This window comes from Bactrocera dorsalis, chromosome 2 (genome assembly GCF_023373825.1).
Source record: "Bactrocera dorsalis isolate Fly_Bdor chromosome 2, ASM2337382v1, whole genome shotgun sequence".
Lineage (NCBI taxonomy): Eukaryota > Metazoa > Arthropoda > Insecta > Diptera > Tephritidae > Bactrocera > Bactrocera dorsalis.
In genome coordinates this window covers 78,451,102-78,595,280 of record NC_064304.1, presented here as the reverse complement: position 1 = coordinate 78,595,280, position 144,179 = coordinate 78,451,102, and the positions used below count along the sequence as shown (strand labels likewise).

Genomic DNA, 144,179 nt, shown 5'->3' with positions numbered 1-144,179 from the left:
AGTGACATTTGAACTTCATAAGATTGAAGAACGAATCTTCTAAGCATACAAAATAATTTTTGCGAAAAAGTTTAGTGAGAGTGACATTTGAACTTCATAGGATTGAAGAACGAATCCTTTAAAACGTACAAATTTTTCGAAAATAATACAAAAAAGGGGGTGAAGGAAAGGGTAAAAAAGATTTACTCTTATCGATGATAATTTCAGACAACAACCGAAGTATAAAGATATACCCATATTAACAACATCAGAAAGTGAGAATCCGATTAACTATATTATATATAATTATTATTATTATTAAATGTATGTATGTAACTGAAAAAATTAGCATAGAGTAAGAAATTGAAAGAAAATTACTATATATGTACGTCTGGAAAACAAGAGAAAAAAGGGAAATAAAACGGCAGTACCAGTTCAAAACATTCTTACTATAAACCCTTTAAAATATCTTAATAACTTACCTGAAATCTGTGGCGACTCAAGAGACCTACAGACTTTCACCACACTTATTAACCGAATACACCCACACCTACAAACATATGATGAACTGGCCCAACTAGTTTTTTCGGACATAATAAAATCAAAGCTAAAAGGAAGAGCAAGACAGGCAATAGAAATAAACTGCCACGCGACCTCATGGGCAGAGATTAAAAACATACTACAGAATAATTTCGAGGATAGACGTTCTTGCGAAGAACTCTTTGACGAATTACGAAGCGTGACCTTTAGAACAAACACTTTAGATTTTTACAACGACATGAAAACCAGGTTACACAGGTTAAATAACAAATTAGTAACCATTTTAGGAGAAACTGAAGCAACTAGAGAGAGTGCGATGAACAACAAGCGCACTGCCCTCAATATCTTTAAAAACAAACTTCCTGAACCAATGAAATCAATCCTTTTCTGTAGGAACCCAGAAGACTTGGAACATGCTATGGACATACTGTTCCAAGCCGGGTACGCACATACAGGGAACAATAACGTGAACAACAGCACAGAATTTAAAACTCATTCAAGTAATAGGAATACTGACTATAGAAACAATACACAATACAATAAAAAAGACAGTAGGAATAGAACACAGTACGGGAATTCCCAACAACTATTCAACAGAAGGAATTTCCAACCAATGCCCCAAAATAACGGAAGAAATTACCAACAATCCCAACCATACCAACAAGCAAACCCACAAAACCCCAGGCCTCAAAACCCATCCTTCCAGAGACCAAATTTCAGAAACCAACCGAAACCTATGGACATAGGAAAAATAGAAGTGGCTGAAAATTTTCAGGAATCAGCCTCAAGAATAAATTACCATTTATAATAATAAAAACAAAGATAGGTTTTATAAGACTTATAATAGACACAGGCGCAACAAACTCCATTTTAAATCCGGGTATCTGCGACCCCAAAAGAATTCATCCAACTAGCCCACTTTTAATTAAAACTCTCCAACATCGAATTTACGTTGACAAAAAGGCAATAGTACCCATGTTCGAAGAATTTAGCGACATTGGAACTAATAAACCAATAAAATTTTATATAATAAAGTAGGTAACGATATATTGAGACCACTAAATGCCTGTATCGATTATAAAAAGAACGAAATAAATATCGGTAACAAGACACTCCCTATGCACTTCGAAAGCGAAAACTTAAATGAAAGAAAGATAGTAGTACCAGATGACTCTGACCTAGTATATTATAAGGAAGAAAACGGCGGAAACATTGTAAGAGAGGGAATTTTAAATGTAAGAAATCAAAAAGGAAAGATAAACTTGCTATCTGAAACCAATCGGGTGACTACGAAAAAAGTAGATCACGAAAATTTTAGCATAATCGAAAATAAAGAATCTAAACCATTGGCTGACCAAATTAGAATAGGGCACTTGAACCATGATATAGGTACCCGTACGTACATAAGGAAGAAGTCACAGATCAAATCCAAGAAATGTTAAAACACGGGATAATTAGGAATAGGAATTCTCCCTACTCAGCCCCAATTTGGATCGTGCCAAAGAAGGCCGATGCCAGCGGGAAACCAAAGTGGAGACTAGTAATCGACTATCGTAAACTGAACGAAGTAACGATCGATGACAAGTTTCCCATCGCGAACATAGACGAGATTCTTGAAAAACTGGGAAGAAGCCAGTACTTCACTACACTCGATCTGACGAAGGGTTTCCACCAAATCGAGATAGAGGAAGAAGACATCCACAAAACTGCATATAGTGTCGAAGGAGGGCACTATGAATATGCGAATGCCTTTCGGACTAAAAACAGCCCCTGCAACGTTCCAGAGATTGATGAATAATCTACTCCAAGATTATATCAACAAAATCTGCCTAGTATACCTGGACGATATAATCATATTTTCAACATCCTTACAGGAACATATGAACTCACTTAGACTTATATTCGCAAGATTACAGGAGGCAAATTTGAAAGTCCAGCTAGATAAATCAGAATTTCTAAAAAAGGAAACAGAGTTCCTTGGGCACATAATTACAACAGAAGGAGTCAAGCCCAATCCTAAAAAGATAGAATGCGTTGTTAACTTCCCAATACCCAAAACAGCAAAACAGCAATTCTTAGGGCTCACAGGCTACTACAGGAAGTTCATAAAGGACTACTCGGCTATAGCTAAACCAATGACTAGGTGCTTAAAGAAAGATTCACAGATAAATATAAATGACTCGGACTACGAAAAAAGTTTTAACACCCTCAAGACCCTACTAACACATGATCCAATATTAACATACCCAGACTTTTCTAAAACATTTACATTGACAACGGACGCGAGTAATTACGCTCTGGGAGCGGTACTTTCGCAAGATAAACATCCAATATGCTACGCCAGTCGCACCCTTAATACGCATGAAACAAATTATAGCACAATAGAGAAGGAATTATTGGCAATCGTATGGGCTACAAAATATTTTAGGCCATACCTTTTTGGTCGTAAGTTTATAATAGAGACAGATCACAAGCCACTGACATGGCTCTTTTCTATAAAGGAACCAAATTCAAAACCTGTTAGGTGGAGATTAAGACTATCTGAATACGATTATGATATTAGGTACAAGAAAGGAACAAAGAATAGTAATGCCGACGCTTTGTCAAGGATTGAAATTGAACCCAGCATTAATACACTAGAATGCGACAGGGGAACGATAAAAAGTACTACTTCACCAATTAATATGTTTAAAAATCAAGTAGTTATAATAAAAACTACCTCTGGATCATTAAGAATAAAAAATAAATCTGTTTTTAAAAATAAAAGAAGAATAATTTCTATGAAGGAAATGGACACGGAAACAGCAATTACAATACTAAAGAATCATTTTAATCCAACACAACTGAATGCTATTTTTATCGAAGACGAATTTTATACTATGTTTAGAACTGTTTACGAAGAACTATTTTCAAATAACCCAAATTTTAAAGTACTTAGATCTACACTCATGACGGAAGACATAGAAGACGAAAATCGCTTAACTGAAATTATTAAAAACGAACATCTTGACAAAACCCATAGAGGAATTCAGCCAGTATATAAAGAATTAATTACGCGAATTTACAATCCTAAATTAAAACAAAGGATAACTCAGTTCATAAATAACTGTGAAATTTGTTACTTAGAAAAATACGATAGGAAACCCCCGAGGATCCCTTACAAAATTACAGAAACTCCATCCAAACCTCTGGAAACATTACATATAGACGTATTTTATACTTTAGGTAAGAAACTTTTCATGACAGCAATTGATAAATTTTCGAAGTTCGCGTTAGCATTTCAAATAAACGGTAGGAGTTGGACAGAATTTAAAACAAAACTTTTGCTGATAATCAATACTTATGGGAAAATAAATAAAATTGTTGTGGATAATGAACTAGGCTTTAAAGCTATACCGATACAAGAATTTTTGAAAAAGGAGAACATAGATATTCACTATGCCTCCAATAGTAACCATATGTCTAACGCCGACATTGAGATACTACACAACACAATCAATGAGCACATACGCTTGTTAAGGCACGATAAAGAAAACAAAGACGAAAGTATAGAAGATAAAATGATAAGAATAATAGGTTTTTATAATAATACAATACATAGCACGATTTTTATAATAATACAATACATCAAACAGATTGATTTTGTAAATGGCAAAGTATGTACATGAAGATAGATACATAGATAATTCATGATCTTATAAATTCAAAGAAAGAAAAGTACATTCAGATGTTAAATGAAAACCGGAAGGATATAGAATAAGAAGGCGGACCAAATTACATTAGAGAGATAAGAGGGGGTAAAAATCACAGAAAATACAGGAAAATTAATGCTGAAAAAATAGATGATGACCACTTACAGATAACAGAAATATTACAAAGCTACCGTTAGACCTAAGAAGAAATACCAAGATAAGAGTAACCCCAAAATCAAAGCTACAATTAAATAGATGTAATTTTTTTAGATGATTAAATGGATCATAATGATGGCAACATTTATAGCACATCTTATAAAAATTAACGATGATTGTTTAAACAAAATACTAAACTTTGAAGAAGCTAATTGCAAAATGCAAACATTAAATTTATTTCCGCTAACGAAAATGCAACAGTTAACAAAATGTATAATAACTTTATTATTATTAATTGTATTACTTTGCAAAATGCACAAGACACATTTCCTAAGAATTTTTACGCAAGCATTTATTTTTAAGTTATTGCAAGAAAGCAAAATATTAGTATTTAAGAAAGCACGAAATAAAACGGAACGCTGATTATCGATTAAACCTTCAACCCAGTTGTTTAATTTTTCGTTGTTCATCACTTCGGTGAAAAAAGTCTACATCTCTACCCGAATGAATACTCAAATGCATGTGGGTCTCCTGGAGAGTGAATTAATAGAATTTGGTGGTAGTTTATAATAGAGATGAGCGATATTGCGATTTTTAAATCACTTTGATTTCAGTGATTGCTATTTTTAAATCACTGTGATTTTATATTGCTATTGCGATCGCAGCTAAGTCGACGTTCAAACGGAGACCTTTTGCTGTTGTTGTTGTAGCGGCAGATCGTCCCGGTTCGTTCCACTTACGTAGACCCGACTGTCGTGGGAACGACGGAAACATTTTGTCGTTATTGGCGGCAAATTCTCTTTTGGCTCCTGTAACTCGAGTCAAGTTTTTCCGCTTTTCCTTGCACAACATTTTCGCAAATGTTGGAGCGGTTCGGCTACCTGACCCGTAGAGTGTATTGTATAGTTCATTTGTATGTTGGTATGATGGTTTCATACATTTTTTAGAAGGGATTACCATTAGTGTGGTTGATCATTTGTTTGTTTAGAATACCCGCTTTTAATATTTTCAAAGAAAAACTAATGATGGGAATTCCATAATCCATCAGAATGTTTTGAATACCCGCTAATAATATTTTCAAGACCAAATTAATAACGGGAATTTCCTAATTTTTGGGAAAATATTAAAAACCCGTAATTTTTTTATTCCATAATTTTTTCCGAAATTAATTAATTACAATTCTTGTTTTAAATTAAATTATATTCGGTTAAACGAAATAATTATAAAAGTTTCTTAATAAAAGAATAAATAAATATACAACAGTAAAAGTAACTCCATTTTTATTAAAATTCATATAATTTATTAAAAAGTGTTATTAAAAACTTAAATTAAATATTTATGAATATTGCAACCATGAAAAGAGTTTTAATTTGTACTCTAAACTAAATTTTAAAATTCATCACAAAAGCTTTCAAATTGGTTTTAACAATAAGTAAAAGTTTCGAACTGCGATCGCAATCACTGGTTCGAACTGCGATCACAGTTTCGAACTGCGATCGCAATCGCAGTTCATAGAAGCGAACTGCTATTTATAAAAAGTGATCGCAGTTGCGATTTGCGATTTTTCAATCACAGTGAAAAAATCACCGGTAGTGAAATATCGCTCATCACTAGTTTATATGGCGACGACAGGACTTTTCGGTAGGACAATGCTTCAATACACACAGTTTAGGTCACCAAATCTGTCTTTACAGTAATACTGAATAATGGTTATAATATTAACTATTAATATCATATATATAGTATAATCATTAATAATATTAAAAAAATAAAAACCAAATATGCATATATAAATACATATTTAGAACTAACACTATTTTTGATTTAACTTCCTTATTACATATGTATATTTGAAATTTGTTACCACTTTATGTTTTTATTTTGTAAACTTTATCTGCAAATAAAAAAACACACCCAAATATTCGAATTTCAGCTTTTTTACTTTTTTAATCAAGAAAATACATGATGCACATATAATTCTTTGTATGAGGTACGTACATACTTATGTATGTATGTACATATATGCGACTATTCGACATGCGGTTTTAAGGGGGTATTCTAGTCTAGAAATGCTATTTAATGGCATTTTTTAAAGTCAAATAAAAAAAAACTAAGAACATTTTTACTATCCAATTTTCTATCAGATATTTATTGATATTTTAAGAATGCAAAAAAAAAAAAAATTGTGATAATTTGATTAATTGCGGCGTGGTGGCGTGGCGGGGGTTGAAAATAAGGGGGCGCCCTTCCTGACACGATTCCAACACTTTGGGTGATCCGAAAAAAAAATAAATAAAAAAAATTTTTAATCAGTACAAATGCCGCTATCGTCTGAACTAGGATAAAAAAAAAAAATTTCAGTAAATGGCGACTGTTTGAATTTTTTTCCCGTTTTTTGGCAAAGATCAAAATTTTTTAAAAATAGTAAAAATGAAAATTTTTTAATAATCCTAGTTCCAACCATAGAGAGATATATAAAGAAGGTCCACACCAAATTTCAAGTTAATCGGTTCATTAGAACTTGAGAAATCATGTCAGAAGTGTTGAAAATAGTAGTTTCGAGAAAAACGCGATTAAAGTTTTACGTTATACGATATTCGCTTAACCGTTGTACGATATTCGCTCACTAAAATGGCTATAACTTTGAAAATAATTTGAGTTTTGAAAAATCCTTTTAGGGAGATATTTTTGAATATCAAAACTATCGAAATATGAAAAAAAAAATTTCGATTTTTTCAAATCTCTAGACTAGAATACCCCCTTAAGTGTAACGTACTTATGATTTTTAATAATGGCAGGAAATTTGTCAAGGAAAATAATTGAGGTATACTTGAAGTATAAAATGGTAAGTATATTAAATATATGCCAAATATAATAATTTTAAATCAAATATTTTTAGTATGAAATCTGGATCGTTAAAAAATTTTTAAAATGCATGAAAAAGTAGGCATCCTCTCTTCTACGGCCACTTGAACGATAAAAACGCCAAAATGCGAATGTTAAAAACTTTCTTAGTTATATAAATTACGTCGTCGTTTTAAGAAGCAATCAGAAGTTGATTATATTTTTAATGTTATTTATTGTTGAAACCAAATTTGAAAGATTTTTTTTTTGGGCATCGGTGGCTAGATCACCTTTGGGGGTTCTACAGGAGTATGCTCCGGTCTTGAAACCTTCTGTAAGCCGCCGCATTTTCTCGTAGAATTTTCGAGCATTACCCCTGTCGGCCAGCTTATCAAGCTGTTCGTACTCACGCATTTCGGCCTCTTTTTTCTTCTGTCTGCAAATGCGTCTCGCTTCCCTCTTCAACTCTCGGTATCTGTCCCATCCCGCACGTGTTGTGGTCGATCGTAACGTTGCGAGGTAGGCAGCCTGTTTTCTCTCCGCTGCGACACGGCACTCCTCGTCGTACCAGCTGTTCTTTTGCACTTTCCGAAAACCAATGGTTTCGGTTGCAGCTGTACGTAAGGAGTTTGAAATGCCATCCCACAGTTCCCGTATACCAAGTTGTTGACGAGTGCTCTCAGAGAGCAGGAGTGCAAGCCGAGTAGAAAATCGTTCGGCTGTCTGTTGTGATTGCAGCTTCTCGACGTCGAACCTTCCTTGTGTTTGTTGGCGTGCGTTTTTTGCTGCACAGAGGCGGGTGCGAATTTTGGCTGCAACAATATAGTGGTCCGAGTCAATGTTAGGTCCTCGGAGCGCACGCACATCTAAAACACTGGAGACGTGTCTTCCGTCTATCACAACATGATCGATCTGGTTGGTGGTTTTTCGATCCGGAGACAGCCAGGTAGCTTGATGTATCTTCTTATGCTGGAATCTAGTACTACAGATAACCATATTTCGGGCCCCGGCGAAGTCGATCAGCCTCAACCCATTTGGGGATGTTTCCTCGTGGAGGCTGAATTTACCGACCGTAGTGCCAAAGATACCTTCTTTGCCCACCCTGGCGTTGAAGTCGCCAAGCACGATTTTGACATCGTGGCGGGGGCATCTCTCATAAGTGCGCTCCAAGCACTCATAAAAAGCATCTTTGGTCACATCGTCCTTCTCTTCCGTCGGGGCGTGGGCGCAAATCAGCGATATGTTGAAGAACCTCGCTTTGATGCGGATTGTGGCTAGACGTTCATTCTTCGGAGTGAATGATAGTACTCGGCGACGGAGTCTCTCTCCCACCACGAATCCAACACCAAACTTGCGCTCCTTTATATGGCCACTATAGTAAATGTCACAAGGACCTACTCGTTTCTGTCCTTGTCCCGTCCATCGCATTTCTTGGACGGCGGTGATGTCAGCCTTTATCTTTCCGAGGACATCTACCAGCTGGGCAGCGGCACCTTCCCAATTAAGGGACCGGACATTCCAGGTGCATGCCCTCAAATCATAGTCCTTATTTCGTTTGCCATGGTCGTCATCAAAAGGGGGGTCTCTCATCCGAGGCTGTGTGTTGTTTTTCATTGGGGGGAGGTTTTTACGTGGCGGGTCCCAAACCCAGCGCACAACCCTATGCAGGGGATTTTTCGCCTTCTCACGTTAGCTCGCCTTCAAACGGATGTTCTTAGGCTACCCAGAGGATACTTGGTCAAAGACCGGAAGTCGTGAGCTGCTTGAGTCATATGTAAAAGAATCGTTTCTGGCCACTCCCAAGTGAATGGCGATCAGAGAACTTTCCTCACTTGCGTGAACTTCTACACATGACTCCATCCTCCATCCGAGAGAAAAGTTCTGCGAAAGATTTATGGTCCTTTGCGCGTTGGCCACGGCGAATATCGCATTCGATGGAACGATGAGCTGTACGAGATATACGACGACATTGACATAGTTCAGCGAATTAAAAGACAGCGGCTACGCTGGCTAGGTCATGTTGTCCGGATGGATGAAAACACTCCAGCTCTGAAAGTATTCGACGCAGTACCCGCCGCGGGAAGCAGAGGAAGAGGAAGACCTCCACTCCGGTGGAAGGACCAAGTGGAGAAGGACCTGGCCTCGCTTGGAATATCCAATTGGCGCCACGTAGCGAAGAGAAGAAACGACTGGCGCGCTGTTGTTGACTCGGCTATAATCGCGTAAGCGGTGTCTACGCCAGTAAAGAAGAAGAAGAAATTTGAAAGATTATGTAGTGATTTAAAAAATAAATATACTGTACTCAAATTTTCATATTTTCTTTATTTTAGTTACAATCGCAATAGCAATCTAAAATTACAGTGATTTAAAAATACCAATATTAGCTCATCTCCTCTACGATAAATTAATATACTAAGGGTACTGATTTAATGTGGCATTTATATAATAGTGGCATTTGGATTAAATGAGCGGTCTGTGTTATTCATTTATTACATTTAATTGTATTTACATTTTTCCGTGAAGAAACCCAAATGCAAATGAACAGTCGTTTTTCGATATAACCATTTTGCTAAGTTTGCAATAAATGCCACAAGTTTCCGACATTAAATGAATAACACTGTTTAAAACTAGATCATGCTGTTGGCCATTTCCCCTAACAATGAATATCGAGTTCTGAGGCGACTTTTCTTATAATAAAGTTTAATTTCTTTTTAGTCCTTTCTTACATACATACATAAGTTTATTTATCGTACCTCGTGTCACTTGAGTACATACTTAAGTACTTAACACTTTAAAAATGGAAGCACATACACTTAGAAAAATGTCACAAAATGTTATAACGCGTAGTTAGGATCAAAGACGATATTCATATAAAAACGATTGAGCTCATATCAGGCAGAAAATAAAATCCAGTGATCCTAGTCCATACCCTTGTTTCATATGCATACTTATGTACATCCTAAATCACTATAGAGCTGTAAGGTGTCATCCTCAACTACAATCATCTATACTGATTCTATAAAAACAATGATTTGATACACACAATAATTTTTTAAAGAAATCCCAGAAAAATGTGTTTCTTTAAATTATGCCAACGTGAAAAGGATATTAATAAAAATGCAATGCATTGTTCTTCTTTATTGGCCTAGACACCTCAGAGAACGCAGAGAACGTTTATCATATATGTATGTGTACTTATGACAGAGAACGTTTATCATATGATAAATGCAATATTCTCTGTCTATGATAAACGTTCTCTGGACACCACATACGCGATTATAGCTGAGTTAACAACAGCGCGCCAGTTGTTTCTTCTTTGCGCAAGGTGGCGCCAATTGGAAATTCCAATCGAAGCCAGGTTCTTCTCCACCTGGTCTTTCCAACAGAGTGGAGGTCTTCCTCTTCCCCTGCTTCCCCCGGCGGGTATTGCGTCGAATACTTTCAGAGCTGGAGTCCATTCGTACGACATGACCTATCTAGCGCAGCCGCTGTCTCTTAATGTATTATGTCAATGCCGTCGTATATCCTATACAGCTCATCGCTCCATCGAATGCGATGCGATGACGAGCATTTACGTCCGAATTCCGAAACTCACAAAATTTAAATTTATTTTATTTTTTATTTTATTAATAGATCTTATCGATTCACTTACTTTGATCTGAGAATGTTAATAAATATTTAATTACTTTTGTGTGTGGAATCCATTCCAACAATCCACACGGTCAATCCACGGTCCATTGGTGGAACTTGTTTTGAAATATATTTCAGTCCACGTCGTTGAAATTAATTCTCCAAAGGGAAAAATATACGGAGAACTTTTGCGTGTGGAACAAATTGCCATTATATCCAAGGGCAATCCACTGGTCATTGGTAGAACTTGTTTTTAAATATTTGTATACATATATATTCAGTCCACTTCGCCCAAATGAACCTTCCAAAGGGAAAACTGGAATCTATTCCCTTCATCTCCAAAAGCAATCCACGGGCCATTGGTGGAACTTGTTTTGAAATTATACTCAGTCGACCAAATGAATATTTCAAAACGAAAACTTCAAAAATTATTAGACTTAAAAATGTCTGTTTGTAATCTTTCTGTCCACAACGTGATTTGCTGTAGAATTAATTTCGAAACCAAAGAAGTTTGTCATATAGTCGACGTTTCAAAATTAGAACCACTTTGGTTTTTTTTAATTCTAATATTTGAAAAATTCTAATTTCTAAAAACTTACATATATGTATGTGTATACTTTGTAGATATAAGCAGAAAATATATTATATTAATTTTAAAAACTATATTAAATTCTTTTTTATTTAATTATTAAATTGCGCACTTCTGTTCACTATTAATAAAACCCAGAAAACAAAAGTCAAAGATTCGTTTATTTTGAATCGGTAATATCAGTATTGCAGAAATCACTAATGTGCTTAGTAGAGAATAATTTAAATAATTAACTCATTCAAACAAAATACGCTCAGAAATTCTAATTTCAGAACGTTTAATGTATTGCAAACTCTGGTCTAATTTCACTTGGTGTTTTGCAGTTCAACAATACATTCTTATCATTCTCTTGGCAAGGACCTTTTGTTTACTGTACAGAGTGCCATCTGCTGACAGAACCAATTTCAAAAGCAAATGTTATCTTAAGGAGTTTGTCAATGCTGCGATTTTTATTTTGAGTACAGAGACATCTGTTAAGTAAATATCATACCAACTAATTGAATCGTGGAAGTGAAATGAGGTGAAGTATGAAAGTAATGTCAATAGATGGCGCTAAGCAGCGTCAATATCTGACAATGTAAAGGTAAGTTTTTATTTTACTCGTTATCGGAAGTTATCGTTATAGGAAGTACATTTTCTGGATTTGCAATTTATTCAAATATCAACCGCTTTGTGGCATAAATAAAGCTCTTGCTTCATTCGAAAAAGTCTTCAAAAAATTGTTATGATGTACACTAGTGGCACATCGAAAGCCACCAAATTAAAAAATTGAAACATTGGCCAGAGAACTTAAGACGTAGAGAAGGCAAAGGCAGAGAACTTAAAAAACAGAACTTTAAGTTCTCTGCCTCAGGGAACAAGAAAACATTTTTTAAAAAAAAAACGCGACTGCCTGAATTTTTTTTTAAACATTAAAAACAAAGGATTAAGGATTATATAAAGATAAAGGATAAAGGATTATATAAAGACGGTTCACACAAAATTTCAAGTAAAGCAGTTGTATAGATCTAGAGATAATGCCGGTACCGTGTGGAAAAAAGTAGTTTCGAGAAAAACGCGTTTAAAAAAGTGAGTCTACCTTCCTACCGGGTTAGGTACTGCGTCACTAAAGTAACTGTAGCTCTTAAAATAATTTTAATTTTAAAAATCCTTTGGAGTATATGTTCTTAAGGGTCTATACTTTAAATATATGAAAAAAAATCGAATTTTCCAAAATTCTAGAGTAGAATACCCCGTTAAGTTTAAGTTCTCTGCCTTAACATTCTCTTGGCAAAGACCATATTTTTACTGTATAGGGATTTCTGTCAGCAGATGAACTAATTTCAAAAACAAATCTTATCTGGAGGAGTTTGTCTGTGCTGCGATTTTTAATTTGAATACAGAGACATCTGTTAAGTAAATATCATATGTTAAAAAAAGTATAAAACTAATTTTTTACTTTTCTCATTATCTGGAAATGCAATTTATTCAGAAGCCCACCGCCTTCTGGCATAAGTAATACTCTTGCTTAAGTCGATAAAGCATTCAAAAAGGTATGATTACGAACTTAAGTCAAAAATCAAAAATATTCGAATTAACCTACTAATGCAGCGAAATTTTCTTAAAAATTTAGTATTTTATTATGATAAAACAATAACTCGTAACATTGAAAGCAAATATACCCGGCATAATGGGAACCAGTAATTCGTTTCAAATTAAAAGTAAGGAAATTGTTTCCCAATATTGATGGTTTAAAACAAACTCTACTAATAATTTAGCGGATAGTAGCGAAATAAAGTGACACTAAACTTTTCAGAATTTTCAGACTATCCGTGCGATTCTGTAACGTGATACAGTCTCAAGTCTCTAAATTTGAGATTTCAAGTTAGAGACAATTTTTGAGACTTGAGACGATTTTGCTATTCTGTAAGTGACAGTCACTATCTAATTATCTATTACATTTCATTATTCAGAGATGTCTTTGTTTTTTTTGTACTTGAATGGAAGTAAATATGTCGACAACAAATATTAAATTTTCTTTAACAAAGTTAAAAAACATCATTATGCATAAAAATAAAAATATATGTTTACTTTGTTTCATAATTTTTTCGAAAGTTATATAAAATTGATTCATTTTTAACCTTTTCGTGCTTGAGTTGCTTACAAAATATAAAAAAATGACAATCGATTAATATCTATGATGATCTCTATTCAGTATATTCAAAATGGCAGACAAGAATTCTTTTTAGTTTTGTGACCTGCTAACTATCAGGTCTCAAATTTGAGGCAATATTTTGAGACTAACGCTAGAGACGTTTAGTGAATAGTAACTAGTCTAAAATTGGGATTTTACCTCAAAATGTCTCAAATAGAGACTAGAGACTGGTTAGAGAATCCCACTATATGATCGTGTTACATTTAGTTGCTCGAAAATCATGGAAAATTTCGGCAGAAATCCATTTGATAAAAGAGAAGACTCTCAAACAAGCAAACACATTATTTAAAATAATGGTTGCATTATCGACTATTCTTTTAGTTTAGTTTTTAAGTTAACAAAATAGAAATTTTATAACAGCTGAAATATTCTTGTCCTTGATAAGGCTTAGCAAATTTTTCCTAATGTATGGTTTTGTCACGCTACTCACCGATTCGCCGCTTTTAGTGCAAAATAATTAGCTATTTCCTGTTGAAACTCGATGATTAATTTGAACTCCCGTTGTGTGTAATGAATATTTTATTTGTTTCACTTCGCCCATTATTTTGTTTTCGTTTTTTTTTTTGATTTTCACGAAAAAAACATTTTTTCATATTTATTAAGTCAGCAATTTTTCGCTGCGACATTTCAGTTTTGAAATAATTCACGTTTAATTGCCTACAACGGCCTATTTTGCCTACATTTTTTCCCCGATCACTTAAAACTTAAAACTAACTAATCTAGATACATACATATGTATGTATGTATGAACAGTGAAATTCCTCAAAATCCATCGTAGCGTGAACGAGAGTATAATACATACTTGTATGTACGAGTATTCTTAAGCTGCAGCTCAGAACTATATTTCTACTGAAGTAATAAATGCGAGCCAATCTCAGGCAGAAATGAATGCATGACAATTATGCTATTAGTTTCGTTGAGTCACCGCGAACCAGAACCCGCCAACGTAAGTCAAATGATGTGATCATTTTACGTATTGTTCTTAACAAACAATCGCCCAACTCCACAAATTAATAAGAATTAAAAAAACGGAAACTACAAATTGTACATTTTCTTGACACATTTTATGAAATCTTGTCCGTTTATCAGAGATAATTGAATGCAATTTTACCTTATTAGTGTCCGTGTCCGGTAATTGGATCGTACACATGTCTGGTTGTAGAAATGGTTTTTGAATGAAAATATTAATGAAAACACTGTCTTTATAAAAATTGTCCGGAGATATCCGGTTATAAGAACTATCCCTATGGGGAATTTCACTGCATATAAAAATGACCATGACCATGAAAAAACCAAAGAAGACTTCTGAAAATTATGCATTTATCATATGGTGATCTTAAGCAAAGTTATTGTAAATGAACCAAAGACAATTTCAAAAATAATAGTTCCACGGGAGTTTTTACAGGTGAAAAAGTCAAATAGTCTTAATTGTTGGACTGTGCGAATAATAAAGTGGCATTTAGAAAGTGGAGAGTAAAAAAACGAAAATAACAAAAGCATACTTCATAAACCTATATACATACTTAATTGGATGTTAATGTCAACTACGAAGCCCTATTTTTTTAATACGCTTTTATTAGCTTCACTTGTATGTATGTATGTATGTATGTATGTATATATGTATGTATGTTTGTAACTTTTTTTAAGTGGTACTGAAACGTAGAATATTTGAGCGACACTGTAGGAAGGCGTATGTATGTATGTATGTATGTTTGTAACTTTTTTAAGTGGTACTGAAACGTAGAATATTTGAGAAACACTGTAGGAAGGCGACAGTAAGTTTAAGCAGCTCACCAAAAATATGCAACATCTACATATATAAAACTAGTTTTGGCGACATTTGAGTAGCATATGTATATACTGAAATATACATATGTATATCCTTAAAGAAAGTATACTTTATATAGATACATATACTTACATATGTACATATTAAAGGGCTGCATGAATACGCAAAAAACAAACTTTGAGTCACTGTCCAAAAATTTCAACTTGCACTCACTCACACAACGTAAAAATGAATTCTCATGTTTGGGTAAAATAAGGACCGAGTCTCATTAGTGAGAACAACAACGAGTTCGCTCAACTCATAGCACTCTCACAAGTAACGACCCACTCTTTGTAGAATGGGTCTACCAAAGCATTTCATTCTGTTGGTGTGAATTAATTCTGTGCAAGAAGGATGTTGGATGAGTGAATGATGTTCGTGTGAATTAACAACTGTTAATTCGAGTTATTCTAGTTGCACGACTAGAAAGAAGTATGTATGTAAATACGCATAGATAATTGCATATGAATGTGGATAAAAAAATGTTTCCAATATTCAATTTTATTGCAATTTTTCATGAAGTTTATTTAGGGATTAATAGATTCAACAAAATATTATAAAAAATAAAAATATTTTAGAACTAAAACCTGTCCTTTGGAACAATTGAAAAAAAAAAACTCTTTTTAAGTCACAAAATACATACAACATTTAGTTCCAAAGTATCACATTTTTATTAGTTACATTCGCGTTCATTTCCAGTCACAGTATACACAAAACAAATGACGAATTTAAATATTTAATAAACTGTCTCGGTTAAGCGTCTACGGCCAGTACAATGCAGGCAAACATGTTCTGGGGAAAACCCTTCCGTTTATCTTCTCTACTCGCTTATTACACGCAGCAACTTTTGTCTCGGCAACTCTTGGTTTATAGGCGAGGGGGCGACGAGGAGAGGAGAATCGCGCCGAGTTTCCAGTGTTCAGCAACTCGCTTTGTGTTCTTATTCGTAGCAGTTCGCTGCGACGTTTTTCGGCATTCATGTTCTTTCTTTCGTAGTACATAGTTGCATTTGAGTATATTTTTTTAAATTAATATTTTGAATATATTTAAAAAATTTAATTTCATCTTTTGGCAAGTAATTTGCAAATATGTATACAAATATACATAATATAATTTAAATATTTTAGAAAATGGAGTATGACGAAAAAATCGAATTAATTAAAGATATTGTGAAATGTATGGAAAAAGCCATACAAATTGATTCAGACGATAGTGAAAAGGGTGACATATGTATGTGAAAGTCTGTCATATAATCTTTGTTTTAATTTTGAATTATGAATAAAATGTATTTCTTAATTGTCAGAACTGATTAATATATGTGATAGAGTGGCCCAAATACCCATAAGGAAAAAGAAACGACAATGGGTTAAAGTAAAGAGTAGACAATGGGTTAAAGTAAAGTGAAAGAGAATGGGAAAAATCTCGAACAGAGTTGCGCAACACAAGTTGCTCGTGTGAAGGTAATGGGCGACAGCAAAAGAGAATCGCCCGAGAATTAGCAACTTTTGTCGCCTCGTGTAATAATACACCTATTTGCTTGCTTAGCTGAACACTATGGGTGCACAGTGTTCTGTTAAAAGAATGAGAGAAACAATGAATTCACATAACAATAAGTGACGATCACACACTATTCCACTACTAAGCGAACGCTAACGCTTTGCATTCACTGCTGGTTGATGATATGAGTGTGAGTTGGGTTTGTTTATGAGATGAATGAGCTGAGTCTACCTGCTAGCGATAAACAGCAACTCACAATGTCTTCTCTGTATCTGCATTCACATAATTCCAACTCAGCGTCGGCGCTTAACTCGAGTTATGAGATGAATTCATAAATTCTCTGTTGCATTCATAGCGTGAATTAATTCTTGCAACCCTTTAGTACATATATAAGTATAACCGCGCACCAGAAGAAATAATATCAAATAATGCAAAATACAGCTATGTAGTCGCTGAGAGACGAATGTTGCCAATAATACTGAGTTGGGCGTCGACCGTTCATAAGATGCAAGGTTGTACAGTAGATCATGCAGTAATTTATCTGGGCTCTCGACTGTTTGCTGCTGGACAAGCTTATGTAGCACTTAGTCGTTGTAGATCTTTGGACGGAATTCGAATTGAAGAACTAGACTGTTCAAAGTTGACAGGTAAAACCCCATGTAACAGTGAAGCTTTAGAAGAAATGATTCGATTAAGAAATAATAATTCGTAAAGTCGTAAATAGAACTTGGTCGCAAATAATATAATATAACAATTAGTCAATGAAAGGTTACGAGTAGATATTAAATGCTGTCTCATTATCGATTTACTTAACCAATACTACATGTCATAGTTCATATTTTAACAAATTTGGGGTTTCTCACATCAAATTAAAAAATTAAAAATAAATATAGTTTAAAAAAACTAAAAAACACGCTTTTAAAACATATCAAACTAAAAAGTGAAAAATAATTCTTTGTATAAACTAACAATAATAATGAAGGAAAAATTCCTGCATTATTGTGAGAAAAGCGTGCGGTGCTTTGTGACATATTTTTCATATATCGAGCATTCCACGCAATTTTCACAATAATGCTGGATTTTTTCCTTCATTATTATTGTTAGTTTATACAAAGAATTATTTTTCACTTTTTAGTTTGATATGTTTTAAAAGCGTGTTTTTTAGTTTTTTTAAACTATATTTATTATATGTATAGCTTCAACTTGAACAACCATTCAATTAATTTGCATCTGTTTTTTTCATTTTTAGTAACTTTTATTTTTATGTAACTTTTGTATCTAATATAACTCTTTTCTAGTTTTAATCATATTCCAAATGTGCTAAGCATGTTTTTAACATAGTAGTATTAGAGGACTCCGAAGCTCGTGTTCTACATCGGCAGCAAACTGTCAGTGTTTATCTCGTCATCTGAATCGTGGTCTTGGGATATACCAGCCATTCCAGTACGGGGTCTTTCAGCGGGAGGTCCCAAAGGATCGGAAGGGTGTGTTGCTGAAAGCATAAAATATCTAATTGACTTGAATTAAATTGAAATATTTAAATAAGCATATGTACCATAAGAGAATATATTTCACATTATACTAAAATAGTAGGAAGTAGTAGGAGTAAAGAAAATTCACAATACATCAAATTCTATATTATTCATAAACAGGAATTAATGAAATAAATATCACCACAGTTCCACTTATTTTATTAAGTACCGATGTAAATAAGTACCGATGTAAAAAATGGGATATCCGAGCTAGACGAACTCTTCGATATTATCGGTAGCCTGCGGCGAAACTGGAAAAAGGCCGAAAGGGACACGAGACGCACGCACCCAACTACTTCCTTGGATGCATGCAATGAACAAGCCGATGTCTCAACGCCAGTGACAACTCTCTCCAAACGAACGGCACCAAGCCCAATAGAACAGGAGTCAGAGAAAAGGGGGCGAGGACCCGGAAATACGGTGTGGCACGTAGTAAAAGGAAAAAGGAAACAGCAGCCAAAACGACATCAAAGTGAAGAGCAAATCCAAGGACAAAAAGAGGACAAGCTCCAGAAGCAGAAACGGGCACCCAGAACAAGAGTTCGACCAGAAGCAGTGATAATCAAACCGGCAGAAGGCCGGAGCTACGCGGAGGTGCTTCAAAACATACGGCAACACGTCATGACAGATCAAGACAAAGTGGAAGTCCGAGCAATACGGAAAACAAAATCAGGAGCCCTGCTCCTAGAACTGAAGAAAGGAGAAAAACCGAAACCAGAGCTCCAAAATGCTCTCACGAGAAATCTACGTCGTATAGCTTCTGTAAGCGAGCTAAAGCAAAAAGCCACAATTGAGATCCGAGACCTCGACTCCTTATCCACCGCAGCAGAAGTCACGACCTCCGTAAGACGTGTGCTAGAGAATTCGGATGAAGAAATCACAGTGAGGACAAGCGCTCCAAACACTCGCGAACAAATACGCGCATATGTGACGCTGACAGCCGATAGCGCAAACAGGGTACTAAAAGAAGGTCACATAAAAATAGGATGGATCAGCTGCAGGATGAAGCTTATGAAGGAAGTCAAAAAATGTTACAGATGCTTCGACTTCGGCCACTTACAATGGGAATGCAAAGGGCCCGACAGAAAAGGCCAAGGATTATGTATAAGATGTGGGAAACCCGGGCACAAGCTGAAAGACTGCAAAAATTCACCGAGCTGTTGTCTCTGTGTAGAACATAAGCATACTCAAACAGATCACATCCCAGGGTCTCGGTCATGCGAGTCGTATAGAGAAAAAACAAGGACATGAAGATCTTACAGTGCAACATGCACAGAAGCAAAACGGCTGACCACCTCCTGCCTCAGCTCATGCTGGAACTCGGAACAGAGGTAGCAATCGTTAGCGAGCAATACAAAATAGCGCAAGATGGAACATGGCTGGAAGACATCACCGCAACAGCGGCAATATGGCAAACGGAAGGGAGTAGTTTCAAAAAAACAAACAGCGGGAGAGGAAACGGGTTTGTCTGGATAGAAAACGAAAGCGTTACGGTAATAAGTTGCTACCTGACACCGAGCGACCCTATTACAGACTTCCAAGCAAAGCTCGATGCTATAGAGGATGCTGCACGACAAAGAAACCGTCACTTAATCATAGCCGGAGACTTCAACGCCAAGGCCACGGAATGGGGCACACCGACTACAAACTCAAGGGGGCGGAAAATTCTGGACATGGCGGCTAGATTAGGCCTTATCGTCGCAAATAGGGGATCCCAAACTACCTTTAGAAGACCAGGATGCAACGGCACAACCCCCGATATCACGCTGGTATCCGAAGGATTCGCAAGCCAGCTGCGCGAGTGGAAAGTCTTGGAAGACTATACTGGTAGCGACCACCAATACATATCCTACCTCATAGGCCCAGATAAAAATCCAGCAACGACGATAAGAAGAGGAACACGTAAATGGAACGCTTCTAAGCTAGACTCAGAAAAGCTTCTCGCAGCCATAGATGAAAACCCACCAAAATATCACGCAAGTAGCACAGCTAGGCTGATCGTCCAAGCAACTCTGAGCACCATCACTGAGGCATGCAAAGTAGCAATGCCTAAAATAAAAGGCGGACATCCAAAGAAAGCAGTTTACTGGTGGACGGACGAAATCCGCAACCTTAGACAAACTTGCCTGCGCAAAAGACGACGATATACAAGAGCTAGAAGAAGAGGAAGAAACGGAACGGAAGAACATAAGGAATATAAAGCTGCGAAAACTGAGCTGAAAGACGCAATAACAAGGACAAAGAAAGATAGATGGGAAGAGCTACGTAACGATATAAACAAAAATCCGTGGGGTCTCGGGTACAAGATTGTGATGAAAAAACTCGGAGCAAAACAGGCCACCCCTGAGTTAAACGCCGCAGCTATGGAGAACATCGTAAACACCCTGTTCCCAACCCATGATCTGGGAAGAGACCCACCAGAACATACACAAGAGAGCTCATGTCCGCCTTTCACATTGGAGGAAATGAACACTGCAGCAAACACTCTAAAGACCAGAAAAGCCCCTGGGCCTGATGGGATACCGGTGGAAGTGCTAAAGCTAATCGCTACGGAACGCCCGCACTTACTGCTATCCATGTACAATGCATGTCTAAACGAGGGAATTTTCCCAGAAATATGGAAGAGGCAGCACCTGACCCTAATAAGCAAAGGCAAAGGAGACCCAGGAACACCATCAGCATACCGACCCCTATGTATGCTAGATACAGCAGGAAAATTGCTAGAAAGACTGCTGAAACCCCGCATCATATCCGCCATAAACGACGCTGGAGGCCTATCAGAGCGACAACACGGATTCAGACCAGGCAGGTCCACCATCGGAGCTGTGGAAGACGTCGTGCGCAGCGTGGAGGAAGCTCATCGAAAAAATAATTTCTCGAGACCAATAGTCCTCCTCGCAACAATTGACATAAGGAATGCTTTCAATAGCGCAAAATGGGCAAATATGATCGACGCGCTAGAAAGCCGCTTCAAAACGCCCCTTTACTTGATGAAAATGATACGAAGCTATCTTAAAGACAGGAAACTACTGTACGACACGAGTGACGGCCTACGAAGTAAGGAAATAACCTCTGGAGCAGCGCAGGGATCTATACTTGGACCAGATTTATGGAACGCCAGCTACGACGGAATTTTAAACGTTGAGATGCCTGACGATTGCTATCTCGTAGGCTATGCAGACGACATCGCCGCCGTCATAACCGCGCGTAATACAGACATGGCCAGGCGCAGACTAACACAAGTTATGCTGCGAACTCAGGCATGGTTGGACTCACACGGCCTCAGCCTAGCTGCAGAAAAAACAGAACTGATCCTGCTTACTAGGAAACACATCCCGCTGGAGGTAAACATGCAAGTCCATTCAGAAACTATCCAAACGACGAAAACCCTAAAATATCTAGGAATAAGAATGGACAACAAATTGACGTACTGGGCTCAAATTCAGCACGCTGCAAAAAAGTCAGCCAACATAACAATGGCGCTATCAAGACTCATGGCAAACACCGGAGGCCCACTTGCAAGCAGAAGGAAATTGCTAATGGACACAACACAGTCAGTACTATTACACGGGAGCGAAATATGGGCCGACACATTAAAGGTAGAACATAGAAGGAAAGTACTAGCTAAAGTGCAGAGGACAGCAGCCCTAAGAGTCGCCTCGGCGTACCGCACTGTATCCGAACCCGCAGTGCTAGTGATAAGCGGCGTCATCCCAATAGACCTTCTCGCAAAGGAGAGAAGACAACTCTGGCTATGGAAGAAAGACGGAACAGAAATACACATGGCCACAAGACAACAGGCGAGGAAGCAAACTTTTGAACTCTGGCAAGATCGGTGGACAAAAGAGAGCAAAGGAAGATGGACGGCCAAACTGATTAAGGAAATAGAGACGTGGCACAGTAGAAAACACGGCGAGGTAAACTACTACATAACACAGATGCTGTCTGGTCACGGGTATTTCCGAAAATACCTGTACAACATGGGAAAAACAGAAAGTCCAGCATGTATTTATGGAGACGAACCGCTAGATGATGCACACCATACCTTTTTCAAGTGCCACCGATGGAAAGAAGCCCGAAGAACTGTAGAAAACAAGCTCGGAGAACTAAGTACGGAAAATATTGCAGGAAAAATGATAGCAAGCAAGGAAAACTGGGAAACAATTGCCGGGTACGTGGAACATGTTTTGCGCACAAAAAAAAGAGACATGGATGCGGACTCCCAATAGAAGATGAGCCAATAGCTTGATGCTGGCTAGAAAACCGTAGGCATCCCTGGACGCAGGGAGAGTAGAAACTGACCTGTAATGGGTCCATCTTGGAAACCTTGCCCTGAAGTAATGCGAAAGCGGTCCCGGGGTAGGGAAAAATCCATGATAGAAGGGGGGAGTGTTTTAGTGGGTACACCACTCACATAGGATGACGATCCCTATACGGTGCGAAGGCATTTTAAACCCTCCTTACGGCCTAAAAAAAAAAAAAAAAAAAAAAAAAAATTAAGGGGTTAGGGGTAGTTAGAATTTTCAAATAATTAATTTTTTTGTTTACATTTTCGTTAAGTGTAATATCTTAAAAATATTCCCTGAAAATTTCACGTTGATCCGATAATTAGTTTTTGAGTTATTCGAGAAATAAGAAAGAGAGCTCGGGCACTACAAAGCGCTAGTGTGAAACTTTAAACACGTTTTTCTCAAAACTATGTTTTTTGAATCGGTGACAACTGTAACTCGAAACCGTTCGTTTTTTTTGCAAAAATTTAGAAAAAAATTTCCCTTGGCTGCCATTTTGTTAATTCTGAAAAAAAAAATAAAATCCTTCGATCAGGCCCGGGATTATCTATTTATAAAACTAATTTTTTTTGTCTGATTGTTTTTAGATGAATCTCCAAGGACTTATGCTTGTCACCGCAAGTACCTTTTTTTGGAACAGGGTCAACACAAACAACTATAACTTTGCAATAATTTTTTTTTTTTGAAATTTTTGTGACTTGTGTGTGTCAAGTCAACACATCCTATAATAATGCCATATTTCTACTTTTGTAAAATAAAATGATATAGTAGAAAAAAAATACTGAAAACTCACATTTTTCGTGCCTCTGACTGCCTCTAACCCCTTAATACGATTTTGGAGTTGTAGTTTGGTTAGATGAATGTTTAGGCAAAGGCGTTATGGCTGAAAGAAAACAGTCACAACCAAGTTGCATAGTAGTATCTAGTGCAAAGATGTTACCCTTATTCTATGTTAGGACCGACATTGAAAACATTTTGAAAACACATTTGTGGGTTGTGGAATCTAAGTCGTTCGAACCATTATAGCGGGATTCTGTAACCAGTCTCTAGTCTCTATTTGAGACATTTTGAGGCAAAGTCTCAATTAGAGACTAGTTACTATTCACTAAACAGTCTCTAGCGTTAGTCTCAAAATATTGAGACTTGGTAGTTAGCAGGTCACAAAACTAAAAAGAGCTCTTGTCTGCCATTTTGAATATACTGAATAGAGATCATCATAGATATTAATTGTCGTTTCTTTATATTTTGTAAGCAACTCAAACACGAAAAGATGAAAAATAAATCAATTTTACATAAATTTCGTATATATTATGAAACAAAGTCAACATATATTTTTATTTTCATTGATAATTATGTTTTTTGACTATGTTATACAAAATTTAATATTTGTTATCGACATATTTATTTTCATTCAAGTGTAAAAACATCTCTGAATAATGAAATGTAATAGATTTTGTGTCTGTCACTTACAGAATAGCAACATCATCTCAAGTCTCAAAAATTGTCTCTAACTTAAAATCTCAAATTTAGAGACTTGAGACTGTCTCAAGTTACAGAATCGCACGGTTAATGTGTGTTTTCGATGAGTTTTCACTGACAACTATCAACATGGGGATTCTCTTGCTCTTGCAAGATTTCACGATGGTACAAAATGCAAAAATCCTATGCAAGGCCAAGAGAGCACCCATTGCAGAGTCTAGTGATATATGACGGCACGAAAATAAACATGGGTTTTGGTCTGACATAATTTACAGCCATTGCAAATAATTTTCTGCGTGTGTTTGTTTTTGTGCCGTTGCACCAAGAAGAAAATTCTGCAATTCGTGCACCGTGCAAGGGTTTTGCAAGAGTAAGAGAATCCCCTTAATAGGACAATGTCAAGTGACAGCTGTATTTGGAATGTAAAGAAATATCAAGTGACAATTTAGGGCCGGCAAAGTATGTAAGTCTTCCAAAAAAATCGATTAAACTTAAGCAGGAACCGATTATAATGAGTAGAATGTAAGTTTTCAAGTAATTTTCAGCGAAAACTGGTTTCCAATGTGTTTTCGTATGACAGATTTCACATGGACGAAAACACAAGTTTAAGGGCGAAAACCAGTTTTTCCCACGAAAACATGTTTTCATTATCGGTCCGAACATAGTATTATTACCATGCGATATTTTGTAATTCCATGACAATAGTACAAACTCATACAACTTGCATGTATTAGGTACACCTTCAGGTGATAACAAAATTTTATTTCAACAAAAATGTCGATTGGACCAAGGTCTAAACCAATTCCATTCGTATTTAGCGCTAAACCACATAATTTTTAAGTAAGCTTGTCCAATTAAATTTAGTAAAATATCCCACATTTTGAGCAATTTAAATGACTTAAAGAAAGGCGAGAAGTAGGAAATCATCGTAGGAATTTTGACATTGCTCAGGTGTTTTCATGAACACATTTTCAAGCAATTTTATAAATGAATAACTCACCGGCAAATTAAGCATAGGGTTTGTTAAAATAACAAAAATCAAATAAGCTATACGTGGCAAATAACTGCACCTGTATTGCGATACTGTTACAGTTGGAACTCTCTATAACGAACTCTTATATAAGGAAGTTTACTTTATTGTGAAGCAATTATAAGAACACCGTGTTTTGTGTACACTTTAAGTGTAAAATTATCTCCATACAACGAATTCCCCTATAGCGAATATTTCCTTATAACGAAGCAACGCGACCGTAACTTCAAGATTGAAGCGTTTTCAATCTCCATATAACGAATTTATTCAAATAATTTGACGTCGCTTTCTTGTGTTATTATTGTGTACTTTGTTGGTTCCACAACTCACATGCAGAGATCAAAGATTTATTCCTGCAGAGACTGATGCTTTGAACCGTTTATTTTCCATAAAATTGAAAGAGTATTTCGGTGGACCATCGAGCTATGCAAGTTTCAACCGAAATCATTACCATCTCTCATATTTCTTGAAGTCGCTATCAGTTTGCCTTTGCATATCGTGATAGTAAAATGACTCCGCGCATAAGTATTACTGTGGAAAAAAACCTATTGATAATAAAAGAAGTTGAAAAGGGAAAAGCTTCAAAAAAAGACATTGCTAAGCAAATTGGAATTCCTTCCAGTAGCTTATCTACGATTAAAAAAGAGGATACGATTTTTTTGAAATGGCTCTTGAATTTGGATCGAAAATTTGTAACATTAAACGCATTATAAGAAACGCATTTTCACAAATATTTTGTCACAAATGGAGGAGAAAGAACCTTCTACGCGCATAAATTTGCTGGATGCCATACGAAACTTAAGCAAAATGTAGAATGTCTATTTAAAATCCGAGACAATTGCAAACTGTTTTAGAAAAGCAGGATTCGTAAAAGTTGGCACCACAACAAACAACAGTATGCCTCGGCACGAAGAAAACTGTCTACCACTATCCCACTTCGCCTTTTTAGAGTCTTCATTTAAAACAGTTGCTAATATTAATCCAACATTTAAAGACTACAGCAATGTTGGCTGTGATGATATTACTACAGACACCCCTTCTGAGGAAGATATCCTTGAAAGTGTTCAAGAAAGTTTTGGACGTAATCTTTTTGGAAAAGTAGGCGTGGGCCCGCCCCCTACTAAGTTTTTTGTACATATCTCGGAAACTACTATAGTTATGTCAACCAAACTCTATAGAGTTGTTTCCTTCAGGCATTTCCATATACAGTTCAAAAATGGAAGAAATCGGATAATAACCACGCCCACCTCCCAGAAAAAGGTTATGTTGAAAATCACTAAAAGTGCGTTAACCGACTAATAAAAAACGTCAGAAACACTAAATTTTACGGAAGAAATGGCAGAAGGAGGCTGCATCCAGGCTTTTTTGAAAATTTGAAAATGGGCCTGGCGTCGCCCACTTATGGACCAAAAACCATATCTCAGGAACTACTAATCTAATTAATTTTACAGCAAAATAAAAAAATATGTAAATGACGGATAATGAAACCTCGATTATCGCTTTATCATGCGAGAGTATAAAATGTTCGGCGACACCCGAACTTAGCCCTTCCTTACTTGTTGTATTTAAAAACGAGACTACCAAGTACTGTTCTTACTTCTCTAAATGTATTAGAAACTTATATTGAAGAAGAAAAGTGGTAAAATTTACTTCAATCCAAAATAACTGACTGCTACAAATAAAAAATGTTAAAAGAAACAAAACTTTTTTCTTTATATAGCGAATTTTCTTTCCAGTCCCTTGCAATTCGTTATAAAGAGTTTCGACTGTATTTCTTGCAAATTCTTAGCTGATGCTTATCTGCAACATTCTTACGTCGAATATGATGCCTTGTTATACTTCCGCAGTGACTGAATCTCGAACACCCCCTATATGTAGTATATTATGGTTTGTGACATTAATATTCCAATATTACATACTTATGTACATAATATTTTTGGCACAAACCATAATACAAGTATGTATATCCAATATTTCCGTTCATTTTGCAACGATATCTTACATAGTGGCTCGATATACCATACACAGTATAAAGCTAACGCGAAGCTTGGAAATTTCAAATCTCTTACAATTTCATGTATATAACTCAATATTGACCGATATTTGCGGTAAGGTCAGTCTGAAGTTCGCAAATTTTTCTTTTAGGTATATGGGGACTCAGGGAATTATTGAACCGTTTCAACCCATTTTTACACACGAGCATATTATTATCAAATAAATATTCTCTCTGTGTTTCTATAATATATCTCACTGATTTATCGATATTTTCGATAAAAAGTTGAGGGCTTGAACAGTTTTGATTCGATTTGGATAATTTTTGATCATAAGCTGACACCAGAGAATGTTTGCGAGCGGCAGTCAGCATCCGCGTACGTGTATTTATGAATGTGTGGCTGATTGTCATACATTTGTGAATGCGCATAAATAAGCATTCAATAAATCGAAACATACATATTTTCCTGAAATATTTTGACTATCTCAGTTAGTAAAATATAACATTATTCTTCTTTATTGACGTAGACACCGCTTACGCGATTATAGCTGAGTTAACAGCTCCGCGTCAGTCGTTTCTTCTTTTCGTTACGTGGCGCCAATTAGAGATTTCAAAAGAAGCCAGGTTCTTCTCCACCTGGTCTTTCCAACGGAGTGGAGGTCTTCCTCTACTTGCCACGGCGGGTACTGCGTCGAATACTTTTAGAGCTGGAATATTTTCGTTCATTCGGAAAACATGACATAGCCAACGTAGCCGTTGCAGAAACTTTCTCTCGGAAACTCGTAACGTCGATTCATCAGGTGTTGTCATCGTCCATGCCTCTCCACCATTTAGCAGGACGGAAATAATAAGTGACTTATAGAGTTTCGTTTTTATTCGTCGAGAGAGGACTTTAGTTCTCAATTACCTACTCAGTCCGAAGTAGCACCTGTTTCCAGACTGTAATTGTTGGTGGTGTTGATACTGGCCAAGGTACACGAAATTATCTAAGATTTCAAAGTTATGACTGTTAACAATGACGTGAGAGCCAAGTCGCGAGTGTGACGACTGTTTGATTGATAACAAGAGATATTTCGACTTGCCCTCGTTCGTCACCAGATCCATTTGTTTTGCTTTCTTATCCAGTCTGGAGAAAACAGAACTAATGGCGCGGGTGTTGAGGCCAATGATATCAATACCATCGGTGTACGCCAGCAGCCGTATACTCTTATAGAAGATTGTACCTGCTCGATTAAGTTCTGCAGCTCGAATTATTTTCTCCAGCAGCAGATTGAAGTCGCACGATAGGGAGCCTTGTCTGAAAAGTCGATTTTGACGGAGCTTTTGGTATTGCTCAACGTCTGCTTACACAGCCGTATTAGTTTTGCGGAGATACCAAATTCAGACATCGCGGCATAAAGGCTGCTTCTTTTCGTCAATTTCAAAGCTGCTTTTGACAGCACGAAAAGGTGATATGTGTCGATGTTGTCTTTTCACGAGTCTTTTCCAATATCGGTCTCAGTCAAAATAAATCTCGTTGCATATGTAATAAACAGAAATCGCTGGACAAATACTTGTGAAAATCGGTAAGGTGTTCTAGGTTTGGATAGCAAAACGTTTTTGAGTTCCCATTCTTTTACGTTTTTGAAATTACTGTGCTTTAGATTTTTAGGTACAATGCCTGGGTAGTGCGTAAATAGTGTCAACAGTTTTTGTTATGTGTGCGGAGAACTAACTTATAAATCGCAAAGACGTAATTTTACTCCGCTTGTGCTAAAAGCTTACGAACTGTATTTTGGTGTTAAAATTGGGTACCAAGACAAAGCATGGGTCCCTCATATCTGTTGTAAAACTTTTGTAACATTGTTAACAGCTTAGTTAAAAGGTTCAAATCGTAAAATGTCCTTTGCAGTGCCAATGGTTTGAAGAGAACCTAAAGCCCATGTTACAGACTGCTATCTTTGCCTCACGAATATTAAAGGTATTGGGCTGAAGTCTTAACATACTGTTAAGTGCTGTAATTTACCATCAGCTTTAAGACCTGTCAAACACAGTGAACAACTTCCTATTCCAAAAACACCAGAATCTTGGAGTCTCGATGAAGAACTAGAATCGACTTCAAGTGATGTTACAGAAACCGCAAAGGAAAGAACCGATCATTTATTTGATTTACCAGGATGTTCAACGGTGCCGCATCTAATTTCATAGGGTGAACTTAATGACTTAGTTCGAGATCTAAGCATTTCAAAACCGCAGTCCGAACTTTTAGCATCCAGACTAAAAGGTTGGAACCTTCTCCAAACATGATCTACGTGATTGGTGTCTATTCATTGATTCTTCTCAAGTTAATTTACGAGTAAATGCGGTATTGGTTCATAACGGTAACAAATATCCATCTGTGCTCTTAGTTCATGTGATTCATATGAAGGAATTCGTTATCATGAGTATGGTTGGGCAATATGTGGAGACCTAGAAGTAATAACCATTCTTGGAATGCATCTAGGATATACGAAATATTTTTGCTTCCTTTGCAAATGGGACAGCCGTGTGAGAGACTGTCATTGTGTACAGAAGCAGTGAAGAGTACGCCAGGCACTCAGTTCAGGGCAAAAAACGTTAGCAGAGAACGTCTAGTTGATCCCAAAAATGTATTACTACAACCTTTGGATAATAAATTGGGTTTAATGAAGAATTTTGTTAAGGTAATGGATAGAAATGGAAGAGGGTTCTTGTATCTGAAACAAAAATTTGCTAGATGCAGTGAAACAAAAATTAAGGAGGGCATATTTTTAGGTCCGCAAATAAAAGAAATAATAAAAGATAAAACATTCGAGGAAGTGCTCAATGAAACTAAAATACAAGCCTGGAGTGCCTTTAAAAGTGTTGTTAAAAATTTTCTTGGAAATGAGAAAGTTGCCAATTACAAATATCTTTTGACTATACTACTTACTGCCTATAAAAATGGGTTGTAACATGTCCTTTAAGATTTTTTTTCTGGAATACCATCTCGATTTTTTTCGTCGAAAATTTAGGAGCCGTAAGTGACGAACATTTCAGCTATGGAGAAACGGTACCAAGGCAAGTGGAGTGCCAGTTTGCTTGTCGATTATTGCTGGAAATTTTTAAGGGATACTCCAAAAATAAAATATCGCCGAAAAACATCGACAGTAACATTTTAAAGTACGCTTTGGTTAATAAAATAATATTACAACAATATATCTATCGCTGTTGTTTTTTTAACAAAAATCCTCAGAGAAAAAAACTATAGATGATAGAAGAAATCTGTAGCTATTTTCTGCATTTGTAGCAATTTTTACATAATAAATACTTTGTTCTGTTCATGTCACAAAAAAAAGTGGATTTTTGTTTACCAGAGTAATTTTTAAAGAGATTTAAGCAAAAAAAAAAAACGATTTTTGAAACTTCTAAAGCAGGTTCCCCCCTTAAAGGATGATCGTTCATATACGACATATGCATTCATATATATTATGGTGTTTCATTTAAAACTTTTTTATTTCTTTGGGGACATATGAAAATTTGGTTTTTGGTTGGAAAACCCCCTGAAAATTGGAGACCTTTATTTGACTTTAAGTGCTATCTTTCGATTTTTCACCTTTTCACATATTTTTAAAAACATTTAGTAAACGGCTGATTTTATCTAAAAGTCGACGAAGGAAAAGTTGTAGGAAATTGAAATTCAAACAAAAAATGTCTAATGTCTTGCCGCTCATGTCATGAAAGTATTTTGTTTCCGAGATATAATCGATTTAGATAAAAATACAAAAATAAAGGTTTTAAAGAAATTTTTGTACTTAAACTTAATTTAATAAACTTATATAATTTTTTTATTTAAACCTATCATAATTACCATAAACAACGAAACGCTCTAATATATGTATATATATATGTAAATCTACATACATATATACCGTTCACAATAATAAATATCGTCCAAATTCTTCTTCTTCTTTTCAACACCATTGATAATTAAAGGTGAACTAATAGTTTTTGAAATCGAACATTTGGAGTAAGTAAAAAAGAGCGCACGCGTGAATAATTTTGGTACCTAGGATAATACGGAGCAGCCTTTGATCTTATTCAAGTTTAATTTGCTCCGATTGACTTTATTAGGAAGACATCGCTTGAATATTAGCTTCGATTCAGAATTTACCAAGTAATAACTCTACAAGATAACTATCGGTTACCCGTGTAAGCTACAAAAGGTTTCTGTTAAATTTGCAATGAGTTTCTCAAGGTCGAATGAATTAATCGAAACCCTGTGGCACACGTGTGCCGCATAAGACCAAGGAGTTTTAACGTACATACATATGTACATATGTATATGTACAAATATACTCGTACATTAAAGTTTCGGTAGTCGTGAGTTACTGCGGATATTTTTAGGTCAGTAGGATTGTCATTCGTGGTAATTTGCCATAACACTCCTATTTCGGCAAGAATTGATATGAACAAATTAATTCAGTATCAATTAATTGTATTTTCGCAATTGAAAAACTACATTTTATAAATACCTGTCATATTTGAGTTTAAATTTTGCAAATATTGATCCCCGTTGAATCCAGACGTTATGGTTTTAGCTTCAACATTTTCCACACATCTTCTCAATGAAGCATCTTCTATATTATTCTTCGATTCTACAATGAAAGGTTTATTAAAAATTAAGTACCAAACAAAGAGAGGGATTACAAAAAAACGTATCATCAAATTTTAAAATAAAATTTAAAAGTCCGACGACACGATTAAATCTTACGCAATGAAATCAAAATACAATTGTTATTTACGAAAATAAAAATAGAAGAAATTCTGTGTAAGGAAAAATACAGACGGTGGTCTTGTTATAACATAAGCTGATATTTTTAGATTTCGTTTGAAAATCGAACTAATAAAAAAAGATATATATTATATTTGAAAATCTTTCTGTCTAATGGTTTTCTGTTTAGTAGGGATTTAAAGAAAAATACTTAGCTTTTGACTATAGTAACAAATATAATATATAGTATTTCTCAGAAATTAAAAATATAATTTCGAATTCAATAATTGTTGCCTAATTTCTAGTTAAATAATTTAGTTCAGTTGCTATATTTTTATTTAATGAAGGTTGATTAAAATTTACTTTATAAAACAAAAATACTGAGAGAAAATTTACAGTCATTCGAGTGCAAGAAGTATTTTATTTTTTAAAACCTTCATCATTTATTAAAAAAGTATGTATATGTTAAAAGCAGATTACCTCTAAATCGACCATTTCCCCTGCTGGATGTTGCTGAGGAAAGCCTTTGCTGTTGGTAACGCTGATCGTTTTGGCGCTCTGTCAGTACTTTATGTAAACGTGCATATTCAAGGGAGTATTTTTCATGTAAATCCGTTAAACCAAGTGATTTTGTGACTTGTACCAATGCGCGGACACATGTCAGATTGTCAGGAAAACGGTTATAGATCTTTTGAAAGATACCCAAATATTGTTTAGAAGGCAAGTATGAATTACGAAAGCAGCTGGCTACACGTAGCATTAGATTCGGATCGTTAGGATTCGCCAGTACTGCGCGCTCATAGTAATATATGGCTTTCTCTGTAGCCTGCAATTTGATATAGTAGGAACCAATGGAGCTGGCGGTATTTATATCACTTGGGTTAATGCGATATGCTTCGTTGTAGTATTGATTAGCTTCCTGGTGATCTTGTACTTGTTCGTAAATTGATCCTACTTTGTCGAATAGCCGTGAATCGGTATCGGCTGCGGAGATGCCCAACACCTGTAGGTAGGACTGCAAGGCCGCTTGTGTTATAGTATGGCGAAAACTGGTGCTTGGCATTGAATTAGTATGCAATTTCTCTTGCAGTTTGGCCAACTGAAAATAAACATGGCTATGTTGGACTGAATGTGGTACCATCATAACGCTTTTCAAATTTTCAAATTGTTCCTCAGCCAGTTCCAAATTATTCTCTTGCAATCCAATCAAACCAAGATTATAGTTAGCTTCAAAGTTGTCCGGTTGGATTTGGAGAGCGCGTTCTAGTTTTTTTCGTGCTGCATCATAATCCTTACGCGCATAATCGATAATGCTGGCATTAACAAGTGCCATGGCATTATTTTGTAAAACTCCAAATTCATTTAGTTGGTTTATGCAATGAGCTGCCATATCAAAATTGCTCAACTATAATATACGTTAAAGAAAATGGCTTAAGTTTAGAATGATAATACTTTAAGTATTAATTAATTATAAAAAAATTTTGAATAAAAAAGTCGTAATCACTTGAATTATTTAGAAAATGTATGTATGTATTAACTATTTGTGAATATGTATGTATATACAATGGGTCGGCTTTAGTATACCGTCCCAGGATTTCGGGAATAAAATGGGTATGGTCGGATAGGAGAGATTCTCCAGATCATGAATATAGCCGCAGGAAGCTTATAGTTTTCGAGATATTCGCGTTTAAAGTTGAAAATTACCACTATTTGAAGTACGTATTTTCTCAATATAAAATTAATTTTGCACTTGCACTTCACTAATTCGTCTTCTTCTTGTTGAATTTTGATTTTTTAAGAATAACAAATGAGTTACAAACTGTCAAATAATCAGTGTTACCAAACTTATAAAAGCAAAAATTAGTCAGTGTGAAAAAAATTTGATACACCCCGGTGTTTGTCCGACCAGGATTATTCTTTTTTATTTTTTTCGCGTTTTGCGTGGGCGGCCTTCGGCCGCGCTTCAAAAAAATAACCCTGGTCGGACAAACACCGGGGTGTATCAAATTTTTTTGCGTTGAATTCCTTCCCGTGAAACTTCACAAATTTCATTAGTGGCTTGCGTGGCATTCTTCCCTTTTTATACAAAATGTTCAAAATATAGCGAATTTCTTCATTATTTTCACTCATTTTGGACAGCTGTAACTTTTTTTCAACTTCCCCGAATAATTTTTTTTTGGTTAAATGAAGCTTAAAATCTCACCTTTCCAACCCTAAAAGCTCTACACAAGTTTTTTAAATAAAACAAAAACGGTTTGGGATATCAATGAAATTTTGCAAGCGTTAATCGGCCTATACTGATGCATTTTCACGTTCGATATTCGTACGAAGTTCATCAATCGTCGTAAGCTTGTTGGCATAGACTATAGACTTGACGTAGCCCCACACGGAATAGTCTAACGGGGCCAAATCGCACGACCGAAGCGGTCAATTGACTGGGCCATTTCGTGAGGTAACAACAAACTAGGTTTCAATAAATCGATTGTGACATTTGCTGTATGACTTGTGACGCCGTCCTATTCGATCCACTTATTGTCCAAGTCTATATCATTCAATTCAGGCCAAAAATATTCGGTTATCACCAAACCGTTATTTTTTCGGGATGCAATGAATGCTCATTGAATATACTTTCACGGGAATAAATAATTTCATTGATTATCGCTCTTAAAATTGAGGCCATTGACTCCGAAATTCGGTAGTAAATTTTAATAATTTAGACTCGTTGTTGAATCGTATATTTTTCCAAGTTGAAATGGCAAACCTTACTGAAGAGAAATGAGGAAAGAGCGGGTAAAAATATGGTGTGGTTTGCTGTCCCTATTGGTCTACTTTTGTAGCGTAGCTATTGAAAATCCCGTTATGACATCTATTGATAAAATACGGAAAGACTTTTTCGACTACCCAATATTTGTGAAAATATCGATATTGAACGGAGATGTGCTGACAACCTTGTATTATGGGAGTGACACACACATAGGAAGTAGGCGCGGCTATAATCTCTCATATGGTGCCATTGGTCATGTGTGCGGCACACTTATTGTCCAGTATACAAAAATTATAAAAATCAATAAAGGTCTTACATTGATATAAATAAAGGAAAGATTTATCAGTGCACTGGCAGTCATTGATTCTTCTGAGTTTTTGTTATGCATTTGTAAGGTTTCAATTGCCTGACTAACTTCGTTTTGGCGTAAGTAAACCAAGGCTTTATTTAATTCCAGTTCGTTCGCAAGCCAAGACAAACTTGAAGTTTTTATAACTTCAATGCACCAGTTATAGCCTAATAACAAAAAAAAATAAATTAACAACTTTGCGTCAAGAGGTAGAAACTATAAACATTGATTAAATAACGGTACTTGCCATCGTTATAATTCTCCTCGATAATCGGTGATATTAAATCTACAATCATGGTAATGCCCCGTTTGTCATTATTGCGTCGCTGTTTGACATAACCAGCCAGCTCGTCACACTTGAGAGCTTTAGTAACATAACGCTTTCTGATCGCATCAGAATTTTTCTTAGTTCTGTCATTACCATCAAGCTCCATATTCGCACTTGCTGCTTCATTCATAACTTTCTCAATAGAGGGAGTAACGTCCTGCTGGAAAGGAGATGAATTACGCTCCTGCTCATCAGCGTCTGCGCCCAAAGCGACAGTGGCATGTTGTTGGATTTTGACAATGTTGTTCTCTATTTCCAGATCATTTTCGCTTTCAATCGGTTGAATGTCGCATAAGTTACGAAATGTACTCTTAATCTTTTCTACATCTCCCATGGCATAATAGCATAGAATGGAGTGTATACCACTGCGAATATCAGCGCGTTCAGTCATTATGAATTCAAAGCTGGACGCCGCATCAATGTATTGCCCCATGCGTACAAATAGGATTCCAATATTCTGAGTTATTTTAAGTCGAAGTTGTTTTAAGTTATTCGGCACTGAGTCGAGAGCCATCCGGTACATTTTAATTGCCTTTGGATATATTCCCATTTTATAGTATATATTTCCCATATTTAACTTCAGCTGATTGACGTGTGGAAACATTTTATTCTTTGTCATGATACTGTAGGTGTTAAGAGCCTCAATGTGCATGTCATTGCGTTCATACTGTTCGGCCAGGTTAAAGAAAACCTATTACACAAATATGCATTAATCGCTCTTATCAGTTTAACAGAAATGTTTGTGAGAAATGGGTTAAAAAGTCTTACCGCATAAGTAAGATCGAAATTATGAAAAATATTTTCTCCATATTGTGCCCGAAATTGATGCAAAGTACGATCCAGTGAAAAAGCTTCTTTGGCCTTATTTAGCGCTTCTGATAATGTTGATTTTAATTCGGCTGTAGATGTGCCGTTATTAACCAATGCATTTTTTGTTGATAACAGAATTGAAGCTTCGAGCAATTTTGTGATCTTTGATTCTAAGTGCTTAAACTTAACCTGCGGACTAAGAACATATCGTATGGATGAAAAAATTTATATATTATACTTTATTAATATTAAGAAGGGTGCATGTAATTTCAAAATTTGATGTATAATTTAAATACATGTTTGAATTTATTTAATATATTTAAACGATAAAGAAGATCTGTGTATACGATATATGTATTTACATATATAATTTATTGAATTATACACTTAAATGAGTCCTTACTATTTGGCATACTCACTTGACTTCCTTTTTAGTGTCTACCGTTGCATTTGTAGAGGACAGCGTTTGCTGCTTGGCCTTTTCTAAAAATAGTTCGTCGAATCGTTGTCCTGTGGAACCAGCTGAGTTTGCACCATAACCAACTCCCCGTACAGCTGTAGACGGACGTGCTGTCGTAGATCTGTCATTGCTCATCCGGCTACTAACCAAATTTCCACGCTATATATATTAATAAAATATTATTTAATATGAGATTATTTACAAAAACTGGTTGATCATAAAGCGGCAAGGGGAATATATCATTGATAGAATGATGCAATATGTACATATAAGTTTGAGTACTTCTTTTCGAAATTTGGCATGTTCGGAGAACATTCAAAAACTGGATATAGGCGATGCAATTTAGAAATGCGGTGTTATAATAAAATAAGATTTTTAGATATTACCGATAAACTTCTCATATTACTTACTGAGAAGAGCAGCGACGTAGGAGGCCGCGCGGCTGAAGTAAGCGTTGAAGCTTGTGCATTAGAATGTTGGCTGGACGCACTCTCTACCGATACACTCATACCTGATGAACTACTCTAATTGATGGTATTTGAAAAGTTAAATTATAAAACTGGGTATTTTGTTTTTAAATTTATAATCAAATTAATCACTTGCGCTGAAACCCTTTATACAAGCGCCTTATTTATATTTGATTAAATTTACTTAAATGTTTACATTACCAACAAAATACCATAGCAACTACTGCCACAACACATACACTCGTGTCCACGCAAACCTCACCACTATACTACTCTTTTCGGACTTGTTTTCAAATTTGTTTTTTTTCATGTTTTTAGTAATCATAAGTAAACTAAATTATATTATCTTATGCTCATACTTGTACAAAATCGACCGATTTTATTGTTTTTACCGCAATAAAATGTAGTCAAATATGCACAATACATGAAAATTTTGAGTGGTAAGGTTTGCGTGGCCACGAGTGTAGTTAAGCTATGATTGGCGAACCCTTAACATAGCCGTAACGTTGCCATGCTATCAGTAGAACCAAGCAAAAGCTCCAACTTTATTAAATATTGATAAGCGAAAGTTATGTGTAATCATTTCAAAAGGTTGCCTAAACTTGTTTATATTCTTGTAACATGTTACTGAACACTATAATAGTTTTTTTCACTTAACGGTTGTACGTATCAAACCTCTAATATTACTTAATAATACATACCAATGTAATTACAATCTATTCAGAATTTTGTCGTATAGTGAATGTTAAATTCTTTCGCATCATTATTACGAGTATAGTTTTGTTCACCTAACAGTTGTACGGTTGTCACCTAAAACTAATCGAGATAGAAATAGGGTTATATGTATATGTATATATAAATGATCAGGATGACAAGAAAAGTTGAAATCCGGTTGACTGTCTGTCTGTGGGAGTGGCCACGTCCTCCAATATATTTAATGTACATGTCTCCTAACCCACTAAAACTATAACAACCTGAGTACAAATCTTATAGGAACTCCTACCAGTATTGTGAAAATGGATGAAATTGGAGGATAACCCCGCTCATTCTCCATATAACGGTACTCTTCAAAATTAATAAAAGCGCAATAATTCCATAACTGATTACACCAGAGACATTAAATTTTACTTTCAAGCTGGTATGAGAAGGCCTTATGAGAGCCGGAGAGGTCCTTTTTTCTAACAAATCTTATGCCGAATTTGTCGGTCAGAGTATGAGTTATATAGAGTATATGTATATATAAAATTTCTTACATTCCGATCCTCTGGTTGACGTTTTACATCCTAAGATATTTCCCTGGCTTTAGATCATGCAAGTTGCAAGAGTATACTTGTAAATGTTCCCAAACATAGCCCTTACTTACTTGTTTAATATACAGTTTAGTCAACTGAAGGTATTTTAATATTATTTTAAACATTCTGTTATTTTTGATAAATTTTGTTATTCAATTTTCATTTCATAATATTTACTATCCCTCACAAATTCAAAACAGAAAGTATCATTAAAAAATTTTGTGAACTTTAACGACAAACGAAAGGTTATACCGATGATCGCCGAGCGAGTGTAGTTTAAATAGGCTGATATGCGTGAGACCATGAAAAATCCAATTACACTGTTAGAGGCACTTGTCTGTTGTGATGTCCACAACTTCAAAGTACGGATCAAAGCGCCTACACCCAGCTACAAATTTATTGAGCTGGCCAATATCTACTCCGGAGAGAGCACGTAGAAAGTATAGCAAACAAGATGACAACCTTGACCTTGACAAGTTGCATCCTTTGAAATCTTTCGCCTCGCCGCGTGAGTTCCAATGGGACAGTAATTATTTAGAACACCGAGGGAGTCTAACTTGATACCGAAATTTGATCCCAAAGTCTGCAACTTTGTCAATATATTTTTTCTTTCTTATTTTAGCACATTGCGGTTACCTAATAAACTTTCGACTTTCAACCCAAAACTTTTCCAAGATTCATTTTCCAAAACAACCTTAACTTTCTTAAATTCTGTATCTTTTCTTAATTGCTGTTAGAAATATTTCACCTTTCAACTTTTCCATAATAAGCTTAGAAAATTTCTACAAATGTCATTGAAACAATATCATTCCTAGATCACGTATTAAATCACAGAATCCATTTTCAGATAATAAATTTGGTGTGGATGTTACACCATCTCATTCTCATCCATTGTACTGAATCGATATCTGAATGCCGATGTCTGGGCATTTGGCCACATCGTAGTCCATTTGAATTAATATTGAAACGAAATCAAAATTTTCATTGAATAAAATAAGTATTTTAAAAACTGTGTTCCTACATATGTACGAGTATCTCCGCGTTTGATTTTTAGAAAACCCTAAAACTTTCTGTATAATTATTTTCATATTTTCGGTAATGCGAAAAAGGTGCGTAGAACCCTAATCATGACTGACAAATATATTGTTAACAAGTTGATAATTGACTAAAGTATAAGGTATGTATTAAACCTAAAAATAAGAGCACATTTAATAGTTACATGGAGGATTATCTGGGCATTACCAAAATAATGGAGGGAGGCTTCAAACAATTTATGTATTTACTATTACGGCGTCATTTGAGAGTACCAGACAACATAGAACAATTTCTATGCTGAGTTGCGTAACTGCCCACCTTCATATAGTTCTTCCGTTCAATATGTATCTGAATTATGTTTTTAGAAATTGTGCTTTTTGGTTGGTTGATTACAAAACAAAGTTCAACATTAAATATAACATCCAATTCTAGGCAACCAGCTTTAAAAATGTACTCGTATGATTAATATATTGTAAATTATCGTATTTGAGTAGACGTAAAGAAAGTTGAAATAAATCGAAACATACAAGCGAATATCTGTCTAATTATTATATATAAATATGTACATCTTTATATTTAGGCGCTTATCGATTGATAAACATCCACATGTAAGTATTTCATATGTATATACACTGCATCCCAACAGTGATTTCAGTTACATGGAACGAAACTAGAAGGCCAACTAGTCAGCATCAGGTTTCATCTAGAAATTTACCTGCCACTTCCTGTTTAAAATAAACGGATACTTTGAGTAAGAAAAAGAATTAATGGAATATAAAATTATTAATACGATTTTAAAATACATCTGAATAAAAGCGCTTTCGATCCATCGTAAGGAAATCACTCGTCAATAAATTGTTTTTGTCGAGTGAACCAATCTTTGCGACAAGTTTCATCTTTTACTAAAGGTTAAAAATTAGCTAAATATTACACTTAATAGGCTATAAACAGGGAAAATCGGACGGTTTTAGTGCTCTTTACGCAGGATTCGGTCCCGATTAAATCTTCCCTTAAAAGTTATTTTTGAAACGATCGCTCTTCTTTAAAATATATTAGTCGTTCGGTATTAGCTTATAAGTTGAGGTCTACTTGTCGGATGGCTTCAAGGTGCGTATAAAAAACGGAGGTAAAACTTAAACAAGAAGCAAATAGCAGAAATTGGTTATCTCTTTGCTGGGAAGGAAGCATAATTGTTTTAATTTATATATGTCGGTACATCTATATATGTATGTTTATGTGGATTTATGAACACACAGCAGCTTAATCACCTGAAAAATCTCTTTGATGTTCAAAAATGCCCTTAATTTACATATATACATATCTACATATGTATGTATACAAAAACATAGTGTACTCATCCTGAGCTCTCTTTAACATTCTTAACAATGTCCTCAACAACATTCATACATAACTAATTACAGAACATGAAGGGATGCTCATAGGAGCTGATGATTTCGTCCCCAACACGGGGCTGTTTAGTCTGTCGATGCACAGTGCTTCGGCTAAAACAAGCTGAGCAAAAGTCGTTCTCGTATTTTTAATTATATATTATAGATTATTGAAAATAGTAACCAATATTCCATTTATTGCAAAACATGATGCAATGGTATTTCCTCTAACGAAAAGTTTTTAATATGCTTCAAATTATATTTAACTTTTGCTACGTCAATTGATTCAATTACATAAGGTTGTGTTACTTCGAAGCGTGATTCCATAATTTTAACAAGTTTTTTGTTTTTTCTCATAAATTTCTTGTTTACACTTTTATGATTTTGTGTGTGCAATATATTCGTATTCAGTTATCACTCGAAACACAAATTTTCATTGGTTGAAATCTTTAAAAAATTTATTTTTGAATCATAAAAATGATCATATACCGTTTTATATATTAGTTTAGTGCGTCGTTATGGCACTTTATAGATTTTCCTTTAATGGCGATTTGTGGGTGTGGCAGTGGTCCGAAGCTTGCGGACAGACACAAAGCCACCCGGACTTCGTCGTCATCCTGGGGTTGAATCATTACATCAGTGCAGGGATCGGCAAACATACGAAAGAAAATTGCGTGATACGTCAATCGTATACGGTGATTGGCATTATGACATTCGATAGCAAACGGAATTCACGATAGTTTTTAAGATGCACATTCTTTTGGATTGTATTTTTAGGTCACAATAGATCTTAAACTGTCAAAACTGTTGCAAATTTTCAATAAACTAACAATAGCTAATTAAATATTATAATATATCCGACTTTGTTTTTTATTTGAGCTCTAATGAAAGTGATGCGGATGAATAGTGCGGAGGTAGCTACAAAATTTTATTTGTAGATGTATCATTGAACGAAGCATTGGAATCTTAAAAAGACGGTGGAGAATTTTCAAATATATTGCCAAAGAAGAAGATTTCATCCCACAAAAGTGGCAAGATATGCTAACGTTTGTGCGGCATTACATTTGCATAAAATTTAAAATAGGTTATGACCCTCACAATTGCGATTCTGACCATACACAAGAAATAGACACCAGGGTGGCGAACTGCTTAATCACAATCGGAATCAAGAAAAGAAACAAAATAAAGTATTATTCATTAAATTTAATTTGAAAATGTATTTGTCTTTAACTTTGTAAATATTTTTTTTTTATGTAAACTGAAATACAAAAATTTTGTTCATTAAATTAATTATTATTTTTTAATTCCATTCATTGGTTTCTTGTCTTTGTTCTTTATTACAAAAAATTATTAAAAAAATATGAAGTTCAAAAAAGTTTACACATTTTTATAAATGTGTCTATTACGATTGGCATTTTTCATTCAAATAACATTTCGAACGAAAGCGTTACGATCACGTATGTCATAATTCGAAATAAAACTATTTACGTGATGAGTGATGTTTTCACGAAGCCTCTCATCATTTATATAACCCTCGCTTAATTTTAGGTTATATATACAACTCTTATGTGAACAAAACTATTATCACTTACAGCAATAGGTTGCAAGAGTAAACAAATAAAATACAAAATTAAAGTACCTAAAAGGTATTAAAGTTGTATTAGAATAATTCTGTAGAACTATTGTTTTGAATTATTCTTGCCGAAGTAGAATTTTTTGAAGATTTTGTTTTAGAAATCACCGACCAGTATGCAAATTGGATAAATCTTGCTTTTGCTAGATTATCAACAAAGTTACGAGAAAAGTACAAAAAATTATTCAAATAACATGCTAAGTAGCAGCAAAACAGTAGAGTTATTCATATTGTTGATTGCCTTATACAGAATTTTCGTCGCTTTCCATGACAATTAATACTTTGATATCGATGCAAGTTTCACTTTCCATGTTTCTCTTTGAGTTTTGTTATTTTCATCTTAACAAATTTGGTAAACTAAACTTACTTATGTATATACATATTTCAAACTAATTAATGATGGAATTTTTTTTATTGTCAGCTGTATAAAATACATTAAACACTTTCTTTAATCCTATACATAGAAATAATATCGAAAATATTGTATGAAATGCACCCAGTGCTGCATACAAGTGCTCCTCAGTAGGGGAGATTTACCATCGATTTCCTTTTAAGTCGGGAGAATATGACTATGTGGGATGTTAGATCTGCGATGAATGGGTTTGAATGTACACTAATTTTAATTTTACAAGCCATAGCGTGCCTTTTTATTTCTTTAGCAGTAGAGGGGTCAGGTCCTGATTAATCTGATTGTTTATGATATATTATGGGATTTTTTCTGATGGGTTTCAATTGAAATTTTTGCAGCATTTCGACATTAGAGACCGCCCTACATCTGCATACAATAAGTCCATATTGGTTCTAGGATTCTCAAAGGTGACTCGGGACTTGTTCAATCGTATCATGTTTTTCCGGAAAACCGAACTGGTGCTTGGGGACTAGTTTTCGTTCAGATATTACAGGTTTCAATAATGGAAAAATGTTTTCACATTTTTGGACGCAAGGCGCAGTAAATTTATGTTATGGTATGATTGTACTCTTGCTTGATAATCATTTTTATTTGCGCTACTTTCCATTGGGGAGGAACAAAGCCGAGTTGTTTTAATAGTTTAAGTGGCGTGCAAACGTACTAGTGCCGGTCTTTTCGGCTATTTTTTTTGCTTTCCAAAGGGAATATTCAGTAGCAGCTGTTGCTCACAAGACTTTTGAGGTGGCGCTGTTGTTGGCAGTTTCGTTTTTTTTTTAAGTAAACCTTTGATTTGTTTTGTAAAAGTATTTAAGGCCATCTGCGTGTTGAGTTTGTTGCCATTTTTTCCAATCTCGGCGTTTTTCATTTAGCGATAAATTCATCGCCAGAAATTTGGACTTGCCGTCTCATGTACGCAGCGGATGTCGAGTTCTATGCAGCTTATTGGACACAGTTATTGAAGTCTTCGACAGCTACAATAATATCTTCGCTTGTTTTCAGAGGTAGCTTTAACAGAATTCTTGAAAAAACTGAGTTTTGAGAGTGTCTGTAATCAGTTTTCTTGCAGGGTAAACGGCTTAGAGAGTCAGTCACACATTCACCTATGGGGATTAACACGGGGGAGTAATCGGGAGAAAATTCATAGCGTATACTTCTTCTTCTTTACTGACGTAGACACCGCTTACGCGATTATAGCCGAGTCAACAACAGCGCGCCAGTCGTTTCTTCTCTTCGCTACGTGGCGCCAATTGGATATTCCAAGCGAAGCCAGGTACATCTCCACTTGGTCCTTCCAACGGAGTGGAGGTCTTCCTCTTCCTCTGCTTCCCGCGGTGGGTACTGCGTCGAATACTTTCAGAGCTGGAGTGTTTTCATCCATCCGGACAACATGACCTACCCAGCGTAGCCGCTGTCTTTTAATTCGCTGAACTATGTCAATGTCGTCGTATATCTCGTACAGCTCATCGTTCCATCGAATGCGATATTCGCCGTGGCCAACGCGCAAAGGGCCATAAATCTTTCGCAGAACTTTTCTATCAAAAACTCGCAACGTCGACTCATCGGTTGTTGTCATCGTCCAAGCCTCTGCACCATATAGCAGGACGGAAATTATGAGCGACTTATAAAGTTTGGCTTTTGTTCGTCGAGAGAGGACTTTTCTTTTCAATTGCCTACTTAGTCCGAAGTAGTACCTGCTGGCAAGAGTAATCCTGCGTTGGATTTCCAGGCTGACATTGTTGGTGGTGTTAATGCTGGTTCCTAAATAGACGAAATTATCTACAATTTCAAACTGTCAACATTGACGTGAGAGCCAAGCCGCGAGTGCGACGACTGTTTGTTTGATGACAGGAGATATTTCGTCTTGCCCTCGTTCACTGCCAGACCCATTTGCGTTGCTTCCTTGTTCAGTCTGGAGAAAGCAGAACTAACGGCGCGGGTGTTGAGACCGATGATATCAATATCATCGGCATACGCCAGCAGCTGTACACTCTTATTAAAGATTGTACCTGCTCGATTCAGTTCTGCAGCTCGAATAATTTTCTCCAGCAGCAGATTGAAAAAGTCGCACGATAGGGAGTCGCCTTGTCTGAAACCTCGTTTGGTATCGAACGGCTCGGAGAGGTCCTTCCCGATCCTGACGGAGCTTTTTGTGTTGCTCAACGTCAGTTTACACAGCCGTATTAGTTTTGCGGGGATACCAAATTCAGACATCGCGGCATAAAGGCAGCTCCTTTTCGGGCTGTCGAAAGCAGCTTTGAAATCGACGAATAGGTGGTGAGTGTCGATTATCCTTTCACGAGTCTTTTCCAAGATTTGGCGGATGGTGAATATCTGGTCGGTTGTTGATTTACCAGATCTGAAGCCACACTGATAAGGTCCAATCAGTTTGTTGACGGTGGGCTTTAATCTTTCCCACAATACGCTCGATAGAACCTTGTACGCGATGTTGAGGTGGCTTATCCCACGGTAGTTGGCGCAGATTGTGGGGTCTCCTTTTTTATGGATTGGGCATAGCACACTTAAATTCCAATCGTTGGGCATATTTTACAAAGAAGCTGATGCATGCTCCTTATCACTTCTTCGCCGCCGTGTTTGAATAGCTCGGCCGGCAATCCGTCGGCCCCTGCCGCTTTGTTGTTCTGCAGGCGGGCAATTGCTATTCGAACTTCTTCATGGCCGGGTAATGGAACGTCTGCTCCATCATCATCGATTGGGGAATCGGGTTCGCCTTCTCCTGGTGTTATGCGTTCACTGCCATTCAGCAGGCTGGAGAAGTGTTCCCTCCATAATCTAAGTATACTCTGGGCATCGGTGGCTAGATCACCTTTGGGGGTTCTACAGGAGTATGCTCCGGTCTTGAAACCTTCTGTAAGCCGCCGCATCTTTTCGTAGAATTTTCGAGCATTACCCCTGTCTGCCAGCTTATCAAGCTGTTTGTACTCACGCATTTCGGCCTCTTTCTTCTTCTGTCTGTAAATGCGTCTCGCTTCCCTCTTCAACTCTCGGTATCTATCCCATCCCGCGCGTGTTGTGATCGATCGTAACGTTGCGAGGTAGGCAGCCTGTTTTCTCTCCGCTGCGACACGGCACTCCTCGTCGTACCAGCTGTTCTTTTCCACTTTGCGAAAACCAATGGTTTCGGTTACAGCTGTACGTAAGGAGTTTGAAATGCCGTCCCACAGTTCCCTTATACCGAGTTGTTGACGAATGCTCTCAGAGAGCAGGAGTGCAAGCCGAGTAGAAAATCGTTCAGCTGTCTGTTGTGATTGCAGCTTCTCGACGTCGAACCTTCCTTGTGTTTGTTGGCGTGCGTTTTTTGCTGCACAGAGGCGGGTGCGAATCTTAGCTGCAACAAGATAGTGGTCCGAGTCGATGTTAGGACCTCGGAGCGTACGCACGTCTAGAACACTGGAGACGTGTCTTCCGTCTATCACAACATGATCGATCTGGTTGGTAGTTTTTCGATCCGGAGACAGCCAGGTAGCTTGATGGATCTTCTTATGCTGTCGATCAGCCTCAACCCATTTGGGGATGTTTCCTCGTGGAGGCTGAATTTACCGACCGTAGTGCCAAAGATACCTTCTTTGCCCACCCTGGCGTTGAAATCGCCAAGCACGATTTTGACATCGTGGCGGGGGCATCTCTCATAAGTGCGCTCCAAGCACTCATAAAAGGCATCTTTGGTCACATCGTCCTTCTCTTCCGTCGGGGCGTGGGCGCAAATCAGCGATATGTTGAAGAACCTCGCTTTGATGCGGATTGTGGCTAGACGTTCATTCTCCGGAGTGAATGATAGTACTCGGCGACGGAGTCTCTCTCCCACCACGAATCCAACAACTTGCGCTCCTTTATATGGCCGCTGTAGTAAATGTCAAAAGGACTTACTCGTCTCTGTCCTTGTCCCGTCCATCGCATTTCTTGGACGGCGGTGATGTCATTCTTTATTTTCACGAGGACATCAACCAGCTGGGCAGCGGCACCTTCCCAATTAAGGGACCGGACATTCCAGGTGCATGCCCTCAATTCGTAGTCCTTATTTCGTTTGCCATGGTCGTTGTCAAAAGGGGGGTCTCTCATCCGAGGCTGTTTGTTGTTTTTCATTGGGGATGTTTTTTACGTGGCGGGTCCACAACCCTATGCAGGGGATGTTGCGCCTTCTCACTTTAGCTGGCCTTCAAACGGATGTTCTTAGGCTACCCAGAGGATACTTGGTCAAAGACCGGAAGTCGTGAGCTGCTTGAGTCATATGTAAAAGAATCGTTTCTGGCCACTCCCAAGTGAATAGCGATCAGAGAACTTTCCTCACTTGCGTGAACTTCTACACATGACTCCATCCTCCATATACTACATATAATGTTATCTATAAGGTCAAGAGCCTGAAGAGGCTGGAGGAGATTTCACTTTGTTACAGCTGTATAGAGTTGTCTTCCATTGGGAGTAATGAGACGGGACCCCAGTATGTGTGTTTCGCATTGTAGCCGCCCACTGCTATGTGAGTTTCAGATATTAAGAGAACCCTTGGGTAGGGTTTTAACTTTCAAAATGTGTTTTGAAAGGTCGTTTACGTTCCATAAGATAATTTTTATTAAATTAACGAGCTTACATTTTTAGATGTGAACGAGTAAATTCATAATTAATGAGATTTGTTGCATAACTTGTTTAAGAAGTGTGATCATCTCATTCATCTTGAGGGTGCAGAGACACTACCACTTAGAGAAGGAATTGCTGCATTGCCACTTGCTGAATGTTTGACGTTTCTAATTACTTATGAGTAGTAAATTGAATTTGGTCTTGTTTTGATGACTGCGGAACTGTAGTTGCCGTTGGCTGTTGCTGGGAGATGGGGATGGAGATATCTTCTTTTCTTCTTAGAGTTGAGAACTTCAATTTATGTATATTTTTATATGCCATACAGTCTTTATAGTTTGCAGGAAGATTTCCATTGCACAGGATGCACTTAACGTCGTCTGTCTTGGTTTTGCGTGCACATTCTATACACATAGATCTTCTGTGGCAAAAGCCTTACAAACCGAGGTGGTGTGACACTAATTTACTCAAAATTCAAGAAATTTTATATTTACATACATACATAAATATACTATATGTATATAATATAACTCATGCACTGACAGACGCAAGATTTGTTAAAAAAACCATGATATCTAGTATATAGGAGTTTAGGTTAGTATCGATCAGGTTTAATATATTTTTCCCAATACCACATACTATTAACATGTCACTTACTAAAACACTAATCAGAAAGAGTAAAGTGAGCCGGATGTCCGAAAATCCTAATATTAGTTAGATAGGGGGTAAGTCAAGTTTTCGCTCAAATTTATGTATTTTAGGCAGAATGATACACTGCTATATAAAATACACTCTCTTATTTTCATTGGAATAACTCATATATTGGCCGATATATGCGGTTTCCCGGAAGTTCAATTATCTTTATATTATATATATAGGGGTTAAAGGAAGTATTGATCCGATTCATCCGATTCAACCCATTTTTAACATACAGACAAACCATTGTCGTAGAAGTACTATCCCTTCAAGTTTCAATTATATATTTCAGACATAGAACGATATTTTTGAACAAAAGTCAGCTATAGGGACTGCGGTCCAAATATTCAGTACTTAGAGGTTTGAACAGTTTTTGTTAGATTTGAACAATTTTTGGTTATAAGGTAGCATAATATAAATGCATCATTCGTGCAAAGTTAAATCCCTTTATATTAATTGCTTATTGGTTTGTGTGCTGGAAATAAAAGAATTAAGTGGAATTTAAAATTGTGCTATATGTAAGAAGTAGACATGGTTGTTGTTGAGATATGGGATATCACCAAAAAGTGGGCGGTGCCACGCCCATCGACCAATTTTCACACCGGCTTTCATAAAGTTCTCTCATTCCATCACGGTGGTAAAATTGAATTTTACTCACGTATTTAGTTAATGATTTATAGCCCTTTAGGTAGTTTTTAACAGTACCGTTATATAGGGAGTCAGCGGGGTTATCGTCCGATTTCATTTATTTTAACAATGTCCGTAGAAGTTCTTAGATTTGCACTCAGCAAATTTGGTTATTGTAGTCCACATTAAACTTGTTAGAAGGCCACAAGTGACCCTTATTACTGATATGCTCTGTACCAAATTACAGCTTTAATTTAATTAAGTGCTTAGTTTTGGCACTTTATTTGTTTTCGGTTAATGTCGATTTATGGGCGTGGCAGTGATTCGATTACGTCCATCTACGAACTTTTTAGTTTTGTACTAAGAAACCCGCTTTTTTTACTCAAGTTACAGCTTCCACGGACGGACGGGCAGACCGGATTTCAAACTTTTTCGTCATATTGATCATTTATGTATATATACAAGGTGGTTCCAAAGTAAACAGGGCCCGAATCGCGGCAGTCGTGAGCGAGCAAGTAATCGTATCGAGTGAAATTTCGTAACGTGTCGAGTGTGCGGATCGTCGCACTCGATAGGAAACGAATAGAAATTGTATGAAATAACTTCCCTGTTGTAGCTCTAAATGACATTTTCGAATACATCGAAATACGAAACATAACAAAATAAAAAAGTATTTGAATTGGAATTGAACGTAAATATTCAATATACATATGTACGTTTATATATAAATTTACTAAATTTAGCTTTTGCATTCAATAAAATGAACCCTAACGTGTTTTTTTATACAAGTTCATCTGATTTAGAGGAAAAGCATCACCAAATGGCCATAAGGTTCAGGATTCGTGATGAAAGTAGTCCCATGGCTTTACCTGAAGCAGCGTAAGAAAATTTATAATTATACTGTTTAACTTAGTAAAGATCTTATTATTTTAAATCATTTACAGATTTAGGAAGCAGTTTATACTGACCAAAGCCGTGTTTGCTTTCATCCAATCGGAAATAAAATTTAACGGGCATTTATCAACCGCAGTACCACCAATGCTTCAATCAGCCGGTGGGTCGGTCGAAAATTCTCAGTAATGATAAAAGAAGTCGGCATAGTCCTGAAAAGATGGCAAAGTTCGGTAATGTATGTGCAGCGTTGTATAACATCTGCATACAATTTAAAAATTCAACAAATTGCAGATAATTTGTAAATGAAAACAATAATACAGAAATAGATACGGGAAATGAAACTCAATTAACTAAAATTTGTCATAAAATTAGAGATCATATTATGCTGTCTTTAGATAATAATTGAATTAAACGTTCCAGCAATAAAGTAAACAGATTATACCCCAAATAGGAGAATCAACAACCTATAATATATAAATATAATCTTTATTGCTTCTATTAACTTTACAAACGGATCTTCGTGTCTGTTGGCCACATATTCCGCCAAATATATTTCAAACATATTCAAAACTTTGTCCCTCGCAAAAAATCTTTTAATGACACGTCACTGGGATTCTAATCGTTGCGTATGTGTTCCATCTACCGCCTCAAATGGATTGTCCGGATCGCTATGATTTACTCTTCTGTGCTCACACCCGTGATTCGCCAAACCATCGTACGCCTACCACCAATCCGTACTTATTATTGTTCCTGGCGCAACATGCTTCTTAATCAGGGGTATGTGCACCTCCGCAGACCTAACATTTCCTGGGCAAACCTACAGCCGTAGGTTGTCGCTCCCATCCTCAACCATCCCCAACACCCAGTGACCTTCCACCTTCTTTCCTAAAATGAGAAAAACATATAAGTAATTACCTAATATTGTATATTTTTAACCTTATCTTTATTAAAATTCCTCTTCCCGAATTTACTTTCATCATAATATAGGTTCCCTTACAATGCTGTTTTTTCTGACTATCTCGTGCGACCAGTGCGATGCGTAACAAAACATTAAATAGAAAACTTGGGGCAAAGGTATTCTCACATTTTCCAACAAAGTGCCCATGGAGCGAGATATCGCCGAACGCGTTTGGCTAGATCCCTTGCGGCACCTAAACGTATCGACGGTGCTATATCCCTTGATTGGAATATTTTGGCTATTCCACATTCCCTTCACCTCCGACACGTTCAATTTGTTCGTTCTACGAACACGACTAGTCGATTGTTCTTGCAGATCTACATATAATTGTAACGAATTATTAAAAACATAATTTAAATATTATATTCAATATTTAATTTAACATAGCAGTACTGTTTTTCTACTATATACGAGTAATATAAAAAAATTGTGTACAAATGAATTAGTGAAGTGCTAGTGGATATACAGTATCTGACAAAACATTTGCAACTACGGCGATGTTCTAGATTTTTTGTCTTACAATGCTATTTTTACTTCGAATTCTTTTTTGTTCCTTGTTTTTAAATTTACAGCATTGAAGTTACATATTATGCAATGTTTATCGCGATCATTTTTTATTTTGCCAGTTATATTTTTATAAACAACTAGAGCACCCATCCACGCTTCACTGTGGCTGCTACATAGACAATACTGCTACCATCTATATGATTTCTATTAGTTGGATTATAACTATTAGTTAATGAGATATAGCATCTTTGTAAAGCAACTTGTGTCATTTTACAAAGAAATGGATCATAAAGCATTTCGTGTGTTAATAAAGCATTGCTTTTTTGGGGAAAATACTGTTGAATTTTGGCTTAGGGAAATCCACCGTTGAAAAGATATTTGCTAACCTGGAAACAGGCGAAATGAGCAAAGTAGGTGCCTCGTAAGTTCATAGTCCAACAAAAAGAACGAATAACTGATTCTGAGAAGTGTTTAAGTGCTCCCTAATCGGAATAAAGCCGAAATTTTCCGTCGGTGATAGAAACATAGCTCCATCATTTCCCACTGGAGTCCAATCGACAGTTCTTCTAGTGGACTGCACATGATGAACCGGTTCTCAGGCGTGGAAAAACGAAAAAGACGGCTGGAAAGGTTATGATATCGGTCTTTTGGGATGCACGTGGTATAATACATACTCAACGACTGATTACTGATTCCTACAAACATGAATTTTGAACAAATGCTTTTTATTTGAAATATAATTTTTGTATTTATGAGTTGTATTAAATTTTGACGTAAAGAGATAAAAACTATCCTATGTCCTTAGCCTGGTTCTAAGCTACCTCTCCACCAATTTTCAGCCAAATCGGATCAGCCGTTCTTGAGTTATAAATGGTGTAACTAACAACAACTTTCTTTTATATATGTATATACATATATATATATATATATATATAGAATATAGATATAGATTTCAAATGTACGCCAATCTGCCTCGACAAAACAATTGCAACTAAGTTTTGTTCGTTTCTTTTTCTAACGGTATTAAGTTTGAATAAATTAGAACATTTATTGAGCATAATTTCTGCTCTGAATTTTTGCGAAAACACGATTTTATTTTTTACAAAAAAAGTAATGGCTCTAAATAAATTTGGTGAAGCACTCCGAGACCTTGTTATTGATGATTATAATAACGGAACTCTCAAAAATAAATTTCTATAAAGTATAGCATTCACAAGTAATCAATCTTACGAATAATTTCGAACTTTATTAGGAATAAAACGCTCGAAGTAGTACATCGTGGACGCCGACCAAGAAGAACTGATGAAAAAACTAACAGCTTAATTGTAAGAGAGGTAAAAAAATATTCATTTTAAAGCGCTGCGCAATTGATAAAGGAGCTTGGGTTACCAATCTACTTAAGAATGGTCGCTCATCGCCTAAATAACGCTGATTTACACAGTTACCGACAAGCGAAAAAACCGCTTATTAGCAAACGTAACCAACTAAAACGATTGTTTTCGCTAAAAATCATCTATATAGCCAATAAGCATGTGAAAACTGTTCTTTTTACTAATGAGTCCAAAATTAAATTTGGTAGGAAGTGATGGCGTCAGTTTCGTTCGACGCCCACGTAACAATTGTTTTAAAAAATTCTATTGTCTAAGAATTGTCAAACATAGTTGCTATGTTATGGCCTGGGGATGCTTTTCTGCTTCCGGTTTGGAGTCACTTCACCATATATTTGGTAGCATGAATCTGTACGTTTACAGAGACATTATGGAATCCGTAATGTTTCCACATGCTGAATGGGAAATGCCACTTAAGTGGGTCTTCCACCAGGACAAGGACCCGAAGCTTATGGCATAGGTTCTACAATCGTGGTTACGAAGGAATAAAATGGATGTAATGGAGTGGCATCTACAGTCCACAGGCCTTAAATTTTATGTAAAATTGTAAAAAAAAGAATTAATCGCAGTAATGTGCCAAATACTGACAATTATTTTCAAAGGGCCCTGCAGGCATGGAGAAATATACCCGAAACCATAGTGGATAACCTTATAGCTTCAATGCCGCTGCGATGCAAAGCAGTTATTGAGAGTAATGAGTTTGCTACAAAGTTTTTTAAGTTTTTCTTTTATTTTATTAAAAATAGTGAACCGTTTTCTTTGAACTGCAGTTGTTTTGTCTTATTGGATATAGATGTTATATCGTTGTTTTATATACATTAAACAAATAAACTGAAAAATATGATTAAATTTGCTTTGTTTACCATAATTAACATTCAATATTTAAAATAAAATTAAAGTAGTAGGTCTCCGACAATTATTTTCTGTGTAATCGACAGTATTTTTATTACCATATTTTAGTTGCAAATGTTTTGTCCGATACTGTAAAAGTGAAAAATATAAGTGCACAATTAATTTTATATCGAGAAAATACGTAACTAAAATAGTGGAAATTTTCAACTTTAAACGCGAATATCTCGAAACCATAAGCTTTCTGCGGCTATAACTATATATATTCTTGATCTGATCTCCTCTATCCGACCATACCTAAAGCCGACCCATCTCTTCTTTAAAGCAATTAGTTTCTCAAGATTTTTACTTCTACAGGACCAGTCCTTTGTTTCAAGGCTTTGTTGAATGAAATTTTATTTTTTATATTGCGCTTTTGATCAGCAAATACCTATATTTGTGTTTTATTATTTTTTTATTTATTTAATTAATATTATTTACTTGTATTGATCTTACTTTTCACCAGCATCTTTAGCATCTTTCATCGGTGGCCCGGCAGCGTTAAGTTTTAGCGTCAATGCATCCAATAGCTTATTTGATACAGCTTTGCCTTGCCCACAATTAGGCATTATATTATTTGCTAAGTTCTGATGCTGTTGCATAAAATCACTCATCAAATTTTTTGACGCATATTCATTTTGTATACATTTGTCCTTAAATCATTAGTTATAATTATAATGCATGTTAAATAAACTCAATAAAAGTAAAATAACTTACATTTTACCTCCGATTACTTTTATCTGATATATTAAAATCTTTGATTTTTTTTTAATTTGTACGATAACGTTTCTCAAATAGCTAACGACTGAGATTTCGATTCATGTGAATACGGGGAGTGGTTAATGGTTAAAATGAGAATGTTCGGTCAAAATGCGATAAATCGATGTTTAATAGATGTTCAATTCCATTTCCAAGAATTTCAATGATGACTTCGGCTGATTTTTGATGGATTCACGCACAGTTTCGATGGAATTTCCGGTGATCACGGATTTTGATTGGCCCACATGTTGATCGTCATTTATGTCCTCATGACCACTTTGAAAACGTTGAAACCACTCGTGCACTCTGCTACGAGATAGGTAATAGTTGTTTCATCAACCAACTATCCAGTATGGTTTTTAAGGCCTTTATGGAAGCAAGTTGAACAGTAAGCGTGGCTCTGCCCAGATTACTTTCCTTTACGGTATACAAATCAAATATCATTTCAGTTATTAGGATACAACTTTGTAAAAAGTTTTTAGGAATCCAGACACCAAATATAAGAACCCCAGTACAAATAGCTGTTTTTGTTACCAATCTGTGAGTCAGTCTATGGGTCTAGTATAATGAGAATTATGTTTTGCCGTCACAAACACATTATCCTTATATACATATATTATCCATTTATGCCCTTGTGCTAAGATGGATGGAATTGGGTCAATACTTCTCTCAGTCACCGTATATCTAGCAAATATTTCCAAACTTCTGGTTAACTTTCTAGCGCATCCATCGGTCAATATGTATATGAAATTCAGAAAGAATCTCTTTTTCAAAACCGTTTATCCTCTTGCTTAATATGGATGAAATCAGGGCAATACTTCCCCTAGTCCCCATATACATACATACATAATATATATGTATTTGAAGCATCCGCTTGACTTTTTACAATAACATACATATATTGATCAATCCATGTGGTTTCTGAATGAAATTCAGAAAGTCTATATTTGTGGTAATCATATATTTTAATATAAAAACCGTATAAAATCGGTTCAAAAGTTTCCATTGCTCGCATATACCTTATACATATGTATAAGAAAATTGTATTCAGAATTTCAAAGTTGAGTTTGGAATCATACCAATAACCGATTTATGTCAAATAAAAAGATATCATAGTAAAAAAACCGACCCACGACTTTCCCCAACTCTCATATACATATCTTAAGAGTTTTATTAGTTCAGAATGAAATTAGGATTTCTCATCCTTTGCTCAATGTATTCTTCGTATACCCATAAATAAAATGTAGCCCCTTCAATTGAGTTTATTTTTCATATATCTTTTTTGAGTTATGAGGTTGATCTTAATATTAATATTTCGGACACGTTAAATTTAGTAATGAAACCAAATTTGACTGAAATCCATTCTGTTCCTTCGAACAAAGTATTTTGAATTCTGGTTTTTTAATATATAGTTTGGCACCATCTGAAAGTATTTGCCCACCATTTAACAGTTAAGAGATTTGTATATAAGTACTAAAAACTCAGTATGTTCATTCGTTAATATATGTATAAGATAACAGATATTTCAGGAATATGTATTCGACCATTCCATTTCTACCGAACAACTTTTGACAAGCTTTCATAAGAATTGACATCAGGTATTATCCAAGATGTTCACAATGTTGTTCTTTATATTATTGTAAATTTTGTTTTATTAAAATTGTGTAAATATGGTTTTAAATCCTAAGGCCCAGCTCTATAGAAAACAGATTAAAACATATTCAAGGAGCCATATACATACATACATATGTATATGTACATAAAATCACTGTTAATATCAATCAATTAATGTATAATTATATGTACACATGTACCTATACGTATATAAGTAGAGTACCAAGTGTATAAAAACCAGCCATACATACATATGTATATATGTAAATATTTTAAATACAAGTATATAAACAATTGGACGGAAATCATCACTCCACGGTTACGGACTTCGCTAAATTACGAGGGCAATCAACATCACAGCCACGGAGCACGGCAATATGGTATGAGAGCAATTGCATTGGGATGACCGTTAGAATGCCTTGGAGACAGTCTACTGTGCGCGGTATCTCCAGAGAACGAGATGAATAAGACTTTGTTTCTTCATCGCCTTCCTCGCAGATAATTATTGGGCAGCCCTTACGTGACGTTACTTGTTGTAAGGCATTGATACATTTGATATAAACTGGATCTCGCAAAACAATCATCATAACTGGCATGCGATCATCAATGAGTGCCAATGGGCCATGCTTAAGTTCTCCCGCCATGATACCCTCACTATGCATATATGTCAATTCTTTTACTTTCTGCAATAGATAAGTGTCATAGTCACCATGTAGAATAAAGATTTTTCTTGAATACATCATTTCTTAAACTTTGGTTTTGGACTCCATTTAGAGTATTTCAAATAGAAAATAGCTTCACTTACCAGTGCTCCTTCCAAACAAGTAGCAAAGTTATAGCCGCGGCCCATAATAAGTAAGGATTTATGTTGGAAGAGATCCTTGGCTAATTCTTGAACCTGACTATCAAGTTTTAAGACCTGTCTAATACGATCTGGGAGCTCGTATAATGCCTGTATGATTTCCAAACGACGTTGCTGCAGCGAAAGTCGATCTTCAGACATAACAAGAGCAAACATCACTAATGAAATGAATTGTGAAGTATAAGCCTTGGTTGAGGCAACACCAATTTCAGGTCCAGCATTAATGTGAACGCCACAGTGAGATTCACGACATATACTACTTCCGACTGTATTAGTTATACCGACAATAAGAGCACCTCGTTGTTTACAGTATCTCAAGGCCATCAGAGAGTCGGCGGTCTCACCCGACTGCGAAATAAAGAAACAGACGTCATCACGGAATATGGGCGTGTTGCGATCGAGGAAATCGGACGCCAGTTCAACCATAACAGGCAATTCCGTGAGCTCTTCCAGTAATTGTCGAGTGGCTACGGCGCTGTGATATGATGTGCCGCAACCAATCAACATTAGCCGACGACAACGTTTAATTTCTGGTATAAAGTCTTTAATACCTCCTAGTACTACAGATTTGGAATCAAAACGTACGCGCCCACGCATGGTGTTGACCACTGATTCGGGCTGCTCGAAAATCTCTTTCAACATAAAATAGTCGTAGTTGCCCTTCATGATCTGTTGGATTTCCATTTTTAATGTTGTAATTTCACGTGCATGTGGATCATCTAGACATTTCTTCAGACGGTGGATGCTCAGTGTTCCATCGCGAACAGCGGCGACATCATCATCCTAAATAATACAAATTTTTACATTTCTCATGCATATATATGTATATGTTACGTTCGTAACACTATTACCTCTAAATAAATTACTCGATTCGTGTGTTCAATGACAGCTGAAGCATCCGATGCGAAGAAGTACTCAACCTCCTTTTCCTCCAATGGCATAAATTCGGATGTACTCTCTGTGCGTGGCAACACTGCCAATTCACGAGTTTGTCCATGTGGACGATGTTCTTTTTGATTAGGTTGTACGTTATCAAAGGAAAAGCGGAAGCACAAGCAAATGGTTGCAATTTAGCGTTGGCGTTAAAACGTATTTACATGTATGAATTATTGAGTGCTTAAAGGGTGCAGCAAATATACTTAATCTTGCCATAAATTCTGTTACAAAGGGTACAATACATACAACGAAGAAAAATTCGCAGAAAAAAGTCCTTTCTACGCCGATTTACAATGGAATGAAGAACTACAGATATTATTGCGGTGATTGCTTTATATAAGAAAAAATGGCAAGTGAAAAAAAGGAAATGGTCTTCCTCATGTGGTTTAAACAACTCAGTTGTAACTGTAAAAACAAAGCGGTTTCTTCAGTGGCACGCGGTCAACGGCCTTAAAAGTATCATTTTTACAGATGAAAAATGTTTCAATGTCGAGTAGTTTTTAATAAGCAAAACGACAAAATCCGTTCAAAAACTTTCATAGACGCAAAAAAAATCCAACGTCTGTAATGGTTTGGTTGGGAGTCACCTGTTAACGCATTATACCTCTTCACTCCTGTGAGTAAAAGATTAAAACAGGGATAAGCATGTACCAGCAGGAAGGTTTGAAAAACGTGGTAAATCAGTTAAGCAATACTCTCATCGAAGGAGAAAAGTGGATCTTCTAATAAGGTTCTGCTTCAGCAAACAATATAAAAAGTACAAAAAATTGGAAGAGTGTCTAAAAATCTTTCGTTCAAGCAGCGTCGTCAATACCTTTAGAAACCGTGCGCGCAATTTTAGCGCTTGTGTGAAAACGAAAGGTGACCACTTCAAGTAAAATTTTGAACATCTCTCAATTAATACTTGCATGAATTCATCAAATTAAGTTTAGGCAGGGCTTAGTGAAAGAACACAAATTAAATCAAAATATACTTTAGAGTGGACCAGACGGACCATATGTTTTTGTGTAGGATTGTGTTAAATAAAAACTTAATGCAAATGCCAATTTTTGCTTACCAATTATTAGAGAATTATAAATATCTTAAAACCATACTCTGACATAACCAAGAATTCTATGCATTAATATGCATATGCTCATACTGTCTGCAAAACCTGCTACAGTCTGGGATGAGGTTGTGATTGATCACAAAGAAACATGTGAATTCTAATTTTTATACATAATGAACTGTTTTCATTTCTTCACGCAAATCCTATGATGATATAATTGTACCCTTTCATACAGGAAATGTTAAGAGGTCGATATTACCTTAAACTCCTATGTAATAGATCATAAGCGCTTTGAGCCTGTCACAAATTTATTGAGGCGGCTAACGTTAGCTATGCCGTCTGGTTCGACGAAGGTAAGACTGATGAGATGTGTCAACCTACGTATTGCTAAGGTTAGACAATGGAGTAGAAATATGATGACAATTTGCGTCCGACAAAATTTTTAGCCTCATCGCATTAATGACATTTGGACAGTGTCCAGTAAGAACCCCTACGACAAGATGAACTTATCGATGGTTAAGTTGTCCAATTCTGTGTTCTACTATAGGTCAAAGCGGGTCGCCGACCGGCGCCTGCTAAGCGCCCTCGACAACCATTGGTGCTAGAACGTTAGACACCAATGGAGATCCAACATGGTTCCATTCCGATGTAAGCGGCTTAAGAGTGCCCACTTTACTTGAACGAATTAAATTCTATTGCATTTCACAATTTCGCTTTAAGGTAAATGTAGTAAATCGCGAACTATTCCATTAATATCAAGTTAGCTGACATTGCTAAGATTTGAAAAAAAATTACTCATATACATATGTACTATATATATTCTCTCCCTACGTCTAACTTTTTTAATTGATTTTTGAATTCGTACGAGTTTCCTCAGTTTCAGCAGACTTTTTAGATTAATGCCCTAAACTATATTACACTTTTTGAATCATCGTTGATGTTTACTAATTTTATGATATAAAGTTGGAGAATTTGGAGGTGCATAAATTCGAATGATTTTGTAATGTTGTTTCGGCCTTAACCAATGGACGTTACTAAGAAATTGAATACTATGATTGCGTATGCATGTAAATGAAATGCATAAATATGTTTGCTTCTAAATATTTTAGATGGTTTTACCTTTCGTCTTGGGTGCTTCTGTGTCTTTAGTGATTTCCGACAGGATTCGGAGAGTTTTCGGAGTGTTGCAGGTTTGCACATTATTCGAGAATTAAAAATAAAAGTATACAAGTTAGTTTACAAATTGCAAATGGAGACTGAATTTAAAAACTAGAAATGTAATGATACAGTGACAATTAACCCTTTTAATACTATAATATGTTGTATACATATGTAGGTGTTGAAATAATAAATTGTAACACTGAATGCATGTTTTACTTATAAAAGTCTACAGTTTAAATAATTTACTAATTGTTATATAAAATAATGTTTATTACAGATAATTATCAACAAAGTTAATTCGTGGTTAGTCGCTACAGCGATAAGTAATGTAGCATACATATGGGGTATTCCATACCAAATCGACTACTTTTGAACCCGACCCCTTTAGATTTCGCTGAAACTTATCCATCCTTTTCTACCCTTTGAAAAGCATTTCTGAGAATTTTTTCAAAATTTTTTGTCCAACTTCATAAAAGTTAAGAATTTAAAAAAAAAAATGCCTTTTTTATTTTCAAATGAATGAACTTTTCGAAAAAATACGCGAAAAAAATTTAACACGATCAATTATATAAAATAATCGGCTTTTAAGTAAACTCGTCATTTTTTGGAAGTTCGCCATTTTTTTTTTCTCAAAAAAAACTTCAATTAATTTGACAACTATCCCTGCTAATCCCAGAGTGGGTCGATTTTTTTATATTTTTTTATTTATTTCAAAAAAAAAAATGTCAAATTTTCAAAAATGAAAAAAAAAATCTTCCGTAAACTTTATTTGTATCATATATAATATAATTTAACAATTTTATGATATAATATTCTCAATTTATAGACTTAATTTACGAATATAATCACCAATATTCAAATTTTTACTTATTAGTAAGGTGGATAAACTAGGGTTGGACAATTATAGACTTACCTATAGTCAGTATACTAGATTAAATGATTATATTCGTAAATTAAGTCTATAAATACCCCCCAATCCCCCCAAAAGTCAATTTCTACAAAAGTTATGGCTATTTGAAAATAAAAAAGCCAGTTTTTTTGAAAAATTCATAACTTTTTTGAAGTTGGACAAAAAATTTTGAAAAAATTCTCAAAAATGTTTTTCAAAGGGTAGAAAAGGATGGATAAGTTTCAGCAAAATCTTAAGGGGCCGGGTTCAAAAGTGGTCGATTTGGTATGGAATACCCCATATATAATCTGCAGTAGGGTTATTTCTTGTTTAAGAGATATTCTTACAAGTATTTAATTAATTTTTTAATATATTGTTTTTAACCGTAGTATATTATAGAAGCTATTGAACCATTCCGAAGTAAGCAACCAATTTCATATACATATGCATGTCTGTATGAGTAAGTTTAGAAATTCCGGTATTAAGTAATAAGAGGTACCTTTTTCACAAGTTTGCGGTGACTTTTCGTCTGTTTGAAGCGAATAGAGTTGAAAACGATAGGCAAGTAGTAGGATTGGGTAGCGGTTTCAAGGTTCAGATGAGGGTTTTGTAACATATACAAATTGTGCACATGGTTTCCATAAATTTATGAAATGTCGGTGGATAGAGTACATAAAAGAGAGGTTATTAAGAAACAAATTACATTAAAGTTAACATTTTACAGTATATTTAGTATTAAAAAAGTACATATCTATACAAACAAGTTCTATGTACATCATTACAACATATATATATAACATTAATAAATACAAAAATAACTTACTTCCTACCTTAGATAAGAATCTATATACATTCATAGGTATAATCAATATTTATGATGTAAACATGATTATTACATATTTTTTCAATAATACCGATTTCTACCGATTAGTATTTTATTTTTTATAAACTATTTTACCATTTTAAAGGGCAAAATGACAAATTTCTGTCTAAAATGAAAATACAAGAATATACTGCAAGTGACAACTTAAGATCGTAAAAATAAAACTTAGTGGTTTATAGGAAAACTGAGACATGGACCTTACTAAAATTCAAGGAGTTACTAAAGTGTTATTGACGTTGAAAGGAACATTTCTCCATATACAGTGCGATACAACTGTTTATACGTCAGCGGACATACATACATACATATGTACATATTAAACTGCTGTCAGTTTGTTTTAAGAGTTGAGTAATTGAGCTTTCGTAATTCATTAAAAATTTTGTAATATATGTACATACAAGTGATATAATTAAATTACCTTTTCCATATAAAATAGGTATATGATCAGTGGATAAGCGGGTCTTCGTTTTAATACCAACAAGTAGTGGTGAACCACGTCTGGAAGCCACACATTCTCCAGGGAAGTGCTTTGACTTAATTGCAATTGCAAAGGCACCCTCCTACAATAAAATAAAAATAGTTACATACATATCTGTGGACATTTGACAAAACAACCTCTTTCAAAAAAGCAAATTTTACAGGAGAGCGAAAAAACATGTTTAAAGCTTTGCAGTAGAAATACCTCTTACTATTAAAGGACGAAGTCAATTTAAACTGGATGCAGATCAATAAAGACATGTTTTCCAATCAATTGATTTAAATTAAATATTTTACTTTTCTAGATAAATATAAATCAAATAAATAAGACTTATTGTCAAATGCTTTTTCTTACTGAAAATCAACTTACCTCATACAAGCTGTTTTGTCAAATTTGATTTGTGCGAAAAAAATCCTTTTTTTATCTTATCTTGACTTGAAATGCATTTCTTTTTAGATATGCATTTGACAAAAGAACTTCAATCGAAAGAAGTTATTTTGTCAAACGCCAATTTCTGATTTTACTCAGACGATATATAGAGACAAGCTTTTTTGATAAATGTACGTTATGATTTTACGTTTGAAATTCCAACTTATTCGAGACAAGCTCTTTTGTCACCCCGAAAATTTGAAAAATTACGAAAGAAGTTGTTTTGATGACTCCATAATTTTTGAACTAACGGTCTTAGGAAAAACGATAAGACAGAAAAACGCGCCTTCAAAATTCATACATATGATAAAAATCCTGGAAAATTGTCTTATTTCAAGAGAAGTTGTTTTGTCAAATGTCCACAGATATGTGTTATACATTTCAGACAGATAGTAGGTTTTTATTTGATCAAATATTCAGTACTCAGCTTTTGTTAAGTATTAGTTAGTCATATCATACCAGTTGTTGAATCACTTGCTCCACAAGTTCTCTAAACGAATATCCTGGATGCTTCTTCCACAGGTGATGCACCAGTTTAGCAATGACTTCTGTATCCGTGTCTGATTCAAAAATGTACCCCCGCTTCTCCAAAAATGTTTTTACATCTTTATAATTGGTAACGATACCATTATGAACTACAACGAAGCTATTCTCATCGTCGGATCGCTGTGGATGGGAGTTAGTTTCACATGGTACACCATGGGTAGCCCAACGCGTATGCGCTATACCGACATGTGTCATTACGGGTTCATCATATTCTTTACCACTAAAATCTACACATTTATATCCAATTGATTTAAATAGTATTATAAGCATTTTTAGTTCTTAAATAAATCGGTTAGTGAGGTAGGCTTACGTTCAGTTATGGCATCCTCTAGAACCTTTACTTTTCCGCAACGCTTCACCATTACAATATCATTGGCTTGCGGTGAATCTATAGCCACACCTGTTGAATCGTAGCCACGATATTCCAAACGTCTTAATCCATTTAGAAGCAAGTCCAAAACTTCGTGGCGAGACTTGGGGGTAAGGTAATTTAGATAAGCAAATATTCCTGTTGGAACAAATTTATAAAAATTTATCATTCATTTATTACAAAAATGTTCAACATAGAGTTTGTAGAAAAAGGAAGGAGTCGAGTTGAGATTCCCGTCAAAGTCATACCTCCAATATAGCTTAGATCGTAGGGATTTGTTCCTACTGGTTACCATAAACACCAAAAAGTGTATCACACAATCCTCATGGACGACGACAAGCTTTGAGCTTATCACAAATTTATTGAGGTGGTTAGCCACCTCGCCCTATTCCATACAGCTTTGGTAAGGAGCGCCCAACAAGTTCAGTTAGAAAACCTAGAATTAAAGGATCTTGCAGACGCAGATACTCATAAACTACTACAATAAATGAGCCTATAGGACTAATTCCTGAATTAAGTGTTGCAACCAACATATGTATATATGTATATCTCAGTGGAAATCTGGGAAAAACTCGTATACAGTAGGCCGACTAGTTATTTGTATAATGAAGATACTTTTTTCAAAAGTTAAATATCCAAAAACTCAAAAATTTTTCATTTTGAATTGAAATAAAAAAATACGTTCGCTAGTTTATTTTATGTTTTGAAATTTTTCACCACTTCGGGAGATTTTGATTTAATAAATAACTTACTCTTTAACATTTGGTTTTGAGGAAACCAGTTCATTTCGATAAATGTCAAATCGTTGTGACACAATGACACAGGTGACACTGGTACGAATTAGTACCGTAAAGCAAGTCAACAAGTAAGAAGCCACGCAAGCAAAGCGCACATTAGTGCAATACTGTTAGCGAAAAACAGGTTTTTAATTTTTGTATAAATCTTGTCACCGCACACAAGAAAAATTGATTTAGTACAGTTTTGAGCAAAAATGTTGTTTGGTTATTAATTTAATTTATATTTCAGAGTTTTTACAAACGCGTTATTGAACTCTTCATAAATTTATCGTTATCCCTTAGTATTTTCGTTTACTACAAAGCTCTATTTTCAATATTATGTACTATATACTATTTTTTATGCTATTCAACTTTAGAGTATGTTTGAAGGAAGGGGATGCTAACAAAAATCAGATCTGCGTAAACTCGTAATTTCTTAAACTTTTAGTTAACAATGGGATAATACTCTAAGCGCAATTTTCTTCTGACTAGATTCAAGATTAGAAGCGAAGTCAGTGTGGAACTTCCTAGAAACACTAACATACTTGCATAGTATATTAACACTTTAATAAAACGGCAGGTACAACTGACTTCTTAACTGACTGTTTAAAGCTCTTAATATACGACAGCTCCCCATATATAGTAATAATAAACTCAGTATGCTTTTTATATCCTCTTCAAATAGTTATACAATTACCTAATAGAAGTTGTCAGGCTATTTTGTATGGTGAATCTCAATTTCTTTTTTGTAACTTTGTCTAATATTTAAATCGGAAACCGATTCTTAAATTTATTTGGCTATTTACAATTATTACTTACCACACATTCTAATTTTGGGTCACTAGTTGCACTGGTTTAACACTTCTATAAAAAAATTAAAGAAATAATTATAAATACTTTGTTGTTTACTATATAAGTACAGAGTATATTATGAATTATATGTATATAAATGAAAATATCCTGTTTAAATAAAACAATTCGATTGTGCTTAGAAATTTTCTTCTTTTTGATGCTTTTAGGATTGCATGATTCCACCAAGGTTTTGATATCTTTTAAATTCAGTCATTCAACGGCATTACAACACAGTTTATTGTTTTGCCATTAATGTTTCAAAGATGTGAGTTTGAACAATAACTAAGCGTCTCGGTTTTATCAAATTTACTTTTTTTGCTTTCTTTATATTTTTGGAGAACCCTTTGATTGGTTTTGTATCCGCACAGGAAACAAAAGAACATACCGTTATCGTTTTTCAACATTTGTTTATGTTTACATGTTTTTACTAATTGAAGTGATTCCTGTTCGCGTAAAATAAAAATAAGTAAAACAGTTTGTACATTTTTGATCAAATATTGTGAGTTTTGCTCTATATGAAATTTACTTGCTCATTTAGTTAATAATTGATTTTTTTAAAATAGAGCATTTGCTGTTAGTCGATATATGTACTTGTAATTGTGCAAAGATTGTGTACGATTTTTGATTGCATATCAAAATGTATGTGTTCTTTATTGTTAAAAAATATGCTTTTTCTTCGATTTGGCCTTTTTAATAAGTATACTCAAACATAATACAAACAAAATATTTATTATTATTATTATTATATTATATGTGGATTTACAATATTATCCGTATCTTATCAGTAATTTTGCACAATTACAACTGACGTACATAGGAAGACAGGCTGTAATGCGTTGGTATGTTTCATTTAAAGTGCTTAGCAGATATTAATGTACAAAACTATTTAGTAATGATATAGGGCACATTATTTTATGGAAGATCAGAGTGATTCAAATAATATTCATTTTAGTTATGGCCTCTGTACCATATACATAAGTGACCATAACGACACCCATGATTTAGTAATTAGTAATAAATTAGTAAATATTTGGTCGATACTAGACATGCTGTGATCAAAAAATTATTTTCAGTTTTTTTTTTTTTAATTTTATTTAATTGTCTCCATTAAGTCACCTTATAAATACTCTCCATCCGATATTATGCACTTATGCCCGCCTTCTCTCAATTGTTGAAGGATTTCTTAAACTCGACTTTTGGGCTATCGTGTATCGTATATACAAGTATGTTATATCGTACATACATCGAAATATCGTTGTTCTTGTAAAATATAATAATGACTCTAAATAATTTGTTAATTTTCGTATTAACTATTTCCTGGGACTTATGCGAATATCCAAGATAATATTAAACAATATACTTTGAATCGGCCGTTTCGACAAATGAGCAACTTCTTAGAGAGAAAAGGAGTATGCAAACCGATAGCTCAAAAACCGAGAGAAAAAGATGTATGAAAAATTTCGGACGGATATCTCAAAACCTTTCGCGTGTATAGAGACAGACGGACATAGCTAAATCGACTCAGCTCGTCATTCTGATCATTTATACATATATACATTTTATAGAAAATCAGGCGTTTTTTGGCATCATGATGACAATGATGTAGCAAAATCCAGAAGACATGAATTTGAGATCGAAGAAGGGTAATAGTTTTGCTGGGAATTTTTTAACTATTTGTAAATATGTTGTAAAAGTAAAACTTTTTTCTACTTCTAGAAATTAAAATTTGAATAATTTGTCGTTACGTACGCATTTTTTTTTTATTTTTAACACTTGTGCTCTCTGCGTACACAAGTAGGTAAATACTGGTTGGAGTTTAGGAGTTCACCATATTTAGGAAATAGTGTTACTGTATATAATAGTAGAGTGGTAAATATTTTTTTTTATAAAATTTCCCCTTCAAATAGAACCCCGAACGTTTATTTATAAATACATATATTATTTATTTGTATTATTATATCAGTTGTTTCTGTTTATTATCACATTCCATAATTTGTGCAGTGTTTTTGTGCGGTCGTTCAAATTATTATATAATGGAATATTAACAAACATAAAATATTTGGATATTAACAATGAAATAAAATTTAATTTCGTCATTATTACTAAAGTGCGTTCACAAGTCTCACTTTAGCACTGTTCTATTGCAGTCGTGGACCATACAAATACAACAAACACAGCGATAGGCGTCGTTTTTTTATGACATTAGAAAAAGTGTTTACGTTTACTCATTTTAAGTGGAGCGATATGGATGATAAAAAGTGTTATGGGTATGTATGTTTATATTAGCCAACGTGATTAGCTATGAAAGCGTGGTAAATACTTGTATTTGGGCGACAGGTAGTAAATAAATAAGAATATACTGTTAATTTAATTTTTTTTTAAATAAAACTTCCGGAAATTGAAAGCAATATACTTAAGTGGCATTTTTTAATTGGGCACCAAGAAAGAACAATGAGTAACAAAAGATAATAGGCACATTGGTTTGGCTACAATTAAAAATGCAAAAAAAGGCTTATAGTTATTGACTACAGATATATTTATATAGTAAGTATAGATGATCATGCATCTGTATGAGCCACGTTGTGATAATTGGTTTTTATTTAACAATTACGAATGTATATTGGAGAACTTGTAAATTATATGGCAATTCAAATCACGTAAGTTTCGAATTTTCGGCTACTCATGTACATATGTATGCACATAAGCGTGTACATACAATATATAATATTGTATATTCATATGTATGTACGTAGGCATTTTCCTAGACGAGGGTGTGCAATGTACGGTTTGAATTACGGTTTGAATTACATTTTAGCTGATATTAGAATATTCAAAATGTCGACAATAAATTTTTGGTATTAATATGGAGGTATTTTCATATACATATGTATATACAGGTGTAAATGCATATGAATTTTAAGTAAAAATATTGTTCAAGCAAAATTTCGACTGCCTCGACTACTGCAAATTTAGCAAGCAATTACGGAATGTCTAAATGCTGCTGCTTTGCAATGTTGCAATATTACTTACATTGCCCCTTACGACGTACAACAGGTTCCACAACTTAACAATTTCAAATTTACTCTTGTCTTTAACAATAATGCATGTAAAGGTATCTTGGTTTGTGTTTTAATTCAAGCTTGACTTGAATACTTTATTATGCAGAAGAAACACAATAAAAAAAACAATAACAATATTAGCCAACCGAATGAAAACAAGTTACAAACGGCTCTTTACACACCTTCGCGTTATTTAATATTCGTGGTCGAGCGTAAATCGTATTGACGCGTTTAATGTAGACCAAATGTACCACACTTCGCCGGCGATGAGTCACAAATTTGTATTTTATCTTAAAGAAACTTAACTTGCCAACTCCGCAGTTGGGTGCAGACTGAGCTGAAACGGAAAAGTATCGCGAACATTATTCTCTGTTTTTATACTTTTACCACAGACGACGTCAGTGCTGGGCGGCATAAAGTTGGTGGAGTGAACGTAGGGCCAGCGATCGTGCTCATTTAGCCACATACTCACCTACTGGTATTATGCTGATTTCTACCGCTACGAGTATCAGTATTTATTTGTTATTGTTGCTGTTGCTGTTGGCATGATGCTTTTTTATCTTTAATGGAGTTGATGTAGTATGTGCATATATACATATATAGCATACATACATAAGTCTTTGATCGAGTTCGTAATAGCGAAGAAATGTGTCTTGTACAGGGTGTTTTGACCAACATCACGGATTCATTGCAGTTTCAGTGGGGCTTTGTACGTTAGTACTTGATATACATATACTATAGGGAATTCAGACTGATCTTGTTAATTTGGTAGTTCGTTAGTTAATACTTCGTTAAAACACTTAACTGTGAACATGCTTTTTGCTGTACATCAGTAGTGGGTATAAATTTTGTTTCAAAACAGCTGATTCAATTATATAAAATACTTACTTTTATTTTCAGAAACTAATTTGTAGTAGACAGCAAATGTATTTTTTGCAATGAATTAAGTTAACTTTTGAAGCAACAACGCAATCAAAACAGCAAAGTGATGTTACCAAGTAACGAAAAAACTATCATGCTTTACAATTTTAATTTTACAAAACAAAGCCCACCTAAAAACAACCGAGTAACGAATTAACAAAGCTGGTCTGAATACCCTTATGTATTTGTGGATGTATGTACATTTGCATTTAGCCAAATAGCTGAGTCTATCTGTATATTCCTTCTCCACCTGGTCTTTCCAAAGGAATGGAGGTCTTCCTCTTCCTCTTCCTCTGCTTCTCTCGGTGGGTACGGCGTCGAATATTTTAAAAGCTGGAGTGTTTTCGTGTTTCGAAAGCGATATTAGCGGTGCCCAATGCACAAAGGGCCATAATTCTTCCGCAGAACCTTTCTCTCAATAACTCGTAACGTCGCCTAATCAGATGTAGTCATCGTCCATGCTTTTGCACCATATAGCAAGCACCAAAGCCGATTAAAACAATTTCAATGACAATGCCAAAATGGTTGAAATAGAAGTTACAAGTCCATTATTTTTGTTCTAAAGTTAAAAAGGAATGCTACAGTTACTACGAAAGTTAATACAACCGAACTGCACTGTAGAAGAAAATTTAGGGAAAATTTGAAATTAATCAAAATTGGACAGAGTTATAATGAAAAAATTGATGTGCGATCGTCCGGTATTAAAAGCGATCACATTCGGATTTTTTCAATCGTTATTCTGATTCTTTTATGATTTGTAAAAGGTACGGTAACTTTCAAATAATAAAATTCAAGAAAACTACAGTTGTGAAAAAATCGGACTCATATTCCCTTTTATAATTATAATAAGAAAAAAATATATATGTTCTATTATAATAATGAACAAAACTCCTATACTAGGCAGTTATCAAAGTATGGCCGTTTATGAAATATTGTTATTGGAAAATTCGCTTCTTGCAGAATAACTTTTATATTTCGTATTTGCTTCAAACCTGCGATCCCAGTGTAATGCTAATTTTATTATCCGTTGAGTAAGAAAATAATTATCAAGTATTAGTTTTTTATTAACAATTGATTAATTTTCGATCTACATCAAGAAGCCGCTCATTTGTCGGAATGGTCGATATCGGACGATTATAGCTTATAGCGGCGATACAAATTGAACGATCGGAAATAAGTGCTTGCATGGAAAACTTTTTCATTTGACGAGGTATATTTACGAAATTTGGCCTGGGCTTTCACTGGAGTCATTATAGCATATAGTTGACATGCGAACTGACTGATCAAGTTTATTTAAGGAATCTTTTGTATATGTGAAAGGTATTATACCTTCGGTGCATTCGAAGTTGACCATTTTTCTTTTTTTTATGGGCACTTTGCATTTCTCATTTAGCATATTCGATATCTTATCTGATGAATACATACATACATATGCATGCATGTCTTTTACATAAGTTTGTTCATTTCGATTTAAATATGGCCACTAGCCCGTCAGGTTTGTAGAATACTCGAAATTGAAAATAGTACCTAACATAGTCCAGCAAGAGTAACTTGTAACAATCCGAAAATATTTTTTATTCATATTCCCACATAAATAGGGGATAAAGTAAATTAATGTGACCTGGTCTACGAAAAGGGAGCTAACGTGCGAAAACTAGAAAAAAATGATTTTTTGACACCTAAGCCCCCTTTCCGTAGACCAGGTCACATATAATTTCCACGGATGAGAGACTGAATCTTGGATACCGGGATAGTTTGAAAAACATGCTTTGAATATAAAGCTATGTATACTTAAATAGGAATTGAAGTACCGCATTTTCATTAGTTTTTGGCACACCAAAAAATAAGATAACAGGGTTCGCCTGAGTTGTCTTGCTCTCGCCTTCCTTTTCTCCTACTTTTCATAATTGTTTTATAAACTATATAATCTTAGATTTACGGGTTTGTTTACTATATTGTGTGGTATATATTAGCGAGTGTAAATATGTATAAAGTATATTATAAAGGTAATATTCAGGCCTTTTACGTAATAAGAATTTCAGCATTTTGAAATACTTATTTGATTATAACTTCAGTAAAAAATTATAACTTTAAGATTTTGACGCAAATGCAGAGCATTTTTATTCATAGACCAATATAATGCTAATGTATGAATAAGTCTGCCTATTAAACGGTGTTTGTGGCGATAAACAAGTTAACAGAAATTACTGGTCTTCTATTGACTACCGCTTTGTTCGCGGCTACCCAAAGGCTAGTTCAAAAATCCAGATATCGCAGATGAAACTAGTTTTTTATCCGTATCTGAAATGCTAAAATAGCTTTATAATGTAAGCACATACAAACGAGTGGATCTATATGGGTTTATATGTATGTGTATTATAATTGCATGTCCATACATATGTATAACCTAAGCTAAAGCGATTGTTTACTGCCAGATACATGTATTCGTATACATATTTAATAATATGCACGCATGTTAATTAGCTGGTTATTAATGATCTTTCTTGCTGGTGTCCGAGTAGCAAAGAAATAGATGACCTTGACTTCGATTGTTGCCAATAGAAATGGAAAGCTCTCACTAATATGCTTGGTTATGTTTAAGTTCAAATCACTAGTTACTTATACTGCTTACGGGAAATGTATAAAATTGTTTAAGCTTCAGAACGAATTATTTTTATAGTATTTAAATAAAATAAGGGTTACTTAGGGAATAGATATTCGGCCCGAAATCGTTCGAAATAAATATAATAGAGAAATAGCACATTTATTGATGCAAATATTTGAAGTAAATTTTTTTGATAAGTTGCATATTACAGCTGCTTAGAGAAATAACACACTTATTGGATGTTAAACAAGAAGATGATTTCTTATTGGAAAATCGAAAGTTGTGCAAGAAAGTTAATGTTTTTAGTGTGGCATTTTAAAGCATTAATAACAAAAAATGGGTAGAGGAAAATATTGGAAAATTCCAGAAACACGAACTCTTTAGAAAATAGAATAATCCTTCTCAAATCGCAGAAAAACGGTATTTATTGCTATTACATCAGTCAATTAAAAATAGAATCCTCAAGGCTCCTCCACGTACATAAGTCCACTTGCAAAGTTGGTCGAAAAATTGTGAGAAAGTTCAAGGTTGATCCATTTACTTTAGTCGTCTCGCGCCATCCAGCAGGCTTGTCAAAAAACGTTTAAATGACATTCATCTTTATGCACAATAGACCTAAGATCGCGGTGCAATCCGCGAGTAATAATCAGTGCATTGAAACCGACCGAAAAAACGCTTCCAAAAAAAGTGTTTAGATTATGTTTTTATGGAGCGATGAAGCAAAAGTAAATGGTAAAACGTTTGTTCATTGTCTGAAATAAAAATCCGTAAGCCCAAGATACTCAAAAAAAAAATGGTAAAAATTGGTGGAGGTAATGTTACTGTGTACTTTCGTGGTATGTACTGAGACCGTTGGTCGGAATTGTTGGTAGAAAAGATCAGTACTACTATTTAAACATCCCAAGACACACAATGCATTCATCCTCATTTAAATCAATGCCTGTAAATTGGATATTCATGCATAATAATGAACCAAAACATGCAGCTAGGACAGTGAAGGATTCGTCATCTATCGAAAATATTAATGAATTAGACTGGCCTGCCAAAGTCCCGATCGTATCCCTATTGAGAAACTTTGAAATGATAAAATCGGAAAAAAAATCAAAATTCGGAGAATTTTTGGGCTGAAATTAATAAAGCGTCATATTATTAGTGTTTGTTCTTTTTTATATAATATAATATCACATCTAAAATAAGCTAAAAAAATTTTACATAAAAATGGCAAAAAAAAACATGGTTTCAAAAAAAAAAATAGAAGTATGCTATTTCTCTGTGCATAGTTGTATGTACATGGGATGAAGAGACTTTGACCTGGCTTTCATTGGTGGGAAGCATATTGTTTCGAAATTATAAATCTATCGAAAGGATTTGTGAAGGTGCATTTAAACCATATTTGGCAAACTTAAATATTGGTATGATTTTGAAAAAAAAATTACCAATGTGAAAATGTGTAACTTTCCTCTCTGTAGCCTTGTATTTCCTCACTGTTGTATGTATTTAATGGGCTTATGAACGTTTTATTTCAAGATTGGAATTTTTGATTTGATTTTTACTGGCGAGTGACCATTCGTTTAAATGGCATACCGAATCTGATCCTGGAAGAGCATTTTTCATAATTTGAGATTTTTAATTTTTCAATGGTACAAGCAGCTCCTGCACTCATTCAGCTTATAACCGTTACCAATGATCCTCGCTCAGTAGATGCTATTGCATCAACCTTACATAGCATGTCATAACCTTTGGTAACTTACAAATACTCTGTACAATTGAGAGCCCTGTTTCATTCACGTTTCAACTTGAAGATGGTGGAAACTTTTGTTTCTCGTACTCTTGCTTGTCATTTCTGTCTCGAGATTAGAGAACAAAAATAAATATTAATCATCGAAAATCGCTTCATTGTTTTTCAAAATAGTTACAATAGAGATCTATACATTTTTTATGCACTTTAGCCATTATACCTTAAGGGGCTATACCTGTGTGACGCATGAATTTTCGTGAATTTTTTTAAGAGTAAGTACACGATTGAATATTTCGAACTTTTTCGAAAGTAATAATGTATATTTTCAGCTATATTTTAAGATTTTTTTTTACAAAAATTTTGAAAAATAGCGGAGTTATGGGCTGTCTTCGGAGGTGCCAAAAAAAAGTGCCCCAACTGCTGGCATGATTCCGGCCGAATGAGTGCTGAAACAAAAAAATTTTAAAAGTTTAATAAACTTAAAGATATTTCCTATACAATGAACTAAGATCTTTGAAAAGTATCAAAAATTAACAAAATGGCGAAAAAAACGTTTTTTTAGGAAAAAAAATTGTCGTTTTTTTAATGCGAAATTGACAATTTTCAATCAATCAAAAAGATCGTAGTCCATTTTATAGTAAATGTACTCAAAAATATTCAGTTTTAATTTGAAGTCGATCAGTCAATTTCTGCCAGCAATTTTGAAAAATGTCGTTTCGAGATAAACGCGTTTAAAATTCACTTATATACTTATGTTTGCACCTCCGAGCGGTCTCTCTTTAGAACGCTGCCATCCGAAAACTATTCAAGATGCGACTTTCCAGATTTCACAGGATATTTACGGAAATATATTCTATCGAAAAAGCAAATAAATAATTTTTTTTTGAAAGTGTGACACTGGTATAGCCCCTTAATCTGTACTTCGTTGATTTCTTAGTTTATTTAGTCCGTACGAGAATATAAAGAAGTCACTCGGTGCCAAGTCAAGACTTTACGAGGGACTACTTATTAAATCGATATTTTAAGTGCTCAAAATCCAATTGTTTCAGTCGCATTGTCGTGGGGAAAAGTGGTCCGTTTTTTGATATCACTACAGCTAGTTTCAAAAACTCTGTTCGTTTGTTTTCAGTTTTTGATTTGAATAACTTAAAAACAAATTACATAAAAATTCATAATATTCATACATATGTACAAGGTATGTAATTATTTCCTTTATTTTTTAGCTTCCAACTAAACTATGTGGTTTTTATCGACATAATCGACTAGAGAGGCATGTGTCTAATAGAAAATTTCTCGCCTCCTCGTTCACATGTGCATTAAGCTTTTTGTAGTGGGCATCGGCCCAACTCCTTACTTCTTCGGTGACTGTATTCACCCTTAGGTCTCAATGAATATCAACATTTCTGCTGGATCCTTGTTTTGAAAACGTTGTATATTAATACTGCTATCATTGGCACATCCCCACAGTTGCGCACCATATGACAATACCGGCTTGATTATTTGTGTATAAAGAAGTAATTTATTATGTATGGACTCAGAGAGCTGCAAGGAGTGTGATTAAATTAGAACAAACACTCGTGCCAAAAATACAATCAAATCAATTCAGTTCATCATAGACAACATTGTTGATCAATTCGAGTACCCACCAGCGTCAACTGATTTGATGCAACATGAACAATCTGTTCTTCGGCAATCACGATCAAGTAAACGGTATAGCTGGCTTCGGTTCAAATCGCATCATATCAGTTCACAACGTTGCAACGATTGTTTGAAAAGATGTGAAACTGTGGGTAAATCTATGAGTACAGCAAATTTTCTGCTGGGTTGTGAACTGATAGTGCAAGACCGTCATGTAAGATACCTTCAGATAGAGGCATGCCTATGCATTTCTCCCACCAGCATACATTCGATATTGCATGAACCCTGGCCGTAAAAAAGGTTTGTTCTCATTGGATCCCGCATAATTTGCCAATCGCTCAAAAAAAAGCTCTTGTGGATTGGTGTAAATAAATGCTGAAAAAATACGATCGCAGTGCTTCAAAAGACGTTTATAAGATCGTCACAGGTGACGAATCATGGATCTATGCGTATGAGCCCGAAACAAGGCAGCAATCGACCGTGTGGGTCTTCCAAGATGAGCCAAATCCAACGAAAAAAAAAACAAAAAAAGAAAAACATTTTCGTTGATAAATATGTCTATTTTCATTATTAGGCCAGAAATATATATAGCAGCCCTCGTAATAGTTCATTTGCATTCTATGTCATAACTCGGCTTAGATTTTGTTTTATTTTTATTTTTTTTTCGAGGCTATCTAAACGGCTCAGAGATCGATATTGAATTTTTTTTGTTTATTTAACACCTCAAGGATTTGAGACCAACTCTTCGGTCAACTTTGTGCTTTTTTCGTTCACCACGTTTAAGTTGCTTTACAGTACTACAGAAAAAAGGGAACTTACTCGCTTGTACACGATTCTGCTTGTTGACAGTACTTTTATTACCAATGGGTGGATTATTTGATTTACTGGGCAAATTTATGGAAACTTTTTGATTCTTCAAGGCTTTGTTACGAATGCTTTGAAGCTCATTGGCAACAATGCAACCTTTGTAGTTTACCGGATGGCTTTCGCCACAGTTACAGCATATTGGTTTTTCTGAGTTAGGTTTTTGGCACTCGATGGTTTTGTGCTTACCACCGCATTTAACGCACTTTGATATTTTGCCGCAGAAGTTCTTGGTGTGTCCAAATGCTAGTAATTTTTACATTGTGGAATAAGTTTAGAATTCCTAATAGGCTCAATAAGAACAAAGGTGTGAAGAACATGTTTGATTTCATATATTTTCTTGATGTCTTCATTAGAATCAAAAGTAGCTAAAAACATGTTTAAAGGTTCTCGTGTTTTCTACTTGAGCTTATTTACGACGTTCATAAAATTTAAACCTTGTTCTTTTAAATCAGCGATAATATCACTAATGCTACACGAATGATGTATATTTTTAATCATAACCATTATTGTTCACTTTTGTTTGTCTTTAAAGGAATACCATGAAGCTCCCGACGCAGACAACATTTTTGTTACCGATCTATAGTCATCACTTGATGTAACGCTTACTTTATGAATGTCGTTATTTAATAGTTTTAGTACACATGAACTGTATCATCTTTAATTAGGTTTATTTTGTTCTTTATGATTAGAGATATTTTAAATTATCGGTTCATACTTCATTTTTAGCTGTGTGGTTTTCACCGTTCGATGATAAAGTATTTTCTTTCATGATCACTTCTAGTGAATCTTCGGCTTTATGCTTTTTATTAGGCCTTTTGTTTTTCTTTAAAATCCAGTATTTTTCCAGACCTAATTATTCTTCATCAGTTTCATATTGTGATTGACTATAATAAGGTACAAGTGGGCGATTATTTTCATCTTTAATCTTTTGATTTTCACTTTTTAATTGTTCGCATAATTTTTCTAGTTTTTTCATTTTTGTTTCAACTTATCAATTTCGGAAACTAATTTTTTCGGTTCTTGTTGGTATTTCCTGACCCTCTCCAGGGTGCGGGGTACGAAGCATAATACAGCTATATTTTATATGATTATTGTATAAGGGCTTATTCGTAGGTGTTGTCAGAGAACATATATGATATACTTACGTTCTCAGGAGAAACTTTTAGCAGGTGCAACAGCCTCTCCACTCAATCATCCCACCGCACTTCAACTTCCAGGCGATCTCCGTGAAAAGCACTTCCGTCTATAAACAAGTTTTTTAATTTAATTATTGTAAATATTTAAAATGATTGAACTTATTGAATTTAAATATTTCTTTCACACTTTATTTCTATCCACTTCGCTCCAGATTTGCCAAATACTAGTACTTACTATAAATTGAATGTGTAATTTAAACAGTTTAGATGTTTTTCCACAGGTGTCCCTTTCTACTGCGATTTTCTGTGTCAAATTACAGTTCTATTCGTATATCTTAATTTAGTGCTTAGTTATGGCATTTTATGGGTCTTTGTTTAATGGAGATTTGTGGGCAGAGTTGTGGTCCGATTATCTGCAATACCAACCGTCTTACGATATCTATATAAATGTGTACCAAGTTTCATAAAGATATCTCAATTTTTACTCAAGTTACAGCTTGCACTGAGAGACAGACGGACAGACAGTCACCCGGATTTGAACTCGTCTCTTCATCCTGATCATTATGTATGCTATAACTAACTCGACTAGTTTTAGGTGATACAAACAACAGTGCAAGCCTGAACCAAATCCCGCCTCAGGATTATTTTATTGTATGAGAAGATCACAAAAAAATTTAATCATTTTGAATGACACAATTGTATTAAAGTTGCGATATAATTTATATCACTTGGGTAAATTTGTATGAGTATTGTGTGTTTTAGGGCCTTATTATAGTTTTCAACCCAATAGCATTTTGGTTAAAGTTTATAAATTCAGCATCATCGATATCAACTCAGTGAAATAAAATTTCGGCTGAAGTATTTTCAAACTTCAAATTTTTTGAGAACTTCTGTAAAAAATATTAAGTACTACTAAGTATAGTACTAAAATTGAGTTGATTTTATAGATATCCGCTGGAAAACGAACCGAATGAATCAAACAATCAGTAAACATATATGTTACATACTCACACAGGTTGCAATGAAAAAAATGTCTGTTGCTATATTAAAATTAAAGAAATTTATTTTCTATTTTTATATTATTTATATACTGTGTACATAAATATTTACAAACATATTTCATAATACTGTACTAAAGCCTAAAACAAACTTAACTGATTGGTTTATATGTATAATTTTTAACATATATATATAGCTTTAATTATATATATTATATATAATTATATACATACATATGTACATATATGTATATATGTATATGTTTATATGTATACATATATCGTACTGCTATTCATTAACTGATTAACCCTTCTTTGTATGCCTACATTAAACTATGAGAATATGATTTCAATATCTTACGGTGCTGCCAGTTCCACATGAATTGAATAGGGTTAATTCGTGCCAAATACACATGTTTTTGTGATTTTTTGTGTGGACACAATTAAAAACTCTTTTTATTACCAGTGGTATATCAAAGTATGGTATTCGAACAATGAGAAATATATTTTTCAGGAAATAATATTAAAAATATGGCAATAGCAGTTTAAAAAAAAGGAGTTTTTGAAATCCAAATTTTCATTTCTGTAGATCTCTTTAAAGGACAAACCTCGATTTTCGCTTTTTTCGAAATAGTCGGATAATTAAAATATAATAAAAATCATTAAAAAATTTGAAAGTATGATCATTCAATATATTAATATATACAGAAATAATGGTAAAAATGTTAAAAGAATCGGTGCAGTAGTTTTGAACTTATGACATTTTGACTTTCGAGCTGTGGAGGAAACGCTTTAAAGTTTTAAACAAAAAAAACTAGAATTGAGAAATGTTGTGAAATTTAGTCATGGTTTTTAGGATCCAATTAATTCCTCCAGCATTATTATTAGTATCACTTAATATTTCTTAATTTATTTACTAGCATTTACAGACATTTTATATACTGCATAACACAAATGTACATACATACATACAATACTAAATATTTACATACGGTATTATTGAATATCTCTCATCCTTATGCACATATAATTAATTACCTATAACAAATTTTAGATTTATTTTTTCATGTATGCACTCTTTATACATCTTTAAGGAAATTTGCAATTATATTTAATGTGTTTATTAAGAAAGGCACTTTGTGTAAAAAATATTAAAATTATTGAATCGGGTATGTATATGGACTAATATACTATACGCGTCAAAGGTTAAACCATATTAAGTACGTGTTATGAATTCTAAACTTTCTTTTTTTTTTTAAGAAGTACTGCCATACAAATTAGTTGACATTGCCTCGTTTTTGAAAATTAATGAATTTAGAATAAGTACAAGATATTTTGTTAATTAAAGAGCTGAAAATTTGAAGTGTTTATAGTTCTAATACTGTAATAGCCATTTATTCGCAATCCTGGTTTCGTCGATTCGAAAATTTTTACTCTGGAAGTTCAATTGTTCAAAGTATCGATAACATACTGAAAAACGCCGACTCAGAGTGCCAGGTAAGCACTGTTTTGATAGCATAGAAACTAAACACTACACAAATATACGGTTTGAAACATTTAATTAAGGCTGGATACAAAAAGATTCAATGATGTGAGGATTCCATAGAAAAATTGGAACCAAATTATTGATGTTCCGTGTGAAAAATTCGCGTAAAAAGGTTTCCACGATAGTGGCATTATGAAATTACCTTCGAAATTGCAACTAGTTATCGAACAAAACGTTGCATAATTGCTCTAATTTCGGAACATTCTAACGATGCTAAATAAAATCTTAAATTTTGTGCAAAAATAATGGATTTATTTTTTTTGGATCTATAATATGTTCAAATGTTGTCAATTATACTCTTCCCCGATGCGTGCGACTTTTATTTAATGTACACGATTATATTATGTGTTAAAATTTTAACAATAACCTTAGAAAAATGTTACCTAATAATACAAGTATAAAATATTTTGGGGTCCAAATCTGTAAATAAGTTTCTGATCGCTTTGAAGCATCTGTCTGTAGATGTGAAAACTTAAGAATGCCCATTATTTCTCAATATCAAAAGAGAATAGTCAGAAAACTTGAGCCCGATAGCAGTTTTTTAACTTATGTGAATAAAGTAAATTTTCCTATTCGGATTCTACTAAAAAATCTTAGAAGAATTAGTTATACCAGTTTAGGCAACTAACAATTCTTGAAATTAAGCTAGTCTATGTTTGGTACAATAAAAAATTTTAATTCGAAAACTATATCAAGTGTAACTGTAAGCAATTTTAATTCACTAATTTTCCGTGTATTGACCACGTATATCACAACCATTAGCCTACTTAAAAATATCAAGTATGTAAATTGCTTGCCATATCAACAATTGCTTCCATTATCAATTGAGTAGATTTTGGCTGAAAAAAGTAAATGAAGAGATCATATATAGAAAATAATCTTAGGTCAATGCTTTAGCCTTTCTAATATTTTCAAACCAAATATAAATATGAATATTTAAATATGTATATTCTTGAAAACTTTTCAATTTTCAAATAAAAAAATTGTTTGGAAAAGTCATTGTTAATATTACTTTTGTGCAGCCAATTACTAATTTACATTATCATCATTCAATCATCAACATTGCTGATGAGAATTGTTTAAAGAAATCTGAATCATTATGTCCATTTTTTCACAATTTTCTTAGGCGTATATATTATATGTGTGCAGGCATTTTTCACCTCTTGGAAACTATGGCTTTGAAGTAATGAATGGGTTTAAAATTGTACTTAACAACTGAAATATCGCTAGATGATTTTTTAGAAATCCAAATCTTACAAATCTATGACTACACAATTATAAGAATGCACACATTATACATTTTGATGTACAAGGTCTGTCGCAAAAGAAACAGGACTGTTAAAAAAAAACAACAAAAAATTAATATTTTTCAAAAGTTATTTTTTTTTTATTCAAAGTATCGGAATCGTAAAACAAATCAGCATTGTCTTTATTTTTGACTTTTGAAGACGACTTTTTTTCGGTGATGGCTCTCGTCCTCACGACCTTCTTGGACCACTCATGCACATTACTACGGGATAGGCACTGATCACCATAAACTTTTTTCATCATTTGAAATGTTTCAGTAAACGTTTTCTCAAGTTTAAAACAAAATTTAATATTTGCTCTTTGTTCAAAATGCATTTTACGACCGATGACCAAAAGCTGCTGTCACTTTTTGATCGATAACATCGATTGTAGTTAAAATTTTTACGAAATGTTAACAAGAGATCAAACTTTTTATATTTAGAAAGTTCTGTTTCCTTTGCGACAGACCTTGTATGTATACATACATATACTCTCATAATTCTAATTACTTATTTAATTCGGTATTCATCACATTTATGTCTATGGGTGATACAAATATATACAATATATTAATATACAAATTATTTCTAAATTTACATGTTACACTTCAGTGTCTTCTGTCAAATGAACTACGTTCAAAAGCAAAAAGATCTCTCCGACTCCGTGTTATTGACAGCTATCTGAGCTGTGGGGTCTGATGGGGCAGTATCCTGACTCTTCATCACGGTTGTGTCCTCGTAGTTTGAGTTAGGATTGTCATTTATATTGTGACTCTTAATTGTTTGATGTTGTTGCTCTTTTGATGTGTTGTATGAGAGATGGGCAGTAAGTGTGGCAATTGCCTCGGCTTTATGTTGAATGGTATCGAATAAAATTTCTTTCATTCCTTCACATTCCTCTGAATTTTGTCATCCATAATAGAATTGGGAGTTCACTGGAACACCAGTCGATAATGTACGTGGAGCTGTGCCATCGTAAGATAACTGTTGTTGCATTGCGGAAGGATCAGTGGTCTTGATTCGACGTAGTGTGGACGTTGTCGAATACTGACTGTTGGTTGTGGAACTTGTCATTGGCGGCGTTTGGAGATTCGGAGGTCGCTTTAAAATTCCCTCAGCATTGATGATGTAGCTCGCACGTATCGTGGGTGCAGTTGTGTACTGTCCAATTGAGGTCATTGGACCTATGGAAAAATTTGTTAAATATTAAATTCATTAAAACAAGTAAGAAAGGGATCGAGAATCTAAGCAATGTTATATATACATAAACTCTATATAACTCATACAATAACGGACAAATTCGGCATAAGATTTGTTAGAAAAACGAAAATCGTTTTTCGTAATATAGGGAAGTTAGGATAGTATGACCCGATTTTATCTATTAATTATTATCATGCCACATATTGTATTAAAAAATGTTCACTGGGTTTCATTAAGGAAGCTCACATACAATGACCAATCATAGGGAGCAAGGTCAGCCGGATATTCGAAAGTCCTGGTAACAGTTATATGGGGGTTAGGACAAGTTTTCACCCAATAGTATCTATATACTGAGTAAAACATGTTCAGCAATTTTCATTGACATAACTCAAATATTGACAGCACAAAATCACCTGGAAGTTCGAAAACCTTTATTAGGTATATGGGGGCTCAGGTAATTATTGACACTCGATTCAACCCTATTTGATACACAGAATTACTATTGTAAGGAAAGCATTTTCAAAACTTTTTTCCCACAGGTTTCCATTGCTACTGCGGTGCCCTGTGCGGAATTAGAGTTATATATCTTAACTTAGTGTTTAGTTATGGCACTTTATTAGGTTTTCGGTTGATGGCGTTTTGTGGGCGTGGCAGTAGTCCAATTCCGATTACGCCCATCTACGAACGCGTATTTTTTTTGTATTGAGGAACCCGCATACCTCATTTCATCAAGATATCTCAATTTTTATTCAAGTTGCAGCTTGCACGGACGGATAGACAGAAAGTCACCCAAATTTCAACTTTTCACGTCATCCTGATCATTTATATCTATCTCGCTTAGTTGTAGGTGATACGATAACCGTTGGGTGAACATAACTATTATACTATTAGGTTGTCAAAAAAGTTTTGCGGTAATTTCGCTAGTTGGCGCTGAAAGAGCGCAGTTCTAGTTTTATTCGTCGCATCGGGTCATGCTATACCTTTTTGGAAAGCTAACACGTGTTTGATTGATTGTCGGTTTTTTTAAGTCGTTCGTGAGTAATAGCGTCGCAAACATGGAGCAAAATAAAGAGAAAATACGGCATATTTTACAGTACTACTACGATAAAGGCAAAAATGCATCTCAAGCCGCCAATAAAATTTGTGCAGTTTATGGACCCGATACAGTTTCCATTTCCACCGCACAACGATGGTTTCAACGTTTTCGTTCTGGTGTAGAGGTGGTCGAAGATGCGCCACGCTCCGGAAGGCCTGTTGTCGAAAATTGCGGTAAAATCGCTGAATTGGTCGAATGAGACCGGCATAGTAGCAGCCGTAGCATCGGTCAAGAGCTGGGCATGAGTCATCAAAAATTCATTTCAATTTCAATAAAAAAAAAATTCAATAAAAATACCGCAAGACTTTTTTGACAACCCAATATGAAGCAACAGGTTGCAAGAGTATAAAAAATTGTACTAACAATTTGAATTTGAAATAGAAACATACTCAAAAATAGATACGTCTAACAATAATATACGCCCATTTCAACAAAATTTCGGAACATTACTAAAGAGGACAACTACAAGATTAACTAGTATATTTTTAAATATTGTATTTTATTACAATATGTAGGAGTTTTAAAGAACTAGATTCATAAAATTATTTTTAGTATATTAGGAGTATGTACACATAATAAAACTTACCACAATTAACCGAATTACTGATACTACTTCCATTGCTACCAATTACAATTGTTGGTGCCAATATGCCACCAACACCCGTTTGGTAGCCAATGGCGCCGCTAGGAGGCATCGCTAAGTGAGCTTTTGATGTAATACCGATGATATCGGGAGATTGTCTTACTCCGCACCCGCCAGGATTCGTGATTATTGTTGAGGGAGCAGATGTGCCGATGATACCCGTGGGAGGAATACTTGCTCCACCTTGTAATACAAGAGTCGATGAATTCTGCGATCTACTGGATGATCCAAGGCCATTGTATAAACCACCATTGGATCCATAGGAAATATAATTCTGAACAATAACATGAAGAATATCACGTTCAAGTAAGATTTTGATTAGAATAATGAGTTGGAATGAAAGTGATTTTATTATTATACTTCAATACAGGCAGTGAAGGAGAGAAGGGAGGAGATATGAGAAAATTCCTCCCGAGGCCGGTGTTCTCAGGGTGGCAACAATTCAATAAAATCATATCCAGGCCCCGTTTTTCTCTCTATGTCTCTGAATACAGACACATTTGTGACTATACTGCAATTTTTAAAAACTCACCTCATTTTTCGAAACACTCGGTACAGAAATTGTGGTTGGCATATCGATCTCGGCGTCAATCTCCGATATAGTGTCATTGAAACCATTGGGTATGGTAGTATCAGCACACGGGTTACCTGAACCATCTATGGATGCCATCTGAGTCTCCGAACTGAGAGCTTGACTTTTTTGCATCCAAACATGAACAGACACAATAATTATGCATATAATTACACCGATTAAACCGGCGATTAGGAGATATAAATACAGTCGCTCCTGGTTATCTATATGCCGAGAAATAAAGACAAATCGTTTACCAATAATATACATATATATGTACATAGTAAAAACGCATTCGCTTATTTACATATACATGTATAGAAAATGTACACACTGTATATACTAATGAATTACCTTCCAGACTTAAGTCGGCACTGTGTGTCATAACCGGATTGATACTGGCGCTATCTGGAATTTCAAGATGAAATGATATATTGCCATTACTAAAGTTCGAAGTGGCGGGAGTTGCTGAAGCATTTGTACCATTTGACCTAGCAGCAGTAACAGTACTGTTGCTATACACCTTCGGAATGGCTTCAGATTCTTTATAGTTCAATTCATCGTCATACACCTCGTTATCTCCATCGAATTCTTCAGTCTCATCTCCTTCAACTTCCGATTCGTATCGGTCTTTTAAAACTTGCTTTGGAACTGTACAAAAAATAATAAACACTTTATTTATTACACAGCTCCACACAACAACATTTTTTGTTGCCCTCATATCTTAAAAAATTTTAACATGTTCAATTACGACCGCATTACGACCTTATTCATGAAATTATTGAATGTGCCCGTATTTTTAAGATAATTGCATACATATGTATTTAATATTTTGATAATAATCGGGTTATCAGTAATAATAAATTCGTTTTCAATTCATGATTAGGGTATTACGCATCCTTTTCACGCATATCACCACTCTCCTTACCTCTCTCCACGGCTCCTTACCGAAAATATGCGAAAAATTTTAAGTTTTTCTAAAAGCCAAACGTGAAAATATATAGAATTTCTATTCGCACAATGTCCTATTTCACTGCAAAAGTAATTCGTAAGGACTACTCAGAATGATGTCCCCAATTACTCAGATTACCAAAGGATGTGAATAAGATAGAGAACTTTCCGGCACTTTTACATTTGGTTAATACGTGGGGAATTCCCATTTTACTACTTGTACGCAGACTTTTTCTACCCTGCCAAATGTCTATTTTTTGTACATTTTTTTATAAAAATATGGTGTCAGCTTCATTGCTTTAAATGCTATGGGATTATGCAACATGCTAGTAATAAAGCACTTAATGTTATTGTTCTCCAAAATTTAGTAATAGATAGAAAATAAGATATAAGCGTTTACGTAGCCTTTTCTAGCGATTGTATGCATGTCTATCGGTACATTTCTGAAAACTCTCATGTTAAATCCAAATTTGAAAATTTATAAACTTATCTGTCAAATTATGGTATGTATATAATACGTTCTTTAGTATATGTATGTATGTGGTAATATGTTATTTAAATATTATAGCAAAGTTAATAACTTAAAAAATTGTGTATAACAGACATAGTTCGTATTTAATCAGCATTAACGACTTTAAAATTAAGTACACATCGAAGAAGCTACATAATTGCAGCAGTTATTAAATATATTGTACTTACCACAAGTATAAACGACTTTCAGATACATTTTCGACATCGGTTGACACGGTGACCCGAATGTGTTCGCATCTGCAGCTAAGTTACAACGGCGGCGCCCATGACAAATCTGCATAACTGTTTCGGTGGCATAAGATGCTTGGCAGGCTGAAATTTTAAATAAAAATACAGTCGCACTCAAAATAATTGTAGTCATACACCATATTATATAATTTACCGTGACATTCGATTGTCTTTGAAAACATATGGCAGAAATTATCATTTTCAAAATTTGTTTTTTTACGTGTTAAATACACTTTATCGGAACTATAATTTTCGATTTATTTATTTATTCTCCGGTCTTTTGATTATTCTGCACCTCATCAAAAGAATTTTGTTGAGCAAAGAAGTAGGTATTATGTCTACAACTTTGCTTCTGCCGTATTTTTTGTAAAATAAGGCTTTATTGTATAAAAACGGTCCAAAAGTGTTTTCCCTTATTCCCTCAAAAAGCAATGCTTAATTAACACACGAAATGCTTTATGATCCATTTTTTTGTAAACTAACACAAGTTGCTTTACAAAAATTCTATATTTTTTTAATACCTAATAGAAATCATGTAGACGGTAGTACTAGAGTAATAGTATTATCTATGTATGAATGTGTCAGTCTCAGTAAAGCGTGGACGGGTCCTTAGCCGCATTTTTTCTTGGAATTAAAAAAAAAGCAAAATTTCCCGCAAATGTCGTGAATTCGGCTCAAAAGTGACATTTTCAGTTGAGAATAAGTTTGGGATGCAATCAGATCTCTACAAATATTTTGTTGGGTTAATGTTGACACAAATGTCCAAGATCGATATAAAACGATTTAATCGATTTAATTGACCAGTGCTTGACCATAGAGACTGAAAACTGCACTGTTATCGGCAATAACATTTTTTGACAGATAAGTTATTTATAACTGGCAATGGAACAGTATTTTCTACGTAGGTTATATTTTATATAAAAGTTTGTACATTTTTTTACATCGCTAAAGGGTATACAAAGATATTTATCGTAATTTTGATCGGTTATTTTGTGTGGCAGCTACTTGTATATGCTATAGTTGCCCGGTCCGATTTCATTCATATATTTCAAAATACTTTAATATAAAATTATTAAATCGCTCTAATAAGAGTTGTTTGAGGCTTAAGACTCTGCATATATTATATAGTAAGCGCTTTATTTATGTATTTACCTTACTATTTTCAAAGAATTTTTAATACTATAGACAAAGTTTTCTACTTCGGTAAATAAAAAAATTCTTTATGTACTTTATTCACTTGATTTTTTACAGTTTATTAAAGCTATCGTAATATATATTTTGAACTTACTTTCTTCTCGTACTCCTTGGGGTTGTGGACACTGAATGCTTTCGTATTCGGTACGTCCGAAACTCGCGCTATAGACCGCGATTCGTGAATAAGGATTGCACTCCAATTGAGCCATATCATTGTGACAGGCCACTTTACTACGAAATTCATCTAAACAATAGAAAGGAAAAACAAACAAAGGTGTATTATTTGCCATCTCAATCTAAAACGTTCAATCTAATACATACATATGTATATATGACGTATTGCAGGAAAAACTTACATGGACGACATTTATAAGCCACCTCCACAATTTTACGTCGTTTGTGACAAGGATCCACATTTACGGTGTTAACCGTGTTGTTATAGTTATTTACATCAACGCCTGTGCTCAGTCTATAGAAATGTGGGGCACCGTTAAATTTGCAGTGCTTCTTTTTTTGGCAAGCCTCAACGACTGTCTGCAGCAGCGAATACTAAAAAATTATATATGAACTAATTTACGTATCAATGTTGTCTATATTTCGCATAATCTGCCAAATAATATTTCAACAAAAAAAAACGTTAAGATCAGTTGCACCGAAGCTATAATGCCTTTCACAAGCGCATTCCTCATAGCGAAAAGAGGTAAAGAAGATGTTTGATTTAAGTACAATTTCTTCAGAAAGGCTATATATTTTAGTGTACCGTTTCTTCGTCAATAACAGAAGTTCCGATACACTATTGATTAACATAAGTGAGTTTGTATGACGGATATTAGCTATAGTCTTTCGATCTAAACAATTTCCTCTGATTTTGTAGCATTGCTTTGTACAATAATCCATAACAACTTTCGTGAAAATACCCTGGCAAATAAAAAAAAATTAACCAAACAACAACTTGATTTTGATCGATCAGTTTGTATAGTAGCTATATCCTAAAGTGGTCCGATATCTGCGCTTTCGTAAAAAAGTAGAGCGATATCTCAAAAAATTAGGAACGGGTATGGCTAAATCGGCTCAGCTCGTCACGCTGATCATGTAAATGTAAGTGCATCCGTTGACAGCTAATTAGCAACGACACCTATTTTTAAGTGAATGATGTTATTTTCCAAAAAATCACGTATGTATATTTATTATATTTTCACTTATTTTTTGAAACCTATGTTAAACTTAAACTGTAATAGTAAAAATTTTGTTTAAAATTCATTTTTGTTTTGAAGATTTTAAGAAAAACATGTGCAGTCAAAGATTTGAGTGCGACAACTAATTAGAAACGAAAACTTGCTTACTTTCAGTTAGTATTTTGTTGGTTATCTCTCTTACTTTAATATTGCTTCACATCGATTCCGAATTTACGCTATAAGACTCAATGGTATAGCTTGCCATCCTGTTCTAATTTCATCATAAAGAACTTCCATATTTGGGATATTTTTGGTGCAAAACTTTTTTGTCAATTTAGACGTAAGTTTTGAATTGTTATCTTCCTTATAACAGGCAAATTTTCCTCAGCCCATGGCAACATGAAATTTTTTAGAATCTCGACGTATTTCTCCTTGTTTAAAATTCCATAAAAAACATCCCCACACCATGATTGATCCTCCACCATACTCAACTACGCGTGGAATCAAATTCTTAAATTATTGGACGGCAAACATACCTTCGACCATAAGGACCTAAGCGATTAATTTTTATTACATCGTTCCAAACGGCATACCTCTGTTAAATTGTTGTCTTAGACCAATAAGAGTTGGCAAAGTCTACGCGTCGTTTCTAAGAATTTTTATCGAATATTTATTTTTTGGGTCTCTTCGCGGGATAATATTAAATCTGCGGTCTATTTCTGTTGCAGTTTTTCGGGTTTTTTCTTTGCGTGTAACATTGAAAATAGTTTTAAAATTTTATATATGCTAAATTTTTTGTAAGTACATTAAAAACAATTTTGTACGTCTTTCCAGACTGACGAAGGTCAAAAATGTAAGTACGTAGATCAGGTGTACAGCTGCAGCTTCTCCTCATTAAAAAAATTGAAAAATACATTTTAATATATTTTAAACCACAACTTTGGAACACACGCTTATATTGAATCAATAATATTACTAATAAAAATTTAATTAGCTGTCGCACTTAATTCACCCTCTATATCTTAACCCATTTACTGTTTGGGAAAAAATTAAAAATACTTCACAGCTACAAAACAGAGTAAATTTAGTAGTAAATAGAGTAACATGTATAATGAAAGACTTTTAGGAATATAATTAACGGTATATCAAAATTTTTATCATTATACTCATCAGCCAGCTAAAGAAAAGGGAGCGTTTCTAATTAGCTGTCAACGGCTGTATATGTAAACACTTTATTGGGTGTTCGAAGTTTCTTTCTGGATGTTACAAGTTTCGTGGCAAATATAATATACTACTGTGAGCAAACTGAAAGGTGAATTTTTAATTTATACTTCGCGTGTTTTTCGAATCGGTAAATTTTTTGTAATTTTCTGTAAGTTGGTAGTACTGTTAGTGACAACATTTTTTGTTGGACTCATACGCGTAAATCCACGATTCATCAGCTGACACGATGTCATAAGACGTCCTTTTAAGCATCGCTATCGTATTTTTTTAAACATTTCTCTCCACCAATCTAGAGGTTAACAAATTGTATGGGATCTAAGCGAACAATTTTTTTTACAATCACATATTCATACATTATTATGTTCTTGCTGGGCCACTAATACTTATAATTGTCACAATCTCATGAAAGGTCACATGACCTTTACGAAATTCGTCTTAGCGTGGTCTACGATCTCGATTCAATTCACCAGACCATCGTACACTGGTCTTTAATGGAGCTTCATCACCAAATATTAATTAAGTTCATCGATCGATTTTTTTGCCTAATATTTTAGGATACTGTAAATAACACAAACAGCGCTCGGACGTTAAAACGTTCTGCGTACATAGAACATCAAGCATGTCAAACTTCACGATAAAATTGTGAGTTGCCAGATCGCAACACCAGGGTTGCCATCCGAAATATAAAAGGCAACCTACTTACTTGGTACACAAACACTTACTAACATATTTACATTTATATAAGTAATGAGCTGAACAATTTTTGACCTTTGTGAGATTGTTACCACTGTTATTTTTGTTTACAACAGTGTTGTCCAACGTGACTGTGTGCACGTTATGCTTGTGTTGGTTATTCTAGCGTCAACTGATCGCAAAATTCTTCTTTGCTTGCCTACGAAGTTGAATACAGTAGCACAATCGTGCTTTCACAGACACTTGTCGCGACATGTTGGTGTGAGGTGTCTGGCACTGTAAGTACGCTATTGTGCGCATAGGCCGTGGACAACGCTGGTTTACAATGATTTTCGTGTTTTCGTATTAAACATTGTTTTTTTTATGCAAAGTAAGACAATATATGCAGCAACACCAGAAAACATCACAAAATTATTTTAACATACATAAAAAAAAACAAACCTATTTGACTTTCAAAGGACAATGTGGCACTGAATAAACGCGAAAAGAATAAGTTTCTACGACGATTGGTGAAAGTCGAAAACACAAGGTAAAGGTCGAAGGTATTATTTATTATGTTGTGGGACTCACAAGAAATGGATTTGGCGGCGAAAATTAAAGCACTCATATTTTTAGTATAAATTGTGTAAATGTTGCTTGACGAATAATTACCTGAAGTGCGTTTGGCCACATACAATTTTCGGAGGAGTCATCGTCTTTTATATAAACATTCGAGGCATTTTCCTTACGCACACCGGCATCTTCCGTTTTTTCTGTCATGAGTGTATCTGGTAGCAGGCTTGAGCTTGGAAGTTCCGTAGTCTGGCCATAAAGATGTTGGATAGTTGGAATTTTTGATCCGGGAGTTCCGAATGTGGAACCACGTAGAAGGTGTTTGGCCTTCGATTGCACCTTTTTCGCGGAATTGTTTAGCGGACATAAGTCATCGATGCTGAATCCATCTATAAAAGGAAGCAATTAAAATTAGAATTTTGTGGAAAATTCAGGCTTCATCTAAACGACTCGTCAAATAAGCCAAAAATTCTCCATTAACACTATAAATGGGATGGTAATATACATTTTTATAAACACCAATAATTTATATAACATGTAACGAAGTGGTAATTGCGGGTATAACTGAACATTTTATACTCTCGAAATTTCCAAGGATCAAAATTTGGGGAAATACTATGAGGAGCAAAAAAAAAAATTTCGGAAATAAATAACAAATAAACAGGTTTATAATAAAATGGGCAAGGTGTCAGTTGTTATGGCTATATGTAGAGATGCCTTGGATAAGAATTTGTGTTAAATTTCGAGAAAATAATGTGTCAAATTAAAAAGATCTCCATAAATTGGCTTGAGTTTGATAGGTCAGTTTGTATGGCAGTTAAATTATTTAGTTATCTAATTTCGGCAGTTCCGACACATAAGTGGTTTCTTGGTGAGAAAGGAACGTGTGTAAAATTTTAGATCGATATCTCAAAAATGGAGGGGCTATTTTGCATATACCGTGGCAGGATGACAGACGCACATGGCTAAATCGACTCAGCTGATCGCACTGATTATACCTATATGTATATAATTTACATAGTCTCTTTTGTTTCTATTTAGATGTTAAAACCCGAATATACCTTGTTACCGGTGCTTTTTGAGTTTCATTAAGATAACTCACATATAGAGTGATTTACATAGCTACGGTCAACCGACTTTTTTAAGTTCCTTTACTTTTTATCTGCTTATTAAAATTCAAGGTTTGGTTGAGCTCATTTTGGTAGTAAAAGTACGTTGCTCTTTGGAAGGCTGTAGTAAAGCATTATAGCTAATAAATTTGAATGATCCCGGAGTTTAAGTTCTTATCTCTTTCTGTTGTCGCCTTCCTATATTTTAACCATAGGAATCCCAAGATATTTGTGAATATTTTTTTTACGAATTTACCATGGTGAAGCCGTTATTGTTCAAAGAATTTTCAACTGGAACCTCCATAATATGTTAATGCATGCACAGGTTTTCCGTTTTAAATACCACACGTTTCAATCGTCTTTATTATCCTTTCAGGGATTTATCTATCAGATTTGGAGTAATATTATCATGTTCTGACGACTTTTTCGCTTCTGTTTTGATCAATATCCCCTTCCAAGTTTACTCTGTAATCAATATTATTATTAATACTGGATTTTAATATTGGATACTGAAATATTTTTTATGCGATGTTAGACCCACTTTGATGATACAACCTAGTTTTGTTCGCATATATTTATTTATACAGCATAAGTCATTACATGGTGGCACATGGCACTTATAAGTGATATGTATATCTACATATATTTTTGATTACAGCAAAATCAATTAAATCTGGTATTTCGTTACGATCCCTTGACCAATATGTCGGCTTAGCCCTAGTACATATATTTTGCATTGTAATCACCACCCGCTAGAAATCTGGGTTCTAGGGTGCTAAAAAGTATACTACTGTGTCCGAAAAATAAGGTGACATTTGAATTTAAACTGCGCGCGTCGAAGGATTTGGAGATTTTTTTTTTTTAAGTTGGTAGTACTGTCGATGAGATACGTGTCATTTTGTGGGCTACTAAAGGCTCAGCCAATACCATTTTGAAGGATGTTTTGGGCCTCAAGAGCGTCAAATCTCGACTGGTACCGAAAACATTGAATTTTTTGGAAAAAATTTGTGATCATTTCGCCATAAACTCAACCCTTATCGTTCCGCAACCACCGTATTCACCTGATCTGGCGCCGTGCGACTTCTGGCTGTTCACCGAGCTCAAAAGACCGCTTCGGGGACACCGTTTTTATACGACAGAGGAGATTCAAGCCGCGGCGAAGACGGCCATCCCGGAAAGTGACTACAACCAGTGTTTCGAAAATTGGAAAATCCGTTGGTATAAGTGCATTGCAACGGGAGGGGTTACTTTGAAGGAGATGAAATTCATTTGGAAGAATAAATAAAGTATTTTCAAAATAAATACAATGTCACCTTATTTTTTTGGCACAGTAGTACATCATTTTTAAGGCGATGCAGGTTGTATGCAGCTGTCAGATTTGAGTTACCATTTATGCAAACTTTTCTTTCGTATACAACATAATGCTGTTATTAATTGTTTTTATGTAGTAGATATACAAGTATAGTAGCAAATAAAAGTAGCCGGTGCAACGCCTATTGTCCAATTTTTATACTTTTTTCAACATAACAGTATTTTTCAGGATAAACGTTATATGAGGAGTGGTTATCATCTGATTTAATCTATTTTGACACTGTTAGTATCAAACGAATTTTCCTGAGCATATTTGGTTTTAAATACTAGATAGGTTGTGACATACATACATATGTAATAAACTTAATAGGGGCGCGCTATTATTGTCTTCTTTTTTTAAAAAAATATGTTTCTGAATGCTGTGGTATATCCACGTTAAACCTATTAAAGGGCGGGCCACGCCCACCTTTTAAAAATATATAACCCATGCATGCTCCTTTTCTCTGCCATCCAAAGTTTGGTTGATTTAGTTTAAGTAGTTTCGGAGATATGTACATTAAATCTATTAGGCGATGGCATATACGTTTTCTATTAATTGAGTTTTGTGGGAGTAGCAATCGTCCAGTTCGTATAATACCAATCATTTCAAGATCCCAAGCAACATGTGTGCCAAGTTTCATCAAAATATCTTAATTTTTACTCTTGCAGACAGATGGACGGATAGAAAGACAGACATTCAGTTTTCCACGTATTTCATCATCCTGATAACTTATACCATATATCTATGTACATATACATAACCCTATATATAACTAGATTAGTTTTAGGTGATATAAAGAATATAAGAAAATGAATAAGGGTTCAATTGCGGAAAAAATTGTTTCATTTAATCCATCAGTGCAGCAGAAAGCGAGAGCCTTATAAGTGTAACACAACGAATAGCAACATTTAAAACAGAGAGCCATTTAATTGGTTTTCACTTCAATGATCTTTTAGTCATTGTTCAATAACCGAAAACCTATCTTGTCTGCCAGAGATGGGAGGAAAGAAAAAATAATGAGTCATTCTTTTTGGGCAACCATGACCCAAATGAACTTTAACTACAGTTATCTGGACTTTAGAACTTTTTTTAAAAGTTATAAATTAATGAATACACACATACACATACTCGTACAATTGTTAAAAATGGTGCGGCACCTACCTTTGTTTTCGAAATTGTTGTACTGTGCGAACTCGATTGAGATGCTTGTGCCGCGTGGACAAGCGATAATGACCTGATCACTGTCACAAGCAGCTTTTTGATAAGTGCGCAGGGTTGCTGATAAGAGGGCTACTCGATGATTATAAGATATGCGAATTGAAGAATCGTTCATCCACAGGAGAACAATTTTCAAAGAAACCCATATACATATGTATGATGTTGAATATTACAGCCAATCCATCCATCGAAATCCAGTATTGTTTAGTGGCGACGCGTGGAGATGTTACATTAAAATTTGAAAAAAAAAAACATAGAGATCACTTATAAATAAACACACGTTGGAGTGAGAAACATATACCAAATTAATCAGTTATATAGTATGCACATAGCAGATTTATACCTAGAGTGGAAAAAATGTAATGAAAAGTACTACTTTTCATCTAGAAGTTCCTGGGTGAAATCCAACTATTCAGAAAAATACAAAATTTTAAATTAGAAATTCCAGAACAAATTAATACAGTCCGAAAAAAAACAAATTATAAAATTATAAAATATTTAAAATATCATTTGTTTGTTTAGTTGACTTAAACAATTTAATGCCATGAATCAGACAAAAAAAACAAGTGAGAAGGTGATAAGTCCGTGTGTGAGGGAACATTTTATACTCTTGCAAATTGAGGGAATCAATGCCAGGAAAAAACCTTGAAGTGTAAAATATCAACTATAGGATCGGAAGCTAAGAAATTGTATATATATAGGGTGGGTCATCTAACGTTTTAAATTTGAATTATCTATATTTCGATATTGGAAACGTCAAATACCATTCAGAAAATGACAGATATTCAGTAAAAAGTCTAAAATTTACGAAATGGGTCACTCTTTACTAGAAAAAACCGTCTACAGTTAGCAGATTGAGCAGAAGATCGTTCGACCGAGGATGGTCTACTTGACGGAAAAATCATCTTTTCGGACGAGGCTCATTTCCGCCTCGATGGTTACGTTAACAAGCAGAATTGTCGCATTTGGGGCACAGAAAACCCACACGTAATTGTTGAGAAGCCAATGCACCCAGCACGAATCACTGTTTGGTGCGGATTTTGGTCTGGTGGAATCATCGGCCCATTTTCTTTCGAAAATGAAGAAGGAACCGCCGTAACCATCAATGGTGGGCGATATCGCGAACCGAACCGAATTTTTCTTCAAGCAAATTGAAGAGGAAGACTTGGACAACATTTGGTTCGAGCAGGACGGCGCTACATGCCAAACAGCAAACGCTAAACTCAATCTTTTACGCCCTATCTTCGAAATTTAAAATTTTATATGGCCCACCCTATATATGTATATGTATATACTATGTATATGTAACACATACATTGACCGACATATTCGAAACGAATATAGAAAAACGAATTTATATGTAGTATATGGTAGTGGGAGGTAGTTCGACCCGATTTTATTTATTTTTGCTCATCCCTCAAATTTCTAATATGCCAGGTATTTCCCTGGGTTCTATTAAGGTACCTTACATACAATCAGATGTTCGAAAATCCTGGTAATAGTTGTACGGGAGTAGGTCAAGTTTTAGCCCAATTTTTATTTATTTTAGACACAAAGATAAACTGTAATGAGAAAAATATGTTCTGTAGTTTTCATTGAGATAACTCAAATATTAGCCGATATATGCAGTATAAAGTCACCTGGCTTATTATTATTTTTATTTATTTATAAAAGAAAATGTGACTTCAATCGTCTTGGCTTATCTGCGTGGAGAAGCGACATCACAAAACCCTACAAAATATAGTCCAGGGATATTGAAACCCATGATCTTGGAGGTCACGCGACAGGTTCACGACGCGAGATAATGCGCTGATGGAAAGGTTTCCATAAATTGATTGTGTTATTGGCTGGTAGCATGTGAGGCGCCAGCCTATATAGTGGGGCTAACAATTACAACGCAAGCGACATCCAAGCTTTTTCGTGCATGCGGAAATAACGCAAGCGACATAAATTTAATTAACTGTTAGTATGATTCTGCTGTTTTCAAAAAAAAATATAAATAAAGTAAGTGAAAGAATTTCTAGTGTTGTATTTGTGTTTTGTTTTGTGTTGTGTTAGGGATTTGTGTTTTTTTGTGCTTTTACGTTCATACAGTATTATATTTAAGTTTATCAGAATGTCACTTCTACCATAAATAGAGGATGACAGATGACAGATCAGTTGAAGAGTAAATTTGCAATGGAAAACGGGGTTACAAAAACAAACCAAAAACAAGAACACTACAGGATCTTATTCAGCTAAATTTGTCCTACCCAATTCCTTTCGTAGTAAAAAAACGCGCCAACCGAAGAAGATCGGATGGCCATCCACGAGCTTTTTGGGGCATGAATGAGCCAAAACAAAACTCTTGTTTGTAATTATGCATTGTCAAGAAGAACATTAAAAAACATAAAGTCAAAATTATCACCGTCGCGACGGTTGACATTCGAATTTGTATTTTATAAATTATGGAAAAGCTAATTAAAAAGTTGGACAGCAATTTTTCTTACAAAAAATATGTAAATAAATCGCAACAAAAGATAAGAAGCCTGGTGAGAGTAATAGACTCTATTTGCTTAAAGATTTTGTAATGTATCAACATTATATATGCATGTAAGTGCTTTTTTTTATAAGTATTTACATGAATAACAACAGTTAAATTCTTCAGAGTCTTTGAACGTATTTAAAACAATTTTTTGTAATCATTTTCACATTAAATTCCATTTATCTAAAAAAATTACCAATGTAAAGACTGTGATAGTTCTAAAAAATTAGACCCATCTGAAAGATAAAGATCAATTAAATATATATACATATACATATTTTTAAATAATCAAAAAAAGGAAAGAATTATTATTATTATTTTTACACGACAGCTTCGATTTTCAAACAGCAAAAATATTACGTTATGTTATTCTAGAAAATATGCATATTATAATTTAAGTGTTTATGAAAATGGAACAGAAATGGTAATTGTTTCTTATTGGTAAAAAAAGATGACGACGCGGATGAAATGAAATATGCACAACTATTTATAAATATCTTTAGATTTTGGACGAAAGAAACCCCCGCAATAAAGTCGTTATAATAATGATTGTCTTTTTATAAAATCAGCCACATTCACTAAAACGATAAAGATAACATACGTGTTACCCATCATGCCTGCTGATTCTGTACATAGCACCATCGAATCATTCACTCGAAATCGAACAGTCTGGGCTTCTAATGAGTGAATCAATTCACCTACAATATTATGTCTTCCTTAAATGGAAATTACTGGCAAATATACTGCGACTGCGAAATGCTTAACTTAAGCTTGCTTGGATTAGCAACATCTAAAAAAAATATTACTTTTTTAAATATATTAAAAATATTATTTTTTTAAATACAGTTACATATCTATATGAAGTAATTGATAAATGGTTCACTATTGAATTAGACTAAACCCCTTTGAATTTATATTTGAGAGAATTAAAAATCATGATGATTTAAATTCACTTTGTAATCAAAGAAAATATTTCAAAAGAGTTTCAGTATGAATACCTTAGTCTTAACAAATCTATTCAAGTGGAGATTTGAATGAAAGTGGTGAAGATGATTAACGATATTTTCGTTATATAGTACATGTTTAAATATTTATTATTGCTGTTATAATTGTTGGAATTAAATAAAAAAATTGACAAACAAAGGTAAAATTGCATGAAATTCATTAGCGTAAGTATGCTTAGCATACATGCCGTTGCAAAAACCAGCGAAAATAAGATAAGCGCCCAAAATAGTACTTCTTTATCAAGGTAAACCTTAAGACGAGTATATTGTATATATAACAACTTAGATACTTTCGAGTTTCACTGAAACCAGTCAATGTTGATTGATTTAAAAAACAAAAAAAAAACTCTGTAAAATTTGATTTTTGGCGGCTACTTCTGCGCGAGATTATAAAAATATAAAAGACCTTTCTTCGTATTGCCTTAGAATTCTTTCGTATTGGGAGGAAATTCGAAACTAGGCGGATAGGATCAAAAGTACTTCTAATTAACATATAAACGTAGTATATAGTAGCTTCTTACAGGCTTTGTTCGAATAGTAATAGGACTGAGTCGATTTAAATAATTATTGAACCAATCGTAACAATTCTTTAAAAACTTTCAAAATAGGCTCCTTCCGCATGGTTTCAGTGCTGCCAGCGCGATTTCCAAGCTTTGAAGGCTTTACGGAAGGCATTCTCCGGAATTGCCTTGACAGCCGAGATGCATGGTGCTTGGATCCCGGCATTTCAGGGGGGTCACATCTGATCTCTAGAGCGGCTGCGGAAGTGTTGGGATGCCGGTCTTGGTTAAGTAGCTGTTCACAAGAAAGGCAGTGTGAGTCGGGGCGTTATCGTGGTGCAACTTCCAATCGGTTGCGTTGTCTTGTCGGACCCGATTGACCACTTAAAACTTGATAACTTCCAAATAAAACTTGCCATTCACGGTTTGTCCAGGAGGAAAAAATTCATGGTGGACTATGCCTTGATGTCAAAAAAAGCAATGAGCATCGTTTTCACTTTGGATTTGGTCATTCATCAGCGACCTCTTCCCGGCCCTCCAAAAAGGCCTGGTGCCACCGAAACACACCACTTCTTACTAAAGCAACATCTTGGTAAGCCTGCTTGATCATATCAACCGTCTCTTTCACAGGTTTAGTGAGTTTCACATAGACACATTTAATTGCGTTCTCTGTTCTAACGAACGCATTTTCACTCACAGAAACGAGTTGCGCGAAAATGTTTGTCCTGAATCTCCAGCAGAGAAAAAGAGATCCCCAACTCTCCTTTCACAGGAAATGTGAGCACCGCTCACCTACCGAACTTTGACAGTTGACTGGATTGAGTAGGTTTTGACGTTTTTCAATAGGAATAACTAGAACGGCCAGATTGAACCAAAAATATACGAGTATGTGAACGTAGGAATTGTTGCCGCCGTTCAAGATTGCTAATAAAAATTTAAAACAATGAAAATCAAAGAAAATGCGACAAAGAACAACTTTCATATGTATATACGAGGGCTGCTATATATATTTCTGGCCTAGGCAACACTAAGTGTTGCCAGGTGCAATCTGACATTTCCATTGGAAAGTTTGACATTTTTTAGCATAACATCACCCAGAACGTTTTGTCATTTAATAGTGAATTGTTTTATTTACAGGGAATTAAAAAAATTCCTCTCGGCCAAAAAATGGAATTAACTCGTGAACATTTTCGTGCGATCATTTTTCACAACTTTCGACGTGGATTATCACGACAAGAGTGCATCGATGAACTAAAATCTTTGTATGGCTATGAAGCACCATCCTATAGCACTGTGAAAAACTGGTACAACGAATTCAATCGTGGCCGACGCTCGCTCAAAGACGAATTCCGTGAAGGTCGTCCAAAAACAGCTGTTGTGCCAGAAAACATCGATGCCGTACGTGAACTGATAATGCAAGACCGTCATGTAACATACCTTCAGATAGAGGCATGCCTATGCATTTCTCCCACCAGCATACATTCGATATTGCATGAACACCTGGCCGTAAAAAGGTTTGTTCTCGTTGGATCCCGCACAATTTGACAATCGCTCAAAAAAAGGCTCGTGTGGATTGGTGTAAAGAAATGCTGAAAAAATACGATCGCGGCAATCGACCGTGTGGGTCTTCCAAGACGAGCCAAATCCAACGAAAATTGTTCGTGGAAGAAGCACTTCGAAGCAAATGGTCGCCTGTTTCTTCGGCAAAACTGGTCATGTGGCGACTATTCCGCTTGAGCAACGTAGGACGGTCAATTCTGAGTGGTACACCACCATTTGTTTGACTGAAGTCTTCGGAGAAATTCGAAAAACGAACAAGAGAAGACGAATCATTGTGCACCATGACAATGCGCACATCGGCTCAAACCAGTCCTTTTTGACCGGCCAAAACGTCGAATTGATGGGTAATCCGCCGTACAGCCCTGACTTGGCACCCAATGACTTCATTTTTTATTCCCACACATCAAGAAAATAATGCGTGGTCAACGATTTTCGTCGCCAGAAGATGCTGTTGAAGCATTCAAAAACCATGTTTTGGAGGTGTCTCAATCGGAGTGGAAACAGTGCTTCGAAAATTGGTTTGAGCGCATGCAAAAGTATATAAATCTTGATGGAGAATATTTTGAAAAACAATAAATCCATTTTCGTTGTTAAATATTCCTATTTTCATTATTAGGGCAGAAATATATAAAGCAGCCCTCGTATTTATAATTATTTTTTCTAAAATAATCTTGATTCCATTTGATGCTGTTTGTGACCTAATTTTGCTTAGGGTAGTCAGCTTCAAAAAAACAAATATATACTTGAGACATGAACATACTCAGTGGTGTTGCTAGGGGGGGATGGGGAAAGGGTGCCGTCACCCCGGGCACAACGTTTTGTGGGCGGCAAAACGATATTCGCTGTTTTTTAATATTCAGAAAAATACTTCAACAAATTTTTTTACAAAATTTATTATAAAAGATAAAGAGTTGTACACTCACAATGTAATAATCTGAATAACAATGAAAAACATTAATTTTTACTCGAATACTCTTCAGTCTTTGAATTTGTCTTATATCTTTTAGCTTATACTTTTCTTAAGAATAGTGATAGAACTTAAAGATACACTTTTCTAGCTTTAATCGCTGGAAAATGACATATCATATCATTGTAATTTAAAGTTGAAGCAGTTTCACATTCTATTGAGAGAATCGCAAGATTGGACAGTCTACTCTGACTCATGGACGATCTCAAGTAAGATTTTATTAATTTAAGTTTGCTAAAAGATCTTTCACAAGATGCAACTGATACAGGTATAGTGAGTATTTGCGTGGCTTCTAGTTCCTAAATTTTATATACTTTGTATCGAAGATATTTTGTAAACATTCACTTTTGTTCGAACCACTTCATGAAACTTATAGGTAGGTAGATAAAGGGGGGTGGCAGAACATCTTTGGCACTGGGCGCCCAGATTTGTAGCTACGCCACTGAACATACTACATACATACCACAGATCTGCATTGGTGCACCGCAGCTACAATTACACTAGATAGGCATATCAAAAAATTATGCGGTGTTTTTTTACTTGTTTCGTTTGAGCGTTGTTTCTATGCGATACCAAAAGTAAGTTTCAGCTTTTGATATGGTAGACTTTTCACTCTTGTGAGCGACCACCACATACAAATTGTACATGTAATTGTTGGTTCATGTACACGAATCGCACCGTTTATTTTCAAATCAGCGATAGAGAACAACTTTGAATCACTAGCGATCAGCTTATATATGATTTGCAGTTACACATTCATTCGATTCACGCAATCGTCCTTACGCTATGAACTGACATGATGCGATTTGAACCGAAGTCAGCCATGATTGCCGAACAACAGATTGTTCATGTTGTATCAAATCAGTTGATGCTGGTTGGTACTCGAATTGATCAACAATGTTGTCTATGATAAACTTTTTTTTTTTTTTTGTTTATACATAGTTATACTAGTTCAAATAAAAGAAAGGACTAACAAGCAACTTGAATATGACTTAAACATATAATTACAAAATCACAAAACTACTATGAGAGTATTGGCTAAGTTAAAAAATCGCTGGGTTTGAGGCGTTTGAGTCGTCTTGGTGGACCATCTCTAGAAGTTAACATAGCTACTTCTTCGTTACAATGCTGTAGCAATCTTGCACTATGTGCTGTTGCATTTTTTAATATTTCTGCGTTAACCGAGTTTACGCCTAGATCACGCTCTATATCAGCACATCTACAATACCAAGGCGCTTTGACAATTAGTCTTAGTACTTTGTTTTAGAATTGTTGGATGACTTTCTTATTGTTTGCGTTAGTACATCCCCAGAGTTGTGCACCATAGCTCCATATCGGTCGGATTATTTGTTTATAGATAAGTAACTTATTTTCGATGGATAACACTGATTTGTTACCGATTAACCAATTGTAATTTTTGAGTCGCATGTCCAGCTCCTTACATTTGTTTTTTACGTGAACTTTCTACCGTAGCTTAGTGTCAAGCGTCATTCCTAAGTATTTAGCGGAATTAAAGTACGGTATTCGAGCACCGTCTATGAAAATTGGTAAGTACTGTATCTTGTGAAAACAATGTGTACAGACTTAGTTTCATTCAGCTCTATCTGCCATTTCTTTGCCCATTGTACGACTTTATTTACAGCTTTTTGGAGATTATTAGTGGAATCGTGTTCACTACTACCAACAGCAAGCAACGCGGTATCATCAGCAAATGTGGCTGTTGTATAATTGCAGTCTATTGACAGGTCGTGCGTGAATAGAATATAAAGAAGACGGCCCAACACACTACCTTGTAGAACTCCTGCTTTTATTTCCCTAAAATTGATTTTTGCTTCTGATTTAGCAATAGCATATAGTTGCTGATAATTATTGCCGTTGGCATTTCCAGGCACCATAATTGGTGGAGGCCGCGTACTATTTTTTGGGGTAAGCGGTTTTGATAAGCCGTTATTTGCTTTTTCCTGAAGATCAGAATACCCCGCTTTTCGCCAGATTGAAATCTTACCAAAAAAATATGTAAGCGGAGGGATTTGTTGTATCGTTCAAGACCACTCATAAAAACTGTTAAACAATGAAAATTAAATAAATTTGTGAAATTTAAAGGTATTTGATGAAACGTTCTGTAATTTGAAGCATCATAGTATTATTTTCAATGGAAAATGATTAAAAGCATTTAATGATTGAGAGCTGGCAAGCTTAAATTCTTTTATTGGGTATTAAAAGGTCAAAAGTCAGTTGTTCTAATATACTTTAAAACGATTTAAGTAGTTTCTCCATATAATAAATAACCACTATATAGTAGTTTTTATTCGTACTAAATGTTGAGTATTGGGTTGATAAATGCCCATAAATTATTATTTTGTTCAATCTGGCCATAATGGAAAATGTTATAAAAACCGCAAATTTTGAAGCACTCTCACACTAGAATAAATCGAACATCCCTTTATTCCTGGTCGCTGGTTCTGCACTCCAATAAACCTGAATGCCGCTGGGTAATTCGTAAACGTATATAACCCATTTCCAGCAACAAGGTCCATTTAATTTCGTTAAGATATTTTTTTTATTGACCAATTATTTAATTTTAATATCATACATATATGTATATTGGCCGATATAACCGTATACGCTTTTAGGAATACCTCACAAATTTATTATCTGTATCATTATTGAAAAAATTATTAAGTGAAAGAACCTGATGAAACTTAAAATTAAGCGGCATTTGGAAAGTAGGAGGGGTTTCAGTCGCTGAACATAAGCTGTAACATAAGTATAACAAGAATATTATGTGCCAAATCTAGGTATATGCTTTTAAATAAAAAGGGAAGGTTATAACTATTGTTGGCGCCGCAGGTAGCTTTTTAGGAAAATGTATACTCTACGAGAATAAGAAATGTAAACAATTGTATCATAAACTGTTCGAAAGTTATGGTATTTTCAATGAAAACAGATTTTTCAGGAGTTATTGGAATGCCACCGACTCGTTTTAAAATTAGACTAAAAATCTTGCTTTTCAAAAATATTTTTCTCTGTAAAAATATGTTTATTTTAACTCATAATTTCGATATTAGTTTTTTATGTTAGCTTAAAAAAACACATCCATATTTACATATATACATATATATATATAGATGAAAGCAAAAATAAAAACGTACTTTACATAAGTATCTATAATGTAAGTAAAGGACTACTTACCCAAGGGATCGACTCTTAATATGATATCTGCCTGTGTCGCGTTAATTACACAGAGCGATAAAAGAACCAAAACCTTTGCTTTTAAATAATTCATTATACTCGCGAGTGAGTACGAGCCATGCTATCACTTGAAAAATTTATTGGTAACACTAAACTTTGAATTTTTTTGGATTCTTATATAATCCAAGTGCATATTATCTCTTGAGTATACACTGCGGGGCACACTACTTAAAAACAGATATATATATAGTATGTATGTATATTTGTTCAAATTTATTATATAAAGTAGCGTCCATACTACTATATGCTATTCATATATTCACAGAGAATTAATAATCCCAATACATTTTACCAAGATTGAAGAAAAACTGTCAAACTTTCGTAGTAATTGTAAATAAAGTTTTCTTTCGTTAATGACGTTACGATCCCATATGGTTATTTTTCTATCTCATGTACTATGTATACTCGGGAATGTAGGGGGAAAGATCTGTCGTGACCTCTCTTTCAATTATTCTCAGGATATTATGGTAAGTACATAGTTATATCCTAAATGAATAGGAACACGGTTCATTCTGATTTCTTTTAGTCTTTTTGCATTTATACACTTATTTGTTAAAATCCTGCCTGCGTTAACTGCATATTAATGCATTAATACTTATTCTCAGACCCAAGGGAACCTATGTACATACATATGTACATAAGCACATTACATCTCCTTCGAAATATCTAGTAACATTTAAAAACATTTGTTAAAAAAGGTGTACAACATTTCAATACCTCTTCCCTAAAAACTGGATACAGGTGAAGATAGATTATCTGAAGATAGCTGCGCATATATTTTTTCAAGAGGGCTTCTGAGCTTCTGAGAGCTTCTCTTCTCGTCTAATCTTATTATTGTATAACCTTAATAAAATAGTTTATATCGTCTTGGTCGAAAAAGTGTTTTCGTATCGTATCAATAGATGTCGTTGCAGTCGTATATCTCCAGTGCTACCAATCACTTAGTGTCATACTATATGGTTCGCTCGCTTCCGTTCTGGAAATTTCGAAATTTCGATTTACACTGATGAAAGTTTCACACTGATGGAATAATGTCTCTAGCCGAAAAAATAGCAAATAGTGGTCGACCAAAATGGTACATATTTGTTTATTTCTTTATTAGTATACATATAAAAAAATAAGTTGAAGTTTGATTAGAAATGTGAAAAGACTTTTTCGACTACGCAATATACATATGTATGTATACATATATGTAGGACACTGGCGTTTTGTCTAAACACCGAATTCAATGTACTAAGTATCTATGTAGTATTATATAAATATAGTAATCGAGTATTACCGACAACTGTTATATTGTTCAAACCGATTGAAAAATTCACTAGCATAGATGCACTTTGCACATACATGCGTATGTATGTATGTAATTATGTAGACAACAACTTCATATTACGCCTTGGCGGCAACTTCTTAAACGTGAGGAATTTCAGGCTGCTCTTTGCCGACAAACAATATATGCATGATGCATAAATAAAAAGCTATAAATACGACTAAGTGGACGTGTTGTGGTTTGATATGCATTGTGTCGGTTGGACGTGTATTCCAAAGTGCAGGCATTTATCCATTAGCATACACTAGTGGTTCGAAACAATTTTAAACACGGAGTTTTTTGGGTGCGTGTGCGGTCACGAATAGGTACAATAGCCAACATCACATTATCACACACATAATTGCTCATTTAAGCTTGGCAGCCAAAGATGTACTAGTTGTCTCGCTGACGGTGCGATATAAAATAAGCACTTGGATATATCTTTCTGTCACTGACCCAACATTTCTTACAGAACACGCGCAACACACAACCACTTTCTAAATGCCCCGATTTTCGACTGATGCATCGTGTGCCAACGATTTAAATGCCAAGCCGAAAGTACTTTGATATCTAGAGAAATTTCCTACAAATGAAACATTTTCTCTTCAAATAACTGGAGTCCTTTCACGTGACTAAATTTAGGAGAGAGCATTATTTCGTGAGAGAAAATAACCCTCAAGAACAGGGGATATGTACACACAGAGAATTTGTTAAAATTGCAATTCTCTTAGATATTCAACCACTAAATATTATGTGCTGGACACATAGAGAGCGACAGACTTCAAGCAAAATCTGTCAAATAATTAAAATACACACATTGATAAGGACACAGTTATTTAGATATCTACACGACTACATAACTGCGTCCATAAGAACGTGTGTATTTTAATATTTGACAGATGTCGCTTAAAGTCTGTTGCTCTCTATGTGTTCAGCACATTAGTGGAGTTCTAATGAAACTCTTATACCTAAAATAAATTGCATACATACGTACGTATGTACAGCTATCCATTAGTATAGGCCTGATGTGTGTATGCTGGAGCATTCATACATATGAAAACTAACAATGGCTCTTGCACATCTTCAGAAATATTATTGTTACATAAGAATTGTACATATATTCATATGTACAGCACACATGTATGTATGTATAAATTCAGCAAAAATGTCCACTATTAGATCAAACTACCGCACATTCATTCATACATATGTACAGATGTTTGCATACATGGACGCATGGGTGAATGTGTAAGTATATTGACATTCTTGTACATGGCACGTACAAACACACACTTTAGCAAACAAATCAGCGACATTATAAACAGGAAATACATATCCATACACACGTGCATATACCTAGGACGTATGGGGTAAATATTCTCAACTCTTTTTGAAATACATATGTACATATGTAGGTGTCTATCTATGTATACATATATGTATGTACATATGTATGTAAAAATAAAGTATGTTAATACCTTGTATTATTTTTATTTGAACCATGTAATATCTCCTTCAGAATCTTTGCTGTAGTAACAATTAAGTTTGGAATGCTGAAATTCTATAAATTGTATGTTTTATCTAAGATCTTATTTAACATTATTCTTAAATATTTTTCCCTTTTTAATAACAGAGTTTATACGAGTTACGAGAAAAGTAATATAGTATAATATATTAATTATACTTACATATAAACTACATGTGTATTTCTTAAATTCGTCTTCATAAATATATAATGTATAATTGTAAGGTCATGAACTCAGGTAAATGATTAAATTAAATTCTAAAATTTGGTATATATGTACATATGTATGTACATACATATTAATATTATAGCTAATTCTGTGGGCTATAATACATATGTATGTATGTATGTACATAGCGGTGGTATAAAGAAATCATTTTAAATATTTTTGGCAAACTTTATTCTTTCTTTATTGTTTGTAAGTCCTAGTAGAAAAATTAACATTGATGTTGCTAATTCTGTGTCCCTCATTCAGAGTTTATAATATTTCTTTTCGCTAAAAACATTTAAGGGGCACTTCGGTGCTAAAAAATGAAGTTTAAATAAGCGTAGCACTAAACACACCATACTTTTCTTGAAACCCGGAACTTTTCAACTCACTTGCTTTATCTGAAGATAACAGTAGGAAATATTATAGTGGGAACTTGATTCATTTGCCATAATATAACGGCAATAATAAAATCTTTACTAAGAAAGCTTATATGGATGTAGTGGTCTGACGAGAAAAGTTAGTGCGATTTTGTCCCAAAAAAGCTCTTGATTATGTGTATGCTCTCTATATAGTGGAAAAAATTAAAAGCTTATTAAGTTTAAAAGCTTCATAGAGGAAAATGTTATAAGTATATATACAAATGTGTGCAAACTAGTGTATATATAGTGATGTAATGAATTTAATAACCCTATTCTGAGAAATCGTCACAACCGGTTCTTGAGGTTATTCTTGCTCAAACCTCACAAGAAAGAAGCTCAAAACACTCACCACATTGAGGTGAAAAGCATTTTGCTGTGAACCAACTATTTTACAAAAACCAACAAGACAAAATGAAGAAATGGACAACCAAAAAAGGGAGAAATTTTGCAAATTTATTAAACTTGGTACATATAAAGGGTGATTTTTTAAGAGCTTGATAACTTTTTAAAAAAAAAAAACGCATAAAATTTGCAAAATCTCATCGGTTCTTTATTTGAAACGTTAGATTGGTTCATGACATTTACTTTTTGAAGATAATTTCATTTAAATGTTGACCGCGGCTGCGTCTTAGGTGGTCCATTCGGAAAGTCCAATTTTGGGCAACTTTTTCGAGCATTTCGGCCGGAATAGCCCGAATTTCTTCGGAAATGTTGTCTTCCAAAGCTGGAATAGTTGCTGGCTTATTTCTGTAGACTTTAGACTTGACGTAGCCCCACAAAAAATAGTCTAAAGGCGTTAAATCGCATGATCTTGGTGGCCAACTTACGGGTCCATTTCTTGAGATGAATTGTTGTCCGAAGTTTTCCCTCAAAATGGCCATAGAATCGCGAGCTGTGTGGCATGTAGCGCCATCTTGTTGAAACCACATGTCAACCAAGTTCAGTTCTTCCATTTTTGGCAACAAAAAGTTTGTTAGCATCGAACGATAGCGATCGCCATTCACCGTAACGTTGCGTCCAACAGCATCTTTGAAAAAATACGGTCCAATGATTCCACCAGCGTCCAAACCACACCAAACAGTGCATTTTTTGGGATGCATGGGCAGTTCTTGAACGGCTTCTGGTTGCTCTTCACCCCAAATGCGGCAATTTTGCTTATTTACGTAGCCATTCAACCAGAAATGAGCCTCATCGCTGAACAAAATTTGTCGATAAACACATTTCGAACCGAACACTGATTTTGGTAATAAAATTCAATGATTTGCAAGCGTTGCTCGTTAGTAAGTCTATTCATGATGAAATGTCAAAGCATACTGAGCATCTTTCTCTTTGACACCATGTCTGAAATCCCACGTGATCTGTCAAATACTAATGCATGAAAATCCTAACCTCAAAAAAATCACCCGTTATAATAATTTCGTTTCCTTTTAGGATTTCAAAATGTGAAAGAACAACTCAGCAGCAGCTGCAGCATTACATGTTATTATTTCAGCATAAACATCTTTTTATCCGCACATACATATTTACAAATGAAATTTTGTCTGAATTGTTTAAACATAAATATGTATGTATATGCCTTTTTATTCATACTTAGAATGAAGGAAAATGTACAAACACTGTAAGTTACATATATATTGCAATAGACAATTATTAATTTTTATAATAGATAACGCCTTTGGAAGATTGGTTCCTCCATCTTATTTCAATACTGCAGTTATTGTATTGAAATAAGATGATAAGAATTTCTTTAAAAATATTGAAATTACCAAAACAAACACAACCGATTTTGTATTGTGAGGTTTGCTTTCACACATTACAAAATTGTAAGGTAATTGTGAACATTTGAGCTTTTGAAATCACCTCAGCATACGAACACCTCACAACAGTGAGGGAGGTGATTTTTGTGAGTGCAAGAAATAGGGCTGTAAGAATGTGAAGAATCAATCCGCATCTCTACAATGGCAATGTTCATTGCTAACAATGTGTCAAATACATTGCCATTGAGGTTGGCAATGTTCTTTTGTGACAATGGTCTCGTGTGCGTCGGATGGATCGAGCTGATATAGTGTATATTTGAGGTCTTGAGCCGTTTTTAAATTGTATGTGAGGAATGAAAGTGGAAATCTACTTTTTTCTACAAATGTATTTTTTGGTAAAATAAGATTTCATATTTTAAGTCTTAAATAGTTGTTGCATAATGCTTATTTACCAATTCAATAATTAAATATGATATTCACATGTTGTAACGGATTTTTCGATGAATCGTCCACCCTGTAAGTCACCCTTGAGCTTGATTATTAAATAAAAATTTCTATTTAATAGCTATACACTTATCTTTTATTATAATTTCCAAACCTTAACGCTTTCCTACACATTATCCGAATTAACATTTTTTACTTATGCCTCATTTATTCTGAACACGGCAGCACTCTTACTAGAACTGTGCCTTCTGCATAATCCGGTATCCCTTATATAATAGATTGTTAAGAAAACATCCTCACTCGGAAATGCTGACAACTACGAATTTCGCTGTCTAGTTGATTCTGGTAATATATCGTCGATTCAATTTTGTTCTCTATCATCTGCGTTTGTCATATTATGATAGCAACTATTATTAAAATCTTAGCCATCCATATACATATGTCCAAGTTTTGTTAAAATTTATATTTTGAATTCGCTAAATTTCAGTTTACGCAACAAAACAAAATGATGGCATCGCGACCGAAACTACGCGTTTGCATGTAAGTACCTCTTCAAAAATTTTGTGGAAATGAAAACAGCGCCGTCAAACCATCTAAATCGTTGTTCATTGCTAGTAATGGATAACATGAAATACATATATTTAGACATTAATTGTTAAACATTAGCAATGAGCAATCTCCATTGGCAATATTGCTATCAATGCAGACTTTTAGCAATCTTAAATTACCTGCATCGTAATGAGTTTTTCTATGTTGATTTTTTGATTTTTGAATTCATTACGTCATCGACAGTATGTTGTAGCTATCTTCCTGGTCACATATGTTTGTATGCTAATCAAACGTTTCATTTTCTACAGTATCCTAGGTAATTAGCTTCTTATATATGTATGTTTTAGAACAGAGCCGCTCAAAATTTTTCATGCCTATACTCGGAGTATAGGCAAGTAAATGCAGTCGAAGCATGTACGCTATGACGTTAATTCTGCCAGCGTCAAAAATACACTCGAAATACAGGAATTCAGTTTCGAATAAGCATATAGAGGACTTAATGAGAATCAAAACTTACGATCTTGAAGTCGATATGGAAAAAATCATGGAAAGTTAAAAAAAATTAACTTAAAATTATTGTTGTTCTTAATTGCTTTTTTAATCAAAAACCATAATTTTTGATTTTTTTCTAAATTTTTAATAACAAAATAACCAAATAGCACGATTTCACTCAGTGTACTAAGCAAGCGCGCGCACACAATCATACGCTAGCAGATATCAAATGTGTGATTGTATGCGTTGGTAAATAAATTGCGCATTATTTTGAGCGGCTCTGTTTTAGAAGATGGAGGCGGTGCCAGAAACTATTATCTTACATATGGCTCAAGCAACTCACGACTTTCGGTCTTAGACCAAGTATCCTCTGGGTAGCCAAAGAACATCCGTTTAAGGTAGTAGTTTGGTAACTTATGACTATTTTCATGACTTCTTTGGAGGGTGGTTTTTATTAGGAAAATAAAAATGAATTATCTTTAATATTTAGAGTGTTTTTATTTACATATTGAATATATAGAAAAAAAATTTATTTGAAAAAATTTAATACTTTATTACTATTACTATTTTCACTCGAAGTTGGAACCTCAAAAAAATGTACGTGGGTGACCCGGGTGTTTTTGGCTGTTGATGTTATCTGAAATCAAATATTCTTGATTAGTCTTAATCTATACGAGGGCTGTCCGATAAATAACCAACCTAACCATGATGCACGCGACTTTTTCAAATTTTTTTTTTTATTTTTCTACATAGTCTCCTTGTAACTCCACACACTTCTCCCAGCGATGCTCCCATCTCTGCAACCCTTCCAAATAGTACTTGGCGTCTTTGTCTGCAAAATACGAGTTCACGAAAGAGATTGCCTCCTCATTTGACGAAAATCTCTGGCCGCCGAGCGCAGTTTTAAGTTGAGGAAACAAAAAAAAGTCGCTTGGTGTTAGATCCGGTGAATAAGGTGGATGGTCAAGCAGTTCGAACCGCAATTCGTGGATTTTCGCCATGGCGACTGTTGAGGTGTGAGATGGTGCGTTGTCTTGGTGGAACAAGACTTTCTTTTTTTGCAAATGTGGCCGATTTTTCGAAATTTCTTCCTTTAGCTTGTCCAATAATGATGCGTAGTATGCTCCTGTTATAGTTTTTCCTTTTTCAAGATAGTCGATAAAAATAATTCCATGGCTGTCCCAAAAAACACTCGCCATCACTTTCCCAGCCGAATACACAGCTTTAGGTTTTTTTGGGGCTGGTTCCCCCTTTTCAATCCACTGTTTAGATTGGTTTTTTGTGTCGGGCGTATAATGATGAATCCAAGTTTCGTCTACAGTTATCAATCGGCGCCAAAACTTGGTCTTATTGCCTCTAAACTGAGCCAACAGAGCGCTGGAAATGTTCATGCGCGCACGTTTGTGGTCTAGCGTAAGCAAACGCGGCACCCAACGCGCGGACAGCTTTCTCATGCCCAAATCTTGGTTTAATATGTGACAAACAGTTTCTTTTGACATCTTCATAATCTCAGCTATTTCCCTAACTTTAATCCGGCGGTCGTCTAGTACCAATTGATGAACTTTAGCGATGTTATCGTTAGTGGTTACAGTTTTTGGACGCCCAGGACGTTCATCATCTTCCAAGCTCCTGCGACCACGTTTAAATTCAGCTGCCCAAAATTTTACGATGGTAAACGATGGTGCAGAGTCACCATACACAGAGTCCAACTCATCTTTGATTTGTGAAGGCGTATTGCCTTTCAAAAATAAAAATTTAATTACAGTTCGATATTCAATTTTTTCCATTTTGGGGAAATCACCGAAATAGACTCACAAAAACGACTGTCAACAAATAATTGCGCAAGATAAATTTCTGAAATTTTGGCGAGTAGCTATTATAATATGCACAATTTGAAGTAGAAACTTTTTTTTCAGATGTGCCGCTAGCTTCACGTTGAGGTCGGTTATTTATCGGACAGCCCTCGTAAACATGCCATTCTAGTTGGAACTACTGAAGTGATTATAGCAAATTTTTTAAGTTCGCCGCAAAGGTTAACAGAAAACTTTTTTAAATCTTACTTTTCGGGAGAGCTAAAGAAATTTCAACCTAAAAGATTAATTGAAAATTCTGCAGTCTAACACATAGATGGGGGGGAGGATGGGGTCAGGTCATGTGTAGAAGTTCACGCAAGTGAGAAAAGTTCTCTGATCGCCATTCACTTGGGAGTGGCCAGAAACGATTCTTTTACATATGGCTCAAGCAGCTCACGACTTCCGGTCTTTGGCCAAGTATTCTCTGGGTAGCCTAAGAACATCCGTTTTAAGGCGAGCTAAAGTGAGAAGGCGAAACATCCCATATATAGGGTTGTGCGCTAGGTTTGGGACCCGCCACGTAAAAAAAAACACCCAATGAAAACTTCGGCTATAATCGCGTAAGCGGTGTCTACGCCAATTAAGAAGAAGAACACATAGATGGCGCTACTAGAATTAAATCTAACCTTCAAAAGGCACGTGTATAACTTTTGCTATTGTGAAAAAATGTATAAAAAGGAATTTCGCGTCTGTATAAAAATTCGCTTTTTGAAGGGAAAAATACAGGTGAAGCAAAAACTTGGTTGATGACGACTTTTCGGACACTGGCTCAGGAAAATCAACTATCAAGGATTGGTATACTCAGTTTAGATGTGGTGTAATGAGCGTCGAAGACAGTGAATGCTGTGCACGCCAAAAGGAGGTTGTTACCGACGAAAACATCAAAAAATTCGCCAAATTATTTTGAATGACCATAAAGTGAAGTTGTTCCAGATAGCAGCCACTCTAAAGATATCAACTAACCTTTATACATTCAGAAATATTTGGGTTCGACAATAACGAGTTTTTGTGTCGATATGTAATAATAAATGAAACACGGCTCCTTTATTTCGCTCCAAAGTCAAATCGACAGTCATCCGAGTGGACTGCACACGATAAACACGCTACAAAGCGTGGAAAAACGAAACAGTCGGTTGGCATGGTTTGGGAGTCTGCATATTGGGATGCGCTTGGAATAATTTTTATTGACTACCATTAAAAATGAAGTCCCATTGACAGCCACTATTATAAAGCGTTTTTGGACCTTTTGATGCACGAAGTCGCTGAAAACCGCATTCGAAGAGAAAAAACTTTCTGTTTCATAAGACAATGCACTGTATCACAAGTCAGTGAAAACATTGGCAAAAATTCAACGTCGACGTCGACCGAATTACCAAGATTTAGCTCCCGGCGACTATTTTCAGTTCTTAGATTTCAAAAGAACGCTCGCTGGGAAGCAACATTTTGCAAGAGTATAAAAATGGTGTCGAAAAGTTGGATATTCAGTATACAACCTTTAAAGCGAACTATGTTCTTTTACGCTATCACACTTGGATACATTTTGACTATCTATTGACACGCCCATTACTAAGCACTAAAGAAAGATATACAACTCTAATTTGGCACAGGAAATCGCAGCAGCAAAAGGCACCTGTGGACAAAAACTTTTTAATAAGTGGGCGTGGTTCGCACTCTAATAAGTTTAATGTATTTATATCCTAAACCACTAAAGTTAGAACAACCAAATTCGCCCAGCACGAATATTATAAGAGCTCCTACAAATAGAATGAAAATGGATGAAATCAGATGAAAATCCCGCTCACTCCCCATATAACGGCACTGTTCAAAACTACATAAAGCGCGATAAATCAATAACTGAATGCACCGCGGTAAATATTGGACGATGGGTTTGGCCCCGCCCACTTTTTGGTGAATTCCCATATCCCTGCTGGCCGATTTCGACAAAATTTGGTACGTGGTATTCTTTTTATACACAATAATTGCGTTTTATTCCCATATAGCGCAGTTTTAAATTCCACTTGATACTTTTGATTTCCAGAACACAAATCAAGAAGCAATTAATATAACGGGATTAAACTTGGCACGAATAATGTCTTTAGTGCGTGTCACCTTTTGAACAAAAATTGTTTAAAACCAATAAAAACTGAACATTGTAATTTTGCATTATATTATTATTTATTTTAGGTTAATTTTCAAATATTGATAATATCGAAATGAGAATATAATAATAATAAAAAATAAAATAACATTAAAGCCGAAGTTAAAGTTCTTTTAACAGTTTTCATATTTTCTTATTTGTTATTAAAACACATTTTATTCTGGGGGGTCAAAAAACAACATTTTTATATTTTTTCAGCTGTAATGACTTTGATCCAGTCCGAAATTTAAATAGTCAGATAAGTGCTTACATACTCGTATGTATGTATGTTTGAAATAAACAAAACATATGTATATTTGTACAGAAGTATATAACTCTCGCATTTTCATAAATTTGTATACTTCTATAAACTGTTTTATTTTTGTTATTTAGGTTTTAACCATTATAAGTACACATGATAATGACTATTGGTTGCAACTGTAATCAATACACTTCCAAAAATTAGTGTAAGCAATTTTCTGTAATTAATTGTTTACTTTGTTTTAGTAAAATTGCAAAAGGCCTTTTCTCTCAGTAGAATGATTGTTCAGTTTTCATTATGCTTCGCTAGGAAAAATTGCTTGTGAGATGCAGTTAATAGATCGATTCATAGAGTCCGCTACTGTCATAGAATCAGAGTGCAGAAAATAATTTGAACTCGAATTTAGAAGACTTTACGAAGTAACATTAATATTAAAAATATTTTCGAATGAGATTTTTTCTGTAGAAAAAATAAATTTATGTTTGTGTAAAATTAGACTCATCTTTGTTTCATATACAAGTATAATCAAATAATAAATTAAATATGTCAATTTTTGGGTGTGCTTATGCATATTTTTAATTTCAGAGTAATTGTAAAAAATGGTCAAAGGTTCATGCTAGCACAAGTCAAAAGCATATACAAATGCATGCACGCATTAAATGCAAATAATTTTTATTTGCATGTAACTAATTTAATTGTCTCAGAAAGGCCATTACTCTTAGTTTTAGATCCTATATGTGCCTGTTATTTACATATCTACCCTGCAGGAAATGTTTATGAAATATTATAAGCCGATTTCATATACATATGTACATATATGAAAAATCTGTGGAATGAATAGTGGTGTAGCTACGTAACCAAGGACCCTGGGGCAAATTTAAAAAGTGGGACCCCACTGCTATGTAAATTGATTAGGTTTATTTTAAAAATTCTAAGCTACTTAAGTTTTTTTTGTGCACTGTGGGGCAGGTATTAAACAGTAAAAACATAAATTACAATTAATACTTGGTGTAGGTTTGGCTAATAAAACGAAATAGAGAAGATTCAAGGGTTTATTATATAAACGTCGGGCCTACCAACTGACTAAATAACGATTATATTTACAATTCTCTAGCCACTATTTGAGACATTTTGAGGAAAAATCTCAATTTGAGACGAGTTACTATTCACTAAACGGTCTCTAGCGTTAGTTTCAAAATATTTACTCAATTTTTTTTTGTAAGCAACTCAAACACGCAAAGGTTAAAAATAAATCAATTTTACATAAATTTCGTAAATATTATGAAACAAAGCCAACATATAATTTAATTTTTAAGAGGAATTATGTTTTTTGACTATGTTATAGAAAATTTAATATTTGTTATTGACACATTTATTTTCATTCAAGTGTAAAAACATCTCTGAATAATAATAATGAAATGTAATAGATTTTGTGACTGTCACTTACACAATAGCAAAATCGTCTTAAGTCACAAAAGTTGTCTCTAACTTAAAATCTCAAATTTAAAGACTTGAGACTGTATCGCAGTACAGAATCGCAGGTTAGTTTTCGCAAAAGTATCAATGACTTAATTACTATTAGCGATAAAAGTCGGAGTTGAGTAAGTTCTTAAAAAAATATTTGATACTTTTAATTTGTAAAATGACTTTTCAGCTGATGCTGAAGTGACAGGAATTGTAAAGAATAATAACATTACTGCAAAAACTTCCGTTATACATATATTTTGTTCATAATTGTTGAAAAGTCCATGGTAAAACTAGGTGGTAAATATTAATAAATTTAAGTGAAAAGCTAGGGCCTATTATATCTGAATATTTCTGAATAATGAAGTTGCCTTAATTGTAATAAAAATGTTGGTGGTAAAAATCAAATAAATATTTTTTCTAAAACTAAATTTGCAACTTTGCTTTGGTCTCTGCTTAAACTTTACTTGCCTCGCCCAAATTTAAGGTCGCAGTTTTGTAAAGTTTTGGCTACATATGTATGTAATTAATACTGTTCAATACACTGGCATGAATGCGCGAAGCAACACGAACTCGAAATTTAGAATTTTTGTTTTAATACTCTCTGCTTCACTACGCTCATCTTTATTGGGACTCTTTAGAACTATTTCTGATAATGCTTTGATAATATCAAAACAACGAAGTTTTATTTTAGGCCTGAATTTTTGTACCTATTGCAGATGACTTGCATTTTTTCACGGTATTTATATATTTGACACGATTAATTGACTAAACGGACATCAATATGGGTGTTAAAATCAAATAAAATTGAACTACTACATATATTAATCATTATTATTGACATAAGTTCACTTACTCATGATACAGCATTACCCGTTCTCGAAAAATATCTTAACCCAAATTCACAAAAAACGCACATCGACGAATAATAAAACGCACATATCACTTATCCGTCAAATTGACATCACTGTCAATAGAAAGAATCTATAAATAAATTTTGAATTTCTCTCAAATGAATTGTCATAATGTATACAAGGATTTGAAGGACGCCAGAGCTTGAGGGCCCCGGAGAACTGCCCCGCCTAGCCCCTAGGTAGCTACGCCACTGGGAATAAGGTACTGATGTCGCCTTATTGTGTGGATTACATATATCTAAATAATGGTTAAATGCTCTACTGAAAAACTAAATGTGAGCTTAAATAAAAAATTGTTTGTGTTTATTTAAAACCCATTAAACAAATTATAAATAATGTATATGCATACATTCCTGTATATATACAACATTATAATAATTTACAGAATGTTGCACCTATCTTTATATTCACAATTCAATTTGAAACGTAGTTGAATTGCTTACAGGGTATATGAGTATACATAGAGGTTAATTAGAACATTAAAGCGCTGTAAATGCAAAAATCTCAAAATTGCATCTCCAAAAAGTGGTATTTAATAAACTAGACAATACTTCTACTATCAGTAAATACACAATAGTACTAGGTAAAAGACCATGGAACTCGCCGATAAACAGGATTTTATTAAACTAATAATTCTGAGTTTAACGTTAGCATTATGGTTTTACTGGTTGTGGATGAGAAAAAATCTGTACCTATTCGCATTACGCTTCCCAGGATTATTTGGATGGCCCATTTTTGGAATATTACTTCGCATTAAAAGTCAACATAGTACGGATAAATAAATAGTGAATTGAATAGTTGACATTTATATTTGAAGAGAACGCCGAAGTTCTCATTTTTGAATATGTTTTAGTTAAATAATATCAAAACAACGATTGTCGGGATTCTTCCGAATTCGAAAGTTACTTCGATCGCTTGAATGAATAATAATTTAGGGTTTAAATCTGTGGTTATTTCAAGAACTAATAATTTATAAACTCATGCGTTCAACTCTAATGATATGCATATATATATGTACACATTACATATACACAGTTCATTAAATAAATAACGTTTTTCTTTCGCGCGATTAAATCACCGAAAACTGTCCCTAGACGCCAATCCGATAGAGAATGTTTAAACATCTATTAAAGCGAACATATCAAGAAAACATTTAACGGCAACAAAAAATTTTATTTAATATAAAACAATACATTTTCTATAATTATAACAACTTTTCCAAATAAACGGTACTCAAACTATGTAAAACGAAAACGTTATTTTTTGAACGCACCAGTAGTTCGTAACTTTTTTAACCACAATAGTAAAATGAGATAAAAGGAGGTGTAACAAATTCCAAACCTTTTTGAAAGGGAAAAAGGAAATTTTGAAAGCAATTTTTTTTTAGAATTTGTAGTGCTTGTTTAAAATAATGCACGAAAGATAATTACTGTTAATGAGACAATTAATTTGTTTTAAAGATTTAGATTTCTTTTTAATCTACTTCTTTATTCAATGATATTATTATAAGTATATCATGCTTTAAGCGTAATATCGTGAACTATCTTTAATAAGATATATCACAATTGACCGATAGGTAAAAAGTAAAATACAATAATACAACAATTTCAATACCGGCGAGAAGCTGTATCTAACTCCAAAGAAAACTGATATACGTATTATCTTTATAATATAGAAATGCCTGTCTATTTGTTTAACGGGCGGTTATTGCCTTAATTTTTTCAAAATATGTATATATATACATATATATATTTTTTTAAGCTTGAAATTTATCCTAAAAATTGTTAATAATCAAAACCTCTTCTAAAATACCAGAGATAGAAGAAATTGGTGCTCTACTTTCGAAATTTTGCTCAATTTTATAGCTGCGTTTGTATTATGGATTATAGTTAACAATATACACTGGTGCCACACTAATTAACACATCTTTGAATATTCCAATAATATTATAATATTGCTTGAAATTTTAAGATAACGGTATTTCAGGAAATATTTTTTTTGCATGTTAATTCATTGTTATATTGCGGTTGTAAATTACACATCAGTGAAAATTTTGGGGTGGGTTTCAAAGAAGTATGCCTTCATTTCATAAAAGCTTTTAATTTAAGCTGGCCTTTTAAATAGAACACCCTAACATTAGAAGAGTTTTTCGTTAATCGGTTGCGTTTAATGTTGTTTTTTTTCGAGATTAGTTATAAGTAAAAAACATATTTAAAATGGGGCTTTGCAAGAGCTCCAGTGAAGAGAAAAGGCGCCTAATTTGGAACATGTTCCAGGACGGTAAAAATATTAGTGAAATTGCCCGTTGGCTTAAAAGTTCCCGGAAAAAAATTTGAAACGCTCTCAGATATTGTGTTGAGAATAAAACATTTGCAAATAAAAGGATATCCAGAAGCAAAAAGATCACAAAAAGAGAGAGCGAAAACATTGCCAGTAGGACTGTTAGGAGGGGATGCCATAGTTTAAAAAAACCAAAAGTTAGACACAATAATCGAAAGACGCGTTTGGAGTTTGTCAGGTTGCATATGGCTTCACCTCTTTCTTATTGGAATTCTGTATTGTGGAGCGAAAATTTTGAATTTGGAAGGCTTACCGTTATCTGTATACACCTCCGCAGTTTTTCAACAGGACAATGATCCCTGCCAAAAGTCAAGGTCTGTTATTCAGTGGCTTTAAAATCAGACAATTCCATTGCTGAATTAGCCTGCCTTATGCTTCTAATATGTTTTTTTTTTTATAAATACTAATTTGTTTTCCTTGAACGTTATCTAATAAATGTTGCTGTATACCTATACTTCAATTCCTTCCCTATATTTTTAAGTTTTCTTTAATTTTCTGTTAATTTTAGTGCACATGGGAGCGTGTGTTAATTAGTGTACCACCCCTATATATCTTAATATATAAAAATCAGGTGTCACGTTGTTTGTTTGCGATGGACTCCTAAACTACTGAACCGATTTTAATGAAATTTTTAACACTGTGTGCAGTTTGGTCCAACTTGAAAGATAGGATAGTTTATAACTCTCCTTATAGTCGCATTATTTATTTATTGCAAATTATTTGTTTATTATTAGCAAAGACCTATCCACCAATTGGTGGCGCTAACAGCGGTATTAAGTACGTGCGGTATGTTACAGTAGATGGCGCTGCAAACATTAAAAACATTAAATGAAAATGCGTTGTTTGAAGTTTATATTATTTGTGGTAACGTTATACGGGTCTATGACTTCCAAAAAAAAAATAAAAATTGGGCGGGGCGAAGTTCGCCGGGTCAGCTAGTAGTGTATATAGACAAACGCAAGTTGCAATATACATACAATGTAAATGTACATATAATGTAAAATAATTTTTAAAACTCTTTTATTAGCTTCACTGCATCTGTGTATGTAACTTTTTACAATGTAACTGAATGGCACTGTGACAAAATGTACAACTAAAAGATTGATAAGGACTACAATTAAAAAAAGAAACAAAAAAACCTAGAAATATGCAGCTAAAAGCAACGTAAAAAACAATACATATATACACGTATATTGATTGAGTGTACGGCTGTGTGTATAAAAACTTAAAAGCAAATTTAATTATTAATTTCTATTAATTCATATTTTAATTACAGATGTTATTCAAGAGTTTGGTAAAATATTCAAAGATTGTAAGGCATACACTGTTTGTACATGGATAGGCACATATCCTTTTATTATAACAGCTGATCCACCTTTCATAAAAGATGTATTATCTGCAAAGGAGTTGCTTAATAAAGCCCAGCCATTATACCAGCCACTCTATGACACATTCAAAGGTGGTCTTATTTCAAGTCCAGGTAAAAAGGTTTATTATATTTGAATACTTGTAAGGTTGGTGAGTATTTAAAAACGTGTTTCGTTTTACAAGTATGTATTATGTGTTTTTAGTAATTACATGTATTTCACAATTATTTGAGTCATACTTCATACTCATATTATATTTTAGAATTTAATAAAATATCACTTTTATACTCTGGCAATATGTTGCTACAGAACATAATAGTTTTGTTCACCTAAAGGTCGTTTGTATCACCTAAACATAATCGATTTTTACATAGGGTTGTCTGTTTATCCATCCGTCTGTAACAGTTCGTAGATGGGCGTAATCGGGCCACTGCCACACCCAGAAAACGCTAAAAATGCTATAGCTCAGACACTGAAATTTGGCGCAGGGGAGCAGAGTAGCAAGGGGCATCCGTGCAATAAAAATTTTGAAAAAGTGGGCGCCCTCAAATATGTTTAATGTACATAGTATCTCATTACCTACTAAAGCTGCAATAACCAAATTCGGCTAGAGCAAATTTTAGAAAATCTTCTACTGACAATGTGAAAATGGATGAAATCGGATAATAATCATCCCACTCTCCATATAAGGGTATTGTTATAAACTACTAAAAGCGCGATAAATCAATAAATAAATACTACAGAGAAAATAAAATGTGATGGTATGAGAGGGTTTTAAAGGAACCAGAACCTACCAGACCGATCGACGAAATTGGATTTATAATATTATTTTTACATTCCTATATTCCAGTACGAAAACGAGCGAAATCGGAGTACACCCGCGCCTGCATCCTATATAACACAATTATAATTCCATTTGATTTTTTTACTTTCCCACATGCAAACCAATCATCAAAGTATGTATCGAGTTAAGACTTTGCCCGAATTGTGCGCTTAGAGTAGATCACCTTATGACTGAAAATCGGGCCAAAACAATTCAAACTCCCAGATACCGAATATGGAGCAAATTTTCAATATTGAACTTTTTATCGGAAAATATCGTTCAATATACCAAAAAGAAAAGAAGCTCGACTACTTATGTATATTCTAGCAAAGACTTCATATAACTGGAGGTACCTTTTTCTCAGGTTTTGGTTACACTCGAACTTAGCCCTTCCTTGCATCGTATGCTTAAACATGCATTTGAGTGAACCTTTGAACTGAATTGAAGCACTGCTTCAGAAATAGTATTTAAATCGGTTATTATTTGTTGCATAGCCCACATTATTGCAAACATCGATTTCCTAATAACTAATTAACCGAAATTTAAAAATTGTAATTATTTGAATTCAATTAATTGGCATAGCGGATCAATGGCATAAAAATCGCCGTATGATAAATCCAAGCTTTCATCGGAAAGTACTAACCTCATTTTTGCCCGTATTTAATAAAGCTAAAGATGGGGCTATTCTAAAATTCAGAAACTTTACAAGGAATGAGCATGTCTTTATTAGTGAAGAGTTGCAAAGGATCACTCTAAGTATAACTGTTGGTGAGAACATTTAATATATGTACTTACATAAGTATCTTTAGCTTGTATTAATCAACTTTAATGCAGAAACCACTATGGGGAATGAAATGCAAAAAGGCGATCAGGTATCAGAGGAATTAGTGAAGTCATATGTCATGTTAGTACAAAATAATAAATAAAGTAGTTTAATACTCTTATAAAAAGTTTTAGATGCATGGAAAATCTGCCAATTGAATGCTTCTTAGCATATGTGAAACTGGATCGTTTGTACGTCTGGTTTACGAAAGCATCGAAGGAATTTGTGCAGAAGTTTATTAAAGGGGTAATTAGTATTAAGTATAAAACAATGAACATCAACAATTATTCTGAATATTATTTATTTAGCTTTTATATGGAAAGCTCTCACAAACGCCAAGTACGGAAAATATTCGACTTGATGTCAATATATCCTCAACTAATTCTGTGAGCAGTTATTCACATGGAAATAATGGATTTAATGAAAAGAAGCCAAACATTTTCATTGACCATGCTATAAATTTATATCGAGAAGAAAAAATTTCGCATCAAGATCTCATTGGTGAAGCGAACACAATTGTATCTGCGGTATGTAAAAAAATGCTTTTAATTTTTTCAATTACTTATAATTTAAATTATAGAACCTACAACCACATGGGAAGAAAAGTCATTACCTTATTTTGATATCGTAGTATTGCTTACTAATTGTTTTAATATGATCGACTCATCGACTATAATGAAAATAATAATGTTTAAATCCTAAAAAAACTAATATACTGTTGTATTGAATGGTTTCAAGCAACACTTTCAACGGACTCTCGATTGGACTGAAGTTTATAATGATATATCCACATTTCATTCATTTCACAAATCGGCACCGCAGGACTGCCTAACAATTGAATATACTTATATGTATATACAAAGTCAAACCTTTAAAACTCGGTTTCTATGCCGCTAAATTCTGTTTAGTAATGTTTTACACTTAGTAAAATATCTCTTTGCAAACCTATTTAAAATAAAAACTTTTCAATTTATCCTGTTGCTGAAATGTGGTAAATTGTAGAGGTTGCAAAAAAAAAATGTCATAAACTTGAAAAGTCTATTTCATAAAATATTAATGTTCAAAAAAAATGTTTATAGTAATAAATAACTAGAGCATTGATTTATGATTTCTATGTTTTTTTAGGTAATCTATAAGTAACTGGCCTTTGTATTTCCGTCCTTTATACACTTTATTAACAATCTTGTAGGCTTTTGAGACGACCGCCAATGGACTTTTATCAGCACTTTTGATGTTAGCTATGCATCCTGCTGTACAAGAAAGATTATTCGAGGAAATCGAAAACATGTTCCCCGACAAACATTTTTTCGTGGACTGTGAAAATATTACTAATCTACCATATTTGGATATGGTTGTAAATGAGACTTTACGCTTAATGCCTCCCATACCCATGATTGGTCGCCAGGTCATACAAGATACTACACTGAGTAACGGTTTGGTGATTCCAAAAGGAATCGAAATTTTAGTTTCAATTTTCGATTTACATCGGAGAACTGATATTTGGGGTGCAAATGCTGATAAGTTCAACCCAGAGAATTTTTTGCGAGAGAATTTGCAAGAAAAGCATTCGCATGCATACATACCTTTTTCGAAAGGGGTACGAGATTGTATAGGTAAGCATTTTCACCACATTATAAATATATAATCCTGTACCTACAAATAAAAGCGTTTATTTATAATTATTATATCATTTTTCTTACAGGATGGAAATATGCTCTTATGGCAATTAAAATACTATTGGCAGGTTTCATTCGGAACTTTTCTTTTGAAACTAATGTAAAATTGGAAAATTTAAAGTTTACGAATAATGTATCACTTAAATACACCAATGAACCGGCGTTTACAATAAAAGACCGGTGTAAATAATGTACTTGGGTGCAAATAAAGCATTATTAAGTAAATAAAATTAGTTATTGAATTTAGTTACATTTATAAACCAGAATCTGAGAAGAGTGCCCTTCGAGAAAAAAACTAAATACTATAAAGTAATATCAATAAAAGTAAAATAATGTATTATGATATATGTACTAATGTGAAAGATGTATACCATATTTGGCTGCCAATACTCTTTACTTTGGGTTTCCGTCAAATATGGCAATTATCTATAACTGTCAAATTCTCTTCCCAATTCATGGATTTTCATTTCACTTATTCCTAACACTTTCGGTGATCACACAAAGAAAGGATTCTGATTAGACCAACAAAGACTTGGGTAAAAAAGTTTACAGGACTTCGCATTTGAACATTGTAGATAATTTCTCAAAGGTTTTGTTTCAAAATTGTAATTTATTGCAAAAACTGTTGTATATTTAAATTATTTTTCTTTTTTGTATTTTTATCAATTTAAGAAGTTAAATCAAACCAGATTAAAGTAGATATTAAATAATTTAAGGTAGATAAATATTTTCATATTTTTTGTTTAAAAATAAAATTGAAGAAAATTGTACATTTAAATTTATTCACAGGGTTATTATTCCCTATTTTCTCAGAAAAATTTGTTACGTTATATTATTATATAAATTTTTTATCCACTTTAAAACTACAGAAACACTAATAAAAGTCAAGAATAGACCAACTCAGGATTACATCAATTCTAGTTTAAGTTAGTCTGTATTGAGATGCTTCAAAACAGAGTGTAATCAAACATTTTAATCTTATTTTTATATTATTTAGGATATCATTGATTAATTCGAAAGTTCCAAAATAAATAAATACAAATAAATAATTAATAATAATTTCGCACATTTTAGTTTTCTAGGCACAGAATCCTAAGTAAAAACGAGTTTTTGAAGGACAAAGTGCTTGAATTAAGCCTTCCAATTTTTCCTATATTATATATACAAAAAACAAAATGTATGTTTACAAACCATTTTCACAAAAAGTATTGCATAGGCACGCAGGAGAATAAGCTTTTATTAGGTAGTTGCATTTTTTTGATATCAACCTAATTTGATTTGATGTCGATAATACCGATTTTCAAAACGTAAACTAAAACGCAGCTGAGTTGAAACCAGTAAAGGGCATTAATATTTCATTCCTTTATTGTGTGTACGTATGGACAGATCACCAAGAGAAGCGTAAGTAAATTAAAATATCAATTTATTCATAAGTATGAACTTACCTAATTTTTCTCCACCAACAACGTCACGAATAGGCTGTAACAGTAGTAGTACCATAGGGTAAATAACCATCCATTTTAAGTGGGAAATTGGTAACAAAATTGGATTACTCAACAACACCATTTTGTTGCACACTATGACCTTGGCAGCTTCGTTTATTCTAGGAGGGTTTCTCGACACAAGAAATTAACGGAAACAGCACTAAAATATTGCTTTGATTTTCTCTCTATTTATTCTGTCACTATTTATATAGTTTTTACACACACACCTACATATATATGTACGATTCCTTAACTATCAGTCGGATATCATTTAATTTCATAATTTCGAGTTAACTTCACATTGATCACCAAGCGTTTTCGGTTTCTTATTCTCCAGCAACATGTTTCTCCAGAGTAACATAGTTTTGTATACCTAACGATTTTTTGTAACACATATCTTATCGATATACAGCTAAATAGTTACATAAATATGTATATAAATGACAAGTTGAATTTCCGTATGAATGTCGGTCCACCTATGAAAGGGACTAAAATAAAGATATCTTTATAAAACTCGTTATACGTATTCCCTAGTATTATTAGAAGGTTGGTGTCGTAGATGCGTGGATCGGATCATTTCCACGTTTAGAACAGCGAATTGTAGTAGGAAGAACATTTGTAGTTTGAAAAATTTTAAAAAACTATACTATTACTATACAAACTTAACTCTCAAACCACTACAGCTATATCAACCAAAAAGGTGTGACAATGGGCGGAACCTGACTAAAACCATACCTACTTTCCATATAATAAAATTTTAAATTTCATCTGAATTTTTCACTTTACATAATATAACTCAAGTGCTAATCTCGTTATCGAAACAAAACATTGCAAAAATAGTGTCATTAAAGTGTGTCATCTCTCGTCAAATCGGTCAATATAAGTATAAGACAATTAAGTGAGATTAAAATATTGGATATACCATAGTTTAATGCCGAAAATGAGTGGAGTTGGTCGCAAAATACCCCTTCTTCCATATAATTCACATTTCGGTATTTTAGTAAACTTTATTTCGTCGTAAACTATTATGTCGGTCGGAATATGTACATTTCATCTTCTTCATGAATTTGTGCGCAAATATGTTCTTGAATAATGCAATCCATTCATACCTTCCCCTACCCCCACTATTACCGATATAGTGAATTCATATTTTTCACCTGGTTTATACCGTTTTTGTTGAACAAAATGTATGGAATAAAGTGGAAAAATTTGTTTAAATATAATGTGATTTAGCGCTGAATATGGAAGCAATTGGTCTAGATCTTCGTATAAACCTCATATTCCAAACTCGTATAATGATCTCGATTGCCTGGTTGACTTTTCCCACGTATATCCAACTCTTTGGTTCATTTAATACCATATATGTAGATCTATTTTTCTTATTTATTTCCACCATAAATCACCATAATCACTAAACGAGGATTTTAAAACCGAATAAATTAACGAAAAGTAAAGCACTCTTTCCATAACTATCTTATTTATTGAGAAATCCACACTATAACGAATTTTACGAAAATGCACAAATTACACATAAAATTAAAAAAAAAATAAGAAATTGTACTGACGCTTATATTTTAAAATCAGTTATTAATAAATGTTTTACGGTTTCATCTTCAATGACGCTCGTATGCGTACTTAACGGAATCGAAGAACAAAGTACATATATGTACATATATAAATATGTATGCCCGCACTTCACATATCATAATTACATAAGTATGATCATATCCAATCATAGGATATTTTATTTTATCCATTCTAAATTAATTAATTCTTTCCGTCATTTTTAAATCGAAGATTCAATTAGATTATTTCAGCATTCCAATATCTGACTCATACTTCAAAACTAAAAAAAAAAGTTAAACACATTTGGAAAACCTTCCTAATACAACCATGCGCATATGTATAACTCACTTCACTTCATGTAATATTAAATTTGATTTCGTAGTATTTTTTTATGATTAGATTGAGATAACAAAAATATTCTAAACATTTGTTCAAGAAACAAGACTTCTGTTCTTAAATCATATTAGGTTTAGTTAAGACGAAAACGTATTCAATTCAAAGTATGATGTCTAAAAGGCTTGTATTATATTGATTTTATTATTGAATTCACATAGATTAGATTCCTTAATAGCAATCATAAATAACTCATCCGTCTTCACATGGTACATACTTATGTATAACACATGGGTGTATGTCGTATTTAAAAGACTTATTGTTAAGTTAAATAGATGTTGCTTATAACCACTCAAAGAGATTCAGAACTTAGATTTCATAATTCCCTCAAAAACTTTACTGTTTATATTTTGGATAATAATTCCAGATTATACATAATATTTTGTTAATATTATTTTACGCACTTTTATTTAATTTTTATCACAACTAGGACCAGATTACTCATTAATCCAATTCAACTTTCCACACAGCCTGCATTAAACGTAATGCATGAATTGGTTAATTAATACCTATTTTTTACTTTTTAGTTGGTTTGCATTTTATTCGTATTCGCACAAAAATATTTTCGGCACTTAGCACGATAACATACATTCGCACGTATAATACACATACTCATGTTTTTAAATTTCATTTCAGTTGTCAAATTACACAAATTAACCGGTGAACATGTCTTCACACCAATCGCCACTAAGTTTTCTTTTATAAAACATTTTGGTTAATGACTCTGGAGTTAACGCAAAGAGGATAGCGCAACAAACAATCGTGTGACGTAAATCGGAATTTTGTTTCAAATATTGTAAAGAACCCGCAGCGTAAATGTAATAACTACCAACTACGATTAGTGACTGAAGCGTACGGCTTCAGTCACACTGTAACAAACGTGGATGAATTGCAAAGCTGGGATGCTGGGATGCTGGAATGTTGTGTTCTCAAAACAGCGAAAAGCTCAAATAAGAAGTGGCTCTCTGAGAGTCTCCAAACATCCAAGGATTCTTGTATGTTAATATTAACGGACCCGCCGCAAGTATAGTTTTACTCTTTCTGCACATCTTAAATGTGCCGCGGTACATTAGCACAAGTGTAAGTAGTACGAGTATAAGCACACAGTGCCTTTGTAAATTTGAACGCCAACAAAACAGTTGTTACTTGCGTACATACATACATATGTATCTATAATATATACTTATGTACAAGCAGCGGCGTAGCTACCTAGCTACCCTCAAATCCAAAAATCTCGATCGAACTGAACTTTTGGAAATTTCTCCCATTTTCAAAACAAATATGACAGATTGCAACCCCACTTTAATCATGACCATGATAAGTTCTTTCTGTAGGTTTGCGGCATTGTCATTTGTGATATGTGCGTTTAGTTGTGAATCCGAGTTAAGATTTTTTTCGAGAACGGTTAAAAATTAATACTGTATCAAGAGTAAGTAAAAGGGGCCATACACGACATAGTACAAATCCATTTTGTTGCACTTCCTGGAATACATGTATATGTATGTGTATAAAAAAAAATAAAGAAAAGGATTTGGGTTGCGGATTGGTTGAGTAAAAGGAATAATCGCTCTCATATACATTTGTTAAAGGATATGGAAATTAGTAGTGCCAAAGATTTTACAAACTTTTTTCGCATGGATGCAACTACTTATGGAATGCTTCTGAGCCGAATAACCGCTGCAATACGGAAGAAAAGTACTAAAAATGGAAAAAATAATGCGCAATGAAATTACGCCAAGTGAGAGGTTATCTTCAACATTACGGTTCCTTGCTTCTGAACAAACCTACGAAGATTTGAGATTTTTAACAAATATTTCACCCCAATGCCTTGGAAAAATTATTTATTATTAGACCTGTTAATCTCTAGTTGCTCAATTAAAGCCATTTATTCAAGTAATGTGTATGTTTGCAATATATATGTACATACATATGTACATACTCATGTACATAAACCAGGTGTATATTCCCTAAGGACACTTTGTAAAAAATATAACATAACATAAAAGATGAAATACATTAATATTAAATAAACAAACAAAAATACAATACTGAGATCAAAATATGGTGTTAGTTCAGGTACACATTTGTATTTACAAAAATCTTTTTGTACTATGTTTTGAATTTAATACTATAGTTGTAAACGTACATTTATTATTCGTTAAAATCTTGGAACTCTGGGCTATCGAAGAGATGTGGGAATTACCAACTTGATGAAGGAGAAATAACTTCATTCGAAATTATTTGTACTGGTACAGCTGAATGTGATGAATATTGCGAAGTAGAGGATGAACAGTTGTTCCGATGCGAAAAATGTGGCCGAGATTTTCAATATTTGTAGAAGATGTTATGTTGAGGTTTCCCAATTGGCTATGTAATAAAGTTTAATCAATCAATTTTTTAGCAGTAGCTGCTCCTTATTTAAGAGGGGGAGCCTGCTTTAGAGGCTTAAAAATTAGATTTTTTAAGCAGTTTTTTGGGAGGGAAAGAAATAATTCATTAAAGCGAAATTTCTAGGGTTTATTATGTGTTTAAACATCATTTATAAATTTTTTTGATACGAAATCTTGGATATTCTGCCTTTGGGAAGCAATTGCCCGATGCATCTCGCATGTGCATTTGTCGGACGGCGGGCAGGATGCAGGTCGCAATATCTGTCGGAAACAAAAAATTCAAAGAGATTCATATTTTTTAGTAATTTATCTTCTAGTTAAACTAAAAAAATCTCAAAAAAGTTGTAAAGTTTTACAATTTTTTTATAAATTGAAAAATAAAGTGGTTTTTGTTCAATAAAAATTTGACTTTATGTACATATTTCGAATTCCCATCTATAACATATGTACATTATTTAGATTATTTTTAAAAAGATTTATAGCCCATGCTTCTCCATAAATGCTCGCTTCATCCTTTTTTGGATTGCTTTCGGATTTATCCAAAAATCCATGGCTAGTCAGCGCAAATTATCAGTATTTAGCAGTAGAGGTCGGCATGAATGGAATAGCTTCTGATTCTGGGATATTTGGGCAATCAAAATTTAAATACAAATATGATGAAAGCCTTCTGAACCTTCCACAACCAGAAAAATTGCCACTTTCTGAGGATATTCTACCTTATGTGCTTGTTAGAGATGACGCATTTCCTCTTTTAGAAAATCTAATGAAACCCTATAATCGTTGCAATTTAAATGTAGAGGAGCAAATATTTAATTACCGATTATCTAGAGCACGCCGTGTTGTTGGAAACTCATTTGGGATTTTAGCAAATCGTTTCAGAATTTTACATACAGCAATGAAAAAAGTGCTAAAATAACACTTGCATGTTGTTATTTGCATAATTTCTTAATCAAAAAACTCATCTGTTTACTTAAGAAATGATGGAAACAATGATTGTGTGCACTTGGTAGACACTATGGAAATACTTATATCACAAAATGCAGCAAATACGTGGGCTGCTATATATATTTCTGGCCTAATAATGAAAATAGGAATATTTATCAACGAAGATGTTTTTTTTTCGTTGGACCCACACGGTCGATTGCTGTTTTGTTTCGGGCTCATACGCATAGATCCATGATTCGTCACCTGTGACGATCTCATAAACGTCTTTTGAAGCACCGCGATCGTATTTTTTCAGCATTTCTTTACACCAATCCACACGAGCCTTTTTTTGAGCGATTGTCAAATTGTGCGGGATCCAACGAGAACAAACCTTTTTTACGGCCAGGTGTTCATGCAATATCGAATGTATGCTGATGGGAGAAATGCATAGGCATGCCTCTATCTGAAGGTATGTTACATGACGGTCATGCATTATCCGTTCACGTACGGCATCGATGTTTTCTGGCGCAACGGCTGTTTTTGGACGACCTTCACGGAATTCGTCCTTGAGCGAGCGTCGGCCACGATTGAATTCGTTGTACCAGTTTTTCACAGTGCTATAGGATGGTGCTTCATAGCCATACAAAGATTTTAGTTCATCGATGCACTCTTGTCGTGATAATCCACGTCGAAAGTTGTGAAAAACGATCGCACGAAAATGTTCACGAGTTAATTCCATTTTTTGGCCGAGATGAATTTTTTAATTCCCTGTAAATAAAACAATTCACGATTAAATGACAAAACGTTCTGAGTGATGTTACGCTAAAAAATGTCAAACTTTCCAATGGAAATGTCAGATTGCACCTGGCAACACTTAGTGTTGCCTAGTCCAGAAATATATATAGCAGCCTATGTATTCGTGACAAATTTTGTAACTATTTTAATACATTTGATTTTGTGTGCACACAGCGCCATACACGACACACATGTGTGCACACCGATCGTAAAACATCAAACATTTTGCGGAAGTGGATCGGTATGCGCACAAGCCTATACACGAGTAAACCGCAATCGCACACATACCGATCGAACGCGCATGTGTGTCGTGTATGACCACTCTAAGCTAATGTCAATAAACTTTTCTGTACTAGTAATATAGTGGTTCAATTTTATTTGATTTTACCACTCATATTGATGTCCGTTAAGTGAATAAATCATGTCAAATCTATAGATTTCGGCTACAGCTCATTATACTTGTATAACGCAAATTATTGTAAAAAAATGCAAGTCACCTGCAGTAGGTATATTAACTCAGGTCTACAATAAAACTTAGTATTTCGATATTATCAACGCATTATCAGAAATAGTTCTAAAGAGTCCTAATGAAGATGAGCGTAGTGAAGCAGAGAGTATTAAAAAAATTAGGTAGTAGAAACCTCATTTTGACAGTTTTGAAAATGTAAACAAACCAAAATTACAGATTTTTTTGATGAGTATTGAGTTAAAATTAAGACAAATATGAACACTTGTTTCCATTTGTTTGTATTCTAGACATCAAATAAATAAAATAAATATATTCGTATAGTATATTAATATTCCGTTTTCAAATTTAAAATTTTAATTCATTTGTATATCAGCTGATTGTTCTTGTCCGCATTGCTAACATAATTCATTTTTAAGCGAATACATACATATATGTATGATATAAGCTAAATGCGTTTTATTTGTCCATGATTTAGCTTGTGATGGTCAAATGATACACGGCTATTACAAGAACCCTACCGATAGTGTGAAAATGGAGAAAATCGAAAGATAACCCCGCCCAGTCCCCATCGCGTCAGTCGTTTCTTCTTTTCGCTACGAGGCGCCAACTGGAAACCTCAAGCGAAGCCAGCTCCTTCTCCGCCTGGTCCTTCCAACGGAGTGGAGGTCTTCCTCTTCCTCTGATTCCCACGGCGGGTACTGCGTCGAATACTTTCAGAACTGGAGTGTTTTCGTCCATTCGGACAACATGACCTAGCCAGTGTAGCCGCTGTCTTTTAATTTGCTGAACTATGTCATTGTCGTCGTATATCTCATACAGCTCATCGTTGCATCGAATGCGATATTCGCCGTGGCCAACGCGCAAAGGACCAAAATCTTTCGCCTTTCTTCGTATCGTCAAGTTATCAGATGTTGTCACCGCCCATGCCTCTGCACCATATAGCAGAACGGTCCGAAGTAGCACCAGTAGGCAAAACTTATCATGCGTTGGATTTCCAGGCTGACATTGTTGGTAGTGTTTATACTGGTTCCAAGATAGACCAACTTATGTAAGACTTCAAAGTTATGACAATCAACAGTGACGTGAGAGCCAACGGCGCGGGTGTTGAGGCCGATGGTATCGATACCATCAGCATACGGCAGCAGATGTACACTTTTATAAAAGATTGTACCTGCTCTATTAAGCTCTGCAGCTCGAATTATTTTCTGCAGCAGCAGAAGGAAGAAGGCGCACGATAGGGAGTCGCCTTATCTGAAACCTCGTTTAGTATCGAACGGCTCGGAGAGAACCTTCCCGATCCGAACGGAGCTTTTGTTGCTCAACGTCAGTCGTATAAGTTTTGGGAGGTTACCAAATTCAGACATCTCGGCATAAAGGCAGCTCCTGCTGCTGTCGAAAGCAGCTTTGAAATCGACAAAGAGGTGGTGTGTGTCGATTCTCTTTTCACGGGATTCAGGATTGGCCAGATTCCAGTCGTTGGGAATCCTTTCATCCAACCATATTTTACAAAGAAACTAATGCATGCTCCTTATCAGTTCTTCGCCGCCGAGTTTGAATAGCTCGGCCGGCAATTGGGTAATTGCTATTCGAACTTCTTCATGGTCGGGCAATGAAACGTCTGGTCCACCGTCACCGATTGAGGAATCGGATTCGCCTTCTCCCGGCGTTGTACGTTCCCACAGTTCCCTTATACCGAGTTGTTGACGAGTGCTCTCAGAGAGCAGGAGTGCAAGTCGAGTAAAAAATCGTTCGGCTATCTGTTGTGATTGCAGCTTCTCTGTTTGTTGACGTGCGTTTTTTGCTGTAAAGAGGCGGGTGTGAATCTTGGCTGCAACAAGATAGTAGTCCGAGTCGAGGTTAGGACCTCGGAGCGTATGCGCATCTGAAACACTGGAGACGTGTTTTCCGAATATCACGATGATGATTTATCTGGTTGGTGGTTTTCGATCCGGAGACAGCCAGGTGGCTTGATGAATTTTCTTATGCTGGAATCTAGTACTACAGATATCTATATTTCGGGCCCCGGACGAAGTCGATCAGCCTCAACCCATTTGGGGATGTTTCATAGTGGAGGCTGAATTTATCGACCGTAGTGTCAAAGGTACCTTCTTTGCCCACCCTGGCGTTAAAGTCGCCAAGCACGATTTTGACATCGTGGTGGGGGCAGCTCTCATTAGTGTGCTCCAAGCGCTCATAGAAGGCATCTGTGGCCACATCGTCCTTCTCTTCCGTCGGGGCGTGGGCGCAGACCAGCGATATGTTGAGGAACTTCGCTTTTATGCGGATTGTGACTAGACTTTCATCCGCCGGGGTGAATGACAGTACTCGCCGACTGAGTCTCAATCCCATCACAAATCCAACACCAAATTTGCGCTCCTTTATATGGCCACTGTAGTAAATGCTACAAGGACCTACTCGTCTTAGTCCTTGTCCCGTCCATCGCATTTCTGGGACGGTGGTGATGAAAGAGGACATCAACTAGCTGGGCAGCGGCACCTTCCCAATTAAGGGACTGGACATTCCAGGTGCATGCCCTCAAATCGTAGTCCTTAATTCGTTTACCATGGTCGTTATCAAAAAGGGGGTCTCTCATTCGAGCTTGTTGTTTTTTTTCATTGGGTGCGTTTTTTACGTGGCGGGTCCCAAACTCAGCGCACAACCTTGCGGAGGTTTTGTCATTATGACATGCAATTTACCGAAATGTACTGTAAAAGGCGAGTCGGAACGCTTTGTTTCTTGCTGACTATGTGACGGGCTTGCCCATCTTAAAAAGTACTCGTAATATTGATAGTAAGGGCTTGTGGAGGATGGAGTCATGTGTAGAAGTTCACGCAAGTGAGGAAAGTTCTCTGATTGCCATTCACTTGGGAGTGGCCAGAAACGATTCTTTTACATGTGACTCAAGCAGCTCACGACTTCCGGTCTTTGACCAAGTATCCTCTGGGTAGCCTAAGAACATCCGTTTGAAGGCGAGCTAACGTGAGAAGGCGAAACATCCCCTGCATAGGGTTGTGCGCTGGGTTTGGGACCCGCCACGTAAAAAAAACACTCCAGTGAATAGTCATAACCAGCCTCGGATGAGAGACCCCCCTTTTGATGACGACCATGGCAAACGAAATAAGGACTACGAATTGAGGGCATGCACCTGGAATGTCCGGTCCCTTAACTGGGAAGGTGCCACTGCCCAGCTGGTTGATGTCCTCGTGAAAACAAAGGCTGACATCACCGCCGTCCAAGAAATGCGATGGACGGGACAAGGACAGAGACGTGTAGGTCCTTGTGACATTTACTACAGTGGCCATATAAAGGAGCGCAAGTTTGGTGTGGGATTCGTGGTGGGAGAGAGACTCCGTCGCCGAGTACTATCATTCACTGCGGTGAATGAACGTCTAGCCACAATCCGCATCAAAGCGAGGTTCTTCAACATATCGCTGATTTGCGCCCACGCCCCGACGGAAGAGAAGGACGATGTGACCAAAGATGCTTTTTATGAGTGCTTGGAGCGCACTTATGTGAGATGCCCCCGTCACGATGTAAAAATCGTGCTTGGCGACTTCAACGCCAGGGTGGGCAAAGAAGCTATCTTTGGTACTACGGTCGGTAAATTCAGCCTCCACGAGGAAACTTCCCCAAATGGGTTGAGGCTGATCGACTTCGCCGGGGCCCGAAATATGGTTATCTGTAGTACTAGATTCCAGCATAAGAAGATCCATCAAGCTACCTGGCTGTCTCCGGATCGAAAAACTACCAACCAGATCGATCATGTTGTGATAGACGGAAGACACGTCTCCAGTGTTTTAGATGTGCGTGCGCTCCGAGGCCCTAACATCGACTCGGACCACTATCTTGTTGCAGCTAAGATTCGCACCCGCCTCTGTGCAGCAAAAAACGCACGCCAACAAACACAAGGAAGGTTCGACGTCGAGAAGCTGCAATCACAACAGACAGCCGAACGATTCTCTACTCGGCTTGCACTCCTGCTCTCTGAGAGCACTCGTCAACAACTCGGTATAAGGGAACTGTGGGACGGCATTTCAAACTCCTTACGTACAGCTGCAACCGAAACCATTGGTTTTCGGAAAGTGCAAAAGAACAGCTGGTACGACGAAGAGTGCCGTGTCGCAGCGGAGAGAAAACAGGCTGCCTACCTCGCAACGTTACGATCGACCACAACACGTGCGGGATGGGATAGATACCGAGAGTTGAAGAGGGAAGCGAGACGCATTTTCAGACAGAAGAAGAAAGAGGCCGAAATGCGTGAGTACGAGCAGCTTGACAAGCTGGCCGACAGGGGTAATGCTCGAAAATTCTACGAAAAAATGCGGCGGCTTACAGAAGGTTTCAAGACCGGAGCATACTCCTGTAGAACCCCCCAAGGTGATCTAGCCACCGATGCCCAGAGCATACTTAAATTATGGAGGGAACACTTCTCCAGCCTGCTGAATGGCAGTGAACGCACAACACCAGGAGAAGGCGAACCCGATACCCCAATCGATGACGATGGAGCAGACGTTCCATTGCCCGATCACGAAGAAGTTCGAATAGCAATTGCCCGTCTGAAAAACAACAAAGCGGCAGGGGCCGATGGATTGCCGGCCGAGCTATTCAAACACGGCGGCGAAGAACTGATAAGGAGCATGCATCAACTTCTTTGTAAAATATGGTCGGACGAAAGCATGCCCAACGATTGGAATCTAAGTGTGCTCTGCCCAATCCATAAAAAAGGAGACCCCACAATCTGCGCCAACTACCGTGGGGGGATAAGCCTCCTCAACATCGCATATAAGGTTCTGTCGAGCGTACTGTGTGAGAGATTAAAGTCCACCGTCAACAAACTGATTGGACCTTATCAGTGTGGCTTCAGACCTGGTAAATCAACAACCGACCAGATATTCACCATGCGCCAAATCTTGGAAAAGACCCGTGAAAAGAGAATTGACACTCACCACCTATTCGTCGATTTCAAAGCTGCTTTCGACAGCACGAAAAGGAGCTGCCTTTATGCCGCGATGTCTGAATTTGGTATCCCCGCAAAACTAATACGGCTGTGTAAACTGACGTTGAGCAACACGAAAAGCTCCGTCAGGATCGGGAAGGACCTCTCCGAGCCGTTCGATACCAAACGAGGTTTCAGACAAGGCGATTCCCTATCGTGCGACTTTTTCAACCTGCTTCTGGAGAAAATAGTTCGAGCTGCAGAACTCAACAGAGAAGGTACCATCTTCTATAAGAGTGTACAACTGCTGGCGTATGCGGATGATATTGATATCATCGGCCTTAACACCCGCGCCGTTAGTTCTGCTTTCTCCAGACTGGACAAGGAAGCAAAAGAAATGGGTCTGGCAGTGAACGAGGACAAGACGAAATATCTCCTGTCATCAAACAAACAGTCGTCGCACTCGCGACTTGGCACTCACGTCACTGTTGACAGTCATAACTTTGAAGTTGTAGATAATTTCGTCTATCTTGGAACCAGCGTAAACACCACCAACAATGTCAGCCTAGAAATCCAACGCAGGATAACTCTTGCCAACAAGTGCTACTTCGGACTAAGTAGGCAATTGAGAAGCAAAGTCCTCTCCCGACAAACAAAAACCAAACTCTATAAGTCACTCATAATTCCCGTCCTGCTTTATGGTGCAGAGGCCTGGACGATGTCAACAACAGATGAGTCGACGTTGCGAGATTTCGAGAGAAAAGTTCTGCGAAAGATTTATGGTCCTTTGCGCGTTGGCCACGGCGACTATCGCATACGATGGAACGATGAGCTGTACGAGATATACGACGACATTGACATAGTTCAGCGAATTAAAAGACAGCGGCTACGCTGGCTAGGTCATGTTGTCCGGATGGACGAAAACACTCCAGCTCTGAAAGTATTCGACGCAGTACCCGCCGCGGGAAGCAGAGGAAGAGGAAGACCTCCACTCCGTTGGAAGGACCAAGTGGAGAAGGACCTGGCCTCGCTTGGAATATCCAATTGGCGCCACGTTGCGAAAAGAAGAAACGACTGGCGCGCGGTTATTAACTCGGCTATAATCGCATAAGCGGTGTCTACGCCAATTAAGAAGAAGAAGGGCTTGTACTGATCTTGCATAAAATGCAGACCGACAGAAATTGAATTATTTAAAGTCTTTAGGCAGGCGCGCAATAATTTCAGGTATTTTGACCGTGAACATGAAACTCTTACGGAAAAATTTAGGCATTATGAAATTTTGTTTCATTCACCAACTAAATTGTATTCAAATAGCATTAATTGGAAATGGAAATCTTTAGATATGACCGGCTGAGAAATACATATGTATATATAAGAGGTGGTGTCGTGTTTGCTGTGCATTCTTCAATTGCATCGGAAGAAGTTGGTATTCTTCATATAGACTTCATTGAGTTTAAGTGCATTCGAATTTGCGTTAATAGTGTCATATTTACTTAACTTTATGCCGTCTCAATCGGACTTATCTGTTATACATATACGCTGCATGCATCTTTAATAAAAAATGTTTTCTTTATGGCGAATAATACCGATTCCCTGATTGTTTCGGGAGATGTTATGTTTATGTTTTATCGAGTTTTAGATAAAATGGAGTTGAACCTTAACCAAATTAATTTCATTTCAAAAAAGTTTAGTTAGTTCTTAGATCTGGCTTAAGTTGATAGTGCTTCAATATTTTCTGTTGTCCGAGGTGATCCTTTGGTTCCGCCAGAGGACTCGTACCATCCTGCTTTGGAAATTAATATGGAAATCATAGCCAACTTAGTCCATAATAATACAAAATACCTTTCTTCTCGGTTCAACTTTGCCAAAGCTAATTTTAAGAAGATTTACTGCGAATTTTCGATTAAGTCGTGTGAAAATTTCAAACCGACCGGTTTAGCGGTTTCGGAGAATTTTCCTCACCGACTCTGAAAACACGGTTTTGAGATAAACGCGTTTAAAGTTTCGGGAACGGCTACTCCGGCTCTTAATACGCTCATATCTCCGAAACTAATTGTCGGATCGATTTGAAATTTTCAGAGAATATTCTTGAATATATGTACATTCAAAAAAATCGATTTTTTGAAAATCACAAGTGGATATAACCCCTTAAGCAAAGCATATTTCCATCTATATGGAAAAAGTCATTTATAATTCTTTTGCATAAGAAGGGATTTAGATCATCCATTGAAAACTATAGAGGAATAGTAAAGTTGCCAGCAATACCTAAACTTTTTGAAGCAATTATAACAGACGAAATAACCTTCTGAATTTCTCCACTAATTTCTTGTTTTCAGCACGATTTTCGTAAAATAAACCATTACATTCTTTTGAATAAACTTGATCTTCTTGGTTTCAACCAATATTTCTAAAATGGGTTGCTTCTTATCTGACATAAACAATGTTTCTTTAGGCGTTCCTCAAGGTAGGTTAGTATTCAAGAGTTTTATTGTATGCTGATGATGTAAAACTTTTGAAATCATATACTTTAAATAGTGAAACATGTCAGTTGCAAATAAATTTAAACAATATACATAGTAGTTTCTTCGTGTGTTAGAAATTATATGCCATTGAACCTTAAAAAATGTAAAACGATGTACCCTTCATACGTAATTCAAAACTTTAGCATGGAGCAAGTGTGCAGATCTATTGATCTGGGAGTATCTATGGACCCCAAACTCAATTTTAATCTTCAAGCATCTTCCACGTTTTTTAAAGCTAAAGGCGCTCTTAGTTTTGTTAAACGTTGGTCTAAAGAATTTAGAGATCAGCTTACTACAAAAATTCTTTTTACATCTTTGGTGAGGCCTTTATTGTACATAGTATGCTTCTGTGGTTTGGAACCCTAGTTATCAAGTCCATTCGGAGAAGTTAAAGTCTTTTCAAAAATAATTTTAACTATTCGTTTCAAATCCATTGAATTGGGATTCCAGGTTAAATCTTCCGCTTTATACTAACCGTTACCCTTCACACGCTAGTCGTAGGGAAATGCTTGGTATAATATTCTTTGTAAAACTCATGAATGGGTCGGTCTGTAGTTCATATCACTTAGCTTATTTTTAATTTACCGTCCTGGTCCGCTCTACCAAGCAATTTAGACCTTTACTTCCAAAATTTTCTAGAACAAATTTTGAATTAAACGAATCTTTCCGCTGTATACATTTGTCACGATTTCAATTCTCATTCCAGCATATTTGATCTAACAGTCTCACTCTTTACCGTTAAAAAAATTATTTTATCTACTCTTAACAAGTAAAATTTAAAAATACTAAACTTACTTTAATCTAATTCTTAATTTTTTCTTAATTTTGGCTGTTGATCGCATCGCTTAAAACTCTTTTGCCTTTTATGACTCGACCAATTCCTCGTTTGCGCGTCGGTTGGGCGTGAGGAGAGTATTCGTTGGGTATTACGAGTATTATAACTATTATGAGGATTTTCGAACACCCGGCTGATTTTGCTCCATATGTTCGGTGATTGTATGTGAGGAGAAATTAATGAAACCTTAACCATTTTAGTTATAATAATTAATAGATAAAATCAGGTCGATATTACTCCAACTTCCATATATTATGTATAATGACTCGTTTTCAAACAAACTTTGTGCCGAATATGTCGGTCAGTGTATGAGTTATACTTATATGTGACACTCAGCTTCTTGTCAAATGGACCTTTCGGCTTTATTACTTCTTGTCAACTGACTTTACATTAGCATTGAATACAAACTTGAACTCAAAATTAACAAATACAGAAAATGAATGAAAATGAATACATAGACGAAAATGAACAAGTGTATGAGTATATGTAAAAGAAATAGAGATCACACGTCATAGTGATGACATATGTATAATATATGTATATCTATATAAAATGGCTTCGATTCCGATTCTCTGATTGACAGATTACACCTTAAGGTATTTCCTTCACGCTTTAAACTATTCGGTTGCACCCGAACTTACCCCGTTTCTTGTTGTTAAATAGCAAAATGTTGAATTGCTGAAATGATTTATGTTAAAACACTGCATTAAAAGTACCAAAAATATAGTACGAGTATATGTAGTTTATGGGGGTTGGATTAGCTCGTAGACCGATTGCAGCCACTTTGTTCATCAATATTGGGTATAAGGCAAACAGGGAGTTTGAAAATATTTATATCTTATCCATTTTCGGTACGAGGACATATTGTATTATTATTAGAAAATTATCATTTTCGAATTTTAATAACCGTAATAATAATAAATATTTCGATTAAAAGTCAGCCGTTGGTACTGAGGTAGACATAATCGGTATACGAAGACTTGATATGTTACAGTTCGATAAGCATTATATTGGCTGCAAAATTTAAGTCTTTTGCAGTATTTATTTAGGTAATTATCTCACCTTCAATAGTTTTCAACATTTTCGTTATGTGTGCTGTGGGCGTGGTTAATATTCGTTTCTTAATATTCAACATGCAACATGCCTCTTCTCATTGTCTCTTCAATGACGCTACATTCTTTTATTCTAGGTCAGAACCAAAACATATTTGAGTAAAACAACCAACATTTCAATTAATATACATATTATGTATCAGGAAATAATAACGAACGAGATTAAAGCTTCGAAACAATCGATGGGACTATTGATAGTAGACCGATGATTTAACCGCTAGGTGGGTTACGGGGTAGTAGCCTCAAAATTGTCTTTGCATGCTTGGCTTGGTTGCACACATGTGCTTTTAAATTCTTAAGTACGGATAGATTTTAAAATAATATACATATTATTATATATGTACATATGTATATGTAACTATTTTTTACACTTTAATAAGATGTTGGATACGCTAAAATGAATGTTGCAAAAATATTTACATTTGGTAAGAATTTCCAATGTTCTGAAAGGCAGGCTGCACATAACCTCAGTTATCAATACATGCCGCCGTTGAAAAGTATATATGTACATACATATGTATGTTTATAAATGCATATCACATTAATTTGATTTTAAAAAGTAGGAGAGAATTTTTAACCAGGCTGGATTACTAATATCTGATGGGAGAACAGCACAAAGGCTAAATAACAGTTATATATTATTATTCAAAATCTCTTGTTTTATAATAATGTTATTTTAAAGTTAAATCTTCAATGTTAATGTTGAATGATAAATAAGTCAAATGTTCTAAACATTTAATGTTCCAATTATTAGATTGTGGGGGTCACAGTGGTAATTGCAGCGCGCGATATTGGTGTCCAAAAAGGTGAGTATGTACAACGGATGTTGCTGCTCGAACTGTATGTGATGAATTGTGTCTGCTTTCCATTTATCCCATCCGTTTTGTGCAGTGGTTTTAATGATGTAGAAGTGTGATGAGTTGTATTGGGTGGTAATGCAGTAGTATTCTGTTATCAGATATGGTGTATTGAGCAGCGCTTTATTAGTCTGTGCCCGTTTCCCGGGTAGAGTGGGTGGATGCTCAACTCATTTAAACAATCATAATATGAATAGAAAGAGTTACATTTTTTTTGCATTTGTTAAGTTATCTATATTATAAATAAATACTATACAGTTAAGTGTGTACCTAATTGTTATAAAAAGTTAATGGCTACAAAATTTAAAGTGATATGTTACCGTAGATGATATGATTATGCAATCTAAGGATTACTTGTTAAGAAACGTCAGAAATTGTTCCTAAAATCTTTTTTTTTATTTCCCGTATCATTTTGTTTGGTTACCTTAATATTTTGCTTGGTAACCAAAGAAAAAATTAACATAGGTTTCGTATGTTAAGGTAACTAAACTAATATTAAAAATGTGTTAACATTTCCTAACCAAAGCAAATATTTCGGGTTAATATAAAGAAATTTTCAACTTTCAGTTTTTTGCTAAAATGAATCAGAAGAAACAATTTTAATAAATAAAGTGTATACATATGTATATCTACATATTCAACACACAAATTTGCAGTATGGTCCAGTTATAATATCAAAATCTTTTTAAATAATTTATAAAAACAGAAAAAATGTTTTTTCGGCAAAATTAATTTATTTTATTCAAATTAGTTTCCTTCTGCTTCAATACAGCTTTTTCACGGTCCAAAAACATGTCGAACGAACGTTTTAGCTCGTTGGCCCAATGGCCGTAATTATGCCAGTGCAAGCCTTTTTAATGACCTCTACGTCTGCATAACGCTTTCCTTTTCATGGGCAAATTCATTTTCCCAAAGGAAGTAGTGGCGCGGTGCCATATCAGGTGAATACGGGGAGTGACTAATGGTTAAAATGTGATTTTTGGTCAAATAATCAATCACAAACGTTGATCGATGAGACGGATTTAGAGCAATTTTTGGTCGACAGTCAATTTGTGCGGAACAAACCGTGGAGACACCTTTCGTAAGCCCAAA

General features: G+C 34.8%; 4 protein-coding genes and 1 long non-coding RNA gene across 26 annotated transcripts in view; 1 reads left to right on the top strand and 4 right to left on the bottom strand.

Annotated features, from left to right (window-relative positions):
* The window catches only part of LOC105232980 (intraflagellar transport protein 88 homolog), a 268,695-nt gene extending 231,223 nt beyond the window's left edge, over positions 1–37,472 (bottom strand). For 2 of the 5 annotated variants that reach the window (XM_049448783.1, XM_049448782.1), the window contains exons 1-8: positions 37,402–37,472; positions 37,144–37,257; positions 36,693–36,892; positions 36,232–36,469; positions 35,383–36,154; positions 35,103–35,302; positions 32,503–33,427; positions 31,784–31,906 (exon numbers count right to left, since the gene is read on the bottom strand). In XM_049448783.1, the coding sequence (XP_049304740.1) occupies positions 31,784–31,906; positions 32,503–33,427; positions 35,103–35,302; positions 35,383–36,154; positions 36,232–36,469; positions 36,693–36,892; positions 37,144–37,257; positions 37,402–37,437 (2,608 nt within the window). In that variant the 5' untranslated portion in view covers positions 37,438–37,472. Of the gene's footprint in view, positions 1–18,182; positions 18,459–30,201; positions 30,364–31,783; positions 31,907–32,502; positions 33,428–35,102; positions 35,303–35,382; positions 36,155–36,231; positions 36,470–36,692; positions 36,893–37,143; positions 37,258–37,401 lie in introns of those variants that run through there. The other 3 variants (XR_007421755.1, XM_049448781.1, XM_049448780.1) reach the window with 3 other exon arrangements.
* Positions 37,473–55,479: 18,007 nt separating this feature from the next.
* Positions 55,480–68,524, bottom strand: LOC105232977 (glutamine--fructose-6-phosphate aminotransferase [isomerizing] 1). 9 transcript variants are annotated; one of them, XM_049447308.1, is made up of 11 exons: positions 68,347–68,524; positions 68,136–68,257; positions 65,073–65,117; positions 63,418–63,615; positions 63,021–63,334; positions 62,073–62,214; positions 61,271–61,300; positions 59,841–59,864; positions 57,589–57,746; positions 56,681–57,520; positions 55,480–56,558 (listed from the first exon to the last, which is right to left on the bottom strand). In XM_049447308.1, the coding sequence occupies exons 3-11, from the start codon at positions 65,077–65,079 to the stop codon at positions 56,184–56,186; spliced, it is 2,088 nt and encodes a 695-aa protein (XP_049303265.1). In that variant the 5' UTR covers positions 65,080–65,117; positions 68,136–68,257; positions 68,347–68,524; the 3' UTR covers positions 55,480–56,183. The 9 variants fall into 9 exon arrangements, with proteins under 9 accessions (XP_049303265.1, XP_049303267.1, XP_049303271.1 ...); XM_049447310.1 differs by having other exon boundaries at positions 65,073–65,114; XM_049447314.1 differs by having other exon boundaries at positions 57,589–57,710; positions 68,136–68,524.
* On the bottom strand, positions 62,237–63,014 carry LOC125776224 (uncharacterized). Its single transcript, XR_007421503.1, has 2 exons — positions 62,370–63,014; positions 62,237–62,319 (listed from the first exon to the last, which is right to left on the bottom strand). It is a non-coding gene; the product is annotated as an uncharacterized LOC125776224 (long non-coding RNA).
* Positions 68,525–78,100: 9,576 nt separating the features above from the next.
* On the bottom strand, positions 78,101–129,075 carry LOC105232978 (uncharacterized). 10 transcript variants are annotated; one of them, XM_049447505.1, is made up of 11 exons: positions 126,250–129,075; positions 94,579–94,707; positions 91,057–91,346; positions 87,670–87,862; positions 87,408–87,557; positions 86,060–86,203; positions 84,893–85,060; positions 84,764–84,817; positions 84,371–84,633; positions 83,782–84,112; positions 78,101–82,083 (listed from the first exon to the last, which is right to left on the bottom strand). In XM_049447505.1, the coding sequence occupies exons 1-11, from the start codon at positions 126,368–126,370 to the stop codon at positions 81,809–81,811; spliced, it is 2,118 nt and encodes a 705-aa protein (XP_049303462.1). In that variant the 5' UTR covers positions 126,371–129,075; the 3' UTR covers positions 78,101–81,808. The 10 variants fall into 10 exon arrangements, with proteins under 10 accessions (XP_049303462.1, XP_049303455.1, XP_049303454.1 ...); XM_049447498.1 differs by having other exon boundaries at positions 84,764–85,060; positions 126,250–126,661; positions 127,211–129,075; XM_049447497.1 differs by having other exon boundaries at positions 84,764–85,060; positions 126,250–126,776; positions 128,860–129,075.
* LOC109580018 (probable cytochrome P450 313a4) lies at positions 118,229–125,495 on the top strand. Its single transcript, XM_019992741.3, has 8 exons — positions 118,229–118,543; positions 121,392–121,595; positions 122,888–123,073; positions 123,140–123,209; positions 123,263–123,374; positions 123,437–123,655; positions 124,318–124,741; positions 124,831–125,495. Exons 1-8 carry the CDS (start codon positions 118,369–118,371, stop codon positions 124,992–124,994), a joined length of 1,554 nt encoding a protein of 517 aa, XP_019848300.2. The 5' UTR covers positions 118,229–118,368; the 3' UTR covers positions 124,995–125,495.
* Positions 129,076–144,179: the final 15,104 nt, after the last annotated feature.

What these genes read in the sequence shown, in the direction of transcription:
- LOC109580018 (XM_019992741.3), top strand. Translation starts at nt 118,369, where the DNA reads ATGGAACTCGCCGATAAACAGGATTTTATTAAACTAATAATTCTGAGT. An exon ending in TGGTCTTATTTCAAGTCCAG is followed by an intron (nt 121,596 to 122,887) that starts GTAAAAAGGTTT and finishes TAATTGGCATAG; the next exon opens with CGGATCAATGGCATAAAAAT. An exon ending in AGGGGTACGAGATTGTATAG is followed by an intron (nt 124,742 to 124,830) that starts GTAAGCATTTTC and finishes TTTTTCTTACAG; the next exon opens with GATGGAAATATGCTCTTATG.
- LOC105232978 (XM_049447496.1), bottom strand. Translation starts at nt 126,370, where the DNA reads ATGGTGTTGTTGAGTAATCCAATTTTGTTACCAATTTCCCACTTAAAA. An exon ending in CAACAATTTCGAAAACAAAG is followed by an intron (nt 91,347 to 94,578) that starts GTAGGTGCCGCA and finishes TTCCTTTTATAG; the next exon opens with ATGGATTCAGCATCGATGAC. An exon ending in CGAGTGTTTCGAAAAATGAG is followed by an intron (nt 84,113 to 84,370) that starts GTGAGTTTTTAA and finishes GTTATTGTTCAG; the next exon opens with AATTATATTTCCTATGGATC.
- LOC105232977 (XM_049447308.1), bottom strand. An exon ending in AGAGGATGCCATAACTGAAC is followed by an intron (nt 63,335 to 63,417) that starts GTAAGCCTACCT and finishes ATAAATGTGTAG; the next exon opens with ATTTTAGTGGTAAAGAATAT. An exon ending in AGAAGCACCCAAGACGAAAG is followed by an intron (nt 57,747 to 59,840) that starts GTAAAACCATCT and finishes CTAATCAAAAAG; the next exon opens with AACATCGTCCACATGGACAA.